At 31.6% G+C, this 144,179-nt stretch overlaps 5 protein-coding genes across 10 annotated transcripts in view; all 5 read right to left on the bottom strand.

Moving 5' to 3' along the window:
* The window catches only part of LOC132720279 (uncharacterized), an 18,393-nt gene extending 4,012 nt beyond the window's left edge, over nt 1-14,381 (bottom strand). Inside the window, exons 1-12 of one of the 5 annotated variants that reach the window (XM_060704379.1) lie at nt 12,977-13,574; nt 10,860-10,915; nt 8,812-8,968; nt 8,462-8,586; nt 7,186-7,480; nt 6,217-6,561; nt 5,960-6,038; nt 5,316-5,383; nt 4,641-4,766; nt 4,059-4,136; nt 2,610-2,654; nt 2,026-2,094 (exon numbers count right to left, since the gene is read on the bottom strand). In XM_060704379.1, coding sequence (XP_060560362.1) covers nt 2,026-2,094; nt 2,610-2,654; nt 4,059-4,136; nt 4,641-4,766; nt 5,316-5,383; nt 5,960-6,038; nt 6,217-6,561; nt 7,186-7,480; nt 8,462-8,586; nt 8,812-8,881 — 1,300 coding nt within the window. In that variant the 5' untranslated portion in view covers nt 8,882-8,968; nt 10,860-10,915; nt 12,977-13,574. Of the gene's footprint in view, nt 1-2,025; nt 2,095-2,609; nt 2,655-4,058; nt 4,137-4,640; nt 4,767-5,315; nt 5,384-5,959; nt 6,039-6,216; nt 6,562-7,185; nt 7,481-8,461; nt 8,587-8,811; nt 8,969-10,859; nt 11,180-12,976; nt 13,576-14,018 lie in introns of those variants that run through there. The other 4 variants (XM_060704377.1, XM_060704376.1, XM_060704375.1 and 1 more) reach the window with 4 other exon arrangements.
* Nucleotides 14,382-15,618: 1,237 nt separating this feature from the next.
* LOC132720278 (uncharacterized) lies at nt 15,619-28,926 on the bottom strand. 2 transcript variants are annotated; one of them, XM_060704373.1, is made up of 12 exons: nt 28,631-28,926; nt 27,887-28,231; nt 27,022-27,100; nt 26,692-26,741; nt 26,272-26,361; nt 25,583-25,639; nt 25,027-25,056; nt 23,177-23,242; nt 19,272-19,378; nt 18,673-18,727; nt 18,219-18,395; nt 15,619-18,039 (listed from the first exon to the last, which is right to left on the bottom strand). In XM_060704373.1, exons 1-12 carry the CDS (start codon nt 28,884-28,886, stop codon nt 17,330-17,332), a joined length of 2,022 nt encoding a protein of 673 aa, XP_060560356.1. In that variant the 5' UTR covers nt 28,887-28,926; the 3' UTR covers nt 15,619-17,329. The 2 variants fall into 2 exon arrangements, with proteins under 2 accessions (XP_060560356.1, XP_060560357.1); XM_060704374.1 differs by having other exon boundaries at nt 15,620-18,039; nt 26,692-26,735.
* A 6,435-nt stretch (nt 28,927-35,361) lies between these two features.
* On the bottom strand, nt 35,362-39,256 carry LOC132720277 (uncharacterized). The gene is made up of 7 exons (XM_060704372.1): nt 39,024-39,256; nt 38,406-38,735; nt 37,966-38,053; nt 37,531-37,703; nt 36,848-36,910; nt 36,055-36,114; nt 35,362-35,850 (listed from the first exon to the last, which is right to left on the bottom strand). The coding sequence occupies exons 1-7, from the start codon at nt 39,094-39,096 to the stop codon at nt 35,702-35,704; spliced, it is 936 nt and encodes a 311-aa protein (XP_060560355.1). The 5' UTR covers nt 39,097-39,256; the 3' UTR covers nt 35,362-35,701.
* Nucleotides 39,257-50,760: 11,504 nt separating this feature from the next.
* Nucleotides 50,761-125,449, bottom strand: LOC132720270 (uncharacterized). Its single transcript, XM_060704362.1, has 16 exons — nt 125,166-125,449; nt 89,239-89,337; nt 87,061-87,340; nt 82,244-82,579; nt 75,934-76,003; nt 75,483-75,577; nt 69,043-69,108; nt 67,657-67,731; nt 66,867-66,929; nt 66,253-66,375; nt 65,906-65,995; nt 65,446-65,526; nt 54,688-54,786; nt 54,231-54,459; nt 52,941-53,700; nt 50,761-51,369 (listed from the first exon to the last, which is right to left on the bottom strand). The coding sequence occupies exons 2-16, from the start codon at nt 89,308-89,310 to the stop codon at nt 50,908-50,910; spliced, it is 2,901 nt and encodes a 966-aa protein (XP_060560345.1). The 5' UTR covers nt 89,311-89,337; nt 125,166-125,449; the 3' UTR covers nt 50,761-50,907.
* Nucleotides 125,450-141,055: 15,606 nt separating this feature from the next.
* LOC132720276 (uncharacterized) overlaps nt 141,056-144,179 on the bottom strand; it is a 6,810-nt gene continuing 3,686 nt past the window's right edge. The window contains exons 5-7 of the mRNA XM_060704371.1: nt 144,072-144,128; nt 142,683-142,825; nt 141,056-142,285 (exon numbers count right to left, since the gene is read on the bottom strand). Coding sequence (XP_060560354.1) covers nt 142,701-142,825; nt 144,072-144,128 — 182 coding nt within the window. The 3' untranslated portion in view covers nt 141,056-142,285; nt 142,683-142,700. The remainder of the gene's footprint in view (nt 142,286-142,682; nt 142,826-144,071; nt 144,129-144,179) is intronic.

The following is a 144,179-nucleotide window of genomic DNA, read 5'->3' as shown; positions in this document are numbered from 1 at the left end:
TACAAAGAACGGATACGGTATTTCGGTCTAACCTACGCTAAGAAACTAAACAGTCAACAAATAGTAATTTTATGCTGGGCGTTGTTTACCAAATAAATCACATATATAGAGTAGTAGTTCACCTATATAGATATAAAAGTAAGCTGTACATAATTTATATGCTTATTATATTTATAGTTGTAGGAACGAGAGCACAGAATGTCTACATGTTAACTTCAATAAACAATTCTTTGTTTTTAATGGTACTCAGTTGGCATTTTTAAATTGATTTTGACTTTCAGACATATTTTCAATCAAAGTTTTAGCGAAATATATTTTATTTCCCCATATATGTTTTATATGTATAATCGGTTTCCATTATCAAATATTGCGTGGTACATGTAGAACTACATGCAATACCTATTAACTTAAACCATTAGTAAAACAAGATATTGCAAAATATATTATTCTTAACTTTGAAAAGGCCCCTAATTCTGTAATAATTTTGTTTTGATGCATATGGATTGCAGTGGACTTATTATTATTTCATATGGACGTATTATTTCACAGGTGGACGGAAACATATGAGTGTGTCCATACGAAATAATGCCCTAATTTATTTGCTTTCACAGTGGAATATTTACATACATTTTCTTTGCATATCTACTGGCCAAGGACAATGCTCCTTTAAGTTAAAAAACTAAGCTTTATTCCGTTTCAAGTTATTGATAAGAATATAATAAGATTACATATTGTCATTGTGACCTTGACGCTTGATGAAATGAAATAAAATTCAGCCATGACTAACCTGTGCATAAAATCTTAGGACTGTCGGCCAAATTTTAGGCCAAACTATAAATTCATTAAAATAATAACACTTCACTGTTTCTTGACTCATTTCTGTTTGGGATTATGCAATAAATAAGATAAGATTCTGTTAATAACCTCATGTGATATTCTCTTTGCACTTTGTCATATGATATTAAGAAGTGTTGGCCTTGATACTTGGCAATGATTTTTCTGTGAAATATCAGATGCATCCGACACACAGCCAATATCTGGCGAAATTCTTACTGTAAAACGGAAAGTCAAGAATTAACTATATTAAGAAAAGATCTACGTAACAGAAATTTTGTTGTCATCAAATGTCTTTGGGAAATGAAATTAAGTATAATCGGTAATAGAAAACAAGGTAATGAATAATTTTTAAACAACTGTAAACATGTTGTTTAAGGTATTAGGACCCTAATGGGCACTATAAGGAACTGAAAAATTGATATCATAGGTCAAATGTATACCTTAAAGTTCACCTGTATGCAAAATTTAAACAAAGTTTACCGTACGGAAATCAAGTTATGGCCACTTTTCTGAACTCAAGCTAGGAAGTTATGAGGGCCCTTTTTTAGAAATGAGGAACCTTTAAATAATCTGTAATAACTCTCTAATGAAAAATGTTTTCCCATTAATTTTTGGTAAGAAACAAATAGTACCATTCAGCTAAATCCACATAAGCAAAATTATGGTTTCTACATAAAATTTATGAAATCTGTATACAAATGTTACCCTACCCCACCCATTTTTACCATGTGTCTGACCATTTTTCTACTTAGGGAGCCTAATTTAAAAAAATTCTTAAAATTTACCCAAATGAGTGCCTGTTTTCAAAGTTTCACTAAATTTTTAAAAAAGTATATTGGTTGATCTTGTAAAATATGAAATACTTTTACCGTCTAGTTTTAATTATATTACACTTTGAAAATATCAGGAATCATATTTATTACTAGATTTAGCATAATTTAGCCAATAAATACCTATATAAATTAAAAAATCAAAATTAAACACTTTTTTCTTTCCAAATGGGACATGAGAGATACATAAATAATGTTAAAAGAAAAAAAGAAAGGAAAAATAAGTTGACCCTTCTGTGGATTGAAACCATGGCCCTCATTTTCAATGTAGTTAACAGTAGTTCTAGCCTATTTGATTACTCTTCAACGCGGAGGTAATGCATTAGGGTGCTAATACCTTAATCACAAAAATTAATACCTGTATCAGCTGAGGAGTTGTGACGCGAAGAAGAGTTTCCGTCTTCTGCTCCATCCGATGGTGCCTTACCTGTATTAAGATATATCTTATCCGTTAAATCAAATGATAATCAGCTTTAATTGGCGTTTTTATCATGGCTTAGTAGATTTACATTGATTAAAGTTTGTAAACTTTTTAAAACTACATCTTTAAAGATGCAGCGTATATGAGCATATACAAATAATAAATTTATAAAATTATCAAATAAATCACCGAGATATGTCAGCTACATGATATTGAAAACAATCATAGCAACAAGTTTTGGCGTTCGTGAACAACGGTTCTGATATACATAAAAATGCGTATCAGTTGATAATCTAAGCTAGCTAAGAAGTAAACACCCTTAAAGAATTAACGGCAAGATTTTTATAATTATAAGGTACATTTCTTTCAGCAACAAAATTATAAAAATTACCGACTCGGTCAAATTCTATTTGTTCATGATAGATAATTCAAAAGTGCTAAATTGTACAGTTTCAAATGCCGAATAGAACCGAATCGCCTAAACTAATGTAAAACACATATAGAAATAATATTATACTTGCATTTTTTGCGAATGCAAAACGCAACTATAATGGTCATCAAACAAACTGAAAATAAATATAAATCATTTGAAATTCAAAAATAAAAATATGAAGTACTTTTCATTTCATTCAACCCGAACTTTAATTTTTATTAATTTGTCAATATCATTCAGTTTGATGGAAACAGACTAATTAAAATATATCCATATATAATGGTTTATGAATATTCTTATTAATTTATATTTCAACTATTTTGGTTTATATAACAAATTGAATGCATTTTGTACAACACAGTAAATTGTTTTTTCTAAAGAAAGCGCGATCGTTTTGACATTTGGAATAATTATATGGAAACAAAAGGTCTATAATGTCAACACATATTTGCTTTTTTGCATTTTGCTGACTTATGAAACATGAAAAACACATTCTGAAAAGAATATGTTCAGATTATTGTTGTTAAATTTTTTTTGTACAAAATCAAAGAAGCAGTTATTTATCTTGTGATGAAATAGTTATTCTTGTAATAAATTTCATTAATTTTCTTGTAAGGTGTTGGAAGTTTACATGTAGCATTTAATTTTTTGAGAATGTTAACCTGACAAATATAATAAAAAATATTTGATGATTTCTTTTAAATGACTGTAATTTATTTCATACTCTGTTTTAACAAAAAAAAAAATATTCATATTTTAAAAGATATGCTGTATTTTTCAAGAGATAAGTTAGACGGGTTATTCTTGTTGGCATACAGTTTGATATCCATATATTTGAGGAACAATTTTTAAATCATGTTGTCAAAAACGTAATGTGGAAAGTGGTCAAGAAATTCCAAATTTTGATCGCTATGGAAAAGTGTTAAAAGTTATAGAAGCAATTTGCTTGCCCCAATTCAGATATTTCAATACAAATAATAATAATTTTTATTTTAAATTTATTTATTTTATTTTTTTAAGTTTTAGATATCTTGGAATAGGTTTTAGCCAATTGGCTGAAGCCAATATATTATGTGAAAAGTTTATTGTTAATTTGTTATCAGAATGTGTTGAAACATAACAAAAATTTACAATGTCAGTAAAAGCTGCCTTTTTTAATATATTTTAAAAGTTTCAATTAAATAAGCAAGATAGAGTACTTTGATAAAATTTTGAGCTTGATCAGGTTCCTAAATATACCCATTACAGGTATCTTACCTTAAACTGTTTTATACATTTTTATTTTTAATAACAAATTGTGAATACTTTGACAGTTTTCAGATAATTATACGGTTAGCATGGGAACTGTCATTCATTTTACATATACCAACGTGTCAACATATATTTTCTTTTTATTTTTGAATTCTTGATTCAATTTTACTTTCCATACAAAAAATATTTAAAAAATGCTATCAATGGTTTAATTTTTATTTTACTGTAAAAATGTCTTTAAAAACACTTGTCTGTATCTGAAATTTGGAATTCAAATGATACATACCTCCAAATGTCACACATATAACAATTAAAACGATGATTTCCGTTGCTAAAGTGTTTGTTTTGGGAGTCACATCTGATCCTGAGATTGAAATAACATTTTTCGTCAATAGTCATGTAAAACGAAACAAAATTACTGACCGTACACAACTATACTGACTAAACAAATCAACATATTAAGCAATTAATAGTACATATAAATACGAGATAAATTTTAGTTTTTGGGAGCACACCATCGAATAAAAGAATACTACAAGATATAATTGTGTTTACATACACAAATACATTCATAACCATCTCTTATATTTAGATATTTACAAAACAGATCGAATAAGACTTAATTAAGGATATTAAATTTATTTCTTTTTTGTAATACTAATTAATTACTCAAATGTAATGATACTCTTTTGATAATAGTTTGAATTTAAAATATGGTTAACTTGCCGGTATCGACTACTTTTTCTACAATGTGAATATAAGCTTGCTAAATTATCAGTATACAGTGTATGTAGCAGAAAATCAAAGTTTATCAAGCACCACTTACTGGTATGAATGCTTATTGATAGGAGTAGCTGTTTTTACGTACCTATACATCTTCCAGTTTCTCTATCGTTCACAAATCCTGGGTAGCATTGGCAAACATATCCATTAAAAGATTGTTTGCATATCCCATTTTCACAAACCCATGGTTCTCTATCGCATTCGGCAATATCTGGCAATAACGCAATGCGATTCGTATAATAACGAGTGTTTCGAAATTCAATTTTCAAACAACAAGAGCTTTCAGATACAAGTTATAACTGGCCCTTTAATAGTGGATATTGAATTATTTTAACCATTTTGGAATGAGAAGTGAAATTCTTGAATGAATTAATACAAATAAAAGGATTTAATTTAAACTTGTTACGTACAAGTGAGAGTTAATGTGTTAAACGGGATATAACTAAAATTTCAAACAAAAGATAAAACTCGCCTAAAAATTATTTTAAAAAAAGACCAACAAGGAAAGGCGGCGTTTAATGAACACAACCCACCCGTAAATAAACAGGACCTACATATACATTGAACACTAAAACCAGCACAGAGTTCCAAGAAAATCAAAGCATACATATATCAACGTCAAATAGTTTTTTATGATTTATATTTATAAAAATTTACTAAAAAAGGGTCTTTTGATAAGGTTAATGTTTGCAACAATAACTATGTATATGAAATAATCAAATTACAAAACATGTATTTGTAGCAGAGTAAAATACCATACCTGTGTCTAAGTCAGGTTGTTTATCTGTAACAGTAACTGTTATGGAATGTCCATCTTCAAGATGGTCCCTGGAAAAAATGTGTGGCAAATTACCAAAATAATTTATTTATTTATTATCAAGAACATTCACTCATATATTTGAAATAGATATGAAAGGTTCCCAGGGACCAGTATTTGCCAAATGGTCTAAATTCAGCGACTTAATTTTTCATATTTTGTTAAAATAATCAACTTTTTGAGACAATAGTTACTCTAAACTGTATATTGTGCCACAGACAACATGAACCTTCATATATGTAGTCACTTGAAAATATTGTACATTTGCAATGGAATTTTATTTAACTTTAAAATTTAAAAATGTAAATACGTTTTTGATCCGGGGTAGGTAGTGGTTTAATTAAAAATGAATAGAAACGTCCAATTAGTTCAGATACATTTATATTTAATACAGATATATTTAAGATGATATTAAGAAGAAATTCGTGATCTAAGAAATAAATGAGTTATCATCTATGAAGGCTTTGCAGTTCCTGGTAATGAAATATATTTTTGATAGTGTAAGATAACTGGAAAAACATCTTGAACTTATAAATAAAAGGGTATTCATTAGTGAAGACTGCAGTTCTAGGTAATGAAATATTTACCAGCAAGTCTGTTTGCAGATAAAGTTATCGTAATCATCTCTACATTCATATGGGTTGCAAGGAAGGACACATGTCCCATCTATAATAAACAAAACAACAAAACACGTATATGCTAAATCAAGTAAGTGGTCATAATTATAAAATAAAATACCTTTAAAACACACACTAAATGAAGGTAATATATTTTGTAATCATTACAAATACTGCAAATATATTTTTAAAATTAAATTGTTAATCAAATGTTAGATTTAACTTACTAGGCAAGGGTTTTTGTGTTTTTACGCATGGATTGTTCATTTCAGCGTTCCCACTACAAAAATATGGTTCATGTTCACTTTCCCTGTCGTAATCTAATAGAAATCTCCCAGCCCTGTTATAATATCCTTCTTTGTAGTTGCAATACATATAAGTTGGGTAGATGTGGTTACCTTCACTATAGATCAAATATTTTTCTTCAATATTTGTTAAACCTAAGTGCTTTGATTTACAGGCATTGATACAGTTTGAATTTGTTTCCTGAAAATAATCAGTTGGACATTTCTCGACAATAATCTTAACCTTTGAAGGGTCGTCCTCGTCTTTCCGAACTTTCCACCAATGACCTAAATGAAAAGAAGTGAGACTGAAAATAAAGTGTTTGAGTACCACACTAAATACCGTATTACTGTATTAACTAGACAAGGCGCTTGAATCATTTAATATTAGAATTTCCCGCCCAATTGCAAATTTAGACGGCAAATGAGTTCCCTCACGCCAATTTATATACGATTGTGAATGAAAAATGTATGAATCACCGCCAAAGAAAAAAACAACAAATACAACGGCCGACATACACATGTTATAGTTTATTTAGTTTCAATTAAAGTACATTTTATTTTACAATACAGCCACTGACAGTAAAAATTCCTGTACAAACAAAGCATATTTATTGAACATAACACATTTTTAAATAAAAATTTACAAACTTGAGTTAGATATTTTGAGAGATTTGATGATTTTCACCATGAACGACTGAAACCGAAGTGCAGTCTTTAGGTTGTAGCAAATTTATTTTCTTGTTAGTAGATTTGTAAGGAAATGCAATAACGAGCAAGTCTATTTGAAAGAAAAAGGAAAATCAGAAATATTGATCTATTCTGTGAGAATTGTGGTAATTGACAAAAACACAATTCAAAAGAAAGTTTAAGAGATTGCAAATAAAGTAACTAAAAGTTAGTTAGGCGTACCTTTCTCGCATCTAAGATTTATTGGAGCGCAGATAAAAGTCATGCCTTCTTCAATGTTAATACATACGGGTGTATATCCTGGGAAACACATTTTCTTAAATTCACAGCGAGTGATCAGTAGTTCCATGTTATCACTACCTTGAAAAGGGCAGGTCATATTTAAATTTGAAGGGTTGCAGTTAGGAGTGCTGAGAGACACAAAGGTTTGTATCTTCGAGAGACTTTGATCGTTTTCGGTTGGAGGTTGTATGTTCATGGCATTGGAAAGATAGGAAGACAGCAAAATCATAAACACCTGAATTTAGAAAAAGAAATATCATTTAATCGTTTAATCTCTGTGAGTATTAATTACTTTGCAAAACAAGAGTATTTATGAGTATTTTATTCACATACGTATTGGATAAACATTGTTATCACATTTGAATAATGTTAATCAAGTTAAAAAATCAATATCTTTAAGTTAGTGGAATTGATAGAACGGAATAAGCGCAAATGTTTACTTTTAGCTTGTTTAAAATCAAAGTTGTTAATGATATATTTTGTTAAATATGAAAGTAGAATTTAAAACGCTGATACTACCGCGTAACAGACATTTTCTTATTAGTTATAACTTCATTTACTTGTCTTAGAAGATAACAAACTCGCTGTCTCGGATTGTTTGATATAAGAAAATATGAAATGGCAACTCTGTTAAGATAATTTATTATAAAATCAACTGACATACGTATGACATCGATCCCTTTAAAGGAAGACTTCCTCTCTTGATGTCTGTTGAAACAGGCAGTTGCTTTACATCATGCTCCGTTTTCGACTTGCGATGTTCATACTCTAACACACGATGTTTCTTCAACGAAACCTTTTGAAGTATAACAATTTGGGAATAAAAAACAACTATTGACTATATACAAGATGTAAATTATAATAAAGCATAATGCATCGGGCAGAAATGCAATGCAACATTAAAGTTATCATTAACACAAACTCAATGCTTTACTAATAATGCTTCTTACTGATTTTAGACTGTAGGTAAAATGGAAAATGTTATCATATGTAATTGAAGATTTGATACATCAACCAATTCAGAGCATTTACTAAAGATGTCCGTCTGTTTACTTGTTTGGAACATGACATAATTTTTTTTAACTTGACGTCACAATATTTTTGTTAAAAAAATGTGGAAAGCTGTGCGTCCTCAATTTAACATATCAAAATATTGAATCTTAAAGGTTAGAGTTTAATAACTGATCAAAAAGAGAGGAAGGATACAACGACATACCTTTGTTACTGGCATTAAGCCTGAAATTTGACGACCATGATTGTCTGCTTCTGTAATTTCGTCATGTGGTTTTTCCTCTTGTGCTAATAAGCAGCACTTATCCCGAGATGCAACTGAATCTGCTGCTAAAAGTTATTTCAAATCATTATTCTGTTGTGTCACCCTTATAAATGAGTATTAAAAGTTTAAATGAAACAATTTATATATGTCAATACATGTCACAAATGGAGTATGAATATATAAAGAGAACTGTATGCTTAAAAGTAAGTAAGTGATAAGCATATTCATGTTTTTATTAATTAAAGTCTATAAACATTCATGATTATTTATATAAAACGCAATATTGATACCTTGATTGCTTTGTGTCGAGTTCTTGAAGTCATTCCATTGTAACAGACTAGGAGCTTTTTCTTGAGCCATGTATTTTGTCCCATCATAATTTTCATTTGTCGTGTCGGTATTGCTTGACACGGTTACTATATCCAGGTGTATGATTTGGCTTTCAAGCTGAAACAAACAACGATTTTAGAACGCATCTTGAGCAAACATTTTCGTTTCACATTTGCATTTTACCTGAAAACATGAACATATCTGGACTGAATTATTTCTATACAATTTCTTTTATAAAATTAAGGCTCTGAATTTAGTACTGTTTTTATAGTTTTTACATGATCTGAGTAATTACGACATTTTATAAGAAAAAAATGCATTCGATACCGGTTAGCCAAATTAAATATTGAATTATTATTCCAATTTATATAACGAATTTAAATAATTCAAATGCATTTGTAAATTGTCTGATCCTATATCTACATTTACATACAATGATGGGGATCAATGAAGCATACACAGAATGTAGAAAATAGAATATAATGTGCTTAGATAAACTAGTTCTAAAAGGTCAGGAAAGTTTGACCCTTTCAACATACATGTATTTGCTTATGTAAATAAGGGTCTGGAACCTGGAGCTATTGTTTATTTTTACAAATGATAAACAAAAACCAATCTAATATGCAAATATAAAATATACACTATTAGGTATTGTATAATTTACGAAAATCATCAATATGCTGCTATTTAAATAAAGTAAATATAAAATCAAATGAGTATACCATAATAGTCAGGTCGATGAAATCATTTTATAAGATATTTGGATGGTGTTTCTGATATAAGTATAAGATGAATGACACGTTGAAATTAACACCCAGATATTTAATCGAAAGACATTTGAACAGTTAAGGAAAAGCAGATTTACAAAAGCTATATGTTTACAAACCACCAAAACCTGCACAGCTGATATAGATGAAATCATTTTCTATTATATATTTCTAATAATTTTTATTCAAAAGTAGCAATCATTGAATGTTGTGAACAAAGTAAATGAGACAAGCTAGGGCAATCTTAAAGCTGTCATTCATAACAGACAATCACCGTCCATGTATTATTTTTCCCATGAAATAAAAACTTAAGTTATGATGATAGCAAAGTCTGTAGAATAATGTTTTGCGCCAAATATTTTAAAGCATTATGCATTGAGTAACATAGAAAAGTGGATTCTACATTACCATAGAAAGAAATAATAACATACATATAAATAGCATTTGCAATGAAATTCATAACAATGAGACAAAATAAGTATCCTCAAAGCCTGTGCATAAAAATGAACAGAATTTGATGATTCAAAAAGTATTATAATACCATAGCAAATATATATACATTTCATGCAAGGAAGGAATATTAAGAGGATGGTTTTTCGTTTGGGTGACATATAGAGCATATGTTCACGAAACATAAAATTCCATATATTTTCACGAGCCGGAACGACGAGTAAATATAGAGAATTTTAAGAATCATGTAAAGTGAAGATATATTCCATTCTTCACGAAAAAAGGGGTAACCTTATTGTGTAATTTGACCTTCAAGAAAAACGTTGTTTACGAATACATCAGTTTTTTACAATGTACGCAGTTGCAATTGAACAGCGCGAAGTAATACATAGATTATTTATAGGTGCGTGACGCGCTTCGAATTCATACTGTCTTGAAAAAAAATTATATCCAGATAATGTCTTACAATGATGACATGAATAGCTCAAGCTACTCATTGCAATAGAGAAATCACTGAAAAAGTCCCATTTTGGCTCAGCCCATTTTAATATTTATTTTCATATTTGTTTTTCACAAATGATACATATTTGGCTGATATAGCACCATATTACATGGGTAAAAAAATTAAATTACTATTTACAAACAATATAGTTACAGAGAAACATTTGAAAATACTAGTTGCATAAAAGAAGCATACATTACAAAACATTACAAAACCATACTAAAACTAAGAAAAAGAAGCCAAAGTAATATAAACAAACAAAAAGGTTAAAACAAGACTTCGCGCTCACCAACTCTTGTGACACAGTTTTACATCACTTGACATTCTCAAATAGGTTCCAGATTGCTAAATGTTAAATTGGAAAGGATACGATTAATCAATGATAATAATTATGTAAGAGTGCCGTTGTCTAATGAACTCATGTCCTAACGGCTCTAAAAAACAGAAAGCAGCAATTTCGAAATTTTACCTACGAGCTTTGTGTTTGATAGTGGCTCCTCTTTGAAATTATGAGTTATGAACATAAAAAAATACATTTAAATGTAACACATTAGATATTTATATGAAGTTTTCTGAATGTTGCATTCCTTGAAAGCGTTAACGGTTTTCGATAAAATAAAACACATGCAGTTGATCATGATGCTTCTTCACTCTTCTGAATCGTATTATTCGGGAATACCACAAACACATTTTTAAGAATCCGTTGTCAACTGTCGGAATGACGGTCCGTTTCAGAGTCAAAAATTGTTCCTAAGTATTGCCTATTTGATTGCTTGGATTATTGCTGTTGTTGTTGATGTTCTATGTTTTTCTTTCATCACTGTTGAAAGTTTAAGTTTTTTTGTACAGATGAATTTGTAGAATTTTATAAAAATTGGTACACGATGTGTGCAAAGATTATTATTATATTTTGTGACTTTAAAATGTTTATTTCTCTATAAAATATCTCATCATTAGAAGAAAGGGTGCCGGTCAACTTGTTTTTTTTTAAACTTCAATTTCATGTGACCATCTTATTAATACTATAATATTACATTAAAGTGACATAAGTTCATTTATTATTGTCAAGTTGAGCTGAATTGAATATTTAGTTTAAAAAATTGACTATGATATGTAATGGTGATTGACAAACAGTTGGTATTGAAAAATGTTTTGGTTTAAATATAAATCTGCCATAAATATAAAAGGAATTTCCCACTCTTAAGTCTTTATATCAATTTAACGATTCATATACCAGGTGAGTTATTTACCGATTATAAATTGAACGGAATTATGGCAAAATTAAATGTAAAGTTATTTGACTTTAACCTGTTCACGCACTATATACCATTAGATAGACATATTTAATAATAATCACTTTAATAATGATCGACAGTAACAAATCGGCTAAAACAGATAATGATGTTTATAATTTATCTCTATCTATATCTTGTGAGACCATCCAATGCAACGGAACCAACTGAATCTATATTTATATCACATCATGATCATCAAAAGCGGTTCTGCTTAAGTTCGTGTGAAATAGCTAGACTAAAATTATTTATACAGTTCATAATATCAGAAAGCAATATGAAAAAGACAAAAAATCAAGTAAACAACTTTAAATTCTTAATGAAAATGTAACTTTATTTTATATCATTGTCATATGAGCGATTTACTACAAAGTGTTTCATATTGTTTTTAAGAACATTATTCGTTTGCATGTGCGACTTAAATAATCAGAAAAGGATAATGGGAATAAAAATATATTTTACTGTTTTTTACTGCAATAGCGAAGACGCATTCAATACCGATTTATATTGACATATTTGATAGGTTTTCATAAATACTAAGCGATATCAGTACGGCTGAACTATATGTTTAATAATAGATTTGGAAAACCAATTTATTTATACATCTCTGTCATATTTAACATGTATCTTATATACGAGTATATACAACATTCTACTAGATAAATGTGACATTGAATCAAAAGTATTTTTACATTATAATTGCAGATACAGTGTTTAGTATACTTGAAAGAAAACCGCTTGACTTTGTGCATGTAAAAAGAAATTTCGACTAAACATGATTATAGTCTATACGAATAATCTAAAATATGTTAAAATATAATTGTTCTTTTAGGTGCAAGGTCACGTAATACTCACAAAGTATTTTCAACAAACACATTACGTAATTTGTAAGATAAACTATTTAACTTCAAAAGTTTGGTGAGCAAATACATATAAGTATATAACTACTTAATCTTTGAAAATTCACATTTTCCTCGAACCAAATGGCATAATTGTCAGGAACCTAGGTATATATTACAGTTTACCATCTTAATATTATAAACTTAAGCAATTCAATTACGCAAATATAATAATATATATAATGATATATAAAGGAAACATAAATTTAACGAACCGTTTCATTTTGCCAGGATATATCTTCACATTCCATTTTGAATGGTATAAACTTTCAAACATAGCTTATATCCTGAACATGGCCAAATGACTATAAGCTGAAATATTGGCATAACGGAAGCAGTGGTCTTCAATGTTTCCAGTATAATACCTATCAATACTTTTTGGCGGCGTAAACTGTTGAAGTTAATATGTTACAGTAATAATTTTCAATAATCATGTAATAAATGAACTCATTTTTTTTATCAGAACACCAACTGAGTTCACATATTGCTGCTACGAATAATGACACACATTTTTATGAGATCTAATCACTTCATCTTTATCAATTAAATTTGTAAGATAGAGAAACGTTCATTTCCCTGTTCAAGATAGTGTTACATCATTTCCAACTAGGCACAAGTCCTTTAAAAATTCTATATTGATAAAGAATTCACTTTCTGGTTTAGGTTTGTATTGGGTAAACCACTTCAGTTTTATCACGGATCTATAAAATATCATTTAATTCTGGTACCAATACAATGCAGCAAATAATTCCGATTTACTTTAATGACAACACAAAGTGAATGCACAAGTAATATTCTTACGAATATGCTAATCACAATATCTTTAACATTTTCTTTCAATATACAGAATAAATAGTGTTGGGAAAACCAATAGTGTTGGGAAACCAGTAGTGTTGGGAAACCAGTAGTCAAATTACACGCATCCAAGAATACATCCTCGTCAGTTTGTAAATATCTGCATAAATTCACTTTACCGTTTCAAAAATCACTTATTTTTAATGTTTATATCTGAATTGATTAAAATAGTTAAAAATAAAAAACTATTTCCTTACCTGAGAAATAAATTGATTTATGTGATTAGTGGTTGATGACATGTGTGTGTATAATAACTGTTTAACTACATAAATGTGAGGTCAAGCTCTGTATGATATATAAAAGTCAGTTTAAGTTTTAACCCTGCAAGAAAAACAAGCATCTTACTATTTCATGTTATTCTAAATGATAACCAATAATCTGAATAAACAAATAAATATCTACCTTTGAATATCCCATGCAAACTTCTAGAACTCCTGTATAGCTATCGTAGTAAATCGATACTCCGTGATTTTTTTATTTTAGCATACTGCGTATATAATGAATTATAAATAGATCAATTCATTTATAGATTATTCAGGATTTTCCACTATTTTTTATATAGATTAGAGTCGAATCCCTACTTAAGACCACCCCGGAATTAGACCAATCCCCGCTATTAAGACTATTTTAAAAGAACGGAACTTTCTGTCCAGAATTAAGACCACCCCGCTTATTTACTTTTAAGACCACCAGATTCAATCCGAATTAATTGTTTACTTCTTTATTTGACCCCACTATTGAGACCACTGATATCATAGTCAACACATTCCTAATTCTTTAATTTGTTGTATCATCTGCTTGAATGAACTTATTTATGATACTTGATTTCACAAGGTGTCAAAAGCTGTTGTTATTGGGTTATTGTATGAAATTAAGTGAAAATGTAAATTTTAGAGTGGTTTAATTAATGTTGTTTTCGCCACATTTATTTTGTGAAGAATTATTTTTTTATTATGTGAAGTATGTACATCATATAATAATAAATATTGAAATCAGACCAAATAGAATTTAATGTTAAATTTCTTCGTATTTACCTCTCATCAGATTAAATATTATAACATATTTCTATATAATTGTTAAGATACATATTGTTTGTTCATGTAACATGGCTAAAATAGACCATGGTCATAAAGTATGTAAGTAATAAGAATATTCAAAATTAAGACCACCCCGCAATTAAGATCACTTTGGACCAGTCCAAAAGGTTGTCTTAATTGAGGGTTTTCACTGTATTTTTCATGCGTGACATTCTATAAACCGGATTAACTACATTTCATGTAAATGTTACATTGACACATTATATAACAAAGACCAGTAACTTGTTCTTGTGTAAAATAGACGTGGGTTTTGGGAAACCAAAATGGAAGTTACTTGTTCAAAACTTTTAACATGTTATTTTGAAGGTAACATAAACATATTTCTTTATTTTGACTAATCAGCAGATTTACATACTAAAAGAAGGGTAGACAAATTATGACAAATACTTTTTGCATCAAAGGACGGTTATTTTTTAATTATACGTTTCATGTTATATGTTTGCGTTGATTCTACTCGGATGCCCGCTCATGCCTCTTCCTACGTCACTAGTGAAGGTAGAAAATCATCATGTGAACTTTACTATGTCTTTGTTTGTTTAGACTTAAAACCTGACTATTACATCAATCACGAGATAGAATGGTTTGTTTAATTTACGTTTATCAAAAGCAATAACATCTGTATCATGTAAAATGTAAATGAAACAGTAGCTATTAGTCTGATCATACCATGTTTGCAGAATGTTCTCCTTTGTCATAATAAAATATCTTTGGATTTAAATCTTTTTTTGGTACAGTAATTAAGAATGACTTTGTCTTTAAAAAAGATATAATGGTTACACTTCTGCAGCAGATTGACATAAAATGTCCTGGCTAAACCACAAGCTAGTTGATTCTGTGATTCAAATGTTCTGATCTATTAACCTATTCATATTGTTTTTATATAGAGCAGTATCAATTATTTCGAAAGTATTTATTTGCAATTAATGTAATCTATCTAGAGCAACGCCACATAGCAACAACTCAAACATTTATCTGCCCAAAGTTTGTTATTCTTAAGAGTTTTTGCTGCATCATTAATTATAATGAACAATGATGCATCATCTGTTTTCAATGCTATTTAGATCAAAATTCGATGATCCCTCATAACCATAACATCAATTTAGGCAAAATTTATACCCCAATATTCATATCAACATCAGACTTACATACAGAAACATTAAACTGATTATTTTTACTTTTAGTGTGATAAGTGAAAGTAGCTTGTCCGACAAAGGCAAGGAGTTAACGGTAGCTATAAAATCGTAAATCTTCCAATGTCAATGTGTAAACTGCTTATAGCCAAAAAGAAATGGTGCATGTTTCACGTTCATATATCGCGCTTTGCTTTCTTGCAGACATGTGTTTGCGGTTACTATAGAATTGCATTCCTTTTGTCGAGTTAAAATACTATGGGTAAAGTTGAAACATTGAATGTCAAATGCTTACCGTTGTAAAACATGAACGTGGGATTATAACTTCTTGACAGGCATATCAATTTGATATTTAACAAGGATGCCTTTAACAAGGGAAAGCCACATGATCAAACGTAGTTAACTTTACCCAAATTTGTAATTATAAAATACGCCAGACAATTGGAAGATCCAATATGGGTTTCACTGACAAATGCCTTAACAAATTTAAAAATCATACACATAAGGGTAATTATAAAACAATATTCATTCAAAGTCGTCTTGAACAAATTGAAAAACGAAAGAACCATAAACACAACAATTGAAGATCTTTTAAGATTTCGATAGGTTAAAAGTGTGACTTTATGCAACATCTATTCACAAGATGATGAACCAATCATATATCAAGTGCACACTTTTTTACCAAAAAAGTAGGCTACTGTAAAATAAAAAAATCACAGAATGGCTGTAAAAACGTAACAAAAGGAACAGTCTCTGAATGGCACTAAACGAGATCTTAATGTCATCCCATGGCTTTAACAATGTGTTAAATATCTCTGTCTCATGAAAAATTGTGTAGTTGCTCATGAAGGCTTGGGAAATTTTCTCCATTCCTGAAAAAGGGCTCGCTCTTGTTCCAGCAATTTGTGGAAAGCATTGAAAAGGCGTGTGAGAAAGCGAACACTAGCACCTGGTAGTTTGCTGGAACTCCTTTTGTTAAGGAATAGAAAAACACTATAGGTTTGTAATTTTGATATAGAGAAAAACACTTTAGGTTTGCAATTTTAATATCATGCGGAAAAATCCATGAGTTTAAAAGACACTTTTAGGTATTCACGCTTAGCATTGTTAAAATATAGCTTGGTTTATCAGTTTGTTAGCCAATGTGTGTATATGTAACACAGTCCAAAATAGTTTTAGTGATGATGTGCGTGTCTTTAATAGGTTAAAAAGCATGATAAAACTTATATTTTTATCAATTTCAAATATAAATAATTTATTTTGTAAGTGTTCTTCTTACACTAATATAAGTGCACGTTACATAGTTATTTAATATATCATTTAATGATTCATTGCATCGTCGTGTGGTTAAAATTGGTAAATGCTTTATAATTTGAGGAAAATCTTAGAAGTCGCAACACAACTGTGTGCATAGGGAGGACATCTCCTGTATTGTATTAGTTTATTGAATAAGAAATCCCTAAGTGTGACTCAGTGACGTCATGTTTTATGGATATAGTTGTTCATTTGACGATGTTGTATCGGGTGGAAAAATGTCTTGTGCCAGGGCAGGATTAACTGCAATGAGTTGTTCATACACTATATGCATTTTTACACCAAATTCAAACATAAAATCCTTTGGAAATGTGGCTTGCTTATTATGAGATAAGTTATAGAACAACTCTGGCCTCATTCCTATTACAATGCCAATAACTCTAGTAGTTTTATGTTCATTTGTTAAAATTGGGCCTCCGGATAACCCTTTTGCCATATAACAGTCAAATTTTATTATATTTCTATTATTATAATCTCCATATCCTCTATCAATAGATGTATGATCTTTACCAATCCATGTTATATCTTGAGTGAATTCTTCTTTCTTTTTCTGCAGAAAATCTTTAGCTGCTGTCACTCTTGTTTCCGTTAATGGATCTGTTAGAATTTTACATTTTTCCAAATGTTTTTTATATGGACTGTCTGGATGTCCATAACCAATAACAGAAATGTTTCTTATTTTTAGTAAATCTACATTTTTAGGCCACAGCAATAACGGTTTCGGGAGTGTCTCCAAGTTCGCAACATCATGTAACGCTAGAATTGCGATATCCACTTCTTTAACGTAGAATTCAATGATTACCCGGTACGTTTTGCAGGAAACAACACATACAGATTCCGCAAAATTCACAAATATGTTGTCACGTGCAGTTTGAATTAAATCTGTAAAAGTCAAAAAAATGTTCAGCAGTGATATTTATATTAATATCTCAAATATTTTTAAAAAAATAATTTGAATAAAACTAATTTCACATCTTATTTATAAATATTGTAAACAGCTACTGCTTTATTCATCTTCTGTTTCAATTAAAATACGATTCCGGCAAGATTTAGAAACCTACGTTTAATGTCTTTTATCACATGATACGCCGTCATCACATATTTAGAACCAACCCGAAAAACAGTTCCTTCTAGATTTCCGTCGTTAATCAAGGCGCCACACGACATTAAACTGATGTTTAGATTTGCCATTACGCTTTGAGTGAATGTATCGTCCACCTCTTTTTTAAGTTCGCCTCCTTTGAAATAAATAAATATTTTTAGTATCATTTATTTGGCGTCCGTGGCCGAATATTTAAGATCGGGGGCTTCAAACCACTTGTCCCGCACCGCTCTGGTTTTGAATTCCACCAGCTTTGGATTCTTTCATACATACCAGATTACAAAATCTTAAACTAACGTGCAACAAACAAAACACATTTTTTTCAAAGCAGGAAGATTATTAATTTAATTATGCGGAAAAGTTTTTTTTAAGCAATATAAACAATAATAACGTAACTGGTCTAGATAATTTACCTTGTATACATGTCTTTAAAGAGTTTGATGGACTTGCACAAGCTTCTAAACAATCCTTAAATGCAAAGGAAAAAAACAATTTGTATTGATTTATTGATGTTTTCAGATTACAATATATTTCGAATTATTTCATAAATCACTAAGTCTTGCGATCATGTTTTAAATGTTAAACCCTGTCTTTTTATGCATGTAATCATTAGACATACGACGTTTATAACTCAAGCTTAAACAATAGTTTTTAAACAAATTACTCTAAAAATCCTATTTCTTTTTTTTTAACTTTTATAAAGTCATAATATGTATGTTTCATACTAAACAAGTTTATATTTTTATTTTACTCCTTTACTTATGAAGTTAATGTTATTCTTGTATTCTTCAATAAAGAGTAATTGACTTCAGCAAAAAATATATAATATCTTTAATAATTAAAATAATGACATTATTAAACTTTAGTATTTCTTAGCACAAATTGTTACATGTTCTGATTTTATCAATTCTTGAAATTTCATATTAATTTTCTTAACTGATAGTTTTCTTTATATAAAAATTCTAAGTACAAAAAAGAAAAATACGACCGACAAAACAATGTTATTATCGACCTGATCAGTATTGGGTTGCCTCTGTAAAAGTGGTTTCGTTAACTCATGATCCAGTTCTGTTTCTTTTTCTCTAGTTCCATCAAACGTGTCCTTATTTCTTTCAGACTCTGAAACACAAAACCGTTTTTGACTTCTAAATTTGTTTCTGCAGAAATATGAACTTCTTCATCTTACAGACTACGAATTAAACAGAATGAACAAACTCACTGGTGTACCTGTTTAATTAATTTTAGGGGAGCTTATTTTTTGAATTTATAAATTAATTAAATGTAAAGCATTTCATAAATGTACATATCGTAATGATCGTGTTCTCCCTTTACATCTGTTTTTAATAAATTCATTCTTATTTATTGATTAATTAATTTATTTTTAGTGAAATAAAACAATTTTGTTTCTAAATTCATTTGAGTTTTCAAAAAATATTCATAAGTCTCTACTTCATTACTTATTACGTTGAGTAGAGCAAGACAAAAATTATGAGTTCATATTTTGTTTTCTTCAATCAGTTGATGTATTCGTTAAAATATTTATACTAATTCAGACCATAACAAGACGGCTACTTGGTTGCAATGGTCACTTGGGTAGGATCTGTTGCCGCTAGCTGACTTAGGATTGATCAGTTTTCATAAATATTCATAGAAGACAAGCACATGTCCTTGGCAATTTAACCTTTCTTGTGTAATGAATCTAATCTTTCAAATAAATCTAATCTTTCAAGTGTGGTGAAATGTTTGTTTTGTATACTAAAACACATTATACTATCTTTGTTTTATCGAATGATACATTTAATAGACTGGTTTATAATTAGAAGTATTGCAATGTGTATTGGATCTTGTGATTAAATGTACACTTTATATGATTAAAATATTTCCAAAAACTGTAATTGTTAACAATTTGTTTTATAGACTATTGCTTATTAAATATCACTATTACTCTGCACTACATAGATGAGCTTTGATACGTTTTGTATCTTGAATATCATTTAAATTATCAAGAAACATTATGTGTTGCTTTGAGACACTTGGTTGCCTATTCAAAAATAGATAACAAAATATATAAAACTTAAAGACAATCAAAAGCAAAAATAAAAAGCAGAATACTTCAGACGATTTTGTTGATTGCTTAAAGATAAAATATTTAGATAGCAGAAAGACGCTGTAAACAAGACATGCTATACATCCGAAATCATATCTTCGGATGTTGTTTGCCCTTTTAATGAATCTAAAAAAAGAAACACTACAGATGAAAACGAGACTTGTTCAGAAAAAATAAATATAAACAAACGCAACCACATCAATACCCAACTTTTCATAATCATAACTTAGTGACACATATTTAAAACAGTGATTTTATGGGAAGTAACATAAAAGAAGTGAATAATAATTCAAGATATGAAAAAAAGGCAAACAAGGGAGAGTGGTGTTCATTGAACGAATACCCCCCCCCCCAACAAAACCACCGACAAGGAGACCAGCAGGGCTAAACACATATCGGAGATGGCAAAAGGGGAAAGCACGGGCGGGTGTATTGTTTATTATGATTAAAACAGTTAACACCAGTAAGAGGGTAATGATATGCCTTATATCGCTCAACTGTTATTAAGGCTCTTCCAGTGAATGAAAAGCAGATAGATAAAATCTTAAACTTATAACGTTCATATCTTCTCTCTTCATCTGAATTACAGCAAATGTTAACAATATTTTTCCATTAATGGGCTGTCACCAAGTGTTTGAACACAGATGACTCATATTCAATTCTGGAAACAAAGTGATCCCTCGGAAGCATTAATCACAACAAAATTACAAGATAATTGCAGACACGGTTTGATTGAGTCTGTACATGAGGGATAATGAATAGGCGCAACATCCCTACAGCCCCCTAGCACCGGCTTGAGCGGCACTCAACTCTCAACACTTAATAGTGCTGGCAACAATGATCCCGAAGAACTAGAAAATATAACAACACTGAAGTGAAGTAAAAAAAATTACCTTTAATCATTTAAGATATATGAGTTAAGAATATTATATTCATAGTGTTCTGAGTGTGTATTTTATTTTATTTGTTTTTTTATTACCTCAGGTGACTTATATTCGAACTTGACATAGAAATCATATTTTCAACCTTTCTGGCCAATTTCCAGTATATTAAGATTGAAACAGTAGCCCCTAAATGTTAACAAGGTTTTGCCGTATTTGGCCTGTACGACCTAGTTTTAGACCAACTATGACCACCATTTATGAGCTAGAAATCACCAAAACAACCTTTCTGACGAATTTCCCCATATTTGGACCAAGACAGTAGCCACTAAGTTAACAAGAGTTCTCAATTGTTGGCTCCTGTGGCCTTGTTTTTTATCTGAGATAACCCATATTCGGACTCTTCCAAGCAATTACTTAAACAAACATCCTGAAGTTGGTGGCAAATGAGGCAAAAATGTGACCACTAAAGTATTAAATTAATGATCTTAATGTGGACCACAGACGGTGGACGACCATTGAGGTAAAAACATAAGATATACAGAAAAATGACTAAAAGAGGTTAATTTACCTTTATCTCTTTTTTCCTCCTTATCAGGACTTAAATATATTAAAACCTAAAACTACACATTTTTTAATTATAAGATTAGAAAGTAGAAATACTGATACTTTCTTATTAGCATTTTGTGTCTTTTAATGTTTTTTATATGTTTAAAGTGTTTGCTTACACGTCAATGCTTTTCATTTCGAATGATGGAATCACAACTACTGATTTATTCAGCCAAATGAAAACACGATTTCGGTAAAAGGTATAAATATGCACTGTGTTGTAAAAATATCAGTATCATACCTGTTTGTATCTGAAAGATGAGATCAAAATAATGTGTCTGTCTGATGAGATATTTAAGGGAAATCAGTGTTAATCTAACTAAAATACATTTTAATATGTCATTACGTAATGTTTCAAAACTTGCAGACCTGCTTTGATTGAAACTGTTCATGTCTTCTTTCCAGATGTGACGGTAAAGATATGAAAGCAATTTGATCGTGCCGTTATTGATTTACACCATTAAAGCAGAATATTTCGATATTTAATGTGGGGCGGGGGTAAGTAAACACCTACTTGCTTATCTAAAACTTTTAAAATAGGAATTGATTGATTTATGGATCATCGTAAATCATTATCTTAATAATTGCTTTCATTATTTAATACTCTATTTCTCGAGAAAAATATGTCTTATATTCCAGATAACAGGTATATGTATAATGTTTATTTAAAGGTAGGAGATGAATTGCATCATTGTTATATTAGTTAATGCTTTTTGATAGAATACTTACAGCAGACGAAATATCAGTTGTACATGTAAGTATACCACACACAGTTTTAAATTACCTAATATTTTTATGGCTGTATACATTCAATTAAATTAAATGGAAACCACTGAGATTTTTTGACATGCCGGAACTAAAAATATTTTTAGATTTATGTTCCATTTGTTGTAGATCCAGACCAACAAATTGTGTACAAACTTTCAGATCATTCGCTCACTTATTTTTCCAAAAATAATTATTCTAAATAAATGTGAAAGTTATCAAAATTTGAATAGTGTAAGAATTAGAATAGCATAAATAAGCTCTTAGTATATGTTTTAATATATTTAATATACTTGGGTTTTAAGTGTAGATATATGTAAAGTTACAAATTCAAATCCTATGTTTCAAGGATTGGACCTCATTGGGTTCTTTTAATGCTATGAAAGAAATGAAAATTTCAGAAACAAATTTTAAAATAACATTACAGTTCATTCAGTAGTTTTGATTAAAGTAACAATAGCAAATGACTGCAATTCATTAGGATAATTTTATTTCAAGGAAAGGAATGAAGTTAGTCAAAATCGATATATATTTATAGATTAATTTTGATCATACCATTATTGTTATTCTGTGATTCCGTCTCAGGTAAATCTTGACGGGAACGACTTAGCATTTCGAGAGCTGAAAGTAAATAAATCATTAAATGAAAAACAAATCTGAAAACAAAGTGATCCATTGGAAGCATTATTCTCACCAAAACTACATGACAATTGCAGACTCGGTTTCATTGAGTCTGTACATGAGGGATAATGAATAAGTGGAACATCCCTCTCGCCCCTTAGCACCGGCTTGAGCAGTGCTCAATTCTCAACACTTAATAGTGCTGGCATCAATGATTCCGAAGGACCAGTAAAATATAAAACGTATTAAATTTCTTAAATTCAAATTTCAACATTTAAGTATAGAAATAATAGATATGGCCTTAAATTATAACTATTTAGTGGACAAGGCGACTATACACTTCATAACGTTTCTTAAGTTATATTAAGATAGATAGTTTATTCAACAAAAGGTTACAACCCATGAGTTTATACAGTACAATACTCTTATACAATCTGCAAAACAATAAGCCAATTGTGGCTGTTCAAACATGAAAATAAAATTAAAAATGAAACATATTACAATTTTTTACATACATATATGCAAAACATATAGAAAACAGAGGAAATAACATTGTCATTTGTGACATGGTAAGGAGAACAGTTAGGTTTGAAATAACAACTGATTTTTCAATTTGAAAGCTTTAAATACAAAAGTTGCTTATTGTTTACGTGAATATTCATTTTCTGTTTTCATAAGTTAAATACACTTCATAACATTAGGATATTTCCAAAAATGTTTGGCAATGTATTTTATTCTTAAAAATGTATATACACTACACTTCAATAAAAATTAAACTCGTCTTCAAAAAGTTTGCATACATAACATTTTCTTTTATTTCTTGGTATTTTATTTGGTTTGTGCCATCGGTCTGTTTTAATTGCTAATCAATTCGAAATTTAACCACATGTATCTTTATTCTTTAAAACCAAACTAATCTGTAAGAAGACGCTCGTGTTGAGTTTTCAACTGGACTACTAAGGTCTTGTAAAAAAGTATCTTTAAGTCTCTGCTTAAACAAATTAATACATATTTTTTCATTACCTACACCCTATATAACCCAGCATGGTAGAAACCCAAAAGGTATAATAAACATTTTAAAAATTTTGTCCAACACTTTTGTTTTGTTTGTTTGTGTGTTATTTAGCATCATAGTATAAATTTTCTGCCTAATTCACTATAAATAAAATAAAGGAGTTCTGAGTCTGCGGTCTTACACCTAAAAATGATTTACAAAAATGAACATGAATGTTTTCAAGCTTCTTTACTTCCGCAAAGCCCCAAATTTCACATCCGTTATTTAAAATTAGAACGAACCGTTTATCAAAAAGTTCTAAAACATGTGTCATTTGAAGATCTGTGAATAATATGTCATTGACAAAAACTGAAATTTATTAATTTCGTTAAGTACAAGGGTCAATTTCAAATTGTTATTTGTCTTTCACTGGGGCGTCCCTGGCCAAGTGTTTAAAGTCGGTTTTGTTTCAAACCAATTGCATCTTACCGTTGTAGGTTCAAGACACACAAGTGTCGCCATATTCTATTTTTGAGAAAGCTGCCCAGCTAACTTATGGATTGCCGGCGTTCTCTATTCAAGTGCCTAAAAAAGTACGAAGGGGCACCTGAGGTCTTCCTCAACCACTTAAGCTGGGAAGGTGCCATATGACCTTCACAATGTTGGTGCGACGTACGAAATAAAATTTTTGACTGAAAATTCAAATCTATGTATGTAATTGAAGAAGTTCGGTTAACTTTTTAAAAGAAATATTATTTCGTGACAATATTCAAATTAATCAATATCCTACCGTTAGATGGATTTCTTCCATGTCTTTTACCTATAATTGAATAACATACTTAGATTATTTAATAATACCAATTCCATTTATAACTTAAAGACAAAAATACAATATAGATAAAATTGTGTGTTGTTCGTTCTTTCGTTCGTTTCATATCAAGCAGTTTAATCAATGCTTTAGTCATTATCGTTTGAATACAAATACAATGAAATAATGTGGTATAATAGGGAAAATTGGTATAATAATGCATTCAAGAAAGATATTAACATAAATGCGAAAATTTATTGAGTATACCTATGTTCACTTTTTATAAACAGAATATTGTTATTTAGGGCTGAAAAAAAGTATTTTGTTGCAAAGTGTTTCAAACTAAATATGTGATTAGTTTGCTTAAATTAGTATACAAAATTACACTGTTGCCACGTGTATCCTTACTTTGGCACCTTAATGGGTATTTGCTCTAACAAACATGATTTTTTTGTATTTCAGATAAAACCTAGACTTAGAAAAACAACTTAAAAATACCGTTTTTAAAGATTCATTATTGACACGAAATGACACTTACGGTAGCGGATTACTGCATATAAGATTCCAATGAATACGAACGCACAAATAAAAAACACTGAAATGGACAAATATGGACAAATTTACTTTATATTATTTTATGAGTCAAATTTGAATCATGGTACTTTTTGCTCAGAATAAAATAAATAATGATAACTTATGTTTTGCTTTTCTAAACATATTTGTTGATATAAATCGTTTCACAAAAATGAGAGAAAAAATGTCAACGTATAGCAGAACCATGGAAGGTCCATTCCTTCAAACTGATTTTTTATTTTAGAAACAAAAGAGGCAATATTGTATATTTGAAATCTCATCTGATGTGCTAAAGAATGTGCGACACCTGTTTTGCTAGACTAAATGTTAATTTACATTTGTATACAGTTGACATTTTTTGAAAAGCTAAACCGAACATTTGCAATGTCGTATAAGGTAACAAAGGTTACAGTTTTCACATTTGTTTTCAGGGTGGGGGTTAAAAGGTAATAATATTTCAAAGGAAAATCTCTTTTGATAATAGTCGTTTTACAAGAGTTGATTCGGTTGGTATATCCTAGAAAGTTATACTTCTGTACATAAAATTGCATTTGTTTGGTCATGTTGATATGATATATATTTTAATCTTATTGATTGTGTGTACATTTGTAGATAGCTCAGAGGAAGCCATTACAACAACAACAATTTACTTACCGATAGCTATAAGTAATATATGCTTCCAGTCTGTTTGAATTGGTTCTTTGTTTTCCTCTGAAGCGATTTCCGTTGACTTGTTTCTAACATCTGTACAAAAAGAAAACTAAAAACCTAGTGTTCATCTATCCACCTGGTCGCACGTCAGCCTTCTAACCTACTTACTTTCGCATCAGTGTTGTCTGTCTGTGTTATCTACATTTATCTTGTCTGTCAGTCTGTCTGTCTATCTCACCCGTAGCCAATATTCTGTACAGAAGTGCGTCAGTGCGTGCAAGAAATTAAAGCAATGTACGAAACAATCAATGTTATAAATTGTGTGCAAGCATGGAATTTTATCAAAACTGATACAGTTAAGAAAAAGATAAAATGTCAAAATTCTAAATTGTTAGTTTTATCAAACGCATTTCGGCAACAAACCTTTGATGCTGTCTCCGGGTGACTCACTGATTCCTATATTTGAGCTGGAACTAAAACAATCAATGTGTAAGTAAGCATACATGTCTCATAAATATATCATTTTATTGCGCTTTGTATTCGAATTTTATAATTAGATATGTTTAAACAAATCATTATGTACTGTATACAATGTTTCTGAAATGGGTCGATTGTGTATATTTTTTTCTTTAAAAAATGTTAATAAAATATTTCAAGAAATTAAAGAAAAAATATATGATGTCTATATTTGGTGATATAAAATCTCATGTTTTCTACAATACTTTATATATCTTTGTCAAACTTCTTACTGACCTACAATTTCGCTTGCAGATAAAATGGTCATGGTCATCTCTACATTCTCCTGACGCACATGCAGCTACACAGGTCCCATCTTATAGAAATATAAAGTTTGAAATTAAATGTCAGTCACAAAATGTAATTACGATAGCAGACAATTTATTTTGTATCACTTTTGTACATACATTAACAAAATATAACAAAGTCATAGAAGAAATAAGAGTGCAAAACCATTCTTAATAGTTATGAGAGAATAAGAACATGATCATAGATAAATAAACCGATTTAAAAGAAATTTAGAAGATTTTAAAGGCAGAAATATGTGGCGGCAATACAACCTATATTACTAGCTTCAAAAACGCATATCAAGTAATATTCAAATTTTAACTATGATACATGTGTACAAAGTAAAATTATTTATTATATATTAACTTGGCCCTCATATATAATTTTTCAAAGCAGGTTTTGACAGAATACTTTACAATAGTTACATTTGTGAGCAAATATATGCATTTCTAATTATCAATATACATTAGACCTCTGTCATTCGTTTCGCATAAGTCGATACTAAGCACCTTTCTTTTTGCGAATAAAATTATATGTCGTTTATCAACTAACAAATTTTCATTTTGTAACCAATGAATATTAGACATTCTATAAACATACATATACATAAAAAGTAAGTAATCATTATTTTATTCCAGTGTTAATTATTTTTTTGGATAAACTACCTAAATAACCAACGTGTGTATAATTTGGCACTTGATGCGTAAGGAGGTAAGTTTAGAAGGAGATAATGTTTTTTTGCCCTGATTTAAAATCAGACAAGGTACTACAAAAACCATAAAATATGCTTAATATAATTAAACAATTGACTCACTAGGCAACGGATTCTTGTTTTCGACACAGCCTGGGTTGATCTCCTTTTTGTTTCGACAGAAGTAGATTTCGTGTGCACTGTCTTGGTCGTAATTGAGAAAGGTTTTATTTGAGAGATTATAAAATCCTTTTTTATAATTGCAGTAAACATATGTAGGTGATTTATTATCTCCAGTGGAATAGACGATATACCAGTCCTCGAGGTTATTTAAGTCTAAATGTACTTTTCTGCAAGCATCGAAACAATTTGATTTATTAGGCTGAAATCTACGTTCTGGGCAAATTTCCTCCTGTACTTTGACAATATTCTTGTTCTCCTTGTCGATCCAGGCTTTTCTCCACACACCTTAAATGTACCAATACAGATCGAATCTTATTTTTAGTATTTTAGTGAAGAAATGTAAAGGTATATAATATATATATTAATCAGTTCAATGAAAACAAACGCTTTTAATGCTATAATGTAGCATAGTACAACAAAGCTTTTCTTTATAATACTTTAGAATAACATTAATGTAAGCAATACTAGAAAGCTTCAAAAGTCAGAAACATAGACTAATAATTATTAAATATTTTTAGATTGTTTCATTTCTAACAACAGTTCTTTTTTAACCACTGAGTCAATTACAAAAAAGTTTTGTCCAAAATACTCTCATAGATTTACCCCTTATCTGTAACACAAATGTACTTGAATAACTAAGAATTTGTAACTTTTTAATATGCAAACAATAATAAGAATGTTTACCCTTTTCACATGACAGGTCTACAGGTACGCATATGTGCGCCATTCCACCTTCAAGCGTGTTAATACATCTCGCTTTATATTCAGGTTCACACAATGACTGGAATCCACAATGTTTTATTGTTTCAGATAGTAGAAATCCACTCTGTTGACATGATTGGGATCTATTGAAATTAGCATGACTACAAACGTTTGTGACTAGAAGATCATAAGTGAACACCTGATGGTCCTGTATAGATCTCCGGGTATTCAATGACATTCTGGCTCCCAGAAGCGTTCCGAAAAGAACAGGAAGTATTCGTATCTAAAAGAAAAAAATCTTTAAAACATGGCAATTCTGGTATCTCTTACAAATGTATTTTTCACTTGAATACGTTTAACGTATACCGTACCGTAAGATAGTTTATCTGATCCGTTGTTATGCCAAAATCATCAGTCTGTCATATCTTATAATGTACGTATGTAGCAAGTTGTTTCTGTCACAGTGATAAATATTAATAACCAATGCTTGTTATCAATGACTTGCAAACATATTGATATAAACAAGCATTAGGTAAAAGCTTTTATTATATACTTATAAATGAAATATTGAGAAATATTGATGAAATAAAATGCGGATTTTCATTTTCCTATTTTCACTTTAAAATTTATTTTTCACTACATATTTTCCGTATTTTCACTGGTGTCTTGCCGGACTACTTTCTTTTAAATTCTGCCATTACACAAAATTTAAGGGAAAGTCTTTCAAATTTTAAAGCAAAAAAGAGAAAAATATATATAATAAAAAGAAAATTCTAGTTTTTTCTATAAATACATGATTTATTTTCATCTTGTGGCATGAAAATTACCATATTTCACTCGTGGCTACCGCCATTCATGAAATATTTATTTTCATACCACTCGATGAAAATAAATCATGTATTTATAGAAAAAACTTGAATATCCTCTATGTATTATTTTAGTTCATTTATGTTATGTCATGAAATGAAAGTACAGGACATAATTTAATGTTAAAGACCAAAGCATACACACACTGAAGCATTTATGTTATGTCATGAAATGAAAGTACAGGACTTAATTTAATGTTAAAGACCAAAGCATACACACACTGAAATATATATATATATATATATTTACCAAACAATTGTATACTTTTTTCATTTTTGAATACCAGATCAGCAAACGCTACCCCTACTTGGTCTCTGATGTCACCTTGCTGACGTGCCTTAAACGTGTGCTTGGTTCTAATCCTTTAGATAATCACTATAATGCAATGACAAACTATTGTATTAGATACCTGATAAATTTGAATCTTACTTATATAAACAGAAGCTTTTAGCAGACGTCCTGGGCAGCTTTACAATTTTTCACCATACAGCTTGATAAATTGCAGATAGGACGTAAAATAAAAAGGAAATTGAATATAAAAGTACTTTATATTCATTATTAAGCTCAATGGGTAAAATACCTATATAACTATAAACATAATACTTTCATTACAAATCTTTACATGAATTTCCCGCTCTGGATTTTAAACAATTTGCTTATATAAAGGGGTAAATATTCATCAGCCTAACGTTTTCTAATTGTCATGTCGCTGACTGTCATGTAGGTAATTGTACAACGTTTCATTAATTGGTAATGATTTGTTTGTGTAATTTCTTGTGTTCAGTCAATATATATGTTTGTATTGTGGCCAAATGGCCAAATTTAAATTGAATAAGATAAACCGATAGTAAAAATAGAAATAATGAACCTCGTCCGACTAAGGTAAAAAATACCAGCCCTTAAAATGGCCTGAAACAAAGAAAAATCTATTTTAAGGGCAAGTCACTCGAAAATTAGGTCGTTGACCTCAGTTTTTGTCTTCAAATGTTACTGTTATGAAATTCTCAGGTCACGCAAACCTAAGATAATTTCTATAATGTAGTTGTAATTGCTCTCTATGTGTTTACGTTACTGAAGCATACGCCTTAAGAATAAAGAAACATTGATTATTGTTACATGCGGACTCGAATGTTTAAACCAAATGTTAGATAAAATTTTGTACTTAAACATGTTTATATTAACGAATATTTTAGGGACAGATATTATGTTATCGTGTATAAAAGGTGTACCCTGTCCCCTTATTTGCTTTTAGCTGTATTTATATTTAGATTACGCTGTCTTTATATTTAGAATACTGTATATAGAAACTAGTTATCTAGAGAATCGTTCTCATATAGACGCAAAATTTATTGAGTTGTTTTCAAGCATAATGTGTCAGGCCAGATGGATTAAATAGATGGGCTTTTTTATAGTATCAATTATGGGTTTTTATAATTTATTTGAACGATGTCTTTGTAAGGTGAGGCACACTAGTAAATATTGTGAAAAAGTGTGTAATTTCGTTGAAGACATTAAACTCTTCTTACGAATTGTCACTTAAAAAGTCTTATAGATCATAGATACATTAGATCATGTAAAGATTAATACATGATCATTCGCACAAATTATCATTCATGAAACATAGGGATTTGTCAGATTGCGATTTTAATCGTGGTAACATGTTAGTGATACTTCTCATCCATATCTGAACTGAATGATAAATATCTACCCGCGCTTTCATGTTTTATTCAATTCATCTGATATTTGTATTAAAATAATTTTCAAGAAAATAGAAATAGTTCAGGAAGGATAATAACAATAAGTGAACAAAAGTGATTCAAATACAGCAATATATGGAATAGGAATGTTAATACTGCAATAAAGTGATCAATTACATGGTAATATCCATCTATAGATTTGGAATAACGTGTTATGGGCGTTAGTTATTCTTTGTTATCTAATCGAATTATTGTATATGAAGAGCAATGATGTCAACGTATAGGCATGCCTTTGTGAGTATTCTTTGTTAAATTCTCTTTTTTTTTTGTGAAATTGTATTATTGGCTATTACACATCCACTTTCCGTTTGAATGTCTAAAATAAAAATTGCGACGTGCGTTAATATCGCAGTTGATTAGCAAGTCGAAAACAGTCAACTGACAATATTTTTGCCGCTTGGTGTGAAGCTGACTTATCTTATTTTAGCTGATTATTTTAATGTTCATTGTTATATGATTTCCCTACTGTCTTTTCTTTTATTTATTTGATACATTTTATTTGAATCTGCATGCCTATAAAGAAGCCAACATATTTCGAGAAAATCAAACTTTAGAACAAGCACTAAAAGTTTATATATCAAAGATTCAAGATAATTTACATGACTATAAGTGCAGTATTTATCACCATAATTCTACTGCGTGACAAACACAGTAAGGTATATTTTTTACTAATTTTGGCCAATGTTTGGTAATTTACGTGAATTGCAAGTTCCAATTGCAATGTGTATTTTTTGTTCACTCCTTAATTACATTTGCAAAATGTCCATGGAAATAAGCTTGAATATCGAGGCTTGCAGCTTTAATTACCTTTGAATTATTATATAAACTATGACATATTACATATCATGTACATATAAACTATCATTTCAAAAATTCAAAGAACTGTTTATATTCACTGGCCGTGGAAGAGGTAAAGAGGCATCGCAGTATGAAACAAAAACGGTAGTAGGTGGGCTTAAACAACATTGAGTGTTTAGTCTTCAATGTACCATTGCAATGTAACACTGACAAATATAGCCTTGTTTTTTTTGTCCGTGGTAACGAGGCACGTGAATACTTATATGCAATATGTAATTAAAATGAACAATTAAGTTCTTCTTTTGTTAATGACTATTTTCAACATGGTGATATACAATGTAACTTAAGATACCACAATTCTGACTCATTTTCAGACCCTCGTCTGTTCAAATGTCGATCTGATCGTTAGATTTGGATACTCAAATACACAGAGAATATTTTTATGAAAACGTCGAAATTATTTAAATTGGGCAAGTTATTCTTTAATTTTGCGTAACAAAAAAATGAACTTTATAAGTAGATATTTAGAAAAAAAATTCTCTGCGGAACATAAAATTCTATTTATTTTTTAATTAAGCACGTGCTCTCCCGATGAGCCAGTTTATTTCAAGAAAATCAAACTAGAAAAAGTAAAAAGATTCAAGATCCAGTACATGTTATAAATTACCCATTAGTTTGATAAATCATTTTGCTGAATGTATCACCATATTTCTACTGCGTGACTAACACAATAAGGGTTTTCTTTTTTTTTTACATATTTTGACCTTTTTGGTAATTTTACAATTACAATATGTAAATTACTTGTTCCTTTGATTATTTCACAATATTTTACTTTTAGTTACATTTTCTAAATTTTCATAAAAATATGCATGACTCTGATGGTATGCTTCTTTAAAGCGTTAATATGAAATACATGAGCGTCACGTGAAAATCTAGTACATGTACATGTTCCTGGTTTCCCAACGGTTAAATATAGAACTAAAATAGTTATATTTGCCATACATGTATAATTCATTGAAACAGGTGTGTATATAAGTTGCATATTTTTAAAAACGACAAATACTACAAATTACTGTGAGGAATATTTTGTCAAGATATAGCCTTTGATCAATAATAGAAGAAATGACATATTTTATTCCCATGATTATGTATAATGATAAGTTACTAAAAAATCACAAGTTCTGAAATGACTCATGAAAATATCATACTTTAATTCTAATAAAAGTAAGTAAAATATCATTTAGGAATGTTAATAATTATTATAAATATCTGCAGTAATTATGTAATTATTATCCAACAATCTAAACTACAATATACCTACAATTTACCTACTTTAATATCCGATTTTCACTTTAATAGTCTCTAAATCGTTATCAGAACTAACCTTACAGAACATAAGCTCTATTTATAAACAAACGTTAACATAATATTACCTGTAAATGGTTTCCCACCGAATGTTATGACTAACAAGTGAATTTAAAGCGGTATCTAGTGTTGTATTCAAACTGATATTTATAACGAAATATAGTGAAACAGACAACATACCGCCTATTTTAGAATGAATATTGTGAAATTTGTTCAAGACTATAAACTAGCGCTTTCGTTGAACTAACATGCTACTAGTGATCGCCATGCCATAAACCCCGGCATTTGCATAATTCAGCATTTAAACATTATTATTTTTTTACCATGATATCAATTACTTCATGAGCATTTTGTAAATAAATTGCAGTTTTCACTGAAAAGCCTCCTGTTACTAGATCAAATTGCTATGAAACTATAAAAAAAGGCTTCAATACTGTTAAACTTAGAACAAATGTTAACTGAACCATAGCCTTTGTAACCGCATACTCAATCATACATTTCCTGTTACAATGGCAACGAGGGAAAATTGCCAAAAATCACTATTTTGCGTGGATTTTTCCATCAAAACTGATTTCAAAGTGCTCAATTGATTAAGATAGAGTCAAAGGCATTTCAGTGTTGGTTACACGTTACTTTAAGGTCGTCCTGAGGCCATTTAGTCCTCACACGTCTAAATATTTCTTTGAGATGAGGGGGTCTCCTGACCCCCTTCAAACCCCCAAGCAGAAGAGGGCACATCTCCCTCTGGCACCCCTTTGATGAATCTATTTGACTGAGGTTGGCGCTGAAAAAGTAATTATTTTTTTAATACCATTTCTTAAAAAAGAAACAAGTGCTTGGGGTCTAAATATGGCATTTTATACTATGTGGGGTCTCAAAAGGGGAGGGAAGGCGAAAAAAGACGTCTATTTAAAAGAAAAACTCAAGTGTTTGCATTTAAGGAAATGTAAATACACTGTACATGTATTTGTTTTGATAAAACATGTAGTAAATTAAAATATGCATGCATATCAGTGGTTTACATGTATATAAGTAAGTAGATTATTCCTTACCTTAATATAAAACATTGCAAAATGTGTAGCGGTTATATCTATGGTATGAAATAAAAAAAATAGACAGAATGTATGGCACAGATATTTTAATTATGTTGAACCAGCACGGGCCAATTGAAATTGTGTTGGTGTTGTTGCTGCTCCAGCTGCTTCTTTCTGTGTAATCATAATTCAAGTTATAAATTTCTATCATTATATACTTGATGAAATCAAAACCACCATTTGCAAATGAAACTACCATACATAAAATGTTCATTTAACAATACCTCAATTATTAACTTCATGTACATTAAACAATAACATTTAAACCCCCACCGCTTATTTTGATAATTGTCTTAACACATGCGCGATATTGAAAACACTTACTGTTTACTCTAAATTTAGAGGGTATCAGATTTAATATTTCATAAGCAATTGATAAAGCTAACATGTAATCATTCGTTATATGGACTTTAAGGTATTGGCGAACATAGACTTGTTTGAAGAATTTATTTTCTGACTTTAAGATTCTAGGATGTTATGTTTAAATCAGTTGTATTTGTGTTAAAAGATTTAAATAACTTTTGAAATCGGTATTTCGTATACACATAATGTATTATATAGAATACTTGTAATATGTGCTTAAAATGAATCGTTCAACAATAGGCACATTTTCCATAAGTATTTTCAAATATTGTTAAAACTATAGAATGTATCAAACAATTCTAGAAGGTGGTGATAAGTTTTGTCTAGTTATACGTACATAAGTAAAACAATGTTATATATTATATATTGTAAACTGTTACAGTTGTTTGCAATAATGTTATGTGTAAAGTAGGTTATTCTTATACTGTGAAACTTTTAGATATGTCCAGATATATCAAGTAATATTTGACTTTTCAAGTTCATTTATTATTTATCTGTTGATCTACTGCATCATATCAAGTAAAATTTTAAGCTAGTACATGTAGCACATTATTGCATTGAAGTAAAACAAGTTATCTCCCTTTATTCATGATTTGACTACTAATACTTCAAATATAAATAAAAATCCATACAGCATAATCTATAAATATGAAAAGCTTCGTTTAACAAACAATTACAGTAACTGCTGACAATGATGATTGATCACTGGTAAAACATTTAGAGACCGCGAGAGGCGCTGCACTTAATTTTTACAAATATTAATAAAGATTAATACAGGATTATTTAGAATTGGAAATCGTCATAAGGTTTCAAGGCTCTGCTTCTTCAATTTTTTCATCTTGTTCAGAGTTTCCTATCAGATGATCATTTGCTCCATAATGAACGTTAATTGTGTCAGCTTTGTAGTGATGTTTTTCTCTATTATCAACTCTTGACTGATGTATTCTTTGCAATGGACCTAATTGAAAGAGAAAACAAATTACTTATTTCAATAAAAAATGTAGATCATATAAAATATTGAAAACAGCTATTGTTTTAATGGCTCTTTATAAGATAGTATATATTTGTACATTTTATGAAATACGTAGGGTTTTTTTTAGCTATCGAAACCAGTTTGTTATAAGCATTTAACACTAAGAATATAGATTTAAATTAGAATTACGGCGATTCTGCATTATTCTGTATCCTTTGGTTATCGCCAATATAATAACCACACAAACTCCTGAAAAAGAAAGAAAGTACACTTGTTTGAAATCATTGCTGTTACTATAAAAATAAGCTCATTTTTTTTAAGTTCGAGCTATAACATTATAACCGCTTCTTCCAACATGTGTGAACTGTAATATTAATTCTTGTTTGAAATAATGCATCTTCAAACCGTCTTTCATTCATAAAGAGAAAACATGAATTATTTACATGTATAACTTACAACCTATGTAAGAGGAGTCCTGCCAAGAATAGGCGTGTTTTTTCTGTTTTTAGAATTAAATTTGATACGTGGATTACAATAAACGTGATAAAAAAAGTGTTTTTTTTTTTTTGTTTGTTATTTTTATATTAACTTCTATGAAAAACAGGATTTAGAATTTTGTTTTTTCCGTAACGCAATCGGTAATTTTCGCCGCAAAATAATGATGTTATTATCAAAGCGTTTATGAATTGCAAGTGAATTTAATGTGGTTAACACCCCTAATTTATCTAGAATAAGTGCAGTATGCAAGATGACTCATATAACGAAATATATTATAACAGTTAACTCAGGATGAATGTTGAGTAATTTATTAAAGACTTTCTTAGACTAACATGCTCATCGTCATGCATGCTTAGGAATGGGATCGTTATTCATAAAAATGGTATCAGTCAGTCGGCATAATTCTATGTTAAATGTTAGTCACATTACCGGTTTATGGGCACAAATATAAACAGTTAAGTTATTATTTTTATGCCATAATTACCAACAATAAGAATGGTCGATTCTACGCTTAGTTCCACTAATGTATAGATTCGTTCTGTATCTTCTGAAAAACAAAACAAACCACTTGAAATCTATTTAACATACACACAGAAAACTACGTGCATGTGACTCTCTAAACTGTGATGTCACACAGTTTGAGGAAAAACTATTGTTTAATCTAAAATTATATCAAGCAATTACTCAATTCTAATGATTGTGTGAAGAATATTGTGCGATTTACGGGATTATTCTACAATATATGAAAATAGAAATAAAATTATGACCATTATCTTCATTAATCATTATATAGATTATATTTAAGGACAAATGCGATTAGTTGTCGATTAGTTGTTTTTCATTGTGCGTTCAACAATAAAGAATAAAATTTCCACACCATTGACGATTTATTATACTAGATGCAGATATAATCTATTAAGTAATGATTTAAGTATTTGAACTATAAATATCTGTAATCGACTACGGTTAAGATCTCCAATTGATAAGCTACTTCAATATGTTGACTACCTTCTTTAATAGCTTGATAAACATCGATAAACTTCTTCAATATACTGATAACCTTCGAATTATTTTAATATATTTGTAATCTTGTTATAAATATTCCGTTAACCTTTTCCAAAATTTGGCGTTGTATTTGTTGAGTGAATTAATCAAAATCTTGCTCACCTTCGTTTTCTTTTTCTTTATCTTCTTTACTGGTTTTAGAATCTTCTGTTTCAATATGTTGATTCTTTTTTACTTTTTCATTATCTTGAGCACCGTCCTCACCTTCCTGGCTAGGTACCCTAGTATTCTGATCACTTAATGCAGTAGTTTCAACTACTGGCACGTGACTCGTGCTTAAAGAAAGCAAAATCATTTATGTTACATTGTCGATAACTCAAATCTATAAAAATAACAGAGAGATAGAAAATTAACTGAATTTTGTTTGTTCTGTGTTTTGTTTGTTTGTGGTTATTTTTGCGTTTTTTGTTTGTTTTGATTTTGTTTTGTTTTTTTTGTTTTGTTTGTTCGTGTGTGTGTAATTTTTTAAATAACAATAGAATCTTTAAATGATACTTCTGATGATAATAGCCTCTTCTAGAAGATTAATTTAATTACCTTAGAGTAGTGTTTTTTGAAACACACATTAATGAGTTGTTCCAGTCCCTTATTGTGTCGGAGTGACATTTAATAGCACATTTGCAATCTGAAGAAAAAGAGTGATATTGTGTTACAGCTGTTTCATTATTTAATGCCATTTTCATGAAAATAATAAAAAGACAATATCTCTCAACGCTTTGCATTTGCTTATGCGCACTAATTGAAATGCAGTCAATGATACCAGTGACCAGAAGGAAACACTTTGAAATGTAAATGGTAACTATATAAAACTGGCACCTTCCGCAGAACAAATATTGTTGTAAGTTCAGACTCTTTGGAACGTTAATCATTAAGCTAAACGCGATAAAAAAAAAACATTTTCTTAATTATCAAAAACAAAGCATAGATACATGCATTTGAAATTTTATTTTTAATTTCTTTAATGAATAAAAGCTTACTTGGCAATAATTCTTCCTCTTTGTCGCATTTAATCTTAAGATCGCGCATTGCGAGTAGGCAATAGTCTTCTGAATAGCCTAGCTCAAAAAGCGATATATTATATCCATTACAATAGTTTTTATGCGAGTTACATCTGGCTAAAGCTGGTCTATCGTTTGTAGCGTTTTGAATTATGACAACTGATTCATCCTTCTCGCATTTTGTAAAACAGTTCCAATTACTTTTCTGGAAATGTGCAGGCTGAAAATATCCGACTGCGCATTCAATGCTGTGCACATTCAAATGTTCTTCATGCTTTTGAATATCGTATGTAAATATATCCTGGTGTCCTGAAAAAATATAAATACTTCTACATTTTTAGACTTTTCTGTGCAAATAGGCACAGACTTATGAGATTTATTTAAAAGTATTATAACTTATCTGCAAATGAAATATTTTATCTGACGGAGGCACATTTTGAGTTTATCAATTATCGGTTGTTGTAATTCGCATCAGTTACTTCATCAGTTCGGTTATAAATTGTTAATATTGACGTTACTTTAAAATACTGTGTAAAGTATTTTGACAAAGTGGCAACACTATGAACATAAAAACATATAAAAACATGTATGACATACTTTTCTTACAGCGAGTAGTTGGTCCACAAATATGAATAGTATTGTTGTTTGTTCCATCCAAACAAAAGTACATTTCATTTTCCTTGCATGCCCCTCTAAAGCAATACAGTTGGTAGAAAGAATGGCTGTCCCAATTTGTATGACATTGTGTTAACTTCTTATGTGTACAATGTGAAGGAACTTCTAATATTCTGAACCGTCGCTCATCACCTAAATTAGTCCTTGGTGATTTATCTAACTAAAGTGATGACCCTTGTTTAATATCATTATCACAGTCTGCGACACCAGACATTGTTAAAGTCTGGATGAATAATGTGTAGAAGGACAATAAAATTGCATCTTGCGAGAAGAATTGTGACATCTGGAATTTTAAAAAAAAAGAAAATATATTGGTAATAATGACTTTGATCTTTGTCAAACGCTTAACTCCATTTTGACAGTTTCTATAATTTTCTACGTTTTTGTTTTTTATTTACATTCAATCAATTTGATTTTGTTAGTTTGTATTTAATTTCATTGATTAAGTGGGATCATACTAGTTCAAAGTTATTTATACTTCCACCAAAGTTTTTTTCAGTCGCTTCAATCATTATAATATTTATATTTTCTTTATTACTGACCATTTTGAAATGATATTCTCTCTGACGCTCAGTACTTGAATGACTATAAACATATTGATTAAGTCGTGTATTACACATTAATTATAATTAAATATTTTTACCCTGACGTTTGTTGACAAGCTATTAAATGACATTTCAATGCGTATTACCTTTCAGACTTAATCATTATTTAAGTATGTTCAATGAAGTCATATAACACGGCAGTTACACAGACGGCCGGTCCCAAATCGTAATATCAATTTAATTAAGTCTTTGTTTTGATAGGGTAAGATGCATTATTGTAATTTTATTTAAGTTTTTTGTGTAAACGGCAATCGCTGATGGACCCGTTTAAATTGTTAATTCCTAGTACCCACCGATAAAAAACGATAAAATCCCACAATTAATTGTAAGTATTACTTGATCGTTTTTACATGTAGCCCACCGGTGAAAATTGGTTGTAGACAGTTTATAGGTAAACGAGAATTTTTAACTTTTAATTTTTTAAAACACCAATCGGTAGTTTTCTCCAATGAAACTAATATTTCCCCAATAGCAGTTGATAGGTTGAAAGCAGGTAATGTAGGTGTTATATGTAAACACGCTGTTATTTGATCACTCCATAATTTGCCTAAAAAACTACCAATGACAGTGTGCAAATAGGTTGAAAACAAAATCAATCCTTATATAAATTGTATAAAACACGTTTCATGGTGTGAAATATTTTTTAAATATTTACAAAAATTGGGCATTTACATAGTATAAACGGGTGCCTTAGTGATGATTTTAAATAAAAAAATTATATTTGAACCCTTATTTCAATTATAAGATTTATTTAAACATGTTCATGTGCTTGCTATTTTTCAATATATCATTTAAAGTAGGAATGTATATATATATAAATACTCACCTCACCTTTTATTTAACCAATTTATGACACAGAAACCAAATATTTTTTCTCCGTTGTTTTCAATTTTACCTATTTACCAAATACAATTCCCACAAATAAAAAAATTAAAAAAGTCCAATTAGCTAGTTTAAATGCATTGAATATCAGGATTAGCTTCCAACTAAATCATTTCAAAATGTCTTAAAGAATGTAAAAGAATTGAATGGAATTATTATTAGAAATGAATTTCAGAGGAGTGGCAAGTCTGATATCATATAATATACTAGTACGCATTAAATAACATTCCAATGTATTGTGCGTTAAATAAAGTGTACTGTTGCAATCTCGTAAGCGAATGTTCGGATTATTTAAAAGGACGGAATATTTTTGATAATGAAAATTGGAAAAAAAGTTTCGGCTTTTGTTGGCCAGACTGAAGCTTATTTCTACAGCATTTAAAACATATGTAAACTTCATTCCAGTTTACTTATCACTGGTTATTTTTGAATTATTACTATGTTTGGATTACGAGTTCAATTAATGCTAGAGTGGCGGTATGGCCGAGTGGTTAACACGTTGGACTAGTAGTCAAAGGATTGCTGATTGCGTTGGTTTAAACCCTGTCAAAGGTAAGCCGTCGTTTCCTTAGGCACAAAAATTTACATTCATTGCTTAGTACTTATTGGTATCAGGACCGGATTTCAGTGTTTCAGTAAGCTTATGGATTCTAACACAACAAAGTATTATTAATTAAATGTATAACGGGTTTACTTAAATTCAACAAATTTTGAAGTAGTTAAGACGAAAGCTATTCTACTGCTTCATATCAACATCGTTTTTAAATACAAGTTTGAAGATATTTAAACCAATGGCTCGGACAAATAAAATGTTTTTATTATATACTTAAAAATGAAATAATGAGAAATATTGATGAAATAAAATGCGTATTTTCATTTTCCGTATTTTCACTGTAAAAATTTATTTTTCACTGCAGTGAAACATATTTTCCGTATTTTCACTGGTGTCTTGCCAGACTACTTTCTTTTAAATTCTGCCAGTACACAAAATTTAAGGGAAAATCCTTCAAATTTTTATATCAAAAAGGAGAAAAATGTATATAATAAACAGAAAATTCAAGTTTTTCTATAAATACATGATTTATTTTCATCTTGTGGCATGAAAATTACCATATTTCACTCGTGGCTACCGCCACTCATGAAATATTTATTTTCATACCACTCAATGAAAATAAATCATGTATTTATAGAAAAAACTTGAATATCCTCTATATATTAATACATTTAAAATGTACAGGATGAGACGCTTAGCATCTTTTATTATCATTTTTTATTATTGCAATAAATCACATGATAGACAAATATTAATGGAAAAAATAACAATATCCATAACATATTAGGCCTACGATCGTCAAAGCAAGAGCATGAAAAAAGAATGGATCTTTTAAACATCCGGATTAGAAATGAACATGAGGAACACAAGTAAAAGGAGCAGACAGAAAGTTTGCATTTTCAAGTGGTAAATATTTTGAATATTTCATTTTTCGTTTTCACATGATTTGTCAAGATATTATAAAATAGGCGGTTCTGACATCATTTAATGTGTATTAAATTTTTACCAGAAGACTAGGCGGCCACAAGTTTGATCATATGATATAAGGATATCAAATATTTGTCATTTTTGGTTACTTTCAACAGATGAGAGAAAAAAAAACGCTTAAAGATCGTATCAATTTCAATTAACGTAACTTAACGTTTTACAGAGTACACATGACCATTTTAAAATTGCTTTTGAACGAAAAGATTTAAGAATTATTTCTTTTTATAAAAAAAAATAATTTTCTATTGAAAAAATTTAAACTCAAACTGGATTTCTTAATAATATTTATCATATTATAGCTCGTTCAGTTCCAGTGTAGTTACTGGTATTCTAATGTATGACTCCCAGTAAAATACAATAAATCAGATATTGTGATAATGTTTATAACATTCAGAAAATCATTGTTTCTGGTCTTTAAAAAGAAAAGTCTAGTCACGTTCTGGTAATGTTAATTTGTGGATTTGTAACTATTAAGATTAATTCATTGCCATGTGTCTTTCTTCTTATATTATATAATTATAAAAATTTTCGTTTGTGAAAAAAAAATGTCTTAAGTTAACACTTTGGTGTTTTGTTAAAAAAAACATACGCATAACTTCATAAACAGACACTATTCTTTTAGAATTTTTAAAGAAGTTAGGAATGCGCCTTCACTACATACTACGGAAGAACAGAGTGGATATTCACATTTTTGTCTTGTTTTCTCTCGTGGCCGCCGAGATTTAACAACATCAACAAAAATGCTATCTCGTAGCCACTAGATATAACTGAAAACAAAAAAAACTTTGCTTTTCTCGTTTCCAAGAGATATTACTGGAAGTAAAAAACAGAAAACAAAAATTCGCTTTATCGTGCTCAGAAATAAATTGCTTTCCAGTTCCTTTCGAAAATGTTTGTTTGTTTTGTTGAATATCTTCTGTGTTATATCTCGTGTCAACGTGGGATTGTTTGCTTTTTCTTCTTAGTTATGTCTCGTGTAAAAAACGAGAGAGCATTTTGTTTTTCGTTTTTTCCTAGGTTATATCTCGTGACCACAAAATAGCATTTTTTTCTGAGTTACTTCTCGTGGCCTCGAGATAGCAAACGAAAACAAATCGGCATGTCAACTCTTAGCTTTCGTAATATATGGAAAAAATCTTTGGCAGCATATTCGTAATGTCGAATGGCTAATGTAATTCATCACTGCGGACTTGAGTTGACAACATATACTTTACTTTATATCAATACTAATACTAGACAGTTTATGACAGAAAAATAAGAGAATGATTTCAAATTTTAAAAGGAAAATGTCAAAGGTTACATCTTTGATGCATTCAAATGGACATTTTTCCAAAATGGCATGATTTGTGTATGGTGTTTTCCTAAAGCATATTCAATGGCTTTGCTGACTAGTACGGATGGTAAATCCGTCGAATGCCTCTCTACAACGATTTGATAAGTTAACTTAAAAGCCTTATCGGCCAAAAGGCGTAATAGAAAAGTTGATGTAACGAACTCACACATGGCTCTTCTTGTTGATGTCTGTAGTCATATTTGAGTCCAAATGATCCATTTCACTTAGTCCCGCAAACCGTTTTATTGTTTGCTTAACGTTGAACTCATTTTAGCAATTGAGAACCATGCGCTACTTGTGCATACTATTTGAATGGCACAACGTGTTAACATTAAATGTTCTTTGGAGGTAGTACGAATGCTTTTACACTCATCTGATTCTTACATCAACTGGTGTGGACGGTAAGTTGCTTTGTAAGAACAAATGCGTGAAATATCATCTTTGTTTGAATGTTATTGCAAGAATTTGAAATAAAACATGATCGCTTGACCAGATTTTTCTGTTTATTGTGAAAAAAAGAAAGTTGAAAAAGAATTACAAAGATAAAAAATTAGTGTCAAAAATGTCTCTTAGATTACAAATGGTTTCTTATTCAAGTACAACTATTCCTGTGCATACAAACAATGCAATACGATTCAATATTGTATTTACACATCATTTAAAATATAATGTCTACTACTAAACTCAAAAGTAATACAAACGATAGCAAAGTAATTACTAGTAAAAGGTTTTAATTTTTCTGTTTTGAAAAAGATGTTATTATTTATTATAGAAAACAAAGATATACGTGTTAATGACACATAATGCTTTATCTGAATGATAGGATTTTTAGTAATTTAAGAATGAAAATTATTTTGGTAAGTACAAAATCTATATACATTTGTAATATCAATATAAAAAACAACATTAAATATATCACAGTTGTTAAAATAACTGACAAATGATATCTATATTTTTAGAATCATACAAACACAACCGAAAATGAAAAAATAGGATAGACAAATACAACTTGATCAAAAACACTTGTATTTAAATATTTCATAGGACACAAAAACTCAGACCGTTTTAAATATGAGCTCGCATGTTTTCAAGATATTTCTGCAACTAAAAAAAACAACACATATTTAAGAACAAACAGCAAAAGAATCTTAACTGAAATATGTCAAATACTGTGTACCAGATGATTGTTTATCTTTTCTATTAAAAACATATTACTAAAGGTGTCTTTGATATAGATAACTTGGCAGTAACTCTTTTTGTCATTATTGCATTTGAGTCATGTTTATTTATCATATTGGGCACAGATTTTAACACATATTGTTGCAAAATGATATGCATTTCCCCTTTCGACGGAACGGATAAAAAGTAATACGTTGAATGTAAATTGCATGTTGCCAGTCGACAAGTTATTTAATGTCATTATCAAGTATCACATGTTACGGCTGTAGTATTAATGTTTTAATAAATAAAAACTTGACACAGATAAGCGTGATGTTTATGATTTCAACGAATCACAATAAAATATTCTTAGAAATATGATATTTGAAGTTGCTGTTGAAATTAAGAGTATCATTACACACATTGCTAAATACATGTATAATACTATGTACCGTTTCCGTTTATATTTTTTTACATGTATTTTTTCCGTTTCAAATGAAACACTTCAATTAAACATCACAAACCCTTTTTGTACACATTCAATCAAGACAAAACAATATAGATGCAATAAGTTTTGAATCAAAAACTCTATAACAGTTTCATAATCGTTGTGATTATATAATTTGAGCAATTTTCTATAACCGCACGTTTGGGATATATAATGGGCGATACTAAACTGCTGACGAATTTTGGACTATTACGTATAGAGGTTACGTAGTGAATGCAAGGGATAGTTCTTTATCCGATTGCGCATAAAAGGGAACACGTTTAATTATTTTACTTTCGATATTAGCGCATGATAGCTTATATTTTTAAAAATCATTTGTTGAGGCTGTGACAAAAATTAATTTTGGTGCTAGGTTGAGTGCATTTCAGCTCTAACATAAACTCGTTTAAAATACATTTCTAGCTATCATTTAATCAAAATTAATCGCTAAACGATCTACATGTAGCTAAAGTTGTTAAAAACTTAATATGATTACGATATTTTAATAAAGGTTTAGAAACGTTTTCATTTTGCGTGCGTTTTAGCGTGCGTATATCGTTTAGCGTATTTCGTTTAGCGTATATCGTTTTGCGTGCGTCTGCGTATTTCGTTTCGTATAGCGTGCGTATAACGTTCGTTCGTATAGCGTGTAACGTGCGTGCCGTTTTTTCCAGAGCGTGCGTTTTGCGTGTAAACTGAAACGTTCACCCTACTGTATATATAAAAAAAGTGCTGCTAAATACATTTTTCAACCGTTTAAATGAATAACTATTACATAAATTTTATTACCTTTGTAAAATGTCAGTTATTTTTTGTAATAAATACAGTATGAAAAACTTGTGTTTTTTCGGCTATGTAACAGTCAGCGTTAAAAAAATGGGAAAGCCGAAAACCACATTGGACACACGATAAGAAAGGTATATGAATAGAAATACTCATAAAATTAGACTTTTCAATCGTTTAAATAATTAACTTTTACTTTTTATTTGTTTATAGTAAAAAATAATCTAGCAGTCGTTTTATATTTACATGCTATATGAACTTGTGTAGTTTCAATAGAGTAAAGAAAATAATTATATAGAAAAGCAATAATATATTTCTGAGAATGGCTACACATCATCTAAATCATTACGCAGTATTCATTTTTATTATCTTTATTATTTATTTCAGTGGTGAACTTTATAGGTTGGCTCAGGGTGAGGTTTTAGATTGTTGAATGTCGGTCATCCATCTTATGTCAACTGTGATATGTCCACATTTAGCATCGTCGGATACCCACGGTCGAACCTTATACTTTTATTTTGTATGTTAACATTTCCCTCACCAAGCTTGAGACTCTGCAAATCACTACATCGCCTGAAAGATGTTACAGCAATAAGGAAGCTTGTTTTCCATGTAAGATGCTTCAGGGACGCTTTAATCAACGGTTCAAAAGGAGTCTCTGTTAGTGCTTGTAAAACAAAAGGTAAATCCCATTCAGAAACAAGCTTTTTTAAAGGTGGTCTTTCATTAAATACGCCATTTAAATGCATTATGACTACAGGGTGTTGTCCAACAGCAAAATTATCAACCCTTGGTAAAACAGAAGACATCATAGATCTATAGCCAGATAAAGTCCTATATGCAGAACCTGCAAAAAAAATCAGATAAGAAATTTATGCATTGTTCTAGAGATGCTGTGTATGGATCAATTTGTTGTTCACTACACCAATGACTGAAAATTTTGAACTTAGATCTATAGTCTTTCTTAGTGCCCATTCGCCATGAGGCTGTCAGTAATTTTCTAGATTTTTCTGAAAGCCTCTTGTTTCATAGTATCTGTCGATATGAGCCATGCAGTCAGATTTAGAATCTCGGGTCGAGGATGTACAATTCTCCCCTTGACTTGAGACAATAGATCCGACTGCACGGGTAGTATCAGTGGTTGTGCAATCAACATTTGCAGTAGAATCGGAAACTAATGTTGACGTGGCCAATTCGGAGCAATTAGAATTAGTGTTCACTGATATTTCTGCATGTGAGACAAAACACGTGGTATCAACTTTATCGGTGGAAATGCATAGGCATACATGTTCGTCCATGCGATTGAGAGGGCATCCACTGCATATGCTGCTGGGTGAGGAATCCAAGTACAAAACAGTTGTGTCTGTTTGTTTTCTATTGTCGCAAACAGATCCATCATTGGAAAACCCAAGATGCTGAAAATTTTCCTCACAACTGTTTTGTTCAAGGACCACTCTGTCTCCTTTACTCTGTATCTGCTCAGAGCATCTGCCAGTATAGGCTTGTCTCCAGCTATATGAGCTGCTTTCAGTGACATGGCATTGGCTAGTGCCAACGTCCAAAGATTCAAGTTTTCTGGCAGAGATTCAGAGATTTCGTACCCCCCTGTTTGTTGATGTATTGTACAACTGTCATATTGTCTAAACAAATCAGTACATTTTTGTGTTTCAGGCGGGGTAGGAAATGTCTTACTGTTCTGATCACAGCTTCCGTCTCCAAACAATTGATGTGTTTGAGTTGTTGTAAAGGAGTCCAACGTCCTTCAACAGTAAGGTTGTTCATATGTCCACCCCAACCCCATGTACTGCTTGCATCTGTGGTTATCGATACATTTGTATGACTCTGTAGATAACCACAGCCCTTGAGAATGTTCACTTCCTGTAACCACCATTGTAGATGATATTTTAGCGAAGGGGAAACTGGTATTACATGTGAAAAAGACATTCTTATGGGACTCCAATTTTGCAGCAAATGAAGTTGGATCGGACGCATGAACAACCTTGCATTTGGTATCAGATCCAGACAAGAAGCTATTTTGCCTAGAAATATTAAATAGTCCCTGGCTGTATTCTGACCCAAAAGTAATTTTTTTGCCGACATTTTCAGGCCCGCAACTCTCTCTGGAGTTGGAAATACTAACCCCTTGTCTAAAGCAAACTGACCCCCTATGTAAGTTACTGATTGTGAAGGGACAAGATTGGATTTCTTTTTGTTGACTATGAAACCTAGCTCGAAAAGAAGATTCAGCATTGTTGTACGATTCTGAATCAGATAATGTTTGGACTGATTTATTGATAACCAATCGTCTAGATAAGTTAATAGCGTATGCTTTGTTTTCGAAGATGTGCAGCTACTACTGCTGTGATTTTTGTAAAAACTCTTGGAGCTACTGTTGGTCCAAAGCATAGTGCTCTGAATTGATAAACTATTCCCTTGTAACAAAAACGGAGATATTTCCGATGCTTTTTGTGAATAAGGATGTGAAAATAAGCATCCTTTAAATCTAGACTGAATGCCCAATCCCCTTTTCGAACTAGATTCAGCACTTTTTTCATAGTATCCATCTTGAAATGTGTTTTCCTGAGATATATGTTGAGGGGTTTGAGATTTATTACTGGTCTCATTTCCCCATTCTTTCTGGTTACCAGAAATAATGTACAGTAAAAACCGGTTCTTATCATAGTCGGATGGACTGTTTCTATAGCATTTTTCTTTAAAAGCTTTTGAATTTCTATACCGATTAAATCTGAAACTCTTGAATTAATAAATTCCAGTTTGTAGCCATTTTGAACAATATCTAAAACCCATTGATCGTTTGTTATTTTCTGTCATTCTGCAAAGAAATGACTGAGTCTTCCCCCAACAGGTATCTCTGGAAATTTTGCTATTGTTCTTACCGAGTCATTTTTTATCTGATCGTCCACGATTTGGAGGTATCGGGACGGTTTGATTTACCATAGCTGAATGCCCTGTCTCCCTGGTATTTACTGGAAGGCTTGACTACAGATACTGTGACTTTTGGAATACGACATGTATCTGAACTATTGGAGGAAGGTGCAGTGCGCTGTCTGTCATATAATGGCTTTTTCGCAGGTGGTTCATTTCATTAGCCTTTGAATTTGAATTCAATTTGCGTTTATACACTGTATCTTTTTTGTGAAAATCTGGCAAAAGTTCATCTATTTGCTTTTTTCTTTCTTTGTGTTGCTTTAACAAAGTTTCAAAATCTGGACCAAAAAGCCCCTCACCTGATAGTGGTAAACTTGAGATTTTCCCATGATCATGTAATTCAAAGAGAGATGTGTCAGACATAGCTAAAGAACTTCTAATTATGTGGGAAAAGGCTCCTGTCCGGCCAAACTGATCTATACTTCGGGTAGTGATAGCAAAATATTTCTCACTTGTTTAACTAGATCTTCAAAATCAAAATTACCTGTGAGAAGTACCTGTAATAAATTCCCAAGTCCTTGTTGAACATAGGCCTGAGTTATCATTCCTATGCGAGCTGCATTGGAGACTTTGTAGGCAATTCTTTCTACACTCTTGCAAGGTTGAGAATATAAACTGGTCATCCCTTTGGGTTAAGAATTTGCAAAGGATGCTTTTTCACCATGTTTCCTTATAAGGAAATATTCAAATAATGGATCAATTTGAGGTACTTGAAAAAAAAAATCTGTTTCTTTACTAACTGGAAATTCATCAAGTAGATTTTCATTATAGGCTGACAAATGTTGTGGATTCTTAGTCCTATAACTGTTTGAAATTACAGATTTCTGAGCATCATCAAGTAATATACCATTCTCTTCGGGTTCTTTACTTGGTAAAAGAGCTTCTTCTCCAAATAATTCGACAAGACAACTTTTTTGTTTTTTCAGAAAACGTTGAATTTGAATCATTTTTATCAGGCGACTTCTGTAATTCAGAATTAGAACCTTCTGGATCAATGTCATTCAAACAATTATCAACATCCGTATTTGATGGAATTGTAATAATGTCATCACGTTTTGATAAACCTGAATTCTTATCCGAATTTCTTCTTTCCGAAAAATCGTCATATGTACTATCAGAATCAGAATATGGATTTCCGGGAGAATGTTTGGAAGATAAAATACTAAATAGACGGTCTTACTTACTGTCCATACACTGAATTTTCGAATCAAATTTTTCTTCCAGCTTCTGATATTTAGTTTTTCACGAATCTTTGCTTCGAGAATTTGAACGTTTCTTAGTCGGGGTTTTCCCTTGAAACTGCACATAATCTCCCTCGCCTTCTAATTGCGCTTCACGTCAATGTTACTCATTCCTATGCAAATTGGAATCCTCTCAGTAAAATTTATTTGTCGCTGAATATAGTCTTATCAATAGTTTTTACTTCATTGAAAAATATTTAACTTCAGACAGTTAGTAACCCTGTGAGTTTTTTTATTTGTTTTTCTTTTTTAGTTTCTTTTTCTAGGAAATGTGGTATCTACAACGTTTCAAAACTTATATGCCTATAATCTTTTAAAGCCCGCTGATGTTGATTGTATAAAGGCATAGAATGACAATCATGCAAGTTAATTATGTGTGGCGAATAACAAAACACCTAAAAGGTGTAGTAAACGGAAACTACACGTCGCTGACGGTAAATACCGAAAATGAACGGATAAATACGTTTATTTACGATGATGTAGTGGGCGGGAAAATGGGCGGAGCTTATTTGATCTCCTATTGAAAAACGTGTAAAGCTGGATTACGCAGATCCGAATGATGATGGTTTGACAATGTAAAGCTAAGAAAATAATTTCTGGTGTGTCGGCGTATACACGAACAATGAGTATTCCGCATGTTATGATGGACACTGGGTATTGCTACTATCAGAAAAACAGTTAATATTTTGTCGTTTAACAAAATTTATTAAGTTGAAATACATGTTTACAATATTAAATCGGCAATCCCAATCCCAGAATACAACATTGGAGTTTACATACAAAGAAATACAAGTGCATTTTGTCTGTAAACAAACTGTTCAACTCAGATCAACAAGGCTCGATTTTTGGCAACGAATTGCCTCCATAAACCGGAGGTCTCACGCATTGACCTAACATATTTTTAAAAGCCTCGGCCACATCGTCTGCGGTCGGTAAATTATATAATTCATCACCTGTCGGAAAGAACGATTCTTTAATGCTTTCTAATTCTTTTTCTATATCTAAGGCGGTAAAATGACTTTCCTGCTTTCTGTTCCCTTCAGTTTTATTTTTTTCTCTTTCTTCTTTGCTTTGCCGTAGTTCTTTCTTATCATGTTGATCTATTTTCGGCCCTGATCTGTCTTCCTTTTCAGCTTCAAAATCTTTTTTTCTGATGTTTAAGTGTTCCTCCGATGCTTTCATGTCAGGGGAGTTTCTGATTGAAAGATAATTTTTACCATTTACTTGTAATTGCTGCTCGGTACCCTCCACCTTTTCAGACATGTTGTTTTCGGTGTTATCAACTTTCTCCTAAATAAAAAATAACAAGTATTTAAAATGTGTCAACGATAATATGTAGAGGATATGTGTTTGTTTGTGTGTAAGATGAAATTTTATTTCATCGAGTGGGCTTAAAACAGTATTCTCACGAGTGGCGTAGCCACGAGTGAGAATACTGTTTTTACAGTTCACGAGATGAAATGAAATTACATCTTACACAACAAACAAACAAATTTTCTTTTTATTTTATGCTAAAAACAAGTTAAAACGAAATTTCCTTAATATTAACGTTAATATTAAAATCTGTTTTCCCCATTGAGAGCCTCATTTAGTCGAATTTCTCATAAATACAAGAAGTCTTGGGCTGAAAAAAATAAGTTCGACAGTCAACATTCAATGGCGATGATATTATTCAGTTTATTAAAAAAAATATGAATGATCGCTTATTTTAATAATAAAAACAAACAATTCTAGTAGGAGAAAAAGTCCAACCATCCATCCATATTTCTGTTACTTACTGCGAATTTATATTAGACCTGGTCTGGCTTTGTTAAATGTAAGCGCCGCCATTTTTAAAAGTTGTGTATTTCACAGGAGGAAATTAATTGTGTTTGATTTAGAGGGATATCATTTGGATGTGTTAGTCATACACCTTTTTTTAAGAAAGAAAACTTATTTGAGGATTGTAACAGACAATAAAGTGTTGACAGGTGTGTAAACATTCAAAAAAAGGCTAGGAAATTGGAAAACTTGGAATTGTTGAAAGGCTGCCATACAAACGCTTGGTTGTGGGCTGATGGCTGCAATTGCTTTTTAAGTTTTCATAAAGCATACGGCAGTTATTGCTCGTAGAATACTTAAATATGCCCAAATGTCATCAAGAGCAGTTTTGCATGTGAAAGGAATGTATTTTTCAGACTGTATAAATGAAACAAAATAAATAAGAGACGGTATTTGGTAATTGGTAATTTGAATGAATAGAAGTAAGTTTTCTTCTTTTCATTACTTTTCACATTTAAGTTATTTATCAGTTTCAGTGCTTTCCTTTAAACAGTCTGACATTGTCAGAATTGTCAGCAAAAATAAAATTGAAGTACCGCATGGGGAAAATCTTTAAAAAGTAGTTTCGTCAATGAAAAGTGTGAACTTATATTTTCATAATTTTCACAGTGAAATTATCAATATTAATTTAATTGTCACGGATAAATCAGTAATCCACTAAAAAGCATAAAATTAACAGAGATATAGCCATTTAAATGAAACATATATTATCAGTGCATGTATATAATCCTCGTGATGTTCTATCAGGTTCATTAGACAATAAGATATTCGTTTCAATATACTGCTAAACTGCAAAGCATTGACTATTTTCATTAAACAACTAAGCGAACAGGTTTAATTCAATTAACTGTACTAAGTGAAAAGGTATTTAATGGCACGGAATATTTAAAAGGAGCGATAAACTTTATATTAAAATGATAATTTGCAAATCCTACATTACTATTCTAGCGTTACGGAACTAATTATTTATGATAATATCTTGGTAAAATTCATTCATTTTGAATCAAATTCACTAAAATCTGTTATCATACAAAACATACTTCTTCTTGTTCAAATAGTGGTTTCCCGTCGAATCTTATGAACAAATACGTTTCAGAAGTGGTTTCATCATAGTCAGTATACTTTGCCTTCAGATCTGTCAATAGCTTTGTTCTTGCAACGTTCCCGTAAAAGTCTAAATCATCGTATACTTCTTTCCCCATACAAATATTTGCTCTTCCGCTTTTTAAAACGTATAATGTTTCCTTATCTTTTGTTTCTATTTTGTAAGGTTCACAAAACCCTGCGTATTTGACGGACAATACTATGCTTTTACTCACATGGCATTCGTTTAAAATACGGTTTATAACAAAATCCATGTATATGTCATAGTCATTTTGACGGATCGGCATGATATCTAAACGCATATTTTCTAATGCATTTCGAATATTATAGTTATCATTTTTTAATCGTTTTTTATTTTCCTGAATTGTTGATTGCTTTGTCTTTCGTTTTTCACGTCTATTAATTGGCTTTTTACAGGTTTTGTTCAACTGGACTGTAGTGAACGTTTCCTGACGATTGGTTATTTCATTTGTAGGATCCAAAGGTCCGGAGGAAAACTGAGCAATTTCGAAAATATGTGATTCACTTGACCTGACATGTTTTCGGGTCATGGCTTTGTCTTGTGTTTTATCATCACACAGGGCCATGTACATGAACTGTGCAGGATATGAAGCATTGCGCCCAAATGATGTTCGGTCAAATGTGTACGGGTCTAAAGTGTTACATATTGACGTTGATACTTTCATTGGCGGGCTCCTATAAAGAAATATACAGTTTGAAAAATAAAGGATAAATGTATGTTTCTTTGTAAATTTACATTGTGAAAATAAAACATCTAGGTGATTAATAAACTGATGTTTGTATTCGTTAGGTCTGAAACTTGTAATGTAAAATTATATTATAATTAGATTATCTAGAAGATATTCATTGTATTCGTTGAGGATAAAAATTGATACCAAGAAACATTATTTGTATCTTAACATTTAATCTTAAGCAATCATAGTATTTCTTCACCGGTTTGTCATCATTTCATTGGGGTCCCTTCAGATTGTAGGCAAGCCTCTTGATTTTGATAATTGACAATTTGGTAAATGAAGATTATTTTTACAAAACTTAACTTAACCCAAGATATCAGCCAAACCCTTATTTTCTTATAATGTATGATACACATGTACCATATCCTACATAATTTTTATTTTTAAAGATTTTGACTCTTCTTTTCGAAATCGTGTCTTCGTTATTTCATTCTACGACTTACGATACTCAATTATTTAAAACAATCATACTTTTTGAACTCAATTACTAGGTCTTTAGCATCCTGTTCCTCCATACATGCCATAACGGCTTCCTCTATATGTTCAATCGATGCACGTGCACGTCCTAAACATTTAAGCCATCTATAGAACACATTAAGGTATGCATGAATGACCCAACCAGACGTATGCTGATTCTTTGTCTCCATCTCAATTTCCTCAACTGTATCATGAACGCTTCTCGGCAATGACTGACAACCGTCTACAGACAAAATGTAATTCGTGTTTTTTAAATTTAGTTTATTTTAAAACATAATGAAAGAAAAAACGACTGCCAGAAATTCTTTACTCTGTCTCATGATATCTGACATCATTCAAATAACTGAGAACACCCAAAATAAAGTAGCAAGTCAACAGAGTGCTAAAACCTTCAATTTTAATTTATGAAAGTGTAATAATATTAATATATATATATATTTAATGTACTTACTGAGTAAATGATACGCAAAAAATTTCCAGCTAGTAGGAGACAACGATTTTGATAGCTTCAAGAAAACCGTGTCCCAGTCGATTTGTGATTCAGGTGTACCTTAAAGTCAGATAAATTTTGTTTTATATAAATAGTGAAGAAACAAGAGCTATGTCAACATGGCCATCACCCGCCGAAAGTGTTTGCTCATTGAAGAATGTATATGTAGTAGAGCAGAATCATTCAATTTTAAGGATCTTTTGGTAATGAAAACTGATGACTGAAGTGATTACAGATTTGAAACCTATGTAAATACTGATGGCTGAAAATAACAAATGGCAATAACTGAAAATAATGCAGGGTAGGTAATCATTCTTGTGTGCTGCACCCCTCCTCAGTAAAATCTATCCACCTATGAAGTTTCAAGTTGATACCTCAAATACTTTTTGAGATACGCTCCCGACAAAAAAGTATGAAAAAGAACAAAGGGCAATAACTAAAAAAAATATAGGGAAGAGTTATCATTCTTGCGCACAGCATTCCTCCTCAATAAGATCTATCCACCTTTGACATTTCATGTTGACATCTCAAACACTTTTGAGTTATGCTCCACTCAGGTGAAAAATTAAGTATGAAAACATATCAAAGGGCAATAACTCAAAAAATCATGAAAGGTAGAGTTATTATTTTTGTGCACTGCACACATCCTGAGTGATATCTATGCACCTATGAAGTTTCATGTTAATATCTCAAAGGCCTTTTGAGTTATGCTCTGAACAAAAATTAATTCTGAAAAATAACAAATGGCAATAACTCAAAAATTATGCATGGTAGAGTTCCTCAAATACTTTTTGAGATACGCTCCCGACAAAAAAGTATGAAAAAGAACAAAGGGCAATAACTAAAAAAAATATAGGGAAGAGTTATCATTCTTGTGCACTGCACTCCTCCTTAATGAGATCTGTCCACCTATGAAGTTTCAAGTTGATACCTCAAATACTTTTTAAGATAAGCTCCCGAGAAAATAGTATGAAAAAGAACAAAGGACAATTACTCAAAAATGTATATAGGGAATAGTTATCATTCTTGCGCACAGCATTCCTCCTCAAAAAGATCTATCCACCTATGACATTTCATGTTGACATCTCAAACACTTTTTGAGTTATGCTCTACTCAGGTGATGAAAAATAACAAAGGGCAATAACTTAAAAATTTAAAAAGGTAGAGTTATCATTATTGTGCACTGCACACCTCCTTAGTGAAATCTATGCACCTATGAAGTTTCATGTTGATTTCTCAAAGGCTTTATGAGTTATGGACAAAAATTAATTTTGAAAAATAACAAAGGGAAATAACTCAAAAAATATGCAGGGTAGAGTTATCATTCTTGTGCACTGCACTCCTCCTCAGTAAACTATATACACCTATGAAGTTTCAAGTTGATACCTCAAATACTTTTTGAGATAAGCTCCCCACAAAATAGTATGAAAAATAACAAAGGGCAATAAATAAAATATTATATAGCAAAGAGTTATCATTCTTGCGCACAGCATTCCGCCTCAATAAGATCTATCCACTTATGACACTTCATGTTGACATCTCAAACACTTTTTGAGTTATGCTCCACTCAGGTGAAACATTAAGTATGAAAAATAACAAAGGGCAATTACTCAAAAATTATGCATGGTAAAGTTATCATTCTTGTGCACTGCACTCCTCCTCAATGAGGTCTATCCACCTATGAAGTTTCAAGTTGATACCTAAAATACTTTTTAAGATATGCTCCTAACAAAATTGTCGGACGGACGGACGGAAGGTCGGACAGACGGACGGAGACTATTACTATATCCCCCGCCGCCTTTTCGGCCAGGGATAATAACCAAAGCAACCATAAAACATTTTTTATACTGAAAAGAAACAACGTTGCAGTAAGGACGCGACGTTGTTCGACAATTTTCATCTGTGGAGGTCTACACTGATCTATAGCTAATGATGTTTAAATATTGATTGAACGTTGATTATTGTCACAGTTTACCTTATTTAATCAATATATATATTATACTTCAGAAATTAATATGAGAAGAGCACACGACAACGTCGGAGTAAGTTCAAAAAAAAATAAAAACTTCTAGTTTAGGGCCTGCTAAACTTTCATACCGCTAATTTTGTGTAATTATTATCGAAACAATATTTGAGCCGTGCCATGACAAAACCAACATAGTGGGTTTGCGACCAGCATGGATCCAGACCAGCCTGCGCATCCGCGCAGTCTGATCAGGATCCATGCTGTTCGCTTACCAACTCTTTTACAAGTCGAGAAACTGATAGCGAACAGCATGGATCCTGATCAGACTGCGCGGATGCGCAAGCTGGTCTGGATCCATGCTGGTCGCAAACCCATAATGTTGGTTTTGTCGTGACACGGCTCATTTATAATTAATTGTTTAATGTTAAAAAATCGGTAGACCTATAAATATCTTTTCTTGATTTTCAATAATTTTCTGTAAAACATGTTTTTGTCGCTATCTTTTGTTGTACCTATACATTAAATTAAATGTGTTTTTTATACTTGCAGATGAAGAAACTATCTCTTAATTGCTAAAAAGTATCCAATATCCAAATATTGTCCAATATTTATCAAAATAATGGCCATTAATTTTGTGTACGTGCACATGTGTGACTTAACTTTCTTAGTTTGGAACGTGAACATTAAATGCACACATCTCCTTCAAACATGTCAACTTCTTATACTTAAAAATTAGATACTAGGTGCAATCCTTGAATTTGAGTTTTAAAAATTTATGTTTGATATTTGTATAACATAGAAATGTTCCTATAATTTGTTTTATATTAAGGCTTTAGTTTCTTAAATTCTTAGTAACGCAAAACTCATTCTTTATTTGTTACCTGGGAATGACAGTTTGTGGACAAGAACCTTTTAAACATCATGTAGATCAGTATATGTGTGATTTAACTCAGACACACTTTAACTAAACAATCATGCTATCAAATAATCATGTCTTTCCTACAACTGTCAGTTTTACAAATACAGTGTAATTCCCTATAAAGTCAACTACCAAGAATGCATGCATTTATAATTATTTTATGAAACGGACACATGACTGTTGATGGCTTCATGAATCAAAAGGAAGGAACATTATTTAGATAAAAGCATATCAAAAGTTTTTGTTTTTTTTTCAAATAGAAGTGATTAATAACAATGGTAAATCTAACCCCCCCCCCAACCCCCCTATAGGGGCACAAAAATATACATTCTTTTACTTTATTATTCCATATTGGATATGTTTTATAGTCCCAACCATATAACCGATAGTGATTGTTTCATACACACAAAATGAGACAGTAAAGCATGGAATTTTTATCTCTTTTTCTCACTCAAAAAACAAGTTATTTCAAGTTGATAATGGAGGGAAATAATTTTCAACCTTTGCAAGGAATGCATGGATTGAAACAACTGTCCATTGTCAATACAATAGGAAACATGTTTTAAGTGAGGTGAGAAGCTCCTTAAACTGCGATTATGTGACAGTCAGAATTAAGTAATCTCGGCACAGAGCGCTCTTATCTGTCCATTCTCTCGCATGAAAGAAGTTTCTCTAAACATAATAAGGAAATATTTTGGCACTTTCTCTTAAGAAGATGTACTTTTTTTTATTACCCCTCACTTTTTTCGTAATGCTAATTTCCCATAGGCCTCTGGGAGTTATTTTTACTGTTAATGCAAGTGTACCACGTGACTAAGAATTTTGTACTGTTACACAGGTAACAGTATTTTAACAGTATAAAATCTGGTCACGTGGTCTATTTTCTAAATAAAATGAAATAAAATGGCCGCCATTTTTTTCTCGATTCATTCTTATTTTCGACGTTAAACCCCGACAGGACATCAATTTCTTCTCTGGAGTAACTATGACCCTCATAAAATTTAGTTGTTCGCACCCTGTTGAGCTTTTCGCGTATAAAATATCTTTTTGTTGAATAGTCAAAAAGTGAACATCTGTTTTCAACGGAAGTAATTGCAATGTAAATAATTATGTGTCAAACAGGAACATGCATACGATTTAAGCACGCAACAAAGGATTATTTAGTGAAAAGTTACAGATATGGTGGACAGGCATAGGATAGCATCGTTATTTTGTCAAAAAACATGCTAAGAATATTCTGGAAACAGAAGGATCAGGTTTCACAGATCATAAACGTGTTAATGTGTTAGTGATTTGTTTTCTAAATAAAACCTAGCTTATTGTATGTTTATGATTTTGTAGATATTATCACTTGCTTAAAGAATAAAAGAAAAAGAAAACTTCTCAAGTAGGCCTAAAGTACACTTAAAACTTAAAAGGTAAGGACAGTTTAGTTATTGTTACTCATTGCTTATTTTTGTTACAGTTAGATTAAGTTGACAATTTCAGATCATCATAGTATTTTTGTTCGGGGTAATAAAGTAAATAGCACATGGGTTTGTGAGTAACAGTAAAAATAGCATCCCTCGTAATAATACTGTTACCCTCGGCTACGCCTCGGGTAACAGTATTTTCCTCGGGATGATATTTTTACTGTTACCCACAAACCCATGTGTTATTTATATAATGTAAAAATATTTGTAGTTCTTAAAGCCACTGACCCCCAGATGGTAAAATGGGAAAAAAATGAAATAAAATTTCAAGTTAACAGTAAATACTAATCTAGTTAGGTTTATTGTATAAATCCATCATTACTGACACCTTGATTCAAGAAAGAATGTTGACAAAAGCGTTAATATATCGGGTTTTCTTTTCCATTATCTACTACGTCATTACTAACACAGTAGCCAATAAAAAAACAAGAAAAGCATTGATGCAATCCAAGCAAGAAATGCAGAAGTGAAGATGAACTAGTAGACATATGATGACAAGATATTCTTATAAACTTTTCAATGGTTAATTGGTTTTTACCAGAATGAACGGACGAAAGACATTGTTCATTATGAACTTTGATTTGCATGCTAGAGATTAGAATATTACTTGTTATTTCTTTATGATCATGATTATTAATAGCAACGGATATACATGTATACAATCATATGTGTAACGCATGATCAACACCACACTTGTGTAATTGTCCCTTATTATGTTATCAATATAAGCGAAGACCCCCTCTTAAGGTATCTGTTCACACTTAGTAAAAATATGACACTGGTTATATTACCATGTTGATCATGTTGAGCATAATTGTTTATTATACAATAATTGTAATATCTATTTTAATATAAAAAATAAAGATTTTATTAATATTGTTTTCCTCTCTTTTTTGTGTTTTATGTGCTATTTTAATACTGAGTTTTTTACGTTTACTACTCTTTTTTTATTAAAATTGTAAAAAAAATTTAGGAATTCAATTGTCATATTGACCGACGATTATAAGTCAAACCTTAACTAGAAAAAGTCAGTAAATTATGGTTAATCTTTCAATATATAATATTGTTTATTCTTAACCATGTACATGTACATTTGTATTTTTCTTTATCATTTTTTTAAATTATCAATCAATTAAATAATTCATAAAATCTAATTTGAAACTTTGAATAATTCCTCGGCATCTTTACTAAACACGAATCAATAACAAATTAAATAAAATGTTTAAAAGTTGATAGTGTCATATAAATACCATAAAAATGTACCTTTTTCTGAATTATTGTACATATTTATTGTTTTTATCTCATATAGATAAAATTAAACATGCTATTGTTGTTGTTGTACGTTTTTTTTTTTCGAATTGTATGTTTATGTATAATAATAATCAATAAATTTGAGAGTTGATCTATGTTTATAAATTATTGTAACCAAACTAAGTGACAAACATTCATTTTAGAAAAAAGTTTTTTTATCTGTAAAATATTTGTTCTGTTCTGTAACGATATCAAACATCTACTCCAAAACCGGGAGAGACCGGACAATAAACGTTTGATACTATTCGCCGGTCACTAGGAATTATCACTAATTTTCAGTCAGGTTTTCGTAAACAGCGAAGTACAAACGATCATCTTGTACGACTTGAGACTTTTGTTGGAGAGGCCTTTGTGGGTGGACAACACCTGGTATCGGTTTTCTTTGATCTTGGGAGGGCTTGCGACACTGCTTGGAGGTGTGGTGTCCTAGAGGATCTGGGGGATGCTGGACTTGATGGCGGACTTCCTCTTTTCATATCTGGATTTTTGAACGATAGGCACTTTGAAGTGGGACTTGGTTCAGCTTTTTCTCGGGACCACCAGCGGGAGCAGGGTGTTCCTCAAGGAAGCATGCTTTCTGTTACACTTTTTGGCCTTAAAATGAGCAATATTGCTCGCGCTCTTGCGCCGGGCATAGGTTGTTCTCTATATGTAGACGATTTTCTTATCTGCTATCGATCGGGGGGTGTGGGAGCAGTTGAACGGCGGCTTCAGCAGGATTTGGATGGGGTTCAGAGGTGGGCAGTGGAGGGTGGGTTTGGGTTTTCAGGGTCAGGGGCTCAATGTGTTCATTTCTGCCGACTGCGAGGGCAGCATGGTGACCCTGAACTTTGCATGTCTGGTTCTGGAATTCCAGTGGTTGATGAAGCTAGGTTTCTGGGAGTTATATTTGATGAAAAACTTTCTTTTGTACCACATATTGGGCATTTGAAGGCTAAATGCCTGAAGGCTTTGGATTTGCTTGGGGTCTTATCGGGCACAGGTTGGGGATCAAATTCTTCCGCATTGCTGAGGTTATGCAGGGGTCTTGTCCGATCAGGGTTAGATTGTGGTTCTGTGGTGTATGGGTCTGCGGGAGGGTCATATCTTCAAATGCTGGATGCCATGCATCACCAGGGTTTGCGTTTGGCTTTAGGTGCTTTTCGCGCCTCACCTGTGGAGGGTCTGTATGCGAAGGCTGGGGAGCCATCGCTTTGTCTTCGTCGTGGGGGGCTGGCACTTCAATATGCAGCTGGAGTTTCATCTAGTAGGAGGGATCCAGCTAAAAGTATTGTTTTCAAGCCAAGTTGTGCTGAAAAATTTGTTAACAGGCCAAAGGTGGTTGGACCATTGGGCCTTCGTTTGGGGGATGATTTAGATAAACTTAGGATTGATCCAGACAGTGTCCTTCAGGATGACGATGGGGATGTTCCACCTTGGACTTGTGATTCCCCGGAAATGGATGTTGGCCTTTCAAGTATGGGAGGGGCATCGGATTCACCTGAATATTTCGGGGAGAAGTTTCTAGCAGTTGGGGGGGGGGAACATGAAGATTTTATACATATTTGTACGGACGGTTCGGGGGAGGGTTGCAGGGTGGGTGCGGCTGTGTTTGAGAATAGTTTTGCATCTGGTGTGAGGTTGCCAGATGGTGCATCGGTTTTTGCTGCTGAAGCGGGGGCTATCGATTTAGCATTGTCATACATAGCACAGCGTGCCCACGATGGGTTTGTGATATTTTCTGACTCGCTTTCTGTTTTGGTATCCATTAAAAATGGGAAATCTGACAATATCATGGTGGGGAGGCTTCTTTTACGATTTCATGATGTACTAGGGACGAGGTGTGTTAGGTTATATTGGATTCCGGGCCGTGTGGGAGTGCGAGGAGGTGAAGGGGTGGATGCTTTGGCTAAACAATCATTGAATTTTCAAAGGGCTGACTTGTTGTTGCCTGCTTGTGGTTTTGGACCGGCTATAAATGGACTCGTGTCGGCTGAATGGAGGGCAAATTGGGACAATGCCGTTTTTGATGGGCTTCACGATATGGGCCCATCTCTTGGTGTGTCACCATCTCTGTCTCTGTCAGGCCGCCGTGATCGAACAGTTCTTCTTCGATGCCGGGTTGGACACGCTAAAGTTGCCCACTCTTATCTCCTCACAAATGACAGTGCCCCTTTCTGTGTGGGTTGTAGTGAAAATTTTGCTGTCAAGCATTTTCTTCTTGAATGTCATGATTTTTCACGGGCCCGTAATAGATTTTGTTCTGTAAATTCGCTCGGGGAGCTTTTTGGTGCAATTCCATCAAAAAACATGATTGGTTGTTTGAAGGAGATGAGCTTGTGTTCTGGGATCTGATTGGCTCGTTTCTATTGTCATTTACAATTTTTTACATGATGTTTTGGGCCTATTATGGCATTCGGCACGATGTGGCCAGTTATGTGTTGACGTGCCGTAAAAATCCAAACAAACAAACTAGTAAATCCCGGGGAGAGACCGGGAATTACCGATAGCAGTACATCCCTCTATAAATAGATTTTCGGAATGTTTAGGTCATCAACTCATCATTCTATTTTAACATACCATAATAACCCACTGTGTACTACAAAATAATAAATAAGAAAAACCCGAAGAGACGGAAAAGGTTATTTCATTTGAAAATGTTTGCATTGCGAAATTCTCCAGTTCGCTTTTCATTGTACATATCGCGACATTTCATTTTTAATTAATAATAATCAAGCACCCTCATACCGATCGGAATGATCGGCTTTTATTATGACCGACTAAAAGGCTCGAGAAGTTGCTGTCGCCCTTTCACAAATCTGATTTCATTCCATAAAGGGCGCCGCGCTTCGGCGCGGACGCCAATAAAAGAAGATAATTCATTTAACGCCGTCACGTTCACAACAGAGGTCCGAAAAAAATCTCGGTATCCGGTATGTCCGGGATCGTTTATCAATTTTTTGTCATTTAGTAGGCCCCTATCACATTTCAAGCTTAAGGTTAAATCGATTAATTGGTCATCATATAAATAAAATAATTAATCAATTAATAATTTTAGTGCCATGAATTACTACAAATATAAAAACAAAAGCAGTTATTCGTATCCCTATATGTTTGATAAAATCCCGGATTCCGTGCGTTCCGGAGCACAGGTCACGATATTGTCCTGTACGACCACCTGATACTAGAACAAAACCCGGATGAAAGAATTCCGTGGTATAATAAAAGAAGGTATTTCCCGTTGGTGGAAGAGCGAACTGTTTGTTTTCAGAGCAATAATGTTAAAATATGAATATTTTGAAGTGTCATTTCGATTTCTTTCAACAATATTATGTTTTTGAGAGGGGATTTTGAAACATCAGCAAGACGCATTTTATCTTCAGGATGTCAGCTGCTTTAATGAATAACATCAATAGTATTTTGTTGTTGGGAGTTATATTAATCAAGTAGACTTCACAAAATAGTGATATAACACAAACACGTGTATACTCTACAAGATGTAAATTTATTCTTCTAAAATCCCTACCATCGAGGTACTGGCTAGACATGTTATTGAGCATGCGCAATGTGCATACATTATAAACTAGCTAATCAGCTGATATTACTACAAATAGAACGATATTCTTTATAAGCCCCTTTTATAACAAAAAGATAAATGTTATTTTGTAAAAAAAAAAACATAATATAATGTGCATTGTAAACAACTTAAAGTTGATGAAACCTGTTATTGAAAAAAAAAAAATTTGAGTACATGTATTTAACTGTTTAAATTTTATCATATTTTATTTTTTATTGATTAATGTGTTTTAAAGTATTGATAATACTGTCTTAAAAAGTAATTTAATTTTGAATTCGTAATTAAAACACAAATGAACTAATAGAATTAAAATTTGTTTGTTTGCTTGGTTTTACGGCGCACCAACATATGGCACAGAAACATGAAAGATAATGTTGGCTAACTCTCGAGTGTAAAATACTTTCAAAGCAACACCAGGAGTCAAAACCACCACACATGCTAGAGCTAAGAAATGCAAATACTACATTTATAAAAACCAATTTAGTCGCCTTTAACGATAACGCAAGGATAAACGGTGGTTACAATTTTGATACCTCAAGCATTATAGACAACAACTCAGCCACAGGGATCGAGTTGAAATCACCAAGGATGAATATATCAAATACTGGATTTTTAGTTTGTCCTTATCATTAATTGTATTTAGTATTTTTGGAGGACTTGTATTTCTTCTTTTAATGTTAAATATACATATTTGTTGTCTTTTGTTTGCTGCATGAAATGAAGCTAGAGCCAAGGGAAGAATGCTGAAAGTAACTGCTGGAGAACAGTTTTACTTATAAATTATAAGTGAGACTTCTAAATAACTTGCTGTCAGTATGATACTATATGCTACACTCTACTCGGGTGCACGCTCGTTCCTAAACTGTGAAATAAATTGTCCGTTTTGTGTATTTAAAAATGGCAAAATATGCAACAGAATTTGAAAATCAGTGAATTGAAAAGATAACAATAGAACAAAATCATAATAAATAAAAACGTAAAGGCTATTCAAAACGTGTCAAAATCGTAAATTACCTAGGATATGGCGTTTATCTCAGCTGGTTGTCACAACAGAAACGAGTCCTTTGATATTTTTAATTATTGTAAAAAAGGTAATTTGTAGCTTCTTTTTTTCTTTTATTTCATTTCCGTAAACATCAGAACCGTCCAACGCAGTTATATATCTAAATGATATAAAGTCTATAAAATTCAATTAGTTTTGTATTATTACATCTTTAACGGCAATTATTTACATCTCCGTTATAAACACGTTGGATTTTACGTCGCACAAACACATTATAGGTTATATGGCGACTTTCAAGCTTTAATGGTGGAGGAATACCTCAGATGTCCTTCCGCTAGAAAAGGCACCTGAGTATAGCCACCGACGTGTGAAGATAAAGACCTTAACGACTCGGCATCTAAACATCTAATAGTTTACAGAAAATTAACAAAGTCCAATTGTTTAAAATCTCATTTTTAAACAAACAATAAATAATATAAAATTAACCCTCACCTAGCACTTTGAGAGACAATGTTTGTTTCTCTACCCCTTCTCTTAACTGAAGCTCGTGTGTGTTGTTTTCTTGGTCCTTTGCTACATGAAAAATTGATAACAGAAACTGTATGAGTGTTTCTTTCTCGCTTTTAAATTTAAGAGAAATAAACATGTTTAAAAGACTAATAAAATACAGTACTGCCACTTGACTTTCAAATAAAAAGAAAAAAAACACAAAAAAAAACACTGTATTCTGCAAATTCTATTAATAATGTTTTATAGCAAAATGCAGCAGCAATGATCTTCCAATAATGAGACTAGTTTTTCTATTTTCTTTGCGAATGTAAATAGAGCACGTGTTTTTTTTTATTCCTTTCTTATTGGTATTTTAATTTAGATCACATTTGTTGGACATTTAAAACTATTGTGTCTAGTTCTTAACTTTATTTATCCATAAAAATATTTTCATCAGTTTTACCCTGTGTTATCTCAGAATCTCCAGCTCCCTGAACACTTTCCCTTGTTCTTTGTTGTAATCTTGTTTCTAAATGTCTTATCTCTTTGTAATCTTTAAACAAGCATATAGGTTATTAATTATTGACTTTAAAATTAATTTATGGTCAAATTTTAATGATTACACATGATGTTAGAAATAAAACAATGATATTTTGGAGCTAACATTACATATTATGAAAAATGCATTAACACGTGATAATGTTAAGAATCATCTTAAGGTCTTTTATGAATTCTGACACAAATGATAAAACAAAAAACATCAAGAACACATAATAATAGATAAATCATAAGATATGAAATGTGACAGACCATTGATCTTTGATTCAACAGGAGATATAACAGCAATGTGTGTATAAGTTTCATGGTGTTGAAGTAGTTTTGTTTCAGCATTATCATCATCATCTTCATTTTCACTGTTTTGATTGTTTTGGCCTGTAAAAACGACAGTCAATACGTCAACAATATTGTTTGTAGGAAACACATTAAAGCTATAAAAAGGAAACAAACATGCTCAAATTATCCTCCTTTCAGTACCAAAGGTATAAATCATACAATTAACCATGAAAATATCACCGAGAGAAGCATTCAGGTATATTACTCACACAATGAGAAATATTTTAGATATCAAAGAATTTAAAAGGTCTGATGTTTAAAAAATAATAAATTCTGAAGTTGAGCCAGTAAAGATACACATGCTTAAATTGATAATTGATAATAATTTGCATTTGCTTTATATCGTTTACATTTACTAGTACTTCACATGGTATTTGTTTCAGTATTTGTACAAGATATTCGGAATATCCCTATATTTTATTGTCTTCAGGCACCATAAACTCATTAGTAATATATCTAATTTATACATATTAAATGACAATAGGTATTTCTTTTAAAATAGACAATACAACAAAAACTTGTTTTCCAACCTTTTTCGCAAAGTTCATATACAGGTATAGCGTCAACATCAGTTTCTGTTTCATTTGTTCCATCTGTAATGCAGTTTGTTTCTTATCAAGATATAGACAATAGACATAATTTAGTAATCACACATTAATATACAAAAACATAGGATTGTTCATGTTTATTTTATAATACATCGGTAACAAAAACATATACATCAAACAACAGCAAAATAATAGAACATTAATTTCACAAAGACATTATTAAGAGATTTTGAAAAAAACGTCACATTTTTGTTGTTTTCCAACCTTGTTTTGCAAAGATTTCTGTGCCAACATCAGATTCATTTTAATAATTTTATGTGTTAAGTCTACAAATCTACATTCAGTTTATTTTAAATAAAAGTATCGAAATTAATTAGTAATCACAAATTGAAATTAAAAACATTGTTTTGTTCCTGCTTATTTTAAAATACATTGATAACAAAGGACACAGACACCAGAAAATTAGAAAAAGTAATATAATGAAGACATTATTAAGGAAAATGAAGAACAAAAACACACACTTTCAAAATATCTTATATCTGGCACTAAGATATTTGCTGTGTTGCATTGGAGACACACGCTTGTGTCAATCAAACATACATTGTATGTTGAGGTTTTTCTTTGTTTCATAATAGTTTGCAAACTTTAAAACATTCTTGATTAAATACCTTTTTGTGTGTTATTTAGTCCAAACTCCTTCTCCGCCAAAGACTAAAATTAAAATGACATTAGTAAGTACATATCATATTTAAATGAATATATCAAACCTGACCTTTGTCAATTTTTGTGGACACAACTTCGAGTATAAGTGAATCGTCTTCTTTGACAATATTTGGATGGCGTCTATCTGTTAAAAAAGATATCTACAGTTTATTTATTTCTTTCCTTAAATGATTGATAATCTTTCTTACATTGTTTCTGTGCATGCTCATATCATTGCAGTCAAGTGGTAGGAAAACAACATATAAAATCGCATTGTACTTTTAAATAGGTTGTACAATATATTATATTAGCAGTTCTGTTATCTAATTTTATTCAATTTCATGGGGTAATATTTAAAACTCTAAGGATAGAAATGACTGTTCTACATTCTTGGACACAGTAGCCGTTCTTGAAGAACAATAATTCTGTTATCAAGGACTTTATCATATGTTTGCTAGTTGGAAATAACTCAATTATTGCATCCTATCTCTCGGCTATTAAATTTCTGGCAATAAATATAATATGCCAGCTAAATCATTTAGGGTTTGTAGGATTGTGATGAACGCTAAGTGAGTCGCATCGGGAATAAGGGTCATATTATTACTATGTGGGATTTTAAAGTAAATCCTATAAGGAATGAAGAAGTTGGAGTGAAAAATATCAATTTCTCGAAAAAAAATTTAGTTCAAGGGGGACATAATTCTTGAAATAGTCTTGCTAGAGTATTTAACCTTCTCAAAAATGTTGAGTGATAATAAGAAACATATATATGAAGTTTGAAGTAGATACATTAGGAAATAAAGAAGTTATTTAAAAAAGACAACTTTTTTTTCATAAAAATTTCAAGGGATGTAATACTGATTATTTTTGTGCTAGAGTTGTAAACCTTGTCACATATGATGTGGTTGATGACCAGAAACTTATATTCAAAGTTTGATGTAAACACCTTAAGAAATAAAGAACTTATAGTGAAAAAGCTGAAAAATTTAAATCAGAAATCATGAAATTCAGGCTATTTGTTGCCATAGCAACCAGAATTATCAACATAGGAAGAAAAAAAAGATGTGCATAATTTCCAGACTGCCATCTACCCATATATCAAGTTTCATAAAAATATTTTCAGTACTTTTTGCGTTATTGCGGGATCCAGTTTTGTGGACGGACGGACTGACAGACAGACGGACGGACGGACAGACGGACGGACAGACGGACGGAGGGTAAACCTAAAGTCCCCTCCGGTTAAACCGGTAGGGGACTAATAAAATAAAATGTGTTTGTTTTTTTGTATTACATAAACTATGGACCTTGTCTTGTTACAGTTGTATACGCTAACACATGGCTATTGAGGCAACAAAGATACCATCAGTTATATATTTTCTAAGATTAATATAAATGAACGTTTTTATTTGCTTTATATATCGTCAGATTTATACATGAAAAAAAAAACACAACTTACATTTATATACTAGTAGACAAAGACCAAGAGTCACAGCACTGACAACCGATATTATAATGCCGGCGACTGTAAACATGAAAGTAAATAAAAGAACAATCCATCAATAAAAAATGAATACTAATTATACTAATAAAAACAACAAAAGCAAATTAAAAGGTAATAATTTACAATAGGATGAACGTTTCGGTTTAAGCGGAAAAATGCATGTTCAGAAAAACACATACACACGTTTACATTTAAGGAATGTTACACGCACGCTTTAACGAACAAAATATACATATGTTGGCAAGACGATAAACGCTAAGCCATAAAAGCGCCCCTTAAAACGCTAGAAAGCATGCAAAATAAAACGGTTCTAAACGTTCAGTGTATTAGAAGGTTCAAAACAGTATCATTAACAAGTTAAGGCCGCGATATTTTACCGATTTGACTTCATGATAGCTTGACACTAGGTATTTAGAATAAATATCAAATGTCCTTATCAAATAAATTTCAACAAAAATGTCTGGCTAAAAAGTGCGTACTTTTGCCCTAACCACACAACGGGTACGGCCTCTGCAAGCGCACTTCTGAAAAAAAATATGTTTTACATATACGCCCAAGGTTTTAAGTGTAAAATTATGTTAGATACCTTAAGTGTCACGGTTCAGATCTGTTCATTATTTAGGGGAGAAGATGTGTAAGCGACCGGTAGAGCCGCGGTACGGTATTCCGAGGGTCCCGCGTTCGAGTCCCGGTCAGGCTGCACATTTTTCTCACCTTGTGACATTTGGCGCCCAACATGGGACCGTGATGGTATAAGCTCCGAGTTCAACTTCACATTGTTCTCTTTACACATTAGAAATTCGAGGACGAATTTCAATATAGTGGGGGAGTATGTCACGTGTCAGAACTGTTCACTATTTAGGGGAGAAGATGTGTAAGCGGTTCTATTAGTTCTACACCGTTTTCGGCGTAAACAAGAATAACATAAATGGAAGAGTCTTTAGGAAATTAATGATAGTCATAGCGGCGAACGTAAAAATAAGATATTTTACGCAAAGGAAAACCAAAAATATAAGACTGGCCGGCCAGCACATTCCATGACCTATCATATTCTCCTTTCATACCTGTAAGGGATAAAATTTCGGGGTGTCATTCACTCGAGCCTTAGAATTTTATTGAATACTTTGATATATACTACTCAAATTGCTAAGTACAGTGCGTTACTTTTGTGTATTTGTACTAAATGTGACAATTGATTACAAGGACTTGAATATAATTAGTTAGGAATTGATTTTTATGAACATAATGACAATGGAAGTGTTCCTAGACGTGAGCCTGTTGCGGAAAATGGTTAGCGTAGGGTGTTTAATACCGAGTATGGTATCCGCTGGCATTGATTACCGCCTGGCGTCGCCGCCTCATGCTGCTGATGAGCCTGCGGACCTTGTAATAAGGAATCTGCACGCATTCCTCTATGACGGCATGTCTTAGCTCCTGAAGTGTTGTTGGGTGGACGTGGCGAGAAGAAATGGTTTTCTACAGCATATCCGAAGCATGCTCAATTGGATTTAAATCAGGGGACCTCGCTGGCCAATCCATGCGGACTATAGTTGCCTCCTCAAGATATCGGTTTGTGATGTGGGCTCTGTGTGAAAGGGCGTTGTCATCCATAAGAATGAAAAAGGGCCGAGTGCGCCAGCGTACGTGCGTGCATGGATGTCTTAGATTTCATTGACGTGCCTTTCTGCCATCAGTGTACCGTCTCCAATGATGTGTAGGTTCTTTTTCCCCTTAGCGCTCATTCCCACCCACACAATGATTGAACCCCACCAAAACGGTCGTGTTTTGCAACGCATGCTGAAGCTAAGCGTTCATTTGGACTTCTCCAAACCCTAGCCCGTCTGTCCGTAAAGTCAACACAAAAACTTGACTCAGTGAAGAGGACCGGGTCAAATCATTAAATATCCATATGACATAAGTCTGCGCCATTTGCAAACGCTCTTGAATATGGCGTTGTGTCAAAGGAATGCGAATTGCTGACCTCTGTGACCTCAACCCAGCATCATGCAACCTGTTTCTAACATTGTGTGTGTTTACACGTACACCAGTTGCATCCTGGAAGTCTTTACGTAAGGTCGTAGCGTCGAGAGCCATTGGCGCCTGGCCTGAATGACGATAAATCGGTCCTAGGTTAAAGTCGTTGAACGTTCCCGACCTCCGGCGTGGTCCTGCAAGACATTTCCTGTCATTTGGAATCGGTTCCACATCCCAAGGACATGGCTTCGTGCCTTTGTCTATGGCCAGCCTCCAACATTTTAATTACCCTGTTCATCTTATCTTCACTATGACAACGTGTAACCTGTCGATTTGCCATAGTTTGCAAATTTCGAACACAGTTTAACAATAAAACGAGAGAAGTCTTGCTGCTTGTACACGTTTTAGTGAAAGCACATGTCCATAAAACACCAAATTTCTATTGGTATGCTTTTCCACGTGCTTATCGTGCAAGATGTACATGACAAATCGATAACTTAAGTACACGATTATTAGGTCACCGTACCGCTGTATCGTTAGCGAAAATATGATTTTTATATGATGATAATAGGACTGAAATATGCAATGTCAAAAAGGTGATCCGTAGCAAATTTTGAGTTGTATATATAGCTATTTAAAATTACATTTTGGGCCGCCCAAATTGTCAGCAAGAAAAAGGAGTGAAAGATAATAAACAGTAAATTACTAACTTGAGATTAATAAAATTAATTATTGATAAAATGAGTGTTTGTACAACTGTTTTGGTGATTTGTGTTTCGATATATTTGAAAGAAGCTTTATTTTAATATTTGGTATTTGACGGGTATATATGTACCCCTCAGAAATGATTGTTAAAGAATATTGCGAAGAGAAGATGGGCAATGTCATAATGAAACCCATTTCTAAGCTGGGAATATAGTATTTCCAGGTCTTAGTGGAGATGTTTTGTTTCTTTCTTCATAAGTGATGTATATTACCTAACTGTAATGACCTGCCAAGTGGAAATTTGATTAAAGGTCTATAGATGATTATGATAGAAACATGTTTTTGTTGGTTTTACATTATTTGGAAATATACATCTACATCTTAATCACACTGCTTCAAAATCGTTTAATATAACACTAAGCAGGTATACACTTAATTGAATTGAGAGACAGCTATGTTATACAAGATAATCCGGGAACCAGTCCCGAGCTCTTGAATAGACCCCTTGGTTCTTTTACATGCCATGCATAAACCACTTATACATGCGAGGATTACCTGGATTTCTTACCAGTACACCTCTAGGTAGGTGGGAAACACTGAAAGTGTCTATGAAAAATCCCAAGGGTGTAACCCATGATTGAACCCGGGACTTCAGGAGTGATAATCAGTGGTGTAACCAACTTAGATATCGGGCCACCTTTAATTTAAAAGGTTAAAGAAGCTAACTTTGACTTGACCTTATCATTGTGGCATTTGAATCTTGCTGGTCACTTTGATTTATTGGCGTAGCATTCCTGTAAGCTTATAATTTGGTGCTTTAAATAAATTTACACCCACTTATTCCTGGTACGGTGTAATCTGACCCCAGTGATGCTTGAATGAAACCATAGAAACCCTGTCTATGGATGATACCAATTGTACAGTCTCTGCTAAAACAAAAACGTAAGTGTATAGGACAACACAGCTCATGTAGAAAGGTATCTATATGTTTAAAGCACCAACCATTCTGTTAAAGTATTACCCTACGTAATAGTGATTAATACACACTAGTGTTTTCATTTGTATTTTGTCATAAAACTCTGTTGATAATTTTTTCATAGACCATAAGGATTATTTGAACCGATACAGTAAGCTTGTGACCGAGATGATCGGCTTGGTCGAGTTCATTTACGACCGAACAAGATGATTTCAATTTGCTACTCAGCATTATTTTGTGTAATTCACCCATAGATGGACGATGTTTACGTTTAAATCCACAGCTGATATTAACCTGTAATTTCAATCTGTGACATATCATATGTTTTATATTAATTAACAATAATCGTACCAATACATGCTTTGTTAGAGAGATCCGTCATGAACTACATAATCTAAAAAACTCCTCACTTACATGGTAATTGATGCGAAGACTTTAAACATGCGATGAATTTTTATAACAAGGCACACACTGTGGTTTAATTATAAGAATTACATCAGATTACATTATTATCTATCATCACTTTTTGAAATAATTCCTTAACAAATGTACAAATCATAATGTTTTGTATCTGTATTCATTACAGATTTAAATACTTGACATCCATGTCACAGTATACAATAAAGTAAGTTGGGTGTGCTTGATTGAATACAGAATACATGTATATGTTTTAGATATTTCAGTTGAACTTTATCTAGTAAAGCTTTGTTGCCATGGCCCAAGAACTCACATATAATAAAATTAGCTTTACTAATTTATCCGAATAAATCTATTTGAATATCTATTTGTAAACGTTTTGACATCTCAATAAGACAGTAGCCTAATAGCTGAATGAGTTTTTGCTTTAACAAACAACAAATTCTACTTAATGTTCACCTCAATATCAAAATATCACTTATATCACAACCATCAGTAAGATCTGATACACGCGAGATTTATCCAAGGTCTTTCGATTGCTCTCTAAACGCCACTGAAAATCAGTTGTTCGGTATTTTGTAACGAGTCTTCTGATTGGCCAACATGTTTGGGATTTCTCGGATATTATTGTTTCGCTTACAATTTTCAATTTTGTCTACATTGGAATTTTATCACGACTGCGCTCGTTTCCTTTTAGAAATGTAATGAACGGGAAAGGCTAGAGAATTTTGGTTTGTCTCGAAGTTTCATACAAACGTGAAATATCAATAAATGTTTTTTTTTAATTGTCTGGACAATTGTTTTCACAACGACCCGTGAAAAACCCCTTGCTCGCTGGCTCGAATCTGGATTTTCAGGGCTTTTCTTTAGTCATAGTATATTTTTAGGGGGTCATATTTCACATTGTTTTTTTTTTTTTTGGGGGGGGTTGTTGTTTTTTTTGTGTTTGACACATTCAAGGTCAACACATGTTTTTTTTATTTTGGTCATTTTTTTCTTCCGATGTCCGAAACTTTTGCCTGTGACGTACGTCATTATATATGTTTAGTAAAAAAAGCGTTCTGAAAATAACGTAGCTGAACAATTTGTAAAATGGACAAATATAACATTCCGGACCTCTTTTGCACATTTATCTAAGTATATATTCTGTTTTAGTTTATCGTTTGATACTATATAATAGTACGTAAGGGGCTGCTTTTCTGCCCAATTTTAGCGCTGGGTGTATCTTTTTCAGGACAGCCAGTGGCAAGTTTCACTGTAGGAAACGCTTTTATGATTATAAAACGCACAATGCACGTACGCACTGTATCTGAAATATACATGGACGAAAAGCGGTATTTTAGACAACTGACTGAAACGTTCAACCAAGTGTTACTTACATTTGATGTCATAGTATACTTCAACACTTAAGCGCCTCATAAATTAAAATATAAAGAGGATATTGCTTGTTTGTGTGTAACATGAAATTTTATTTCATCGAGTGAGCTTAAAAAACAGTATTCTCAGGACTGGCGTAGCCACGAGTTAGAATTCTGTTTTTAATGTTCACGAGATGAAATAAAATTACATTTTACACACAAACAAACAAATTTTCTTTTGATTGTATGCTTAAAAACAAGTTTAAATGAAAATGCCTCAATTTTAACTTCTGTTTTCCCCACTGGTAGCCTCAATTTCAGACAAATTCCTCATGAATACAGAGTCTTAGGCTGAAAAATAAGTTCGACAATCAACGTTAAATGGTGATTATATTGTTTATTTCATTAAAAAATATGAATAAGCGCTTGTTTTAATAATAAAAACAAACAATTCTAGTAGAAGAAAAAGTCACATCAATCGACTTTGTCCGCTTCTTACGGCGATTAGACCGGGCGTTGTGTAATATAAGCGGTCGCCATTTTTAAAAGTTGTGTCGTTGAGAGGTGTGAAGTTTTTTTGATAACATTTTAAATTCACTGTAAAATTATCAAATATAAGTTTCACGAATAAATCAGTAATCCACGCAAAAGTATAAAATAAAACAATAAATTCCTTAAAGCTCAATTTTTAATCTAAATTGTTTTTTAAAACAAAATGTTCAATTATGATATAGTTTGAAATTCCTATAAATTAGATATAAATAATATATTATATATATAATATACTATATAGTTGTATATTGTACATACACCCAAAGCGGTAATAATTATTGTTGTTTGACATGCAGAGTCACAATGTACATACGCATACGAGATTTTTATGGTTATAATATTTATTAACATATAAAATAATCATATTGTATGTCTTGAGAGACTATACTTTAAAAGTATGTTATGATTCGTACCTATGAAAGGGGCTTTTTGATCCACCGCATCCTTGTTTGTACCTTGGTCAGGGACTTTTTGATACCCCGAATCCTTTCTCGTTATCAGCCGTTCTCTTTAAAATAAATACTAGATAAATGAATTTAAATTGTTATTTAACTTTCGCCAATATGAATGAATAACACACAGACAACGTGAATTGCTATACAGATACATTACTGAATTAATTAAGGATACGCAGAGAATGGTATTGTGAAAAAAATAATTCTAATAGTTTTACAGTCTTTTGCTAAGGTAAGATTATATACACCTATATATATTTATGTTCAACAATTTATTAAATAACCGCATTTTATGTTTCAAATTCTTATACAGAATCATTTTGTCTCTAGATAAAATGATTACAAAATCATGAAAAATACACATTTAAATGATTTATCTTTAACGACGTGTAGGATAATAATCACTCACATTTCAGTACATACAAAGTCAGGTAATTGCCTTTCAAACCCAGCATCACACTTATCTACACAAGTGCCATCTGAAATTTTAAAACAAACTTGGTTACATTGGCGCATTCAAAGTCAGACAAAGGATTGTTACTAAAAGAGGTATACGTTTTTAAAAATGTCTACAATTTAATTTGTAACATTATGCAACATTATTGAAATGAACAGTCGGAAAAAGTATTTTTTTGTATTTCAAAGGGTTCACAGAAGATAAATGCTAATCAAATGTAGTTCATTTTTGCATATGTGTAATGTTTTGAAAGTTATAATGACATGTTTCTATAACCAATAGGCTTTTATCGGTAAGGGTTTTGCATTTGAATTAATAAAGAAAAAAGCAATCAAAGGAGGTCAATATGAAATATATGAATGTATACTTCTTTTAAACTGAGCTTAAACATTTACAGTCTTTTAAACAGAAGAAATTATCATAGTATTATACTGGATGGTCATTGGCCATTCAGTTATGCAGCTGATAAATAAATGACATGAATGAACTTAAATTTTTGAGTTCTTAGTTTGTTTGTATTATAGTAATGTGTTAAGTTTCCCTGCCTAGTAAGGAAATTATTTTTATACAACTGATAATCAAAAGATTCAGTTTTCTAAGGATTAATATGTATAACTGATATTTTAGCTTTTTGTTTTCTTTTTTTAAGTAAAATGGTTGGAAAGTTCCAAGTTCTTTAAAAGTGACATTAGGAAACAGTGTTTAGGAGCGAACAGACAAACGGACTGAAAGACACTCTGAGGGTAATCTTTAAACATCCCTGGTTGTTACCAGAAAATTACGCAAAATTCTAAAACCAAAGAACACTCTTGAAATAAAAATGCTAGAACTAATGAACATTGTCATACATGATGTGATTGTAAGGGTTTGCATTTGAATTAATAAAGAAAAAAAGCAATCAAAGGAGGTCAATATGAAATATATGAATGTATACTTCTTTAAAACTGAGCTTAAACGTTTACAGTCTTTTAAACAGAAGAAATTATCATAGTATTATACTGGAGTATCATGTAACAAATTTATGGCATTTATGCAAACTCAAGAATATAACATTACCTTACTAGTTAATTTTAAGATCAATGCCATATTGAGTAGTTCAACGTGACAATTTTATGGACAGTGTTACGGTGATGTCATATAAACGCTAAGGCAACGTTTAGGTTGATTTACCAAAAAAGGATTTGATAACCAAGAATTAATCAAATAATAACATCATCTTCGAGCAAAATTAAATATTTTGACCATTTAACTTATACATTCCTATCGCCAGCCCTAAGCGTCTGTATTTTAACTACGAAGGATGTTTTGAAAATAAGTAACCATACTGTATTAAATCCGAACGCGTCACAGGAGAGTCATAAAAATTACACTAATTTGTTTTCTATGTCTACCTTATCGATAGGTACCATAAAAATATAGTTAGAATTGCAGATGGTCGTATCATATGGATTTCATTTGTCATAGTAACAGCAACCCGGGGTAACCCAAGATTTATAAATGTATATTCAACAATTAATGCGACGTCGACCTGGGAGAGGACACTCTAAGCTGTTTTGTGTAAATATTGTTCATCGTGTAAAATGTGAATAAGAGTATATCGAATACAATAAATTCGACTTTTTTTAGGGTTTTTTTTCTTATTCCGCTTAAACATGAACGGACATTTAAATAACGTCACTGTTAATTTGTCTGTCATTTCAACATCGGTAACTGGTGTAAACAACACTACGCATGCGACGGGTCAATCATTAACTTAACGCCAAGATGTCGTCATCAGAGATAACTTAAATTTTGAAGAATTATACATTTTGGCAAAACCTGGGGCATTCACCGACCGAAACCTTCAAAATGATAAAAAGTCAACACATGTTAGTACAGTAAATCGTGCGCTGGTTTAAAAATGATACAGATGATATAGAACCGGTAGAGAAACAGAAGAAGATGACAGTAGGAGAGAGAAACTAAAAATGTGTCCATAGGACACGGGTGCCCCCACACTCCACCGATTTGTCAATCTTATGTCTCTAGGTCAAACTGTTTTTTGGCTATATGTGCCCAAGTTGAAAACTAAAACTCTTTTATAAAGGAAAGGGCAAATACTACAAATACTGAATAAATCCACAAGAAAACCCCAATGTGCATAACTGCACATTCTGACCAACATTCTTGTAAACTTTTAGGCCTACAGGTCCTAAACTTTTTAAGTTTCGTGCAACACAAGTTGAAAATTGGGAATTTTTACTAAAGCAAGGGCAATAACTCTAAAAATACTAGAAATATCCACACGAAAATTTCCAGGTGCACAACTACACATACAGAGCAAAATTCTTGTAAGCTTTTACGACTCTAGTTTAAATACTTTTTTAGTTGCGTGTGACACAAGTTGAAAATTGGAAAATTTTACTAAGTCAGTGGCAATAACTCTAAAAATACTAAAAATATCCACACGAAAATACCCAGGTGCACAACTACACATGCTGAGCAACATTCTTGTAAGGTTTCATGACTCTAGGTCAAATACATTTTTGTTACGTGATACACAAGTTGAAAATTGAAAATGTTTACTAAGTCAAGGCCATAACTCTAAAAATACTAAAAATATCTACACGAAAATACCCAGGTGCATAACTACATATGCTGAGCAACATTCTTGTAAGGTTTCATGACTCAAGGCCAAATACTTTTTTCAGTTATGTGGGACACAAGCTGAAAATTGGAAATTTTACTAAGTCAAGGGCAATAACTCTAAAAATAATAATATTTTTTTATTAATATCCAAACGAAAATACCCACGTTCACAACTTTCTTGTAAGGTTTAATGACTCTAGGTCAAATACTTTTTAGTAACGTGCGACACAAGTTGAAAATTGGAAATTTTTTACTTAGTCAAGGGCAATAACTCTGAAAAATACTAAAGATTTCCACAAGATAATACCCAGGTGCACAACTACACATGCTGAACAACATTCTTTTAAGGTTTCATGACTCTAGGTCAAATTTTTTTTTTAGTTACGTGCGATACAAGTTGAAAATTGCAATTTTTTACTAAGTCAAGTGCAATAACTCCAAAAATACTAAATATATCGACATGAAAATACCCAGGTGCACAACTTCATTGCTGATCAACATTTCTGTAAGGTTTCATGATTCTAGGTCAATTACTTTTTGAGCTACGTGCGACACAAAAAGGGAACGGACGGACAAGGGTAAATCTAAATGCCCCCCTATAGTGGGGGAACAAAAAGCCAAAGATCACGAAGTCCGTTGTTACGTCAATTTAGAGCGTCTTTACAAATTACCAGGGCTCAAGGTTAAACTTGGGTAAGCACCATGACAGTTGTATACCGAGTATTGTTTTGTTCAATTGTGTATGACATTTACCCATTTACAACAAAACTTTAAATATATTGGTCAATACCATATTATGGTCATGATCAAGATGGAGTTGACCTGTGGTTAAAAATGACTACAATGCATTTATTAATAACAACATTTAATAACAGCCAATTAAAGCCAATTTAAGCGCAAATTATATAATTCACATTTAAGGTTAGAGTAGTTTGGAAGAAGAAACGATAAAAGACTAGCAGACACCCACACTGACAAGCTTGAAACCTGTATACAATTCTCTCGACTTTGTTAGGGGGGTCTATAATTTGCTTTACAAACGATCAAAAACAGTAATAAACAAGAGGACCGCAAAGGCGGTAATAATATTTATGCCCAAATAAATAATTTGTTTGAGTTATAAAAGATAATCTTTTAGTTAGGGAAGAAACCCTATCAGGAAACGTGATTGAACAATGTTTTATCTTAATTATTCTTAGTGTATTCTAAACCTCCAAGGTGAAGGCATTTTGTATCCTCGTTGCATTATTTATAGGACTTTTATAGATGTCTACAAGACAATTTTATGTGCAAAATATAGAAGCACTGTAGTTATACACAAAAATACATGATGTGTTTTCTTATACCTGTCTACATAAAGCAGGTTACTCCCAGGGCAGGGCCAATTTTGACCTTAGGGGCATGATTAATATAACGTTTGTAGTAATCTAAAAAAAAAGATGTTATATTTAAGACTATGCATAGTGGCCCGTATTCAGAATCGATACTTACAGTCACACTCAATGAGTAGATCCCATATAATTGCCTAACAGTTAAGACAGTCCTCACCTTTTCAGTCAAGTTGTATTCGAGTTACAAAGTAAGTGACGAATGAACTTGAGATTTGGAGGGAGCTACCTTGAGGTGTCCTTAATAAAAATAATACTGAATACCACTTAGTTTTCAGTAATGATTTTAAACTTCTTTCGTTTAAGTGCATCAAATACGCGAACTGACAGTATTTTAGAAAATAAATGTTGAAAAACAGATACTTAGGAATATAGATGATCCCATAAGATTTATCTCAGAAGTTGAATTTTATCAAAAATTTTGATTTTCAAAGGGGTGTACTTAGTGTGATACAACTATTATGAACTTTTAAGAGGGTATTCAGCTCGCGGGATACCAGTACTTATGTCAAAAAGAAATGAATTTATATGATTTCAAATTTGAAATTTCTTGAATTTTCTTTTATCAATGGAAATGACTGTTCCTGTGTTTGTCAATGTGACCATCGATGATTCTGGACTCAAGTCCTCGGATGATTTGTCGTAATACTATGCTTCTAAATATAGGCATATGTATAACAGTTAGATACAAGTTATGTCACACTGTTTGAATTTGGGATTGACATAGAATTCCCTATCTGTATATATTTGAAGATATTTCAAAGGAAAATGACAGAAAAATATCTTCATGGCGTCATGAATAACTATGGCATATAGTAAGCGTTGACGTCTGAGTATTTTAATTAAAAACAACCATCAAAATCCACGCAGCAAAACAATATCTTGAACATTTGTTCAGCATGATTTATGTAAAATACACTTTACTAAACGAGTATGGTGTTTCATTACTTAGATCCAGTTTGTAACTTTAAACACAGCTGAATAATGGTCGTTAGGTATTCCAGTATCACAATCTTGTTTGTTTGTTTTTTGTTGTTGTTTTTTTGTTTTTTTTTCGGGGGGGGGGGGGGGGGGGGGCGGGGGGAATTATGTACAAAATTATTGAATTTGATTCAAGAAATTAAAAATATTAGGATTATATACATTTGCTTATACCAACAAGTCTAATATTTGACCACCGTGAAATGATTGACTTCAGTTTTGAAAAGGTTCACGTGGTTTTACTACATAAATGTCTAAACATCTTAGCTCTTGGCATTGTAGTTTCACACAATAAGCCTTAAATGCATTTTATTAATAATATCCACCGAAAGCATATCACAACAAAATAACATGAAAATTGCAGACTTTGATTCGTTGAGTCTGTACATGAGGGATAAATTTATGTAAGTTAGTTGACTCCCTGGCCGGCCTATATTTAAGGGGCATGATTAAAATTAATATTAGTTCTGTGGAAGTTCATAAAGAAAAGCTACATGCTTAATATTAAACGATAAGACTTAAATAAGTTTTCTTGTAAAAGTCTGACAGTGTATGAAATATTTAAATCCCGAGTTGGGCTAATATTTATCCGATCCAAAGGGCATTTTCTATATAAATTTTGTAGCGTTCAACTAGGCAATGCTACTTGACAAATATTTAAACTCAACACATTGTAGTTTCACTAAATAAGGCTAAACTGTGTTTTCTCATACGAGACTACCTTAACTACGTGATCCCAAAGGCGGTACAAATATTGACCAAATGGGCATGATTAATACCAGTTATAAATATATAATCAAGAGGCATGATTCGTACAATCTTTGTAAATGTCAATAGGGAAAACTGCATGCTAATTATCGAGGCTCTAAGCTCTGTAGTTTCACACAATAAAAGATCAATGTGATTTCCTTAATGTCTATATAAATCAACTCATTCTCTGGACGGGGACAATTTTGACATCAGGAAGCCCATATCGGTGTTTTGCATTTCTTTATAAATAATACTTTTGAAAAATAGTTTTCTTTCTTTCTATCGGTTCAAAAGATACAGAGCGGACACGAAATTCATGACATGAGATAGCTCTAATCTGAGCTCTGCAATCGTCCCATTCTGGTGATGCCGTTAAGTAGTTTTGATAACTTTTCATTGGTTACAAAATACAGAACGGACACGAAATTTCGGACAGATGGACGTATGGACGGACTACCAGGTGCATATTAATATACGCCAAAATTATTTGGCGTATGAATACCAAAACGTCGTACTTGGAAGGTGGTATTGTTGTCCTGGACACGAACTGACATTTCCATCCTGTTGACAAATATTGTCGGATATATTTTCGTCGTAATTTAGTAGTAAAATGCCCTTGGCGTTGAAGTATCCCAGTTTATAGTTACAATTAACTAGGGTAGGATGACTTGAATTACCAACAGAATATACAATGTATTTTTCAGAGATGTTTTTTAGGTTCCTGTGTTTGTTTCCACATGCATGGATGCAGTTAGATTCATCGGGCTGATATGTTCCGTCTGGGCAATTATCTTCCTCGAAAAATATTTTTTTCGGAGAGTTAGCATCAGCTACTGCCTTGTAATACCGACCTAAATGAAAAAAGTACTTTACAAAAAGACAAAATAATGGTGTTTTTAATAGAAGTGAATAATTTATGGAGACTTTTTTGTATTTATTTAATATAAACTTAAGTTATATGAAGATCAAGACGAAGATATTCGTGTGTAATTACTTTATATACCTGTCTGGTAAACAACAAAACTACCTCTTTCGGAGGTTAAAGGTACAGAGATGATCAAAATTAGATAAATCGGAATTTGTTTTCTAAATGATACAAAATCAACAAAATATTAACAAATAATAAAAACGTTTTGCTGTAAATGACATGTTCGTTTTCTGCTATTCGGCGCGTAGTATAACTTTCAGTTTGACTATGACTACGTCACATGCATTTTGTCTTTTACGGAGCAGTTTTTTTTCTCATTCTGAAAGTAGGCCTAGGAGTGTTCCATATGTTGTTGGTGGCGGTGGATCAACTGCCTATATACATGTGTATATATATATGTCAGTATCAAACTCATAGCCTGAATGAATATAAGGAGTGCGGTAATGACCCAAACTTCAATCCTTTTCACTTGATTGCTGGAGAAATCACACCAGCAATAAACTGTAATATATCATATAATTATATAATTTGTTAAATGATGATGTATCATATATCAATAAATGGGTGACTGAAAATTCTTCAAATGACAGCACATGTCCCGTTTATTTTTATCATCCCTCGAATATTGCTCCATCGCTACTCTCGAGCTAGTGCATGTCGCCAAAGTTAAGGGACAAAAATTACATAATGTTTTTTGAAATTGAAAATCGAAGAGTGCTATTCCATGAAGACCTCATTAAAGTTTTCAGGAAACGTTAATTAAATCAGTTAAATTATACTGAAACTGTAGTTGTGGAGACGTTTAAAAATGGCAAATAAAGCGTCGAAATGCACAGTTCTATCATACAAAAAAATCCTGTCGCTATGTCAATTTAAACAGCAATAAAGATTCAAAACTTATACTTTTTCAGTAGATAGAAGTCTTTAATGCAATACAAACTGAAGTCAGAAGCAGAACTTAGCTTCTAAAGGAAATTTATTATATATGTTCTGCGGCAGTTCTGTTGTAAAGGAGGTAGTCATGTGACCAAGGAGATAGCTCCTTAGTTATGGGATATAGGTTTATTTTATAAAGAAACCTCTGTGACGGTTCCAACTTGGCGTACTGTTTAAGGACAGTGTACACATATCTTTTTCTTGCTTACTTTGCGTACTTTCGAAATATGAAAATTTATCCTGTTTATTAAATTGTTTGACTTTTGGCATTTTGTATACCTTATAACTCATTCTGTAGTCGTGACATGCTACATAGAAAAATAAAACCACTTCGTGTGCGCTTTAAGTTAGCTCTAGATCATGTATTTAATATATGAATATCTACAGCAATCATTAGCAAACATTGCCTGAATTTTGACACACAATCAAACGGACACTTTGTTTTTCTACACGTTCTACTAATATCCTATATATCTTTTGCAATGTAAGCTTTCTAGTATTATCATTGTTGACCCACGTCTTTATACTTCTATAATAACTCTTCTGCTAGTACCATGTTAAAACTATGTTTATTAATAACTATCACGTTTGTCGAAAGTCTGTCTTTAGATAACGTATTTCAGTATCTTTTCTATTACGTTTATTTTTAATCAAATTAGGTAACAGATAAGAAGCACATCAGTGAGAAAAATGAATAAATACCTTACACAGAAAACATAACAAATAACAGAAAAAATTGACGTATATGAAATAATGACATAAACAGAGCTATAACTAAGTAGTTATCTCCTTGGCGGCATGACTGACTTTTTAGAACAGAGCCGTAACACAGATTTAAATATCACATTTGTCGTTTTAAAACTAATGCTAGTACAGATTTAGATTTTATTTGCATTCTAGACGCCACAATTCCTGAAAATGTATTCGTTTTGAATATATAATTGTTTTTAGATAAAAACACGGGGCAATAACTATCCTTCTTGGTGAATCAGTCAATTTCAACACATAGCCCGGAAGAAGAGATAGAGCAATTTATCTTATACCTCCGAAAGCGGTATCTCTGATGTTTACTTGGCATGATGTAGTAATTTATTGATTCCTATGGCTTGACATACTGTTAAACATTTTACAATTATTGACTAGTGTGCCTTTGAATATGATGTGATATTATTCATCGGCAGATGACATATTGACCGAGGCGATAAATGAATAGGCTATAAGAATTTTTAAAAGTAATCACAGAAAGTACAATCTTAAACATGTACAACCTATGCCTGTTCGCGGGAAAAAGGCGTACAGCAACTGCGTGGACGTTGCGCATACAAAAGTAATTCAAGTTTATACTCATCATGGCGGTGTACCTTTTAACTATAATAGTAAAGTAATGATATTTAAATCGAGAAATATACCATAAAGAACAAAACGCAACTATTATCTGTTTTAATAAGCATGCGTAATTAACAGCCTCATTGAATATGAGTCTCAATCTATTTTTAGACTAAGGAAATCCAATTTAGCCAGTGAATATGATACTACAACTATTAAATGTTTTGTTAACTACTGTTTGGACCGATGAGATTACAGCTATATTTAAATCATATAATAATCCGGATTGTTTTAGCATACTCAAAGATACGGCTGCAGGCAGTCAATATATTGAAGTTCTCCATGCGATACTACTTTGCTATGCTATATATATCATTATGTACCACTCAAATTTTAAGTTAAATCAGCATGAAAACACATATTTTTTTATGTGACAATAAGATTTTTATTTTTTCTTCGTTAGTCTTATACACTTAAAGCTGCAGTCTCATTTACTCCTGGCAGAGCCCAGGACAAACCCGGTAAGTTACTGGGATGATCCGGGACAATCCGGGATGAAATTATTGTTGCGGTCACACATACCCCGGCAGCACTACTGTAATTCCCAAACTTACACCCAGGATGCGCCCCGGATCATCCCGGCAGAGCCCAGGTGAATCTACGATTCATGCCGGTGCTTCCCCGGTTGTTCCCGGACGACGCCGACATAGCCCCGGCTGACCCAGGCAGTGCCCCGGTCAATCCAGACAGAGCCCCGGGAGAGCCAAGGACGATCCCAGAAGAGTCCCGGTGAATTGAAAACGCACGAAAATGATGACGTTGATACATATTAATATATTTTTCCCATCTAATAAGTAATTTATGATGATTGTCTGAATAATCCTTATGCGAGACAGGACATAAAGGAAATAGGGAAGAGTTTTTATACAAACAAGTGCAAACATCCTAAATTGCCGTGATTCTTTTGAAATGAGCCGGGCTTTGTCGGGGCTCCACCGGGATCAACCGTAGCTCCACCGTCATCCTCCGGGACTCCGCCGGCATTTACCGGGGCTCTGCCCGGCATTCACCGGAGCTCAACCGTAGCATTACCGGCTATATCATACCCCAGATTGTCCCCGTTTTGTGCTGGCAAAACTACGTGCTTCCCAGGTGTAACCCCGGTCGTTCCTGGCAGAGCTAAGGATGAAGCTGGCAAAACTACATCTGCCCGGATCATCCCGAACCACCCCGGTGATATTAAATATTTTATTTCGTCCGGGGTCGAATGCTGGATGTTCACGGATCATCCTGGACGTTGCCGGCAGAGATACGGATGTAGCCCGGTTGTTCCCGGTCGTTCCCGGATTATCCCTGACGTTTACCGGGACTCTGCCGGGATGTAAGTGAGACCGTAGCTTAACTTATTTCTAATTAGCCACCCCTAAAACTGCATTGCTTTGAAAAGTCTTTGTTAACTTATATTTTGTTTTGTATTGCTGTGAACGTTTTAACTATCAAACCAACATATCGAAACCAAGTTATCCTATCGAATTAATCTAAAGTACGAAAGTATAAAAGACAAATATCAAACAGCACCATGAACCGAGGCTTGAATAAATTGTCAGGATAAATTCAATCTGTACAAATATCAAATTAGAAAAAAAAAAACATAAAATATGCAGAAATTTGCAGGAACGTGATTTAGTCGTAGGAAAGTTGGTCGCAAGAATCTCTTTGCGCCTTATATTGTAAACGTAAGTTTACTTGAGCATATTTTTCCAAACAAATTGCATAATTTAAAAAAATGATTATTGAAAATAATTATGGAAAGCAATAAGAGGTATTTGTCCTATATTTTGAGTTATCTGCCCTCAAATGGCGTCCTGCATATTCCGCTATATTCCGTGTTATTTACAAATCAAATAAGCACCGAAAATAATAAGTTTTCCCGACAATGTAAGAACATATATAATGATAAAGCAACGACTTCAAGGCGTGGTTAATTACAAATTTGCTTAAGTGTAGGCCATTAAAAAAAATCATTTTAAAGTTATAATTTGTACAATAGCTAATGTTGTTATAAAAATCTAACAGGACATATGTCAATTAAATATTAATATCTATATTGGCTATATATTATATGATATGAAAGTAACGTACCTTTTGTGCATGATAAATTTTTTTTCAAGCATACATATGCACCAAAGTGACTTGTGGAGATACAATATGGCTTTTCATCTCTATTACAAATGTCTGAAAACTTGCAGTAGAAGATAAGTTGTGCAAAGGAATACACGTTTGTGTGGCAGCTTTTCTTTAAGGAATACAAGTTGTCCATGTTACAATATTGGGATTCCAGTAAATCTGTAGAAAACATTGTACTCTCAGAGGGGACAGCTGCATTCACAACAATACCTTTGTTTGAGAGGAATAGCATGACCTGAAAGGTTCCAACAACATGTAACTCATGACAGCAAACAAATAATGAAACGCATAATTATTGCTCTAGGAATCATTTTTCTTCTATGCATTCATCATAATCCAATGTAAGATTGCGTTGATTTCTAATTTTAATTAAAATTAGTGTAACTTTGATTTTGGTTGGGGTTAACGCCGAACCAACTCTGTAGAGGTCCTATGGCGACTATCCAGCTTTGCTGGTGAAGAAGGACCTAAGTGCCCTCCGTGCATTATTTAAGGTACGAATGGGCACCTGAGTAGAACCGTCGACGTTCCATTCGCAACAAGAATTTGTAACCAACGCCCCCCGCCTTAGAAAAGTTTTACATGAAGCACTTAATTGTGCTATTTAAAATAATTGAGGTATAAATCTTGACTTTCTGTGCAAGATTTTGATCAATGCTAGTTTTCACATGCCAGTAACAGTACAATCATTGAAGAAATGTAGTGAAATAACTCCTGTGTATTTGTCAACAGACATACATTTGTATACTTGTTATCACTTTTTAAAGCCACAAAATGTGTCAAATACAAGACAAATACAGGAAATGGAATGGTATATGGTATATTTCGTGTCCAGTAATGTTTGGGCAATTCACCAAAGGCATTTTATTTGCATGGGCCGGACTTTGCATCATACTCTGTAACAGACTATTTTAATCTAAGACCTGCAAGTGTGACCATGACCTTTGAGGTAGGGGTCTTGATGGTGCGCATGACATGTCGTTTTATTATTGCTTACATTTGTGCCAAGTTATTTTAAAATACCATCATTGATGAAAAGGTTATATACCGCAAACAAAACATACCTTAGAACAGACAATGTTAAGCTTTGGCAGTCAAGTGCAACCTTGACATTGAAGGCTGGAGTCTGGATGTTCCATATGACACATGGTCCCATTACTGAGATCAATTGTGCCTAATAATTTCAAAATCACTTGAACAATAAAGAAATTATGGACTGCATACAAAGTATACCCTATATAAGACCATGTTGAACTTTGATCTCTAAGTATGGCCTTGACCTTGAAGATAAGGGTCCGGGCGTTGTGCCTGACACATTGTCTTATAATTGTCAACATTTATGCCACGTATTTTCGAAATCCCTTGATTAATGAGAAAGCTATGACATAGAAACTTAATATACCCTATAACAGGCTTTGTTAATCTTTGACCGCTAACTGTGACCTTGACCTTGAAAGTAGGCAACTGGTTTAACGCATACCACATCGTCTTATTATTGTGGAGATTTGTCCAAATAATTTCAAAATCCCTTGATCTAGACCGGACCTAAAATAAACCCTGTAACAGACTATGCTAATCTTTGACCTCAAACACTGACCTTCACCTTAGAATTAGGTGACTGTGTTTGTGGATGACACATTGTCTTATTATTGTGAACATTTGTGCCAGATAAATTAAAAATCTCTCGTTCTATGAAAAAGTTTTGGACCGAACACAAAATATACCCTGTAACAGACTTTGTATATCTTTGACCTTCAACTGTGACCTTAAACTTGGAGACAGGGGTCCGGTTGTTGTACATGACACATCGTATCATTATTTTTGAACATTTGTTATAAGTATTTTCAAAATCCCTTCATGAATAAGAAAGTTATGAACGGGACACGAAAAATATCATTAAATAGACAATGTTGACCTTTAATCACCAAATGTGACCATGACCTTGAAGGTAGGGGTCCGGTTGTTGCGCATGACACATCGTCTTAGTTTAACTTGTGATAAATGACATAGTAATTGACCGGACACTAAAATGTGACAGACGGACGGACGAAGCCTATTTCTATAACCCCTTTTTTTCTTCGAAAAAGCGGGGCACAAATTAGTGTAACTTACAAAATTCACATAGTGTCTTACCATTACTAATACAGAAAATGATGTATTCTTCTTTTTTCCTGCAAACGGTATCAAATGATCGCCTGCGTGCATATTTTCTGATGACTTGACCGTCTTACCCTGATATCAAATACAAAACACACCAATATACTGGAAATAAACAGTACTAAATATAAAACAAATCTTTAAAGTACCCTTTTATCTTTGTTTGCCAGAAAACTCAAGCAAATTAAATTAAGTGTAGATGCTTAGGTGGAAACTATACAAGCTCGTGTCCTTATTCTAAAATTTACCCTGCAAGCGAAACTGACATACACAATTCATATAATTAAACGACTGACATCCAAAATTCAATAAACAAATCTAGAGGGGAGTAATGATTGTTAAACATAGCTCATAGCTGAAGATAAAACTGTTTGTGATAACCTAACCTGATGGCCATTGGTAAAGTTGTGTTGATGTTTTGCATAATTTTGAACAATATTGACAATAGTGTCTCTTGTATAAAAGTATAAATTACATAAGAAAACATATCCTGGAAGGAATATTTAGAACAATTTTATCTGCCCGTTTATTAAAACATGTCATACAGGATATTTACATCTATTTATATCTGTCATTCGTTTAAGGGAATACATTAGAGGCAAGCTTTGCCAATAACTTCAATATTTGATCGTAATGACAAATAATTTTAGGTTTACTTAACTTTAAAATAAATTATGACAATCAATTCATATCACATATTACAATGTACATTAGATGGCACGTTCTCATTTATTGCATTTTGATTTCGTGTTACCAACACATTCCATTTGACCTTTCATTTTAACAGGAAAATTCAGACATATTAATTGCCATTAGTTACAAACTTAAAAGTTTTGTCTCAACGGTGCTTTTAGATTAAGTTAAGATACACAATAATATGTATATGTAAATATGTATAAATATTAGGAAGATAAAGATTTGTTTACAAAACTGTCAAAATAATGTACAAAACAACAAGCCTGACGAATTTGTAACGCTGGTCATTTTCGAATCTATCACACCGTCTCTCTTTCCTTACGTCACTAAGTCAGTTTACTTTCAATCAATCACTTTTCTTTTATTCTCTCCATTCTGTCTTCTTTATAACCGGTGCCATTTTGTTTTTTTTATATTGGCATGACCTTAATCTAAGGTAGATTTACTATATACAACATTACAAATTAACCCGAGGGATTTTTAGGTCAACTCTTCGTCCGCAAGTCCGTCCATATAGATACTAAAGGGGGGATATGGCAACAGCAGGTAACAGTAAATTTCCTTTGATGCTATTCATTCATATAGCTTTTAGTGACCTTTTTTTTTTCCCGGGGTTGAAGGCCCAAAAGAAAACAAAAGTGTAGCCACTTACCAAAAAATTAGCATACATTTTTTCTTCCTTTTTAAAAAATGTGGTTCTATGGAAACAAATGGGTTTCCCAATATTAGTTACAATATTTGGAAAAAATCGAAAAATCAAAAATTTCCATAATTTGAATTGGCATGCAGTAAAATTTTTTGTGACTACCCACCCAAGTGCTAAAATATTTTGATTCAATTTTTTATGCCTTTTCCTATAATTTTTTTTCCAACGTTTTTATTTTCAATTTTTCAAAAAGTTTCAAACATAACCAGTTTTTGTGAACTCAAAAGGTCATACTTTTAAAGATATGGGAATTACCCTCTTTTGGATTGAATTATCATAATTTTTTTTTATATTAACTTCTTATTTATTTCTTAAACTTCATATTTATGTATCTTATTATGTCTCAAATCATATGTGAGGAGATTTCATAGTTAAGCTTTACTATTTCTAGAAGTATGTCTCCCCTTGATTTTCTTTCTAGAAATTATTTTTAATCATTTTTCAAACTTTTTTTATTTCTCATAAGATTTACTTCAAACTCCCACATCATAATAATATGACAATGTTTATGAATATAGCTTCTATAATTCCAGTTTTATTTTCAACCTTAAAATTTGATTTTTTCTTACTAATTCTTTAACATTCTTACATTTTTTTATGGATTTACTCCAAATTTAAAATATTTATTCATTATAAACACCTACTGGTATCGAAGCAGTTTCCGATAAAAATATTGAAAAATTTCTCAATAACAACGTCTCCAATTTAAATAAAATTTTGATATGACTAAATACAGGTCATGCATTGTTATTGTAAATAAAAACCGGATTCCTGAATAAGACATGCGCATCAAAAATGGGGCTCCAACGGGAGGTGTAAATTAGCCGCAATTGCCTCGCTACAGAAGCAGGTTTCCGACACTTTTTTTAATCATTGATTTTGCGGGTTTATAAATCGGTATCGATGTTTTTGTTATAATAAGACTTTTTGAAGGCCTCTTTAGACAAATAATATTGCTTTATTTAGGGTTTTAATCGTAATAATTCAGAAAACCTGGTAGACATAATATGACATATGCAGTGATTTTTTACCGAGATTATTATCAGACCGGTTCCGGCGCACTGACCAGTTTCCGAACAATCAAGCGAGCCATTCACGTAACCGACAATAAATATAGAAAATATAGAAAAATATTCACTGGTTTTGTAGTTTATTGACATTAACAAATAAATAATTAAATCATCATTCTATTTCGGCTTCTTATTTATAATTTTCGTCTGATTTAGGCAAAAATGCTAAATTTCATCTCGCCAATCTTATTGGTATTGGTATATCGTTACATATTATATGTAAACTGAAAGAAAGGGACACAGTTTATATATTGAAGGAAAAGTTGTTATCTGCCTTACAACTTCATCCAAAAATATTTGCAAAAATATAACCTAAAGATATTCATACCTGTTTAAACTAGGAGACCCTATTTAACTACATTTAGTTCCGAAGCATGTATTTTTAATGACAGGATTTCTGTCAATGAACACTTTTCCATGTGTTCTCATCAGAAATAAAATGTTATTTGATAATGGAATTTATGAAAGAGTGTGTAAAAAAAGTGTGCCAACAACTTTGTTGAGATAAACATATTTTGAAGTAAAGGCATAATCATTTATTTAAAAAGCGCTTACTGTTTAAAATAGTAGGATCGAGTCTTGAAGATACGCTATGCTCTTATTTATGGAAAGCACATCTACGTGTAGTGTAATTAATATACATTTAACCTCTGAAAACTAAATTATAAGATAAGATGCAGAAGAAAGAACAAATAAATATCGATTTCTATGTCAGTGTTAACAGTTATTACTTGATCTAAAAATTGTTGTTTATGTATCCGTTTTATGGATAAAATCTGGGACAGAAGATCGTATGTGATTAGATTTATAGATCCGAAGAACAAGTACATCATATGTGATTAGATTTATAGATCTTATCTGGGCTTCAATATTTTTTGTTTTTCAACTTGAAATTTATTTGAGTGTTTCTTTTTCTTGATTATTACTATACATGGTATATTTGAAAATCGTTTTTTTTTTTTCATTTTTCTTCTTTATGACTATAAAAAGTAATTTCTTTAAACTTTTTATTATTGTCTAAGTCTACCATCTTAATTCAAGAGTTACATGTATTTCCATAAGAGTGTATGTCAGTTCGTCTGTCTGGTCGTTCCTAGAACTTGTTTCCTAAGATGACTTCTAAAGGAATATTTTCCGACAAATTTACTGAAAATAGAGAAAAGCTGAAATACTAGTTATATTTTATTTATTTTATTTATTTTATTTATTTAAGTCTCAATAACATATATGTACATATCAACCAATATAAAATACAAGATAAAACAAATGGCATACATATATGAAAAAAATCAAATGTTTGATTTGCTAGAGACTATTAAAAAACTATACATTTTCAATTTCTTAAAAACTCTATCACATATTTTAATGACTACTCACTTAATGTACATATACAGAAAAAGAAATCAAATGAAATGTCATCTGAGTTTGCTCTTAATCATAGCTTTGTCAAGTCAAAGATCTTGGCAAGTATTCATATTTGAGTACAGTTAGAATTCAAATTACTCTGTCTATCCCATAGAAAAAGGCTGAAAGATTTAATCATAAACAAAATAGTTCAGAAAATTGTTATGTGCTAAACTGTATGAAGACCCAAATATTCATGTTCTATAACAACAGTGGTTGTGTCAAAATTATGACTTGGCATTGATTTGTATAACCAAAAAACAAACCCTCCTTATTTTTCGGTTCTAAACTATATTACTTTCTTTACCATATATATATACACATATTCTAAATGCTATGACCTAGAAAACTCTTCTTAATGATAATCTGTCGTTTTGTTTTTTTTTTTATAAATTAAAAAGTTATACATACTCATCCTGAGAAAATAATTGGATCTTTTGATTATCTGTTGTATTAACACAATTTCCTTACAAGGCAGGGAAACTTAAAACTTTATGATACAAATAAACTAAGAACTCAAAAAAAATCATTCATTCATTTACTTTTTAATTCATTCACTCATTCAATCATTCATTCATTCATTCATTCATTCATTCAATGGTCTAACTGAATGGTCAATGATGCAGACTCATGTATTGCTTGCAAAACTATAATGATAATTGCTTGTTTATTCTAACCCTTTCAAATACGAAGTGTAAATGTGCTCAGCAGTGTGTGCTTGTGGCGGAGTTGAGGATACAGATCATTTTCTCTTACACTGTCCGATTTACACAAACCAAAGAGCGGATCTTCTCAGTAATATTTCACCAATCTACTCAGTTAATTTGGAGATTCTTTTTTTTTTTGGCAATGAATCCTTGGACAGCGACACTAACTCATTTATTTTCACACAGGTACAAAATAACATTTCTCACACAGGCCGTTTCAAGTGATAAATATCCCACTCTGACATGGACTTGACCCTTGACCCTTTCATAAACTATTCTTTCTTTCTTCCATAAGTTCTTTGTTAAATATTAATTTTTGAACTGTATACTTCCCTGACACTTTTAAGTTTCAATTACACTTTACCAACTCACAATTTATATTTTATTTATATATCTTTTTTCTCTGTACTTTTCTCAAAATATTATTACATATTGATTATTACACCATATCATGTCAGCTTAGCACGATAGTCAGAAGCGAGGCTTAGCATAAGCTTTTAGCTTTCTAGATTACATGTTTAGTACACTTAATAATTTCTGTATACATTGTAGTTTTGTTTTAATGTTAAATCGCTCTGTAATTATTCATGTGTACTTTGTATGATATATTATGTAATCAATTTATTGAAAATAAATATTGTTTAAACCAAATGTGCGCGAAGAATATTTAAATTTGAAAAACACAAGACCATTATCCTACTTAAATAGAAAATTATATGAGGCAATAATATAATTAACGAATAATGTTTACATGTATACTATACTTATATTAAATATTTATGTGTAGCAGTTTACAAATGTGGGTTTCCTAAAACTTTCATATGTGAAGCGTCATCATTCATTCATTTTGGCCAAATTACATTGTTATTTTAAAACTGTAATTAAGGTATATATCTATATTATATATTAAGATGTACGCGATATTTCTTTATGCTGTTCACGTGCTCCTTCTCGATTTTTTAGCAAATTGTATGACCCTAGAAAGAAATACCAATAAAATAAATTACATGTTTTAGGTTTAGCCAAAATGTAATGCATACTTTATCACGGAAAATACATATTTTGTATTTGGATCAAATAAATGAAATTCAGTGAATGCCTACAATTAGACAAACATTATTATAACATTTCTTTTTTTCAAGATGCAACTTGTTTTAAAAAAATAATTACAAGTTATAAGTTTCAAATTGATAAAACATATTTCCATATTTCCGATAACCATTGAATATATGACCAAATCTTCATGTTTTGTAATACACTTATCTTACTTATCATTTCTTCGAATTTATAAGGATAAAGTCGGTCCTGATAACACAATTATAGTACAACAATGTGAGAGAAAGCTACGGAATACTACTATTGTGAGAATAGATAACCTAAGAAAACCAAGCACTACAAATATTAAAGAATTTTGAAAAATAATGACAATTTAAATACCAAATCCTAACCACATAATGTATCTCTCCCTCTAGCGGAGGACATGACAGCATTATTGGTTTATCGGCCTTTTCTTTGGTCATTTCACTGTTCCTTTCAGCAGTAAATGGATAATAACCATTTTACGTGCATAAACAAATGCAGAAGGACGAGTTCTAAAGTTGCAATTATGACATTGTTGCATAAAAGTATTCATCTGGTCCGATATATCCTTGTTTCGTTATCTATTTATGTAAACAAGAACAGGTTTTGTCAAGTTTGTCATGTGCTTATGCGATGTAGGTTGACGTTGTGTTTTGATAATGGAACTACAATTACAACATGTACTTTCAAATTTTACAGACACTTATTTTCTATCATGCAATGGTGTGATAATGCTGTAATGCAAACATGTTTGTTTATTACACATATATAAGTTGAAGTCCCCTCCCAATAAAAATAACCTATGCTTGGTATTTTACTCGAAACGGAAGGTCACTGCTGCACTACCGAGCCACTGGTTTAGCTAAATCAGTTGACCATATTTAAAGATCCTGTATGTTGTGATCAAAGTGGTAAACTACACGAAGTGAAATGGAAGAATGTGTAAAATATGTACTGCAAATATTTGTGCATATTATATGTAATCATTAAAAAATATGCATTCATTTCTTATTGTAACATTTCACTTAAACTTTATAGAAAAATATTTACCTCCCGTTATTTACATGAAATGTTAAATTCGGTAATATCTTTATAAATACCTACAATATTGATAAATCTTAGAGTGTATCGTTTACAAAAAAAGAACACTCTTTTTAACAGTCATTTGATTCAGTAATTCAGAATTACAGCATTATACGTATTGCGTATTTCTAAATAAATATTATATAAACCTTTTGCAGAAATATTTATCTAGGCTAAAATTGATATACGTCTATATATGTCAGAAGGTAAGTAGCAGAAATGCATTTAAATTTAATCATATATTGAAAACAAAACCAATTCCTTTTTCAGACAGCAAAGGCAGTTATATTCATTTAAGTTTCCATTATTTTAAGAGTTAGGGTATAAATTTTTGTTTATTGTTGTGGAGCCGGAGTTCGGGATCAGTTTCATTGTTCAACAAGGAATGTACATAGGAAAGTTGAATTTTATGGTTCAGTTACTCTTAATATATGGTTAGGTACTAATGTTCTGAAATGCCGTCTACAGCTAGTGGTTTAAAGTTAATTGTTCTAAGGCAGTCCAGACTCTGAATGTTTTTCTTTCACTGTGTACTGGATTTAGAAATTTGAAAATTGGTCTCTTGATTTATGTGTTTAAGAGTCATTGGTTTGATCGACAACACATTGGGAAAAGAGTCGTTTACACAGGAAGGTAGAGGGGTATAAGAATTAGCCGCATTATTTAGGTCAATGACTATCTAATGTCAATAAACTTTACACTTCCTTTAATCGTTTCGTTTTAAAGCTGATCTTCGAAATTATATTATTATTGGTGCTCTGTTAATTTTAATTTTAATCTTTGGAGTTTGTTCATAAAACTCTCTTTTTTAACCTGTTTAAAGAGGTCACATTTACAATTGTGCGAAATATTTAATGTTTCGTATCAAATTATGGATAGGACCATATAATAAAGATTTTAGATTAAAGAAAATCTTTCCTCCTTGTATGACTATATTAAGATTTCAGTCATTGTTCCATTGTTCCAGGAAATTAGGAAAGTTGAACAGGAAGAATTGGCTTGTAGCAAAAGGTCAAATCCTTCTTAGAAACATAAAAGTCAAAAAGAAGATCAGAATGATTGAAATGCTCTGATTTGAATCAACCACAATAACTTTTGAATAGAATATAGAAATTAGAAACCAAAGTGGAGTCTTCAGCTGCAAATAACCAGCAGTCGTTATGAACTACCAATTTTACTGATGGTTTTTTATAAAGGTACATTTAACAACCAAGCTAAAAACAGAGGTATATTGAATAATTCCTATCGGAATAGAGGTCATTGTAGAGGTAGTATTTTGGGGTTTAACAGGTGGGAGTAATGGCAATTGTGTCAGTTACCAAGGTACTAGCTACCTATAATAGTTTCCATAATACAAAAGTAAAGCCTTGTTATTTAAACTAGTTGTAGTTGGTTCTTCTGTTTGTTTGTTGTTGTTTGTTATGATTACACGCCGCGTGCATTTGTCCATAAAGCAATTGGGAAAATTTGAGACTTGATTTTGTGTATTTTTTTGTGTTAACACTGTTTTCAAATTTTCTAATGAAAATAGCTTTTCTGATGTACAACATGTCTCAGACCTTCAAGGGATTAGAATAAACGTTTAACTGAAGTTATAGTGCCATGTTTGAATATCATATTCTTTTTATCATTATCTAATTTTATCTACCTAATAAATAACGTGCCAATGAGCCAGTCTTTAGTCGGTCGTTCTAAAGAGAGGTAACACGACTGAGCAGTGTCACTCACATCATTTGCTCCGCCTCTGTTGAAGTTCGGCACTGCCTTAAATTGTCGCCAAATTTAATATGATGCTTCGTATGCTAGCATTTAGTCTTCGTTGACGGGGCGGAAGGGAACCAGGACAACTTTGATCAATATCACTTGTCGAATCATTTAATTACAAGTTACAAAGCCTAAACCACGCCCAATATCAGAGAGACGGTTCTCCCTCAACCGTTTAGAAAGTACGCCGAACTCTGCGCACCGGTTACGCTACGGCCAGTAAGGGAGCCCATTGCAGAACAGTTCGTCCTCAAAATCATCGAACATTATGAAATTCGCACCAATATTTATATGGACATGTCCTATGGGGGTGGAGCCCAATATGTATCTCAAAAACGAGCATCGGTGAAAAGTATATTTGAATTTCCGCTGCTCATGATGTGAAGCAAAACACCAGATGTGACTGTGAAATAAGGTCAATCTCAGGGTAAGTTTTCAACTTTTAAACAGCTATATAAAATTCAATCCTTTCTTTAAGAAAATCGAAATTGTGATTATACCCTCCTGACCCTCCTCTATATTACCCATTTTTGTTTTGGATCTCTATGCAGTCTTCATCGAGATATTCATTACGTCGTGGGTTCTGGTGTGTCCAAAACATGCAATGCGTATGAAGAAAATGTCACTTAACGGACTCAAATAACAGAGATTTTACAAAATTTCACCACAGACCGATGACAAATCCTGATTTAAACATAAATTGAGATTTGGATACAAACGAAGGAGTCGCTGCTCAAAATTGCATTTGAGCTCCATATGTGTTGAGGAGATCCATATGTGCATAATACAGTAAGGTGAACGTTTCGGTTGTCTAAAATAGCATTGTTCGTGCGTGCGTTTTTCGTATATCATGTGTGCGTATATCGTTTAACGTGCGCTTGATAAAATGCTTTCTCAAGCATGCATCGTTGATAAGCGTTTGACGTTTACAGTTTCTCTTGTATCGTTTTTCGTTTACCGTGCGTTTGAAAGTGTGCGTTTGTTATCCAGAGAAACATTTTGCGTGCGTCTGCATTCGTCTAAACGTTTAAGTACCATGTTTTGTGTCTGTTACTATTGAGAAGTTAAGGAATATCTTAGATAGATATATTTTGTAAATTTAGGGTTTCTTAAAAGATGTTCAGTGTCTCTTTCGAGGAATGGAAATATATTATATAAAGAAATATTATTGTGATATTTACATTTAAGTTTGTGACCTGGTGGTTAGTTTTAATCCTATTTTACATACGCTTAAGACTTAATTAATATTTAATTGCAACATTTTTGATACTCAATTCAGCAAACGGTGTTTATATGCGTACCAATATATCCGATATGAGGTTCGTCAGACACCATGTGATGGTAATCAGACTAGCAACCCTCCCCTTTTTCCAGTTCATCTTCTGACGTTTCTTCAAAGACTGTCCGAATTCTAATTTGAGTGATATTCAATTTAGACAGTTCCTTCCCATTTTTCTTTTCTTTTCTATTTATCAGATTTATATTGATACAATGTATGTAACAGCCTGGCAGGGACTCGAACCCTTGACACTCGGAATACAATTCCGCGGCTCTTCCCTCTTAGCTTTTCGGCCGCCTGTACACATTTTATGTGTTTAAATATTGGATAGTTACGCGCTAGGGGTTGTGATGTCCGGATGTCCTTGGTATTATAAAATACAATACGCTATAGACAATGTAGCGTACAAATGGCCTTGGTAATCCGGACTCCTTTAGATATCTGCTAAAATTGTAATGGCTCAGTAACTGAAAATGAGTGTTCGACCCCGATAGCAGCTCCACTAATACTGTTCGGTTCACCGGACTGGTTATCCCAAAGCTCCAAGAACTTCGCAATATTGTCAGGATATACAAGACTTAGGCTTAGGGTGAAGGGCAAATGGGCTATGGACTTCAGTACTAAATAAGGGGGTCTCAACCAATATGGGTAAATAAGAATTCAAGTCTATCTATTCACACAATGACAAAGACAAGTGATAAAGTATAATCAATTTAACTTTCTGTTAAATCTAAAGCAATCAGAACATGCTCATAAATTAATAACAAAGTTTCATGTTTTAACTTAAAAACTTAACACTCATTAAATTATCTACCAACCTATGGCTAACTGATAGCTATACCCTTGTGCAAGTATAATTTGTAATTTATAAAACGTACAAGCCTCAAACTCATATGGCAATTAATAAATGATTTAAAATGCACAAGTTATTTAAAAATATTTAGAAAAAACTCTCTTACTTATCAATGAGAAATCTACAAAATATTAAATAGAGGATATTTGCAAGGGCGTACCTCGGCTTATTATGAGTGTACGCCAAGTGCCGGTTTTTGGCCGAAGGATCGCCAGAGACTTATATATCAAATATAGCTATGTGCTATAATTAATGATTTAGGGGTTATTTAAGCTAATTGTACTACTTTTGTCTTTATCTATAGTTATGAAAATAACATCAAGTACATATATTAAATGTAAGGTCTAACGTGTACACTGTTTTAAAAAGTTCAAAAGTTATTTGCTTTTAGAAAGACAAAACATAGCCAGTTGTCTCTTTTGTAAAAAAGATGGGTTTTATCTCTTTTGTAACATGTTTAGTTTCTTCTTTGTTATTTTTCTTTTGTTTCACCATAACTTAACGTTAGATATAATCAAGGACAATATGCTTTAAAATGATCTGTATGACTTAAGTGTAACGAAAGGTAATCGTATTCACAACTTAAATTGAGTATCGCACGATCACTTAGCTTCCTTAAAATATTTTTATGCGTATTATGTCAATGGTGTAGACAATAAGTATTGTCTTTAATATTTTTGTTCTCAACTCTAGTGTTTCAATTTCCATTCGAAATATATAAGTTATTTCATTACGAAGTTTAAAGCCTCACACACATAAAGCATGTTGGAATAAACATACTCGCCAATTTGTTATCTAAAGTCGGCGAAAATAAAAGAATTTAGATATGATGTGTCTTATATGGTTATACATCGTTTTCGTTATATATTTGTCTATGTTTAAAATATGTATAGTCTAGACTACGTATAATAAAGAATATATATCATTGTTTTCAGAAGTGTGCATTTTTTACTCAATAAAATAATACAGTAGAAACAATTTTCTGTAGTGATGTAAATACTGGTATTTTTTACGGTCAAATAAACAAAAGTTGAATTTGGTTTGTGACGATGGATGATGGTAATAGTTCACTGCAAAGATCTGATTCACAGTGTCAAAACTATTCTACATAATTTGAAATGAATATAAGTTGAATGAATATTACTAACTTAAAAATAATATACTGATTTATAGTTATAAGGTAAAATATAAAAAGACATTCCATACAGCTCACTCCCGTCAATTGTGCTGCAAACGCCAAGTTGCAAACAAGATCTTTATTTTGCATATAGATCTAGATGTAAAAAATGAAATAAATGTTTACTTTTCACTGATTTGATTCTTCTGGAAAAAAAATGAGTCAGTGTCAGTTTCGATCCCTAAATAAAAATTAATTCTTAATATTATACTGTTATTGTCGCTTTTAATGGCAATTTGAGCTTTTTCGTACGATGGTATTTTTGGTTTCAACTTCACTTTTTAACCAGGTTTTCCGAAGGAAAAAACTGGTTATTAGATTGAGGTATGTCGGCGGGCGGATGGGCGGACGGGCGGGTGGGCGGCGGGCGGGCGTAAACAATTTATTCTGTGCTGCGCAACTCCTTCTACATTTCTCAACGGATTTTGACCAAACTTTCACAGAAGCTTTGTCATCAAGTGCCCTGGCGCATATTGTCGGGGTTTTGCGATTGGATAATATTTGACCTAATTATGGCCCTTTGTTTTTTTTCCTTATATAGAATATATAGTGAACAATTTCTTCTGTGCACAACTCCTCCAACATTTCTCAACGGATTTTGACCAAACTTTCACAGAAGCTTTGTCATCAAGTGCCCTGGGGCATATTGTCAGGGTTTTGCGATTGGATAATATTTGACCTAATTATGGCCCTTTGTTTTTTTTCCTTATAAAGAATATATAGTGAACAATTTCTTCTGTGCGCAACTCCTACATTTCTCCACGGATTTTGACCAAACTTTCACAGAACCTTTGTCACTAAGTGCCCTGGGGCATATTGTCGGTGTTTTGCGATTGGATAATATTTGACCTAATTATTGCCCTTTGTTTTTTTTTCCTTATACAGAATATGTAGTGAACAATTTCTATCGTGCGCAACTTCTCCTACATTTCTCAACGGATTTTGACCAAACTTTCACAGAAGCTTTGTTATCAAGTGCCCTGGCGCATATTGTTGGGGTTTTGTGATTGGATAATATTTGACCTAATAATGGCCCTTTGTTTTTTTTTTCCTTATACAGAATTATCAATATATAGTGAACAAATTCTTCTGTGCTGAACTCTTCCTACATTTCTGAACGGATTTTGTTCAAACTTTCACAGAAGCTTTGTCATCAAGTGCCCTGGTGCATATTGTTGGGGTTTTGTGATTGGATAATTTTTTAACTAATTATGACCCTTTGATTTTTTCGTGAACACTTCTTCAGTGGCAATTCCTCCTACATTATTCATGTTTTACATTGCACATAGTAAAATTGTTTGTTGCTTGTATTTGTATTTCAAATACAACATATTTATCTACAATGGTGATAATTGAAAACCTGGTTTCATGGCATTGCCATGTTTCTTGTTAAAATATTTTTTTGGTTCTGAAATGTTAATGTGCTGTAAAATCATTCAAAGAATGCATGAATATATAACTAACATAATTATTTAAACAGGTAAATGCACTATTTCAAAAATAAATGTTATTTTCGTAGCCGCGATCTTATTTTCGCGAAAATAGCTTATATTCGATATCCATCTATACCCTTCGTTTAGCGTATATCGTTGTGCGTGCGTCTGCGTATTTCGTTCCGTAAAGCGTGCGTGTAACGTTCCTTCGTATAGCGTGTAACGTCTGCGTTTTTTCAGAGCGTGCGTTTTGTGTGTTAACTGAAACGTTCACCCTTATGTATAAAACAATAGCAACATAATAAGAAGTTGTCGGCATTTACATCTCCTTTTTCACCTTTTAAATTGTCCCCATGTGTCAAAAGATTCCGCTTATCGCAGACTCCAAAATCCAAGAATTCAACAGAAAAGAAAAGTTTCACTTTTAGCGCCGACGACTTCCTCTTTTCATGATACACGTGACATTTTATCCATGACAATTTTTAACCTTTCCTTTTGCGCCTAGAAGACGACCCATTTTCCTGAAAAGAAACAAAAGAAAAGAAACAAATTACGAAAGTGCTTCTATAATTTACAGTTCCCACTGAAATAATAGTTATAATGCGGAAAATAAGTTTAGTGATCTTTTTGCGTACATGACCATTTTCATGAAACAATCTATATGCATTAATGAGCCATGCATGTCCGCTCAATGTGGTTAAGATTTGTTAAAGTTTCTTTAAAACCATTCAAAGAATTGCAGAGCAGGCATAAAATAAGTCAAATAGGCATTGACCCATAATTGCGACTATGGGCATGAAGTCAACCATGTAGATATTATGCAAGGACGTCCCTTGATGTGAAAATAAATGTGCAAAGTTTCTTTGATTTTTTTTCAAATTGTTTATCACTAACTTTCTTACAGCGTAATAACGAATTCAAACACGATTTTTTTTACATTACTCCCCTATGAAGCAGACAGTGCATTCGAGTGAATAATTTGTTAATTTATTAATGCATAACGGCATAAAAAGGGAATTATTGCAGTACACATGACGTCAATAAACCAAAATAAGCAAGGCCTTCCCACCATATTTACATATTTTCAATACCTTTCGTATGCCGAATGTCTTTTATCTCTTTCTATATGAATACTAAATATGTATGTTATTCAAGCTCATCTCGTGAAAATGTGTCTATTTCGGATAATGCTTTTTATTACAGAATGATAAACAAAAGAATAAATTATAGATTGCTTTATGCAAGTTATCCGTAATTATGTTGCTATTTTATGCACATATGGATCTCCTCAACACATTTTGAGCAGCGATTATTTCGTTTGTAGCCAAATCTCAATTAATGTTTAAATCAGGATTTGTCTGAATGTTAAGCATCGGTCTGTAGTGAGATTTCGTAAAGTCTCTGGGTTTTTTAGGCCTTTCAGTGACATTTTCTTCATGCGCATTGCATGTTTTGGACACAACAGAACCCACGACGGAAAGAATATCACGATGAAGGCTGCATAGAAATCCAAAACAGAAATGGGTAATATAGAGGAGAGTCAGGAGGGTAGATTCAAATTTTGATTTTCTTAAAAAAAGGATTGAATTTTATACAACTGTTCAAAAGTTGAAAACTCACCCTGCGATTGACCTAATTTCACAGTCACATCTGTTGTTATGCTTCTCATCTGGAGCAGCGGAAATTCACATATACTTTTACCGATGCTCATTTATGAGAAACATATGGGGTTCCACCCCGTGTGTTCTCGTAACATATTGTCTTGAATTTATTTTTAGTATACCAATCATTTCAATTTTGCTTGTTATCCAGTTTCTATTGCTTCGACCAGACGTTTCAATCTTTGTCGCAACAGACAAACATTTCAGAATTTCAGACATGGCATTACTTTGTGAAGTTATGCATTAGGTTCTACTTTTTCACAAAAATATGCAACTTAATTATGAAACAACGAGCACATACCAAGAACATGGAGAAAAAAATGATATGAGCTTCGGATATTCAACTGGAATAGAGAACGATGACTGTTCACATCATTTTGCGGTGTCTTTGATGTGCAGCATCAACATTCAACTTATTTATTATTGTAGTATGGTACGAAACCTTCAGTGTTCAAAGCATTATCCATACATTTAAAAGCCACATATATAACAAAAAAAATAAAAGAAAGCATTAATCAAAAGAAAATGACATGGACTATCATAATGTAATACTGACGCACTCAGTTCGATTTATATTGACTACACTACCCGATATCAAATTTAAAGTACAAATGATATCTCAAAAAATAGATTTGGCAGAGATTATTTATATACCCTTGATATATACATGTGTTAAGATTGGTCCTTTATGGAACGTCTTGGTTTATGTCATTTAACAAAGGAAGCAAAGACATATGAAGACAAAAGAAACAATGATCATCATGATAAGTTATACACGTGATATGACTGTAATAGTATTATCATGATAACTAAATCTTTTCACTAAAATGTTACTTAAAGGGAAAGACAACGTTAGAATAAAAACTTGATTTCAGAAAAAGAATACTATAAATAATAAATCTGCAAATTTTCTGCCGCCAAATAATAATATTAAACGAATGATAACAAAATTTAAATCGCTTAATCACCGATTTCTACGAATCAGTAGGCGCGGCCATGTTTGTGTATTGGCCGTATAAAAACAGGTGCGCGTGTCTAATCTAATTTGCATAATTTATTCACACAATTGCTGGTTCTTACTACTTATGTCTAATACTGTGCATTGTCCATTTTACGTTGGAGGGTTGGCGCTAATGAGAGCCGTTTTTGTTATCGTCAGTATGGAACATGATGCCTTGCCAGTATTGTCGTACTCCTCTACCACCAACGAACGAAGAATGGGCTACAGGAAGATTCAGCTTGACAAAGACGTCCCCGATGAGACTACCTAAGTGGACCGGCAAGGATGCTAAATTCTCGGACATATGGAATTTCCGGCGCCGAGTATAAATAAACCGAAATAGAAAGAAAGGAAAGAAATGTCCATTTTAATTGTTCCTAATTTGCACCAGATGTTCCTGTCACACTGTGTACTGACGATTTTTATTGCTCCTTGTACAGTAAACTCCGCTTATAACGAACTCATCGGGACATTCAAAATATGTTCCTTATATCCGGAGTTCCTTGTAAGCATATAGCGAATTAGTTCCTTGTATCAGGAGTTTTTATAGCGAACAGATTTACATATAACGAACTGATTGTTTACTATCTTCCGTCATTTTGAAGAGCATTTGATTAAGAAAAATTAGTCATTTATTTCTATTTATGACACAATACCCGAGATTGTACTTTTTTGGAATTTTTTATGAAAATCCTTTGCTATTTCAGTTTTAGTTTTACTCCCTTTCTCAATTTCTCATAAAATATCATATTTTCTTTCTAAACTCAGTGCTTTTTGTTTTCTTTCCATGATGAAGAATAAACAAGTTCTTCGATTGTTCTTTCCTTTTATATTGAAGATCTTCTATTATATTTTAATGAAAATATAGATTTATTTTCAATTCAATCAAGCAAACTTTGTACTTTTCAATGGATTATGCCTACAAGCATGCGTGATTCTGTATAAAACCGATTATAAATGATCATAATTTATTTACTCGAGCAAAATTATTAAAGAAAAAAAATATTACAATAAAAGGAATAACTGTTTTATCTTGGTGACAAGAACTCATGCTAAAAGTATCCTAAATAGAAAACTATTACGTACTGATGCGGAATCTATTTACGGACAGCCGGTATTTTAGTGTTCGTTATAAAAGTGTAATTTTCTGTACTTTTAACTAAATTGGGACTTACAAATGAGTTCCTTATAAGCGATAATTCGTTATAACCGTGTTCGCTGTAACCGTATATTTTTGTATTAAATAAAGAAGGGCAAAATTCGGGCCAAAATAAATTGTTCCTTATAACCGGAAGTTCGCTATAACCGTGTTCGCTATAAGTGAAGTTTACTGTATGCCTATGTGCCGACAGACCTTTTGATCATGCACAATGTTGCCCTGATTGGTTAATCACCCTTGTCAAATATTCTAATGACGAAATAGACATCTATTTTTTTTACACTTCATCAGTGAACTGAATGACCCTAGGGGAAATTAAGATCCACACCTGTCAAATTATACTGTAAATTACAGCATTTCATAAAATAGCAACACGTTTTTTTTCAGTTACCAATAATCATTTTAAATATTAAGTTAATTTATGATTTTTTGTTTTATTGGATTAAATTTACGGTAGTAGAAATGCGTATCTGTGTGGGAAAGGGATTGGGTAAGTAGATAACGTGGAAAAAGCTATAAGAAACTGGATAAACCCGAGAAATATGCGTAATTACAGGGGAATGGGCAACCTGTTGCTGTTGGTACCAGTTTTGACTGGGTGCCTAAATAACCTAACGGACAGTTTTGTTTTCATACGATATTAGTCTGGCTGCCGATTTTCCTGCGCCATTCTCATTTTTAGCGTCAATGGCGGAAAATCGCGTCCTCAGCAGATCTCTGCATATTGGATTTAGTTGATATTTTACGCTGAAAAAAGATACATGACCGGCGATGTACCCTATTCGGACAGCTTGTCTAGCGAAAATTAAGTACAAAATAAAAGGATATATCGTCAATTTGAAGAAGTTTCTCATAGTACCCAAATTAAATTGATGGTTTATCTTTGAAAATTAAGCAGTCATTGCTTAAATCATGTGGTGGTATCATCAGCAAGCTTGAAAATCGGACAAATGATAATTAATGTCAATTAATTAATTAAAGCAATTCAGTTCCATATGATGTTTTCATAAATAATATATAATGTACGCAATAAGATTAATAAGTTCTTCATCAAGATATATTTCAGTTGTACCAGCGTGTACACCTATACCGGAAGTGGGTGTAACACGTCACAATCTCGGTCTCGTCTGTCTCGCGAGAATGACAGAACGCCAAAATGGCGGCGCCCATGAACTTATTTCTCAAGTAAAAATAGTGTCTTAAAACACTTATAGGGTTGATGTCAACAGAAAAACTGTCATGGTACCTCTTTTTAAATGATGAATATTTATATTAGACGGACATCAATCCATCCATTCCTATTCCTTTAATGACTTTGAAGAAGGAATGCCTATAAATGTCTCCTGAACAACACACAATAGGTAAACAATAATAAAAAAACTTTTTTTAACTTTTATATCAATTATACGATTTAAGCTAAAAAAAATATAGGTTTTTATAGCAGTAATTCCATTAATTAGCTAAAGGAAAACTGAATTTGATATAAGATATATTGACTTTCAATTCAATCAAAGAAATTTCACTCGTTTTCCAAATTGTTTAAACTCATGTCCTAAACTGATATAGGAGTCATGGAAACACGATGAGTTTCTCATAGTTTATGAACTCTATTTACTGCATGTTTAGCATTTATTTAAACTTACGAGCTGACATGGAATGACATAAGATGATGATATTTTTACAAATTTTCTTTTGTTTTAAATAATCGGGGTTTTAAAAGCTGATCCATATATTGACATTGATCTTATTTTCATGATTGGTCATGATTTTAATTTGTATCTTTTCTCCTATGTATTATCCAATATGAATGATTTCATAGCATAATCAGCAGTTTGATATTTTGAATATAAACTAAAGTATACATGATCAATGTCAGTTCCCTACAGTTATAAAACCACAATCGGAATCATTTGATCATAAAGCCTTGTTTTCTATTGTCAACACGGCACCTTAATTGTGTATTTATTTTTACTTTCTATCCCATGTTTTTAATTCGATAGTACAAAACAAACAAAAATTAAATATTGTAAACACAACAAAAAATGAAACGAGCTGAAACAAATCTAACGCTGCCATTTTAGCAGGTATATACCGCAAGGGATGAAAACAATAAAGCAAATTCTAAAGTAAGAATATTTTATATATATATATTATCAATTAACAAAAAGAAAAGTGATGACTACAGTAATGCAGACTTGAAGACATAATTATAATTCATATATTCGAAGTCAAATTCAAAACAATAAGGAAAGGTTAGATATACCGTATACGTATGCATAAAGTTTTAGCAGATCTATGATTCAGAAAGAATTTTATCACCATAACAAATATATACATTTTAAGCAAACAAGGAATACAACATATCAAAACATACAATAAAGAAACTTTTATATAAAAGTAACAAGCATGTATATAGTCTTATATAAACCATAACATTTTTTTAAATGAACCAACATCAATATAAACAATTAATAAGAAAATTAACTTTTCGCCCACCGTCACTCGTGATACAATTGGACCTCATTTGACATACTTAAATATCTACCAGATTGCTAAATGTTGAATCTATAATTATATACGAGTGCCGCCGTTCCGTTGTGTAAGGAATTTATGTTCGATCAAATTACTTCTTAATCTCAACAATTATTCAATATTATGATTACGTGCTTGATTATTGCCATTCAATAACCTTATGTTATGTTATGAGTTATGAAAATATTTTTTTCACAATGCATAGATCCTGGCCTGTGTAATTCTTTATAATCAGATTAGTGAATACAATAAGAATTCAACACAACATATTTGTTAACAAAAGAGCATATGTCAATGTTTGTGATGAAATCTATTGTTATTCAAATAAAAGCTCAGTCTTATAAGGTTTTGAATTGCTTGTAAGTGTGGACAGTTTTTTATGTATAAGTAAAATATAACACAATTAATGGGTCCTATGATTGCCCTACACGCACCGTTGGTTGTAACAAATTGCGGGTATGTAGGGTTGGGGGCTGGGTGGGGGAGAATAGAATAATTTGAGATCAGAAACATGTGTCTTGAATAGAACAAATATATTTTATGACAGGCTTTTTAATCATATCATAATCTGAAAAAAGAATATGGTTAAACTATAAGCGTGATATAGCTTGTCTTTGTTCATACATTTTTGTCATGATATTGAAAAGCCATAGATTTCAAAATAAATAGGTAAACAAGTTTTTTCCACTTTATGATAACCTGGAAAACCAAAAAATTCTTTTCATCATAAAGAAATAAAAAGGGAACCCAAAAAATGTGCATACGTTTAAATATGTTTTATTGGTTCGCAATTGAGACTTACAGAATCAAACTAGATACATAAAAATAAATATTATTTAATTGAAATTGATACGCCTCAATACCCATCTATATGGACTTGCTTATTGATTAGTACTATTGTCAATATAACCCCCATATTAAATTTACAGTACAAGTAATCTTACTATTTAAAATTTTGGAAACCAGATTATTTATATTTATATCTTTGTAATGTACATATTTTAGGATCTATCGTGAATTACTTAATTAAGTAAAGGAATATGAATATAAGACAATTTGATGTAACAAGGATCGCAGATACAATGTTAGTAATCTTTTTTATGTTTGCAAACCAATGTTTTTGAGTATAAATTCTATCCAAACATTTATTTAAGCTATACGAATAATCCCTCGGCTATAGCTAAATGTTTAACAATGTTGGTCTTTTAGGTTCTAAGACAAATTATTCAAAAATATAGTTAGAAACATATACGTGTGAAAACATAATTGTTTACCTCGTAATGAAATTGTCCCCAAACCAAAATTTGTTAATTCGAATTCGCAATTATGACCTGATCTACGACTTGAGCTTCGTTTTTATTTAGCAATCAAAGTTAATACGTGATATACGTCAATATTATTCACTTCAGTCATAGGTTTTGATCTGAAACAGCAGTATGATTGGAGCGCATACGAAAGTCAGTGACCTTCAGAGTTCAATAACTATCATTAAATTTTGCTATTGTTTTACTTCAAGTTCTGCAATTAATTTTATATCCATGTTAAATATACAATTGTTCAGGGTTTTTTCATTGTTTATAGCCGTTGATAACCCACTAAACTTACTTTTTAATAATTTATGGTATGTTGAGGGAGGTTATTAATGTTGTCGCTGATGCTGAAAGCATATATATACAAGAGAAAGGTTATGTGCTGTTGTTGTTATCTTTTTGCTTTGCTGCATTACAACATAATCGTACAATTGGATGTATAGCACGGCTTAGTATAACGATTACAAACTAAAACTTTAGAGATTGTTAATAATTGTAATAATCACACCGTTCACAAATCACCTTTAACCGAAATTGAAGTCATTCACTGCATCATCAAACTAAAGACCAGAATATGCAACCAAAGAGGGGCGTTGTTTCAAACAAAGTGATAAGAATACAAGAACTTATTATAAAATACAAGAATCTAAATGACACTACCATCATAATCCTTAATATAGAACTGTTAAACAGTTGATGTAATACGTAAGATATACTTAAATACCTAAATTAATGTTACACGTTTTAAATTTGTTTCTGTTTTAAAGTAATAACCTTTCTTGCTTGCGTGCCCATAGATACTTCATATTTAGATTTTCGCAAGGATATTTAACTCGTTTGCACATTTTAGTACATTATCAAGCTCGAACAATAAAATTAATGTTTAAGACTAGTCAAATTAAACAGATTTTAAACGTTCATTCACAATTGCAAATGTTGAAAAGTATTGCTAGACTAGTGTGTATGGTAAGATTGATTTTATTTCTCATTCTTTAAGCAAAAAACCCATCTAATTCTTTCATTTAAAAAAAACAACAGAAACAAATATTTACCTCTGGATATTACTGTGTATCCAAACTACGGAGACTGCGATTGTTAGTAACAGTTGGGTAACTTTAAGTTACTGCGTAGATATTTCAGCTATAAATAGATCGTACTGTTATAAATAGTATTGGTAACTCCAAAACAATTTAAACTCATTTCTTTAAAAAGAATTAACTTCCATTTTAACATTTACAAAATATTAACCTATATATCGAATCATGCTAAAAATGTCTTATTTAATAATATTATATTCAACATTAAAACTAATTATTTTGTCAATCACACATTCCAATGCGTTTTAACTTTTCATTTGCAAATACCAACATTTAATCAATAAAATTCAATTCGATTTGAGCAAGTCAATAGCTAAAGACAAATCTGTGTCCATGTTTTGAAATGGATTTGCTATGTTTACTCTGTTCTTTAAGACATGTAGTACTTTTGTCCAGTTGTTAAATGAAATTTATGGAACGCATTGTTTGTCTTATGATTATAAAAATGAACGTTGTTGTGTCACTCTTTCTTTATACAATGTGTACTCATGAATATATTATGTTGAAACATCCTTATATGAATTCAACTGAGCAATATGTTATAGTCAGTGTGTCTTTATATGATGTCATCATATCATTTAACGATGTGCATGTATGAATATATTATTTGGTAGCATCAATATATAGTGTCAACTTATCAATATATTTTGTCAATCTTTCATTAATACGATGTGGACTTATGAATATATGTGGAAACATCTTTATATATATTCAATTTAACAATATAAGCGGTCAATATGTCAGTACATGATGTCAAACTATCATGATATGATGTGCATTTTAATATATAATGTGGAAACAGCATTATATAGTGTAATCTTAACAATATAGTTATGTGAATATGTCATGTTATGATGTCAATGTTTCATTGTACGATGCCAATCTATCAGATTACGATATGCATTTGTGAATATATTATGTGAAAACATAACTGTATAGAGTCAAAATAACCACTCAATAAATTGACATTTAGACTGAGTATAAATAAGGTCGTTTTCACATAATATATTTTTATTTTGAATACATAAAACAATTGTTTCACATACTATTTTCATAAATGCCTATCATACTATGACAGATTGACATCATATATGGTTTTATTGACATAATATATTGCTAAATTGAATATATATGTAAAGACGTTTTCACAAAATATTTTTATAGTTTCCTATTATAAACAGTAGATTAACAACATATAAAGACACATTTACATACAAAATCGTAAATGTGGCTGTATATAAGGTTGGTTTCATATCATATATTCATAATTGCACAATATATAATGATAGAATGACATCATAAACTAACACATTACCATAAGCTATTGCCATTTTGACTCTATATAAAGATGGTTCCACACAGCATATTCATAAATGCACATCGTACAATAGAACAATATACACCATATAACGAAATTAATATACATGTATTGCTATTCTGAGTCCATATAAGGTTGGATCCAAATACATTCATAAATGTACATCGTATAATGAAACATTAACATCATATAGTAAGTACACGTTGACATCATATATTGTTAAGTTAACTATACAAAATGATTGCACATAATATATTCGTAAATGCACATCGTAAATGGACAACATGTTACCACAGATTGACATACTATATCGTTATTTTGACTCTTTATAATGATGGTTCGAAATAATACATTGATAGAAATACAATTAAAGATTGACATCATATAAGGACACATTTACATCATATATTGTTAAGTTAACTCTATATAAAGACGATTGTACATATTTTAGTGTTATGTTGACTTTATATAAGAATGGTGGCACATAATATATTCGTAAATGCACCATATACATGATTGATTCCGCATAATATACATGTAGTGCTATTTTGACTCTATATAAGGATGGTTTCACATAATATACTGAAAAATTCACATCGTATAATGATAGATTGACATTATATAAGGAGAGAACGACATCACATATTGGTTGAATCTGTATTAGAATTATTCCATATAAAATGTTTTAATGACAAACTAACATCATATATAGACAGATTGGCATAATATATTGTTATTTTGATAGTGGTTCTTTCTATGTTTGTAATCCAATAGCTCATACTTGATACTACCATCTTATGCTTTTATTTAGGACGTTTGATAAAGGCAAGACATGATGTTACGGACCAACATATTATAATGTTAATCATCTTAAAAAGGCGGACTGTCATAATGGCACGTATCGCGTAGTTTTACATGTTACTGTTTATTCATTAATAAGAAATAAATCATATGCATACGATACGTTCATTTAAGCCATTCGAGCGTTCCTTAGGGTTTTCGTGTTTTCTATTTAAAACCTTTATATATCATTTATTGTTAGACGCCGCTTGCCAGCGGCGTCTAGTAGATATGCATTTGTCCATACAGCAATGGGGAAAATTTTAGACTTGATTTTGTGTATTTTTTCTGTTTTAACAAAATCACACTGTTTTTAAATTTTCTAATAAAAATAGCTTTTATGATGTACAACATGTCACAAAGCTTTAAGGGATTAGAATAAACGTTTAACTGAAGTGATGGTGTCATGTTTGAATATCATATTCTTTTTATCATTATCTAATTTTATGCTGCATAATAAATAACGTGCCAATGAGCTAGTCTATAGTCGATCGTTCTAAAACTTGACCATTGAGAGAGGTGACAGCTGAGGCAGTGTCACTTACTTCATTTGCTTCGCCTTTGTTAAAGTTAAGCTCCGCCTTAAATCGTCATATTAAATTTGATATTATGCTCCATATGATAGCATTAAGTTTTCGTTGACGAGGTAGAAGGGAATCAGGACAACTTTGATCAATAATACTTGTCGAATCATTAAAATACAAGTTACAAAGCCTAAACCACGCCAACAATCAGTGAGGCGGTTCTCACTCAACCGTTAAGAAAGTACAACAACCGGTAACGCTACGGCCTGTAAGGGGAGATCACTGCAGAACAGTTTGTCCTCAAAATCATTCGAACATTATGCAATTCGTACCAATATTTAAATGGGTATATTCTCGGCACATATTTCTTGATACCAATCATTTCAATTTTATTTGTTATCCAATTTATTTTGATTCGACCAGACGTTTCAGTCTTTGACGCAACAGACAAACATTTAAGAATTTCAGACCTGGCATTATTTCGTGAATTTAGGATTAGGTTTTATTTTTTTCACAAAAATATGCAACTTTATTATTAAACAACGAGCACATACCAAGAACATGGAGAAAAAAATGGATTTGTGCTTCGGATATTCAACTGTAATAGAGAACGATTTTCAATGTTGATTGACTGTTCACATCATTTGGCGGCGTCTTTGATGTGCAGCATCAACATTTAACTTGTTTCATTGTTGATGAATGTTTCTAAAACTATCACCGAAGAAACATAAAATAAGGAACACAATCATTTTTCAAAAGCATTTTTCCACCTAATTTGACAGGAACGACAGGTACGTGTATACACAAAGACGAATGTTAGAGGATATTTGCTTTTTTGTGTAAGATGAAATTTTATTTCATCGAGTGAGCTTAAAAAACTGTATTCTCATATAAAGCCACGATAAAATTTCGTCCTACAACAAACAAACTGTTTTTTTATTTTATGCTTATAAAAAAAGTTTAAACGAAGTTTCCTCAATTTTAACTTGAAGATCAAATTCTGTTTTGAATATTCCACTGGTAGCCTCGATTATAGACGAATTTCTTTTATTATTTAAACATGAGATATGAAAGATCGCTTGTTTTAATATTTAAAACAATGAATTATAGGAAATAAAAAAGTTACACTATGGCGACCTTAGATTAGCGAAAAATCAGATGTACATATAAGGCTATCCAAAGCAACTGCCATTTTCAAAGTTGTTTATTTCACGCGAACAAAGAATATAACGTGTTTGGCGAGGAGGGATTTTAGTTTGATTTGATTATTTTACAATTATTCATAAGATAGAAAACTTATTCGTGGAATTTCACAGACAATAAATAATTGTTAAGAGATGTGTATACATTCAAGAAGTGCCTAAGAATTCGGAAACCTGGATTTCCTTTTAGGAACGTTGGGTTATTTACTTATCTTTCTGGCTAATGACTGTCATTGTTTTACAAATTGCATTACAGGTAATGCTCGTAGGATATCATCAAAAGCAGTTTTGCATGTGTAAGTGTAATTATTAGACTGTTATGAATGAAATAATAAATAGAGATCAGTAAACTGAATGGATTGAAGTAAGTTTTATGTTTTTTTGATAACGTTTGAAATATAAGGACTCTGATAAAATCAATATTATATATTTATGTTGATCGTATACAACATTATTGGTAAATGAAAGATACATGATCTGATTTGACGTATTTGTACATGTATTCATAAAGCAGATTATAAACTGTTCTAGAACAAACTAATAATATTCAGCATATAAATGTCTATACGCTTAAAACTCTATCAACATTTTCTTTCACAAAATATTTCACAAGAATATTGGAAATACTTTTGAAAATATGCCCTTTGTAGACCAGTTTACTTTGACATTAAGTGTTTGATAATATATTCTGCTTTGTAATGTTAATGAAATGTTTAAAAAGAAAACGCTGACGTTTTGAACTCAACGGAAATGGAAGCATAAATTAAAAATTTGGCATTGTACAAGCTGTTTACATTTATCAAAATGAAAATGGCTCAAGACCTGGTGTTTTTTTCTATTATGCAGAGAAACAACGTTGTACATATTATTGATTACAAGGTTGATTACCATTCAAGTTACGGCATGATAATTTATAACGCACATATTATGCAATGATACATACAAATCTTTGGCAACAAATTGAATATCTTAAAAAATCAAATGACACAATTATGCAAGAAAACGCAAAAATTTTGCTTTAAAAATATATATGTTTGTCAGAATAGTATTTAAATGTCTTATTTAGGGGTTTATTGCTTCATTTCTTTTGTTTTTTAATGTCGATAGAAACACATTTGTGTTTATAACTTTATAACTCGGCGAAGAAGTGAACAAGCCATTAAGAAAAATGACTTTTCTTTGCTCTTAAGATTTCATAAGCTGAAGAATACTTTGTTGAAATGACAATACACACTTTGATTTGTATCAGTGCATTCTATCTGTGTTAATATTAATGTTGCAACATTTAACACATTATTTTTGTATAATTATCTAATAAACTATGTCATATATTACAGAAATGAAAAAGACAAAAATATTTAAGATAAGCTGTTTAAACTTTCTGTGTTTTGCAATAATTACGAGTCATTTTAGAATATTATATATACAATATTGTTTCAAAAGTGTCCTAATTTAGAAATTTAATTTAAATATTTCACATAGAGTACTTATAATAGTTATAATGATAATAAGAAAACCTTCTTATGTGACAAGTAGATGAAACATTTTCATTTTTTTTCTAAATTAAGCTTCACCAATTTTTCTTTTATTTGACTTCTTATAAGGTAAACATATCATCAAAACGTCTTTTTTCTATAATGTTTTAAACTTCATCTGTGTAATGCATATTTTGAATTTTGAACATTTTAGTAATATGATGCATAGAAATTGGAAATATTTCTTCACAAATGATCCATTACACGTGAAAAGTTAAGTAACATATCCGTATGTTAATTACAACTGCCTGACATTGACTTTAACGTTCAAAATAAAGCAATATAATTGATGATGCCTAACAAATTAAAATACAAACCATTTTGAAGGTTTATTTAGGTGCACGGCACATGTTATTAAACTGATACATTGCAACAAGAACAACAGCATAAACTTTATTAAGCTTAAGTCATTATAATGAGCATGTGAGCATACAGTGAAAAATACCAACAAAATACCTTGTGAAGTCATGTGACAGATTGTTTGCTTAACAGGGTTGACAAAAGTGATAACGCGTTACTCAATTTGGTATTTTGAAAAGGACTTTAATCTCTTGTCATGGAATTTTCCATGTTGTGATATTGGGGGACTGAAGCTAATATCACATTCTACGATTTTTTAAAAATTATTTAGATTATGAGGAATATTGACACTGTTTGTTTATTTTGTTTGTATATTGTTTTAAAAAAGGAACAGAGTTTACTTTTATTGTACAGACTAAAGTAGATCAGTGCACCGATACCGCACAAACCCAAAAAGATAGTGTCATCGTCCGCTGTACGTGCTGTGTACAGCGAGTGAAATTGCTTGGGAACCTCTTATGAATGTGTTAAGAAAAATAAATGATTATCAAAAAAATCACATGTTTATGTTCTATCTGGGATTTCCACTATTATAAAGAAGTGATATATAAAAAGTATTAAAGTAATAGTTAACCTAATTTAGCAGTAGTGCCATAATGTCACATGTCTTCACATAGGCAGGACATGTAAACAACAATAAAATAAGAGTTTGCATAGTTAATATACACGTATACAATGTCAAAATGAGTTACAGTCTACATTGCATTTCACATGATCATTGCATAAACAAAAGAAAATATTAATCATAATTCTTGTATACAACTGATGAACTATAAAGACAGTATAAACAAACAAGTGTAAAAGTCAAGGACAAAGGTTTGACTTATATGTATATTGGAAAAATAAATATAGTAGCACAGACCATATGACAAGATCAATGAAGTGACAAGTTGCTTTACATGATCATCATCAAAAAAGATAAACGGATCGTAATATGTGTATATAACCGATGGACAATTGACAGTATTGACAAGTGAGAAAGGTCAAAGAAAAACATATTGAAAGAAAGAAGAATATTACAACATTCGGGCACATATCAAATGGCAGTATTATAGGGAAATGATTTATGCGATTCCTCATACTTCAATCATTTTTGAAATAATTTAAATAAATGTGCATAGTTTTTTTGACTGTGTAGAGCTCTCTTTAAATTTAAGAGTATTACATTTTCTTAACTAACAAGGTTCATCAGTTCGGCAGTAATCATTTTCTAATCGATACACCTGCGTTAGTGGAATTTATGGTCATTAGGTTTTTGTATATGACCATTTCTGTGCGCTTTATTCATTCTAACTATGGAAACAATTAGTTTGAGTCAGAATTAATGTACTTTCCCCTGAATCAATCATCAACCCTATATTTTTACGTGTACAAAACGGTATTCATATTATATGAACGTATAGGGTAATGATCATGACCGTTAATTGTGTTTTTCTCCATTTGCAGATAATTTTTATGTATTCTGAGGATAACAAAAACAATTTTATTCCCATTGTGATTGATCATGTTTGATATTGATAATATTTTCAACGGAATAACCCAAATCTTTGATACTTATGAGTTTATTCAGTGATACTGTTGCACCTTGTAACGTGATTCAAAATAAAAGTATTTGTTTCTGTTATTGGTGTCATATGCTCCACGTCTTTTAAAATTATTCTTTAGAAAGGGGAAACACGAGTTATATAATGTGTATTTAATGGTTTTAGAGCAAACATGACACTCAAGAAGTAATCATTGAAAGTACTTGTCTGTCATTCAAAAAGCAAAAAAACTGTAAACGGAGAATAACTTTGATTACCATTCAATATACAAAGTTACTGTAACTGTCCTAATTACAAAAACGCAACAGAAACTTAAAATGATTTAAACAATTTGTTAATGAGTATTTTGTTTTGAAAGTATCATATGACTCCGAAATCAATAAATAAATAAATAAATAAATGAATAAATAAATAAATAAAAATAAATAAATAAAATAAATAAATAATGATTAAACTATTCATCCAACGTGTGACTGATGTAATGGTTTGGGTTCTAAGTCTAAACAAACAACGACATAGGAAAGTTTACATGGTGCCTTTCTAGTCCAACTACATGTGTAATTATAATTTATAGATACCGTTGCCATATTTGTGGATATATTTGTACTGTTCAAATTTATTTAGATCAATGTTATTTAAACCAAAGATGAGACATAAGACGCTTTTGATTAGAGCCATTTTAGAGCCACAAACTAATAAAAAATCAAACACAATAAAAATAAATTCTGACTAAGAGCCACAAACTAATTAAATCAAACAAAATATAATTGTTTTCTGACTATATGCGGCATTTAAACAGGTTTCTAGACAACAGAGAAACAGATAAAATAAGACATTACTGCTGCATACCTTCCATCATTTTTCTATTACTATTATTTTCATATGATACTTAAAATAATTTTGCATACTGATATTTCCTCTCACATTTAAATAAATTCATCCTCTTTGAGTTTTTCATTAATAAGATTGATAATCTGCTGTTGATATTTTCTTTCTATTGTGACCTCCTACAAAAATTTACCTTCGGGCGTATACTGCGGAGCGGAGCTCTTGTTAATACAGTTAAATATATGCAAAGCAATCTAAGAAATTCAAAATATCTACTTATAGATAATTGTATAAAACCTCTGAAAGACGGAATCTTCAAAGCAATAAAGCAAAATTGCAGTTCACACTTTTCTGTGGCAGGTGTCAAGTAATGTGTGGCAGCTGTTAAACTTGCCCTATGCTTCACGTCAGTGTAGATATTTTGTTTTGGTCGTTTTGGATCATTGCCTTGAGGTCACTTACTCTATATAGAGTTATATTATAGAAAAGCACCTTTTTAAATTTTTTGTGGAAAACTAAAGGTAGTACTGGGGTCTGACCCCAGTATTACTACTACATGTCCAGTTCCTAGATAACAGGTATAAAGCATTGCCCTGTTTACCTCTACAAAAGTTGTGTAAATGGTGCCAGTCTGATACATTAGTAGGTCACAAGAGTTAAAAATAGACTTTTAAAGTGCAATCTTAAACGACCTTCTTCTCATAAACTACAATGCATAGAACATAGGAATTGGCATGTTGAATAACCTTATAGTCACTTCAAGATATATAAATCATGGCACTGTGGTGAAAATTGGCCCAGCTTCTGGTGGTAACTAAAATCTTTTATAAAGATTAATAATGAAAAACACACCTACTGCACAATTTGAATGCACAGAGCTAAGATATATTTGACCATTTTCTATTGAACTTCTACAAATGTTACGTAGATGGTTCAAGTTTAACGAATATGTAGGTCCCAAGTGTTGAAAAATATATTATAAAAATGAACCTTAATTTTTTCAATGAAATACAATGCCAAGGGCTTAGAAATTTGCCACTATATGGTACTCTACAAAAGTTACATAACTTATTTTTCTGGGACCGATATTGAGCTAGTCAAAATATATTATATATTTTATGTGGCTGGTATAAAAAATGATACACCCATTTAGACCATTATTGCTTTGAAAAAATTTGGACATATTCTAGCAGCGTTTATCTGATAGAGACCAAGGGTCATTATGACCCTCTTGCTTTTTTTGTTTTTTGTTTAGAAACAAAGTAAAATGTAAGGATATAAGTACTTTACAACCTATGGTTAATTTCAAAAGCAAGTGTAGATCTCTAGACATGATAACATGTCAGCTATATCTTTTTTGAGTATTAGTTTAGAAAGTTTGAAAGTTACAAGTTAAAAACACTTTGACATACAAAGAACACATTGACATGATATTTTGGAATAAGCAAAATATCACAAGTTATGTTTTGTGAAATAATCAGCGGGTATAAATTCAGTTTAAAATGTTAGATTGATAAATGATATGTCAACACAAAGATCACATTGCAATTGTTTACCTTTGAGCAATATAATTAACTTTGCGTTAAAATGGGGCTAATTTCATAACAGGGTGGCAAAGTATAAACCTTACTTAGAATCGGACTGACAGGGTTATGAATCACCAATAGCGATAGCTGTAGTATATATGTTCAAATTAGTTATAGTTTGTTCTCGGCAGTATCATACGAAGCGGAAACAAACGTTGTATAGTGGACAGCATAATGGCCACTAAGAAGCTGTGGAAAAAAATCATTACACAGGTATTATGGGAAGTAGAATTTTCAGAATTTGTTATAAATGAAAAATGTTCTTTGTGTCGCCTTGAAAAAGGCGACATATAGAGGTTATTTTTGTAGTTGTCGGCGTCCCCTAAAGCTTGTCCGGAGCATAAGTCAGTCATTATAAATCGGATTGACTTCAAACTTGGTATGCATGCTTCTTATAATGACCGAAGTGCAGTGCACAAGAACCAGTACTTTGCACTTCTTAATTTTTAGGTTATTGCCCTTTGTTAATTTTCATACTTTATTTTTGTCCGAGTCATTTCTCCTAATGTATAAAAGATATGGACTTGAAACTTCATAGGATGATAGATCTCATTAAGAAGAAGTGCAGTGCATAAGAACCGGTACTCTGCATTGCTTATTTTTTATGTTATTGTCATTTGTTAATTTTCATACTTAACCGGTACTCTGCATTTCTTATTTTTTGAGTTATTGCCCTTTGTTAATTTTCATACTTTAATTTTGTCCAGGTCATTTCTCCTAAAGTATAAAAGCTATGGTCTTTAAACTTCTTAGGATGATAGATCTTATTAAGAAGAAGTGCAGTGTACAAGAACCGGTACTCTGCATTTCTTATTTTTTTAGTTATTGCCCTTTGTTAATTTCATACTTTATTTTTGTCCAGGCCATTTCTCCTAAAGTATAAAAACTATGGTCTTATCACTTCATAGTATGATATATCTCATTTAGAAAAAGTGCAGTGTACAAGAACGGGTTCTCTGCACTTCTTTATTTTCTTTAAATTTGTCCTGGCCATTTCTCCTAAACTATATAGTTCACAAGTCGACACATCCGACTCGCGGAGTTCTAGTTAAAAAGGTATAGTCTCTTATATTTTCATCAACATTTATTTTAAGTATATTTTAAAAGGGCTTGGGTGATAGCTCTTGTGGTAGCAGCAGGTAGTGATTTACCTATGTTACAGTAACACATGGAAGTACACGGATGAAGTATAAGAACATCATAACATCTACATATTTAGTACAATTTGCATGATTGCTTGTTTTGGTCTGAATCAATGTTTCACTAAATGATATCATTGAATGTTTTAGAATTTTGATTGCTTTGGACAGTAAAATGCAAATCTTTCAGGGAAAATACTTGCGAAACCAAAAGACTAAGAGCTTATTACATCAAATGAACTTCTATCTTCATATTTGTTTTGCCTCAAGGCTGGCTTATCAGTTTAACACGGAATGTTACACATGTTTAAAGCCGATCTCGAGCTTTGACAGTTTGTATGAACTCTTACATAGTGGATGATACAAGGTTTAAACTTTGACCACTTCGGAAAACTCTAGCTTAATCAATTAGCTTTGCAAACTAGAGAAAACAAATATATAGCTTTATACACCTTAAATAATAAGTCTTAAGTAATAAGTTTTGAGTAATAAATCTAAGGATTGGTTAATTGCGGAAGCCCTGGAGGGACATTTATTATTGAAAAATTATATGTAATAATTAAACGTACAGGCTATCTCATTTAATGAAAATGCAACGACCTTGAAAGTGTTTGCAATGTAGTTCTTCCGGTATTAAACCCTGCAAATTTGGTAGTCATCAACGAAACATCAGGGATAAATTACCGATTGATATACGGGAAAAAAGACTTAATAAATCACGTTTTTAGCTTACACTTTTTTCGCGTGTATTGTAATCTACAGATCGAAATTTAGTTAAAACTGAAGAACTTGCCTTTATTGCACCGAGTATATTACATGTATTATGTTATCTTAAAACCAGCTCCATAGTCATATCATTTAAATCATTTAACGACAAATAGAAAGAGTATTATATATCTTTCCCTTGTCACGGTTGACAAAATATGAAACTATGAACAATTGTTTTAAACTTGCTTACACTACAAATGAGAAAATAATTTTGAAGATTTCAAAATGTTTGTTAACCTATTTTTAAAAAAAAAAATGTTTGGCAACTTTGACCTGATACTGATAAATCATCGGGAGAGATTACTTCCTTTCTTAGGATTTAAGCGAAGGGTTACGGTCGTACTGTGTTATTTGTTTTTTTTTTAAAGTGTAATGTATATTGTAAGTATCTGTGTGACGTTTTCTTCCTTGATTTAAAATTTTCAATATTTGCATATATTCATTCTGTCAGGTCAGGTTAAGACGCATTAAAGTTTTATTTCGTCATTCAACAGAAATTTGTGACTGAGGCAAATTTTAGAATGTTGAATTGATCACAGGAACTTGAAATTCTATCAATAATAATGATAATATCCAAAATATACCCCCTATACAGTATAAATAAACACAAGGAATGAAACGCCTTTTCCCCACCCCAACATAATTTACGCCGAACAAACCAACAAAACAATGGATCAAAATAATCTATCGGGTCATTTCGATAAACAATACATAAATGCATCAAATATCACCGATAACTTTTTTTAATCGCGTAGCTGTGTAGAAAAAAATCAACATTTTCTGACTATTTCCCGCGATCTGAGTTTGTCACCGACTCCATTCCGTGACGTCACTGGATTTTGATTCAAGGAGAATAATATTTATTAAAATTATTTTTAGTAAGTTCCAAAAAATAACAGGTATGTATCAAACTTTTATACAAATTATTCTATGTAAATAGATTTAAACATCTTTATGTAAAACCTTTTTAACAAATTACTTTTATAAATACATTTGAAAGGGAAACCCCAAACAAGAACGGTAAATCTTTGAAATACTACTTTCGTTTTAAAAAAAATATTTGAGTACTCTATTTGATATGGCCCAGCAAATAAATTCAGCCATGTCGTAAGAACGAAATTAGTCATTTGTTCTAGTTTGACAGTATTTTACTTGCAAACTTGTTGTTTTTTTTTTTGAACTTGTTAAAAATAATTTTAATAAATATTATTCTCCTCGAATCAACATCCAGTGACGTCACGAAATGGAGTCGGCGACAAACTCAGATCGTGGGAAATAATCCTACATAGCTACGCGATTAAAAAAAAGTTATCGGTTGTATTTGATGCATTTATGTATTGTTTATCGAAATGGCCTGATATATTATTTCGATTCGTTGTTTTGTTGATTTGTTCGGCGTAAATTATGTTGCCAGGGGTGGGGAAAAGGCGTTTCATTCCTTGTGTTTATTTATACTGTATAGGGGGTATATTTTGGATATTATCATTATTATTGATAGAATCTCAAGTTCCTGTGAATTGATAAAGATATACATTTGTAGTATGTCTCATGTACCAATGTCTCTTGAGTAAATATCATGACATCATTAAGTACATGTGTGTATATATTGACAAATAAACAGGGTAAACTGTGCAGCAATGTATGTTTCTTTTCTCAGTTTTGTTGAATCAAAAAGGGGATAGGTTCAGAAAATAGGTCAAATTTGTTTTTTAACTTCAACAGGGCATCGCTATATTTTCAAAAATAATTCGTATCTAAGCAAAAAAAAATATTGTTTATCATCCGGATTTACAAAATTTATATTATCAATTTAAGTCGCAAAACTTCGATATTTTCACCCATTCACAATAATAAGTGTACAAAATTACAACAGCGGCTTGCCATTGACGGGGTTTGAACGCACAAGGCCAAAGATCCGACGCACTAGCCACTAGACAATGCCGCCACATAAACGATAACTTCATGTAGACTTTTATACGTCTTGTACAAGGCAGATCAGAAATTACTACTGTTTTTAGTACATGGTGGGGAGTAAAAGGCGTTAACGTTTATGAAATGACCATATATCAAACATTTATTTCCATTTAGTTTTTTTAGAATAGAAAACATAAGTTGTCTTCTGACACACTACATATTATTGACAATGAAAATGCAACAAACGATGTGTGATAAATTGTTGGCTAACGCATAACACATCTCTTACATTATAAGAAAAGGGTGGGGTTAAATAACAGAAAAAAATTCCTACCTTCACAGCTTTGTTTTATTTACGGTGCTCCTTTGTCCCTGAAGGATATAACTGCTTACTAAGTTTTAATTTCTTAATAATCCGATATTTCTGTGACACTTCTGAATTTTCAGTTTAGAAAGATCTGGAAAAAGGATGATCCCTTTGGAAACCGTCCGTATATGAATTTCCTTTCTTTCCGATACGACTGTCCAACCGTATATGAATATCGACGCTTTCATAGTATGAAACAATACTTTTTAAGGAAGTTATATATCACGCCACCTGTAAACATCACGCACCCATGTAATGGATGTCACACACTGAGACTAACCTTAAAAAAACTTTGTTTGGAGTTACCCAACACACATTTTTTTAGATGGGTAGGTAGGTATAGGTCGGTAGGATTTTTTTTCATCTAACACTAATATAAAATGACGTTTAAGAGGTTTATGTAAATGAAGGTGTATGCCAGTGACTGGACAATGGGCCTGGGTTTGAAGTAAAGTAGGAACTATTAAAAAGTCTTCCCATTTTTTATCCAAGAGTTCCCGATCAGATAATGATTATGTCCTATTCCAGTTAGGTCTGGGTTGAATAACTTGAAAATATTTACTTTCATGTCATTTAAAACAATGCTTATATGATCGCTTTAAAAAAATATAATTTGCCTTTTCTAACTTACACTTTTAGTGGTCAAAAGGAAACAGTACATTGATTGAAGATAATTTTGCTAGGATTTTAAAGTATTTTGTGATATTCAAACTAAATTGAAAATATCAAGAATAAGTTCATTTGTTTGCATTAAAAGAGCCTTTCAATGGTTCCCTTTTTTAAAAAACAACAAGTTGCTCCAAGTTCAGGACAGGATGTATTATATCCAAATTTATTGTTCTCAATTTTATTCCGATTCCTTTCCTTCCTGTGTGTATTGAATTTGGTTTCATGTTTTAACATCTGTCACATCAAAGGCACTCATCGCATGTAGTAATCATGCAGTTCAGAAAAATGAACTATCAAACGAAATATAGGTCACTTTTGTACATACTTCACCTAAGGTGGATTTTTTTTGTTTATTTGTTCGTCTTTTTGTTGATGTCGGTAAACTATGCAAGGCTTAGATAACCTCAGATAACTTTGAATATTTTTCAGCATAGAAAGCTGTGAGTTACTGAAAAGGATTTTAAACTTAAAAGTATGGATTATTTATATTTTGTTTTTAAAAATTGTTGTATGTAGAAAGAATAATGAGTTTAAAACAATTCATGACCTTTGTGAATTTTTGTCAAAAATTGTGAAAAAGTTACTATTTTTCCTTCTTTTATCGCATATATTTTAAAATTGGTCTGTCTACATGAAAGTAACCAGAAATTTGTCCTAGGAGTAAAGTGAGCCTGGCGGGTAAACATACTGTATACCCATTTATTAAAAATAAAAAATAACTAATATAAGTAATAATCTTTTAATAATAATAAAACAGTTCTTAATATGGTGAACAGTCACGAGGGGTCCGAGTGAGCAAAATTTAAATACATGTTTCCTCATACTTTCCGCGTAATTGTTTCACTTTTCCGTACTTTCACAGTCAAACATGACATTGATAGAATGAAACATACCGGGTAATCTACGCTTATTCACAGTCTGAAAAAGTATTAGGTTCTTTCTCATGTTGAAAGATGATGTTTTGAAAAAGAATTAGTTTCTTTTTTATCTTGAAAGATGATGTTTTCCATTTTTTAGGGAGTTAGAACAAAAGAATGGTATTTCTTCTGACCGATTTCCCGCGCCTCCGTTTTAGAAGCCTCTATTCTATTTTCCTATTTTTTAGCATGAATTAATATCATTATTACAGATACAATTATCAATATTCTGCGTTAAACATCAAATTTCGATTTGGTATCGTGTGCACATATTCCCCGGCTTCCTCTTTATACCACGTATATATATAATTTATATTCTCACATATTTTATTTCTATCACAAGGGGGAGGGGCGCTGTAAACGAAATGCAGTCAAGGAATTTAGTCGCATTGTAAACGAAATGAAGTCCGGCTTTTTATTCGCATTGTAAACGAAAATGTAGTCCGGCTTTTTATTCGCATTGTAAACGAAAATGTAGTCCGGCTTTTTATAAGCATTGTTAAAGAAAATACAGTCCGGTTATTTATTCGCATTGAAAACGAAAATGCAGTCCGGCTTTTAATTCGCATCGTAAACGAAAATGTAGTCAGGCTTTTATCAATAAGTTTGTTAAATGTAAAGTTAAATATAAAGCACCATTATTGTTATATTGCACGTACAATTTGGCAGTTCACGTTGTGAAAACTGACTATATCTGTCTCTATATAAAAGCGCATACATTGTATAATGTTTGCTACGAACGCATTAATTTATTACACATACTCAGCAAAAATGATCAAATATGGATAGGTTGAACTTAGACTTTAAAAGTGAAAATGTAGAAATTATTTTAGACATTTTTTAAACAACTATGTTTGCATTGTCTTAAATATGAATGGTTAATAAGTGATGATAGTTAAAATCCTAGCGAATTAAAGCTCCGCAGAATGTAGTTTCATCATAACTTAATTAATGTATATGCCGTTCGTTCTGTAAGAACTTTGCACATTTTAATGTTCAGATGTCCATTAATGCTAGCTTGATGGTGGAAACAGATTCTACCAATATTACCAGTGAAGGCGCATGTATGCCGCCATATCATTGTCATTTAACGTTGCTATATGTTATAACGCCATTTTCATGTGGTGTTTCTTTTATCTTTTTCACTCATTCCAAAGCCCACTTTTATGGACTTCCTGTCCAATAGAATTTAACGAGGCTGAATATAAAACCATCGAGGTGGCAGAATGCGTTAAAGTCATATTCCTGGTACAAGAACGCGGTTGACGTCTCGCCGAGCTTGTTGTCACCTGACGGTATTAAATTGAAGATGTTACTCTGTCTCTTATTTGCCTGGTGTAATTAGTATATGATCTAATTAAGTGGAATATTGTTTAGGCAAAACGACAATCTATACTGTAGTTCGCTACTCGGTATCTTTTTATAAATATTTGAAAATATTACATTGCTGTGACTGTTGATACTAATACTATAGCTTGACAATCCCGCGTTCTGTACGTACTTTGCTTGCATATATGAATATAGAAATATATGAAGATTATCAGTGACGTGTAACTCTTGCATCATTTAACTATGTTTATTTAGTCAGCAAACACATAAATGCGATAAAACGTTTTACCAAAGGACATTCGTGAATAGAAGTATAGAATTTTACTTGATGTATGGGGGGGGGTGTTGTTTTTGTGTGTTAAATTACCCGCAAAGAAATCTGATATTTTAGAACCCGGTACAACGAACTTTAGTATATAAACAAGTTAAGATTTAAATACTTTATGCCCGTTTTAAAGCCATGTATAGGATAATTAAAGAATAAGCTATCGTACAATATAGACAATATATATATCGATGCAACAGAAAAGAATATACAGAGCGCTGTTTCTAAAGTATATAGTGTAATGTTTAATTTAATATATGTTTATTACAGATTTATGGCAGAGAAAACTGCGTATTAGAACATCTCTTGAATGTTTACGATTCGAATGGCATTCGAACTGCAATCATATTATATCATAATATATTCATATAAGTGAGGGATATGTATATATATATAATATCATTTATATAATTAAGATTGTGAGATCTAAATTTCACAATAAAATATCATCACAATGACTGTCAAACAGCATATAAACATACATATATATTATAACAACGTGGGTGTTTGTTAATTAAACCCATTAAAAAACACTAAAAAAGCTCAAAAAAAACACCTAATACTGTCTAGCGTTCCAACTTGGAAGAATGAGGAAGGAAAACTTTTTTAAACTAGAGATAAAATCATTATTTATGGGACAGAAATAAGTTTCCTGCTTATATTCATTCACGACCTAACTAGTATGCAAATTCAGTTCGTATTGTAAATGAAAAATATTAGGAGAAATTTCTTTTTGAAATGTTAAAGACCCAACGCTTTAAATAATAAGCTATTATATATACTTCTGGAAAACAAAAATCATTTTTGTGTGTCCTGTATAGTAGTAGTTTCCACAAAAAAGTTACTCATAAGTCAGCTTTTGCTTCTTTTGCGTTTTTGGGAAAAGGTAAAGTTTAGAAGTCAGTTTCCCTCTTTGTTTATAATTGTTTACCTTAATCAACAATAATTTCACGCAATAAGCATCTCACGAGCTCTAAATATATAAGATGATAAAACACTTTTTGCCCTTTCTACCAGATTAAAATACTTTTTATTTCTGAGGCTCGATGTGCCTTTAAGAAAGATTCATTACTAGTATATGTATTAATTATGATTTCAAGTTACAGGTCATTATTTCAAGATTTCAAGCCATGTGAAACTTAGTTTCAGCTCATCACATCTTTTTATTTTGTAATTGTATTTTACCAAAATGTTAAAGTAATTAAATGACTATGTAGAACAATTTGTTCATGTACAACCAACATGTTATATAAACTTACATATTTCTTGTTTGTTACCCCCCACCCCCTACTGAATGCGTACAGAAATGCAATCAGGGTACATGAAAAGATTGCAGTATATAAATAAGAAAAAAATGTAGGTATAGGAACGGAACTATAATGTAGGTATTATTTAGGTACGTGCATATAAACAGAAAAACAATCATTAAGTAAGATCATAAACAAAACATACATCTTGGAGACATAAACAGACAAGAAATTGAAGGTACATAAAAGTAATATAATGTAGGAACATAAACAGATACACAATGTTCCTGATCAAATGTTTGTTTAACGAGATGGTTCAAAACAAAAAGAAATACACAAATGCATTCGAAAAATATCCCGGATGTAATAGTTCAAGTCGTTAATTACTGTTTTTTTATTGATGAAATATACAAACATTTTATGTACAGTATGGATATGTAAACATACAACATTTTTTGCAAATATAGTATTATACAGCGATACATTTATAATGATATAATTAAATAAAAGCTATAAAAGTATTTAAAGTAGAAAAAGAACATATCCATAATAAAGAAACTACTACATTCATTCATCTGCATTCTCTCACTGTAGTCTGCGCTTTTAATATTGTTATTCGGCCATATTTTTACTTATCTCAAAAGCCATTTTAAGCGGGGTAAAATAGAATAGTTGACGTGTAGATTTGGGATAGGTAAATATTTAGTAAAAATTGAAGTTTGCATATATGGAGAGAATAATAATAATAATGATAATTATACAAAATGTTGTGTTAATCTGCATTAAGGACAATTAGATAAGAATCCCATGCTGAAATAAAATTTCAACGTTATTTATCATTGCAGTCTCTTTTTCAATGTTGTAACAATATGCTAAGTAATTTAGCTCCTTCAACTGAGGGAATACTTTTTTGCATTTTACATTGATAAATATATACATGTACTTAAAGTAAATCAAAATTAGATTTTTAGTTTTTGATAAAGAACTTTTGTATGTAAAGCCAAAAATCATTTAATCTGCAGTTAATGATAGAAAAACATATTCTGTTTTGCTTTGAAATAGATATCAATGAAGTCAAAACAAATGTTAAATAGTTTCGTTTTCATTTTTACAAAAGTTATAAAGAGGATTATCATTATATTTAATTTTATGTAAATAATAGTTGGTGCCAATTATTTTATGAAGAATCCTAATTTGTATCCACTGTAAAATATTTTGAGTTGTGTTTCTTCACAGTCAATGTATTTTGTGCCGCTATTTTTATCATGTTGCTGATAAAAATCTTTCCTCGGATGTATAGTGTCATTCCCAGCTTGATTAATGTTTTGTATTGGGACAAGAACGTTTTCGCTTGCGGACATATTTGAGTTATGTTTTATTGTGTATTTTTATGGCTGGGTTACACAAACTGGGAATCTGGCGTGGACTGACATAGAAGTGCAGCATCGTGAGCAACTGTAGGGATATAGGAGGGCGACTTTTTATGGTTTTCGAATTTATCTGTGATTTGAATTTCCATCAGACAATCAGGGCTGTACGAGTGTACAACACTTGGCGAATTTATATTGACGCTATTGAGTTAATCTGATGAAACATTTCGGACACTTGTTCTGGATGCCTTTGCACCGCGGGATTCATATAGTTTGGATTACTGAATGGGAGGGAATGGAATTTGAAAGAATCTTCCGGAGTTATATTCTGAGGGAAAGTAATTAGCCTGCATGGACTCTATTTTGCGTATGTATTTTCATAAGGAAAGATTTGTCGTCCAACAACCGGAATGATCTATCTCATGCAGAACTTGAATCAACCTGGATTGAACTGACTTTACCTAAATCAAAACCTATTTTATGTGGTGTATTATGGAGACCTCCTTCACAGCAAACAATTTACTCTATTTTACACTCAGTGTTCTCTATTTACAAAGCCTTTTAAGAATATAAAACATTATTACTTGGTGATTTCAATACAGATGTGTGTAGTGACAAGTCTTATCCTTTTTTAAAGTGTTTTAAATCATTTATGCATATGTTTCATTTTAATCAGTTAATAAGTGAACCTACAAGAATTTATTCTAAAAGTTCAACAACTATTGATTTAATTTTAGTATCTGACCATGATAAAATTTCTCCATCAGGTGTTATAAATACTTCATTTAGTGATCATAACATGATTTACTGTACAAGGAAACTCTCTCAATCTTTTATTGGTTCTCAAAATAATGTTACTCTAAGATCTTTAAAAAAAGAATAATAAGGGAGACTTTCAAGCTAGTCTTTTATCTACTGATTGGAATCAGGTATTACTGAGTGATAATGTGAATGAAGCATAGGACATGTTTAAAGAACTTTTCTAATCTGTAATAAACAATATTGCTCCAGTGAAACAAACTAGGTTGAAACAAAGAACAGAACCTTGGATTGACTCTGATATACTTCAGGCTATCAGTGATAGAGATATAGCTTTTAAAATTTATAAAATAAACAAAACATTACACAATTTTAATTTGTTTCAAGGTCAGAAATAAGGTGCAGCATTTAATTTACTCTGCAAAATCAAGTTATTTTACTAGTCAACTTGAGGAGAACAAAAATGATTCAAAATCTATATGGAAATCTCTCAAAAATCTTGGGCTGCCATCTGAGAGAGGATCTTCTCCATCTAGTTCTAATATTTGTTTAAAAATGAAAAGGTTTGTTTTGATAATAAACTTATTTACAATTTCTATACAACTGTTGCTTGTAAACTTGTTGAAAAACATCCTAAATGAGTAAACAGATTTGATCAGGTTTTGGTAAACTCATTTTATGTTGAAAGAGGTGTTTATCCTAATAGTTTTTCTTTTTTCTCTTTTGTGTGAAAGCAAAGTCTTTAAATACTATATAATAAATTCACTAAGCGCTAGCAAAGCTACTTGCTAAGATGGTATACCTTCCCGTTTTGTCAGGGACGGGTCACCTATAATTTAAGGCCCTTTAACCCACATTGTCAACTTGTCTCTTATCCAAGGTGTAGTTCGTGATGATCTTAAGACTGCTGGAGTTGTCCCTCTTTTTTAAACGAATGATAAACTTTCTGTTGGTATCTACAGGCATGTGTCAATTTTAAATGTAGTCTCCAAAATACTTGAAAAGGTAGTTTATGACCAAGTTGAAACATATTTTAAAGAGAATAAGCTGTTGTATAAATTCCGATCTGGTTTTAGAAATGGTTCCACTGATACTTGTCTCATTTACATGACAGACTACATAAGGCATGCAATTGATAAGGGTAATGTGGTAGGTATGGCTCTGCAAGACTTACAGAAAGCCTTTGACACTGTTGACCATTCCATTCCCTTAATGAAGCTTCAAGCGTCTGGTCTTGGTGATGACATCATAAGGTGGTTTAGGTCATATCTTTCTGAGAGACAACAGCTTGTTGATGTGTCAGGTAGTTTTTCTTCTACTTCAAGTATAACATGTGGTGTTCCCCAATAACTATTAACAAACATCAGTAAGGGTCTAAAAATCCCAATCCTGTTCTCTGGTTTACTAACAAAAGTTATAGTTATTTTCCTATATAGTATATCAACTATAACATAAATAGTCAATTTAACAATAAATAAGGAAAAATTACTCTAATTTAACTTTCCCTACAAGAAAATGTTCATTATTTACAAATTTCATATAGTAATATTAATTAAGAGCAAGCTTTCACAGAATAAAGAAAGAAAACCCCATCAATTTTCATTGGAAATTAAATAAGATATGGCCATTTCCCTATGATATTTAAATCTAATAATGAATGTACAAAATTACACATAATGGCTATGCATAGTACAAGGGAATTAACTCAGAAATGGACCAATACTGACTTTTCAATAGGCAAACTGAATTTACTTAATAAATAGCTCTATAAACATAAGATGGTTCCAATAAGATTTATTTCGAGTATAAATTAGCTAGTTTTCATAAGTATAACATAAAACCTGTTAATAATATGGAAAATAAGAAGATTTGTAGCTATTAACATGATTAAAGGAAAATTACTGGTAATAGTATGAGTTGTCTTCCTCCACTTAAATATTTGTGGTGTGTGTAAAACCACTCTGTAAACTTACTCATACTAGATATCTATGATCATATGGAAAGTATAACAATTGATTTGTTATGTTAATTAGGTGTAAAATGTCCTCAAATCACTATAATAAAGGAATTTCTATATATAAAACACCAATTATAATATGTCAGAGGGGAAACTTACACTTTATATGAAAAATACTGAACTCTGCTATAAATTATTTACTAGCCTGGGTGCCAGACCATAATTTAAACCTTAAATATCTACTAATAACCATAATTGTTCCATAAACTTAAAAAGCTTAATATTTTATAGTCGTTTTCCTCCCTTCGGTACGCATCTCCTCCATGTGAAATAATAGGTTTATACTTTATAATGCTCTATTATTCTAAATCAGAAATTGTTTACTATTTGTCTAATAAATTAACATATTAAAGACATGTCATGATGTCAAGACAGATTTAACATGTCACATTATATTAACACTTATTATTTTTAGTATGTGTAAACTTAAGGCTACATTGTATATATTACACTGATAGCTCCATCTGTTCAAGCTACACATATATATAGTAGCTATATGTATTTTTACAATTAACTGCCAAGGGGTGTTGCTATTATTACTTTATTGTTTTTGTTTTTAATAGTAATTAAGAGCTCCATCATATATAAATTTATAATAGTTGTAATAGTTTACAGTTCATATATTTTTATTGTTATTCTCTATTGTTTCTTTTATGATATGTAATTAAATTATAATAGTGGTTCCTAAAAAGTGGCCGTGAAACGGTGAGATAACTATTTATTGATTATTTATTTACATTTTTAATATATTTTAATACATATCTTCTTACATGCTGACTACTATCATTAAGTTTTATCGTCCCTAATGCATGATCATTAAAAATTGGGTTGTGGCTACATGATACCTACAATGTATATAAAAACTCCATTTTTTATCTTTTATCTATATTCTTATCCCTTGTAAATAACAAACAGATGGTCTGTCTGTAAATAAACAAACTTTCTATTTTTACTCTTTTTTATATAGGGTACAATCTATAAGATACCATATGTTGATATTGAGCCCCTGTTTAAATAATATGGAGCAAAGGCTATATGGGGCTCAATCAAGTATGAATACCTCTATTATGTGTTATCAAGAGGACTTCATCACATTCCTATAATAATTTCAAAAAAAATTAAGAATATAAATGAATTAAATGAAATAATTACTAGATATGATATTTCACAGCACACAGAGGTTATGAACGAAAAGCAAATAAACTTGAAATAAGTCTAATATTTAGGTTTTGTGTACCAGATGAATATGTGTGTTTGTTACTAAAATATATTGCTGAAAACTGCTTTTCAAAATAATAATAATAAACTTTTCAAAAACACTTTCTTTTAATAATTGCATTTAGTCATTTTAATATTGAGCACACATTACACATGTATTATGGCAAATATTATTGCCAAAGTGATTATACATTTGCTTTTGAAGAAATTACACTAAAAGCAAAAAAAGCAATTATATTACATTTATAATGTTATACTTAACAAGCAGTACATATGCTAGATAAATGAACATTCGTGTATTACATTGCATTTTATCTAAGTTAACAAATGCATCCATTTTTTATCCCCATTTCAATCTCATTAACTATCTGCAGAGAAAAATGTGAAAGAGATAATTTCATTACAAAGTATCACAATATGAAATGTTTAAGATGGAGTTTGGAATTTTTTTAACATTGTTGATGAGCAAATTATGAACATGAATAAATTACAATTTACATAAAAGACAATCAACCTTACATTTCCGTTAATCAGATCTATTATCTCAAACTTAAATATACCTGCTATGACAATTTCAATCGTTGTTAGTAAACAATATCAGATTTATCTCCCTTACATACTCAGACAGTAAATCAGGTTTAATAAAGCAAATGTACATTCACAAAAGAAAAAAAGAAGTGCCTCATTGTAATTATTTGGATATAAAGCGTCATAGGTACTAAAATGCTCAGGGACTAAACTTGTAGCAAAACATAAACAAGGAGAGCAACTGTATTATTTTAAGACTCAAAAAGCTAGTTGCTTTTACTCGTGTATGTAAACAACATGGAAAATAACTGGACAACATATACGTATGTGACATATACATATTGTTTATGATAACAACAAATCACAATAAAAGAGAATACTTTTAATTATAAATATAATATCTGAAGGTATTGTTGAATATAAAAATGAAATATTATTCAGCAATTTCATACGCAATTTGGAAACAGTCAAACTGGTGGCCCAAGGTGGAGGGGAGAGTGTTTTCAACTGTTGCCCAAGGCCATAGGGTGACAGTTAAAACACTATCCCAAACACCCAGGGACAACTGTTTGATAGTTTCTTAATCACATGTGAAATTACTGTTTTATTGCCTGATCAATTACTGTTTTAACACTACTTGCAGAAGAAAAAGAAGACAAAGAAAATAGTTTTTAAATATGTACTAATGAAACTTTCTCAATTTAGCAATCTTTCAACTATGCCACGTCTTGTCTGGTTTATGATCATGATCGATGGACGATTCGAGGGGGAATCCTCTATGACGTTAGAGCACGCGAGGGAAACAGTCGAAACTATTGACCGGTCAACAGTTCACTTAGAAATTAAGAAAACAGTAATAAAAATACCAAATAACATCTATATAAGGTATCAGGTAATAATATACAGTTATTTCATATGAGATTTGAAAACCATCAAACTGTTGGCCCGAGGTGGATGGGGTAGTGTTTTGAACTTGAACTGTTGTCCAAGGCCGTAGGCCGAGGGCAACAGTTCAAAACACTATCACCGACACCGAGGGACAACTGTCTGACTGTTCCCAAATCACATATGAAATAACTTATTTATATCCTGATCAACTAATATTTTAATAGTAATTGCAGAAGAAAAAAGGAACAAGAAATAGTTTTGCACATATGTTAATAATTAAACTAAATAGTTTAATTATTTCACGTCACGTCTAGTTTATGAGCATGATCGATGGACACTTCAAGTGGGAATCATCTATGGCGTCAGAGCACGCGAGGGAAAGTCAAAACTATTGACCGGTCGTGCACGTTTAAAGATTTTCAGATCACAGTAAAAATAGCAAATTACATTTATATACGGTATCAGGTAATAATTACAGAAAATAAGCTCTATTTATAAACAAACGTTGAAAAAAACAGAATAATTATTACCTGTATATGGTTTCCCACCGGATGTTATGACTAACAAGTGAATTTAAAGCGGTATCTAGTGTTGTATTCAAAATGATATTTAAAATGAAATATAGTGAAACAGACAACTTACCGCCTATTTTAGAATGAATATTGTGAAATTTGTTCAAGACTATAAACTAGCACTTTCATGAACTAACATGCTACTAGTAATCGCCATGCCATAAACCCCGGCATTTGCATTATTCGGCATTTAAAACATTATTAATTTTTACCATGATATCAATTACTTCATGAGCATTTTGTAAAAAAATGCTGATTTCACTGAAAAGCCTCCTGTTACTAGATCAAATTGCTATGAAACTATAAAAAAGGCTTCAATACTGTTCAAACTTAGAACAAATGTTAACTGAACCATAGCCTTTGTAACCGCATACTCAATCTTACATTTCCTGTTACAATGGCAACGAAGGAAAATTGCAAGAAATCACTATTTTGCGTGGATTTTTCCATCAAAACTGATTTCAAAGTGCTAAATTGATTGTGATAGAGTCAAAGGCATTTCAGCGTTGGTTACACGTTACTTTAAGGTCGTCGTGGGGCCATTTGAGTCCTCACACGTCTAAATTTGTCTTGGATATGAGGGGGTCTCCTGACCCCCTTCAAACCCCCAAGCAGAAGGGGGCACATCTCCCTCTGGCACCCCTTTGATGAATCTATTTGACTGAGGTTGGCGCTGAAAAAGTAATTATTCTTTTAATACCATTTCTTAAAAAAAACAAGTCTTTGGGGTTTAAAAAAGGGCATTTTATTAACAATATGAGGCCTCAAAAGGGGAGGGGAAGGTGAAAAAAGACGTCTATTTAAAAGAAAAACTCAAGTGTTTGCATTTAAGGAAATGTAAATACATTGTATTTGTTTTGATAAAACATGTAGTAAATTAAAATATGCATGCATATCAGTGGTTTACATGTATGTTAGTAAGTACATGTATATTATTCCTTATCTTAATATAAAACATTGCAAAATGTGTAGCGGTTATATCTATGGTATGAAATAAATAAATAGACAGAATGTATGGCACAGATATTTTAATTATGTTGAACCAGCACGGGCCAATTGAAATTGTGTTGGTGTTGTTGCTGCTGCAGCTGCTTCTTTCCGTGTAAGCATAATTCAAGTTATAAATTTCTATCATTATATACTTGATGAAATCAAAACCACACCACCATTTGCAAATGCGACTACTATACATAAAATGTTCATTTAACAATACCTCAATTAACCACATGTACATTAGACAATAATATTCAAACCTCCATCGCTTATTTTGATAATTGCTTTACCCATGCGCGATATTGAGAACATAAACTTTACTGTTTACTGTAAGTTTCTCGGGTATTAGATTTAATATTTCATGAGCAATTTATAAAGCTATCATGTAATCATTCGTTATATTGGCTTTAACCCTTTACCTCATATATACGCGAAACAACGCACTTTCGACCCCCCCCCCCCATTTTTTAGGCCTGGAATAGTTAAAAAAATGCCCTATTTGGGCCCAAAACACATGTATTCGTTTGAGAAATGTTGCTAAAAAATGTGAGCACTTTTTCGGCGCCGCCCCCCATCCAAAAGATATATCAGGGGGTTGCCAGAAGGGGGATGTGCCCCCTTCTGTTTGGGGGGGTTGAAGGGGGCGGAGTCCCCCTCATCGCCAAGAAAATTTTGGACTTATGAGAGGCTAAAAATGACCCCAGGTTGATCATAAGGTAACGTGTAACCAACGCTGAAAAGCCTTTGACTCTATCTCAATCCCTTGAGAAGTTGCAGCACTTTGAAATAAATTTGGTCGAAAAAATCGAGGCAAAATAGTGATTTTTGGCAATTTTCAGATGTCCCCTCGTTGCCATGGTAACAGGAAATTTAAGACTGAGCATGTCATTACAAAGGCAATGGTCCAGTCAACATTTGTGACAAGTTTGATTAGTATTGAAGCATTTTTATAGTTTCATAGCAGTTTGAACTTGTAACAGGAGGCTTTTAAGTGAAAACGGCTATTTTTCACAATAATATTATGCTCATGAGGGAAAGGGTTAAGGTATTTCATCTATATTCTCAAAGGATATTCTTGGCGAATACAGACCTAACAGTGTGAAGAATTTATTTTCTGACTTTAAGATTCGAGGATATTATGTTTATTAAGTTGTATTGGTATTAATAGATTTGTATTTTAATAACTTTTGAAATCCGTATTTCGTTTACAATTAATGTATATAGAATGCTTGTAATATGTCCTTAAAATGAACCGTTCAACAATAGGCACATTTTCCATAAGTATTTCAAATATTGTTAAAACTATAGAAATCAAACAATTCTAGGTTTTGTCTAGTTATATGAACATAAGTATAGCAATGTAATATATTATATGTTGTAAACTGTCACAGTTGCTTGCAATAATGTTCTGTTTAAAGTAGGTTAATTTTATCTTTTTGTTTTTCAACTTTGAAACTTTAAGATATGTCCAGATACATCAAGTATTATTTGACTTTTCTAATTCATTTATTATTTATCTGTTGATCTACGTTGATCTACTGCATCATATAAAGTAAACTTTTAAGCTAGTACATGTAGCACATTATTGAATTGAAGTATTTTCTACACAACTGTAAAACATAAATCAAACAAGTTATCTCCCTTTATTCATGATTTAACTATGAGTACTTTAAATGTATAAATAAAAATCCATACAGTATAATAAATAAATATAAAAAGTTTCGTTTAACAAACCATTACAGTAATTGCTAACAATGATGATTGATCACTGGTCAAACATTTAAAGACCGCGAGAGGCGTTGCACTTTAATTTTAATTTGTATTTCATGTACAGACGTTTTCAAGACCAGTATGGTTATTTCAAATATCAAGTCTTCGATATTCCATTTATTATTTTGTATTCATAGCACTCTATTGGGTACCGCCTCCGTGGTCGAGGGGTTAGAGCCGATTACTTCTAATCCAGTTACCTCTCTTGCGTGGGTTCGATCCCCGGGAGATGCTTTGGTAGTTAAGCGCGGAGGAAGGTAGTCTTGTACTGGTGTAACTCTCCAGGAACGATGGTTAGGAAACTACCCGCCTATATGACTGAAATACTGTTGGGAAAAGACGTAAAATGAAACAAACAAACAAGCACTCTACTGGTCTTCGCTTTTCATATTTAGACATATAACTCTTATTAGAATGGTATCTTAATCATTTGATTAAGCCTATACACAACTGTTTGGAATAATGATTTTATTTATATTTCAATTTTTAGTGACACTATGTATACGAGGGTGATCATTGAATTCTATACTTGTTTTGTAGGAACAGGGACAATGAATTATAAAATAGCACGTGAAGTGTCGTCTTTATAAACGAAATTGCTAATAAACATCAGATAAATACATAATACTATAAAATTGAAAATCGTCGTAAGGTTTTAAGGCTATTCTACTATAACTTGTTCAGTTTGTTCAGAATTTCCCATCATATAGTCATTTGCTTCATTATAAACGTTTATTGTGACAGCATGGTAGTGTTGGTTTTCCCTATTGTCAACTGTTGACTGGTGTATTCTTTGCAATAGAAAAAGAAACCAAGTTACTAATAAGAATATCATATAAATTAGTCAAAATGGCCATTATTTTAAAGAAAGACACAGAAAAAATTTCATTTCTTCGTTTTGAATTTTACATTCAATATTCTTGAGTCAGGTTCGAGCGTTAAGAATTCACAATAGCTGTCACAGTTAACTCTAAAATCGTTAAATCGACACCGTATATGTCATATATCGACTTTCCAGTTTGCTATAGGAGGACGACGTCGCATTATATCAGGCTCAAACTTGAACCTGAGTAGAAACAACGATGTTCCCTTAGTTAATTGTATAGTTTTCTCACATGAAAGAATTCGAAGACGTTGGTGTGGATCGAACATACAACGGTGAGGGGCAAATGGTTAAAGTCAACGATCTAAAGGACTCTGCCACGGGAACACATATAATTTGAGAAACTGATTAGCAGGTTTAGGTATAATATATTTAATACACATAAATTAGAATGGCGCATACAAAAATGCTAAATCTCAAAAACAAATATCTTTCTGTAGATCTAAAGGTTTATTTTTCAAAAATTGAATATTCAAATATGGTATCAAAATAAAGGTACTCTCTTCATAAAACTAACTGTGCTCATTAATATCACATTGATGAGGGTCAGGAAGACATACAAGAAGAAAAAATGTGTTTTACAATTCCATATAAAACTACTCTCTAGTATAGGCTAACATGCCCTTGTCGTTACAGAAAATATACCATACAATAAAATTACGATTTAAAGTAGACCAAATAATTACATTCATCTTATAAAAGTCAAAATAATAAAAGATCATATACATTACACACAGAAAAAGAGACATGACCGAATAATTAAAATTGACAACACATATTGAGATTATTTCCCCTTTAATGTAATGATAATAAGTCATCATTTCGAAGTAAAAGATAATAAAACAAGTGAGCTAATTGTAAAAGGTTGCATTGTGTCTTTAGAAAACACAAGGGAAGATACTATAAATAAAAACATACACAATCCCAAGCAATCAGATACATTTTTATACGTATGCAATTTTACATAGATAGATAAAAATACATTGTATATTAAATATGTTTTATAAGATTTACTTTTAAACTAAGAAGTAACAAGTGCCAATGTACTCAAGTCATAGTTCTATTAAGCTTCACAGTTACCGAATGATGAGGAACAACACATTAAAAGCAAAATATCTTATTAATAAAAGTTTCTTTCTATCTCTTATACAATATTACTTTCTAAGATTTATTTGTGAACATCGAATGTTAAGGGCTTTTAATTAACAATTTAAATTTTCTAACAGTGAGTGTGGGATTAAATTACTTAGTAAAAACCATTATATGAGTAAATAAAAAATAGAAAGATTATCACCATGTGTAGCCCGTGTGTTACTTCAAACCTGTTTTCTAAGGCACATTCTTCATTAGCTTAAACACCTGACATTAAATGATTTCGTTGTTCTTATACAAGGAATATAATATGGCAAAGTTATCACATTTATTAAATGTTCATTCATAAATACACAGCTGCTAGTATGTACCGATATCTATATTGTAAATAACAGTAATTTAAAACAAAAGTTCTTGAGCTGATAAGATTGATAGAATCAACAAGAAGTCCTTGTTCACAATGGTTTGGTTTGTCCTTGTTGTTCGTGTAATTGCTTTGGCTATAATTACCTAAAATATAGAAAAGCTGCCATTATACGTTTGATAAGTAGTTGGTCAATTGCGAAGAAATTTGTAAATACATTATACTGGTGTGTTATCCAGGAAAACTGCCGGTTAAATCAACGTCCGCCAAGATATGACCAACATGTGTAAAATTCGGCATACAAAAAGAGAACAAAAACGAAGAAACAAATATCCAAATAAACAATAACAGGTACTTAAAAACGGATAAGTCTTTATAACAAAATGTATTCAGTGTATATGCAAACATCTATAAATGCACTAATTACATTAGTGAGATAATTCTTTACTCAAAAGATTTACTGTATCATTGCAGAAGTGTGGGTTTAATAATCATTAGTTATAAAGTTAATAAGTATCAAAATAAAAAATGAATAATACTAACAATTTGTTATTCTGCTCATTAGAAACCCGGTACGTGAGGTTCAGCACAGTTGCAAATGTTAACAGTGTCTACTTTCTCAAATTTATAATTGACGGTGTGGTCATGTCGTCTTCTTTTTCTGTTCAAACACTCCAATAAGCTCTCTACAGAAAATACAAATATTATTAACAACAAAATATCATTGTCAGCACATAATTGTAAAAAGGAATAATTGCCTATTTAAATGATTTTTTTTTTAACTTAAACAGGGGCAAGGGTTCATTATTTGCATTTTAACTCCTTTCTTCACTAGAATATTGCATTATTCTATGATTTTTTTAGACAAATTCTTTGCAACGACTTTACTTTTGACATGATGCAACGCTAACAAAATTTCCTGTTCACATTTTTCTGTACCCTAAAGAGGGCTATTCAGCAAAAACGTTGGCATATTAAAGTGATATTTTTTAATTTGCAGTAGACTACTTATTTTTTAGCAATAATTGTCTCTTATCTATGTTAATTGTACTTTGAAACTTAATGTTTGGGATCATTTTATACAGTCAAGTAAAGTTACTTGAAATGTTTAATAACTGTTTTCTTTTCTTAAACTCAATATTGAAAACATATGCATGGACTATGTTCTATTTCTAAGCATAGGTCCGTTATAGTTTACTTCCAGTTTAATTCAAAAGATTTTTCCGGGAGAAGGGCATTTTTGCAAAGCCATCAAAGGAGAATTAATTGGTCTGCCCCTGAAAGCGTGATATTAAAGCTTCCTTCGTTTCTTTTTCAAAAAGCATTCACTACTCCCGAAAACGGTTTAAAGCCTTTTAATCGATTACAGTATTCTGTGAGTCGTTTCACCTGCTGAATATTGCATTTTTTCAAAATTAAATTGATTTTGAAATCCCTTGCTTTATTTATTCAACTGGACATATATGTACACGACTTTTTTTTAAATTTGTTGGTACTATTCATTACTGACGGAAAGAAATGTCTTTCTGATGGACAAAAGCCAATAAACGTAAGTGGAATTGAAATTAATTCAATCAAGAACAGTTTATGGCAAGCAGCATCTATCTTGATTGAAAGAATGTTAAAAAAGTATGCTCCATGACTGTTCCTTCTTTTATTGAAACGCATATATTCAAATAAAATTATCGAAGATTAAAATAACTTAGAAATAATCATTATTACGTGTTTTTTGTCACTGATTTCATTGACATTTAAAAAAAAACCTTTTTAACTAAAAAGGGGAATAGGTATGAAAATAGGCATACATTTTTTTTATAAAAAACCCAAAATTCTTCTCAGACAATTTTTCCCTTTTAAAATATTTCAATTGTATGCACATCTTTCGATTCTACAACAACAACAATATAATAATAATCATATAATAATACTTACGCCGTTTATAAATACAGGCACCAATGATGCTGAATACGACAATACCGACACAACAATCTGCAAAAATAAAATTTAATTCAGTTACTTAGCAAAGGAACTGCAAAAAGT

The sequence above is a fragment of the Ruditapes philippinarum genome, unplaced genomic scaffold (genome assembly GCF_026571515.1).
Source record: "Ruditapes philippinarum isolate M1 unplaced genomic scaffold, ASM2657151v2 ctg4692_1_1_1_1, whole genome shotgun sequence".
In the NCBI taxonomy this organism is placed as follows: Eukaryota; Metazoa; Mollusca; class Bivalvia; order Venerida; family Veneridae; genus Ruditapes; species Ruditapes philippinarum.
Note: the sequence above shows the minus strand (reverse complement) of the source record. Positions and strands in the feature narration are given on the sequence as shown.

What these genes read in the sequence shown, in the direction of transcription:
- LOC132720277 (XM_060704372.1), bottom strand. Translation starts at nt 39,096, where the DNA reads ATGTACTTTTGTTTGGATGGAACAAACAACAATACTATTCATATTTGT. An exon ending in TCAAAAAACACTACTCTAAG is followed by an intron (nt 37,704 to 37,965) that starts GTAATTAAATTA and finishes GCTTTCTTTAAG; the next exon opens with CACGAGTCACGTGCCAGTAG. An exon ending in CAGAATAATGCAGAATCGCC is followed by an intron (nt 35,851 to 36,054) that starts GTAATTCTAATT and finishes TCTTTCAATTAG; the next exon opens with GTCCATTGCAAAGAATACAT.
- LOC132720270 (XM_060704362.1), bottom strand. Translation starts at nt 89,310, where the DNA reads ATGCACGCAGGCGATCATTTGATACCGTTTGCAGGAAAAAAGAAGAAT. An exon ending in ACAACAATACCACCTTCCAA is followed by an intron (nt 76,004 to 82,243) that starts GTACGACGTTTT and finishes TTAAAATTTCAG; the next exon opens with ATGGCACTTGTGTAGATAAG. An exon ending in TCAAAAAGCCCCTTTCATAG is followed by an intron (nt 69,109 to 75,482) that starts GTACGAATCATA and finishes TCATGTTTACAG; the next exon opens with TCGCCGGCATTATAATATCG.
- LOC132720278 (XM_060704373.1), bottom strand. Translation starts at nt 28,886, where the DNA reads ATGTCATTGAATACCCGGAGATCTATACAGGACCATCAGGTGTTCACT. An exon ending in AAACAAGAATCCGTTGCCTA is followed by an intron (nt 27,101 to 27,886) that starts GTGAGTCAATTG and finishes TATTTCTATAAG; the next exon opens with ATGGGACCTGTGTAGCTGCA. An exon ending in ATCTGCAAGCGAAATTGTAG is followed by an intron (nt 26,742 to 27,021) that starts GTCAGTAAGAAG and finishes TGATTGTTTTAG; the next exon opens with TTCCAGCTCAAATATAGGAA.